The sequence below is a fragment of the Solanum dulcamara genome, chromosome 8 (assembly GCF_947179165.1).
Source record: "Solanum dulcamara chromosome 8, daSolDulc1.2, whole genome shotgun sequence".
In the NCBI taxonomy this organism is placed as follows: domain Eukaryota; kingdom Viridiplantae; phylum Streptophyta; class Magnoliopsida; order Solanales; family Solanaceae; genus Solanum; species Solanum dulcamara.
In genome coordinates, this window is record NC_077244.1 from 67,036,367 (window position 1) to 67,149,500 (window position 113,134).

General features: G+C 32.7%; 11 protein-coding genes across 15 annotated transcripts; 4 read left to right on the forward strand and 7 right to left on the reverse strand.

Moving 5' to 3' along the window:
* Positions 1 to 3,879: 3,879 nt before the first annotated feature.
* On the reverse strand, positions 3,880 to 5,433 carry LOC129900090 (uncharacterized). Its single transcript, XM_055975053.1, has 3 exons — positions 5,302 to 5,433; positions 4,504 to 4,884; positions 3,880 to 3,897 (listed from the first exon to the last, which is right to left on the reverse strand). The coding sequence occupies exons 1-3, from the start codon at positions 5,431 to 5,433 to the stop codon at positions 3,880 to 3,882; spliced, it is 531 nt and encodes a 176-aa protein (XP_055831028.1).
* Positions 5,434 to 19,630: 14,197 nt separating this feature from the next.
* On the forward strand, positions 19,631 to 23,162 carry LOC129900955 (uncharacterized). 3 transcript variants are annotated; one of them, XM_055976046.1, is made up of 3 exons: positions 19,631 to 19,831; positions 20,192 to 22,203; positions 22,913 to 23,162. In XM_055976046.1, the coding sequence occupies exon 2, from the start codon at positions 20,305 to 20,307 to the stop codon at positions 22,195 to 22,197; it is 1,893 nt and encodes a 630-aa protein (XP_055832021.1). In that variant the 5' UTR covers positions 19,631 to 19,831; positions 20,192 to 20,304; the 3' UTR covers positions 22,198 to 22,203; positions 22,913 to 23,162. The 3 variants fall into 3 exon arrangements, with proteins under 3 accessions (XP_055832021.1, XP_055832020.1, XP_055832019.1); XM_055976045.1 differs by having other exon boundaries at positions 22,918 to 23,162; XM_055976044.1 differs by lacking the exon at positions 22,913 to 23,162 and having other exon boundaries at positions 20,192 to 22,433.
* A 2,586-nt stretch (positions 23,163 to 25,748) lies between these two features.
* LOC129901234 (alpha-(1,4)-fucosyltransferase) lies at positions 25,749 to 30,340 on the reverse strand. The gene is made up of 3 exons (XM_055976363.1): positions 29,607 to 30,340; positions 26,609 to 26,782; positions 25,749 to 26,482 (listed from the first exon to the last, which is right to left on the reverse strand). The coding sequence occupies exons 1-3, from the start codon at positions 30,099 to 30,101 to the stop codon at positions 25,913 to 25,915; spliced, it is 1,239 nt and encodes a 412-aa protein (XP_055832338.1). The 5' UTR covers positions 30,102 to 30,340; the 3' UTR covers positions 25,749 to 25,912.
* Positions 30,341 to 31,016: 676 nt separating this feature from the next.
* On the reverse strand, positions 31,017 to 34,983 carry LOC129901149 (N-terminal acetyltransferase B complex catalytic subunit NAA20). The gene is made up of 6 exons (XM_055976274.1): positions 34,830 to 34,983; positions 34,443 to 34,533; positions 33,289 to 33,421; positions 31,680 to 31,749; positions 31,524 to 31,584; positions 31,017 to 31,437 (listed from the first exon to the last, which is right to left on the reverse strand). Exons 1-6 carry the CDS (start codon positions 34,905 to 34,907, stop codon positions 31,346 to 31,348), a joined length of 525 nt encoding a protein of 174 aa, XP_055832249.1. The 5' UTR covers positions 34,908 to 34,983; the 3' UTR covers positions 31,017 to 31,345.
* Positions 34,984 to 48,659: 13,676 nt separating this feature from the next.
* Positions 48,660 to 54,651, forward strand: LOC129901038 (probable alkaline/neutral invertase D). Its single transcript, XM_055976147.1, has 5 exons — positions 48,660 to 48,776; positions 50,262 to 50,663; positions 50,960 to 51,391; positions 53,267 to 53,825; positions 54,065 to 54,651. The coding sequence occupies exons 2-5, from the start codon at positions 50,295 to 50,297 to the stop codon at positions 54,358 to 54,360; spliced, it is 1,656 nt and encodes a 551-aa protein (XP_055832122.1). The 5' UTR covers positions 48,660 to 48,776; positions 50,262 to 50,294; the 3' UTR covers positions 54,361 to 54,651.
* Positions 54,652 to 59,353: 4,702 nt separating this feature from the next.
* LOC129901185 (uncharacterized) lies at positions 59,354 to 64,110 on the forward strand. The gene is made up of 2 exons (XM_055976307.1): positions 59,354 to 59,778; positions 63,772 to 64,110. The coding sequence occupies exons 1-2, from the start codon at positions 59,599 to 59,601 to the stop codon at positions 63,943 to 63,945; spliced, it is 354 nt and encodes a 117-aa protein (XP_055832282.1). The 5' UTR covers positions 59,354 to 59,598; the 3' UTR covers positions 63,946 to 64,110.
* A 7,401-nt stretch (positions 64,111 to 71,511) lies between these two features.
* LOC129901390 (transcription factor TCP8-like) lies at positions 71,512 to 72,928 on the forward strand. Its single transcript, XM_055976540.1, has one exon. The coding sequence runs from the start codon at positions 71,645 to 71,647 to the stop codon at positions 72,599 to 72,601; it is 957 nt and encodes a 318-aa protein (XP_055832515.1). The 5' UTR covers positions 71,512 to 71,644; the 3' UTR covers positions 72,602 to 72,928.
* Positions 72,929 to 76,653: 3,725 nt separating this feature from the next.
* LOC129900922 (uncharacterized) lies at positions 76,654 to 80,127 on the reverse strand. Its single transcript, XM_055976004.1, has 2 exons — positions 80,011 to 80,127; positions 76,654 to 77,069 (listed from the first exon to the last, which is right to left on the reverse strand). The coding sequence occupies exons 1-2, from the start codon at positions 80,072 to 80,074 to the stop codon at positions 76,855 to 76,857; spliced, it is 279 nt and encodes a 92-aa protein (XP_055831979.1). The 5' UTR covers positions 80,075 to 80,127; the 3' UTR covers positions 76,654 to 76,854.
* Positions 80,128 to 81,734: 1,607 nt separating this feature from the next.
* Positions 81,735 to 87,522, reverse strand: LOC129899063 (vacuolar protein-sorting-associated protein 11 homolog). The gene is made up of 5 exons (XM_055973843.1): positions 86,829 to 87,522; positions 85,744 to 85,917; positions 85,311 to 85,634; positions 83,462 to 85,222; positions 81,735 to 82,361 (listed from the first exon to the last, which is right to left on the reverse strand). The coding sequence occupies exons 1-5, from the start codon at positions 87,042 to 87,044 to the stop codon at positions 81,972 to 81,974; spliced, it is 2,865 nt and encodes a 954-aa protein (XP_055829818.1). The 5' UTR covers positions 87,045 to 87,522; the 3' UTR covers positions 81,735 to 81,971.
* Positions 87,523 to 95,778: 8,256 nt separating this feature from the next.
* Positions 95,779 to 100,211, reverse strand: LOC129901193 (TMV resistance protein N-like). 3 transcript variants are annotated; one of them, XM_055976315.1, is made up of 3 exons: positions 98,579 to 100,211; positions 97,652 to 97,945; positions 95,779 to 97,558 (listed from the first exon to the last, which is right to left on the reverse strand). In XM_055976315.1, exons 2-3 carry the CDS (start codon positions 97,919 to 97,921, stop codon positions 96,080 to 96,082), a joined length of 1,749 nt encoding a protein of 582 aa, XP_055832290.1. In that variant the 5' UTR covers positions 97,922 to 97,945; positions 98,579 to 100,211; the 3' UTR covers positions 95,779 to 96,079. The 3 variants fall into 3 exon arrangements, with proteins under 3 accessions (XP_055832290.1, XP_055832291.1, XP_055832289.1); XM_055976316.1 differs by having other exon boundaries at positions 98,439 to 100,211; XM_055976314.1 differs by having other exon boundaries at positions 98,427 to 100,211.
* A 2,452-nt stretch (positions 100,212 to 102,663) lies between these two features.
* LOC129900091 (protein PHLOEM PROTEIN 2-LIKE A8-like) lies at positions 102,664 to 103,080 on the reverse strand. Its single transcript, XM_055975054.1, has one exon. It carries the CDS (start codon positions 103,078 to 103,080, stop codon positions 102,664 to 102,666), a length of 417 nt encoding a protein of 138 aa, XP_055831029.1.
* Positions 103,081 to 113,134: the final 10,054 nt, after the last annotated feature.

The window sequence follows — 113,134 nt, forward strand, 5'->3', positions numbered from 1 at the left end:
ATAGTAGCTCTTCCGGAGCCTTCTATCATTTTTGAATTACCAGAAATTGTAGTAACATTAGCTTTTCTTCTAAGTAAATTGGAAAAATATTTCTCGTATTTAAATATAGCATGGGTTGTTCCACTATCAATTACACAAATATCCTCGTGATTTATCATTGATCCAAACAAGATTTGAGGCATTTCCATATTTTCTTCACAAAGAAAGAAAGTAAATATTATAATTAATACATAATTTATTATACAAAATTTTATTTTATTACATGGATCTAGAAAAATACAAACATAATATTTAATACATACAACAACAAAGAGAATTGTTTAAATATTATCGGGCTTATCAACATTTATATTTACTTCTGAAAAATTAAAGAAATCAGCTACATCCAAATGCATGGGCTCAATATTGTCCTCAGAGATAAAATTTGTCTCTGGATTATTGTCTGCCCTCTTTAACGATGCCTGATATAGCTGAACCAAGCGTTTTGATGACCGGCAAATCCGCGACCAGTGCCCCACACCTCCACATCTATGACATATTGTTTCTGAATTATTCTTCGGTAAAGCTTCTGGATTTTTACCCTGCCTTTTATATTGCTGGTTATTTCTCGGTGCCAACCGAGCATCATGATTAAAATTTCTTCTTTGACTACGACCACGACCACGACCACGACTGGGGCCATGGCCTCTTTCTCGTTGGTTAGAATTTGCCTGATTCACTTCAGGGAGTGGCAAAGAACCAACTGGCCGACTATCATGATTTTTCATTAATAGTTCATTATGTCTTTCAGCAATAAGAAGGTGAGAGAGTAATTCAGAATATTTTTTAAAGCCTTTTTCGCGATATTGCTGCTGCAGGAGCATATTCGCCGGTGGAAATGTGGAGTATGTTTTTTCAAGTTTATCTTGTTCCGTGATTTCATCTCCGCATAAAGTTAACTGAGCTATAATTCTAAATAAAGCAGAATTATATTCAGTTATATTTTTAAAGTCCATCAGTCTCAAATTTAACCAGTCATAACGTGCTTGTGGAAGCATGACCAACTTCAGGTGGTCATACCTTTCTTTTAAATTTTTCCACAATTTCAACGGATCTTTTAATGTAAGATATTGTAATTTAAGACCCTCGTCAAGATGGTGGCGGAGGAAAATCATAGCTTTTGCACGGTCTTGACTAGATGCCGTGTTATCATCTTTGATGGTGTCTGCCAGACCCATCGATTCAAGATGAATTTCGGCATCTAGTGCCCATGAGGAGTAATCTTTTCCAGAGATATCCAAAGCAACAAATTCAATTTTTGAAATATTTGTCATTTTATGAAAAGAAAATTAAATAAAACTCTTACCACTTTTGTTACCTTGAAAATTAGCCGGAGCCTCGTGCTGATAACGTGTTATAAATATACTAACTTGACAATTAATAAAGAAAGAGAGTAAGAGTAATTGAGAAAGAAGAAGAAACTGATGAAGAGAAAGAATTTGTTTTCGTATGTCTGTAAGTATCTCAATTCTTACATTGAGAAGGCTATTATATAGCCATAAAATGAATGGAATAATAAGTGGGCAACTAGCCCACTTTAAGTGGGCCCCACTAACAATTTGACATCCATTTACATAACACATAGTTTATACTAAATTCATATCAATTTTATTTCAACTACAAACACAAAGTATGTCAAAATAATATCAACTTCATGCCAACACAGAATTCACAGTCAATACAATGACAACTATACTACCTACAAACACACTCTATATATACATTAAGAAGTTCAAGTGACATCTTAGTATACACCAAATTCATGCCAATAATAAACCCAAGTATATTCAATGTCAACTGTAAAAAGTTCATACATACACAAAATATATCAATTTAATGCTATTTTCATATCATTAACATTCAAAATAATTAATGCTGAAAAAACTATAATTACAATGAGTATAATTTGTATTAAACATTGGTTATTTCATTTTTCAGAATCCACGTGCACATCAACTAGGGATTCAAAAATTGTAATATACATACAAAAAAAAATATTCATTCACATAGTATGCATAAAAAATTAAAAGAAATATGTTTTAAAACATTAATTTATTAAAAATACCTTCACAACATATTTGACCTTTTTTTATTTGAGAATTTTTTAATCATCTTTCAATGTTGCATCAGATCTTTTTTTATGGCTTTTGAATACTCTCGCTTAAGAACACTTTATCATATTTGTGTGGTTTTTGATGAACAAAATCGGAATCAGATTTCGAATACTCAGACGAAGGAGATGCCGCCATCTTGCCCTTCTTTTTTTGCCTCTTCTAGTTTTAAAAAATTGAGCTTTTCTTTATCATTATTTCTTTTTTCTTCTTTCCTTGGGGTGTGATTCTTGTTCACTGGAGTGACATTCATCTTTGACAAATCTATGACTCTTTCAAGGTGTAAGAAGAATTTTTTAATTTTATGCATACTATAAAGATTTTTTTATGCACCAAGATAGATGGGCTACTAATTGTGAATATGAATATGTGCGATGTGTGTTTTCTTTGAAAGATGGTGAAAAATAATGGAGAAAGAGAAAGAAAAAAATTTCAGTAAGAGAAAAGTGGGAGTTGAAAAATGTGTGTAAGTTAATAATATCTCTTAATTCTAGTAATTGATAATTATAAAAGCAAGACACACCCATTTTCTCTCTCTTATTAATTATGATGAGATTTAATAATCAATTAATATAGATTAAAATTAAATATTTTATAATTTAATACAAATCTATTAAAATCTGTAATTAAAATGTTATAAGTAGTAAGTATTTAAAACTACATTTAAAAATTATAATATCAACTCTTATTATATATGTGGTGTGATTTTTCTAATTATATTTTTAAAATATGAATTTATTAAGGTCCAAAAATTACTGTCGATGTAAAATTCACTAAAAGTTTTTTTGACAAAGAACACAATGTCCTCATAGAGAAAGGTGCAAGGAACGACGCTTTGTATTATACGAAGAGTGACTCTGATACTATTTATAATTACACTGTCCACAAGTAATTAATATTGTCGGAATACACGGTAAGACTTAATTCATTTATATATTTGGCATATCTCCATCCTATTTTGATAATACAAGATTTGCCAAGAATGTTCCATAAATCGTACATCAGCTAATAATGTTTTAACTTAGTTTTCTTAATTTGTCATTAATAATATCAAAACTCTACCCGAATTAATTTCCATTAATTGCTTCTAATACTTTCCCAAATCAATGACGTCAGTCTAATTAATTAAACTAATCTTTTCTTTCTTTTTCATAAATATACACATATTTCACTCAATATAGAAGAATATTAATTTAGAAATAGCATTAGCTAGAGAAGGTTGATTCCCCTACTTAATAAATTCAGTTTGTGCTGTGTCGTTTTCATCGAAAAACAAACTCAACTGATTGGTTTTGAAGGAAATTAAGTTGTTTAGCAAATAATTGTAAAAATTATATAGGAATTGATAGTTAAAGTAGTGTTAATTAGTATTAATTAAAAGAGAATTTGGTTGCTTACTTCAAATCTTCCTTTATATAAATAGAATAAAGTACGTAGGCGCAAGCTAAAATATTATTAGTAGGTAATATACTAATATTAATCGAACATTAGAATAATTTCTAATTAAATTGCAAACCACAAAAGAATTATTACTTTTATTAGTAAGTTATAATATAGTTGAGCTGCTCGATTTTGATTGGCTGTTTGACCATCTTAGTGAAAATGCTCTTTGGTCCAGTGTCTTGTAGTCTATTAGTTTTAATAATTATTTCTACTTACTAAAATCTATATTAACAATTATAATTAATCAGCTAGTTAGGTAACAGCCAAATTCAGTAACAAACATACTCTATAAATTTCTCTTCACCTGAAAAGGGAAAAAAGAAAACGTAAGTTTACTAACTTGAAGTTCTTTTTTTTCTTTTATATCTAATTAAAAGTTCAGTCAAAGATATTAGCTTAACTAACATGATAACACATATCATATCATCAAATAAATATAAGCACGGTAATGATAGGGCATGGTAGGAAGAAAAATAATGCATGGTTGTTCAGCAAAACCTTATAACGTACAGTAAAACCTCGATAAAGTAATAATTTCGCTAAATGAATATTTTTCACCGATTTTGATTTGGGTCAGTTATATTAAAGTAATAATTTCGTTAAATGAATATTTTTCTCCGATTTTGATTTGGGCCAGTTATATTAAAGTAATATTCTCGTTAAATGTATTAGATAATAATTAAAAATAAAGTATTAAAGGCCCGAAAAAAATATAAAGTAATAATTACTAGAATACATCAAGAATTTTTATATATTTAATCAGTCAATAATACTAGACTAATAACTATTTCTTTTTAAAATATGATTCTATAGTTGATTGTTTTTTCTTCCCACCAAAATCAAAATTAATCTCATCCTTAACTTTTTGAAGAGCGAACACAATTTTTGGAATATTTTGTTCGTGTTGTACCAAATAGTTTGACAATGTAGTCATTGCTTGAAATGCCTCCTTTGGCGATACATGTGGGATAATTCTACTATCATCTTGTTCAAGATCATTCTCATCATCATTATTCATTATAGATTGAATAATCTCTTCCTCTGTAGGTGATTCCATAACTGTATCATTCTTGTTAGGATAGTTCAAAAGATGTTCAACATCCATCATATTTCTGTAGGCTAAATTAGAGATGACATCATTTAATTCTTGGATACCTTTATCTAATTCACCAACTTCTTGGATAGCTTCATCTAATTCACCAACTTGTGGTTCGGAAACATTATTTTCTTCCGACCGGATCTTGTAATGCCGAATACAATTTGCAATTGTTATTTCTTTCACATCAAAATTCTAAGCCAAGTTAGCAAAATTAATAACATTCAAAATATTGATTTTTTCAGTATTTGGTGCTTCAACCTCAAGGCCTTGTAGGATGCTGAAATAAAGACGACGACGATAATGAGCTATGAATGCTCGAATAATCCCAACATCACATAGTTGAATCTTAGACATTGTGTTAGGAGGTAAGAAAAACAACTCTACATTTCTTAGACCTTCAACTATCTTTGGATGAGCTGGGCAATTGTCTACTATTAACAAAACCTTCTTGCCATTCATTCTCTTATTAAACCAGCCAACATATTTTTGGAAAAGCAAGCCAGTCATCCAAGCTTTGTTGTTTGATCTATACATGCAATTAAGATTGTTCATGTTCACATTTTAAAAGCATCTAAGATTTGCAATCTTATCAATAATTAACAATGGTACTTTGTCAGATCGATCACCATTGCAACAGAGAACAAGAGTAATTCTCTCTTTGTCTTTTTTGCGACCTTCAAGCTGCTTGGTAGCAAATGAATGATCAGCTTCCGATCGGTAAAATAGTTCAGTTTCATCCATATTATAAATATCCTTCAATTCAAACTAATTTAGTTTTGATCGTATGCTAGGCAATTCGTTTTCAATGTTCTCCATGATAACTGAACCACTTTCACCAAAACGTCTGTAAGACTTGATTCCGTATCTTGACTTGAAACATTCTAACCAACCAGAAGAGAAGCTGAATTCTGGATTATTTTCACCATACATTTTCAGGAAAAGATCTTTTGCTTTTTCTTGGATAATTTTCCCTGACATGTTCACCTTCTCTTGCATTTGAAGAAACCATACAAAACTTTCTCTAAATCAGGGTATTTTGCCGGTTTATGCCTCTTGGCATCGCTATTTTTCATCTCATTTGACAAATACTCTGCCGATCTTTTGAGAGTGTGCGATATTGTTGATTGACTAATAGTCAAATCAAACTTTTGTTTCACCCATTCTTGCAAATCTTTTATGCTAATAGTTGGATTCTCTTTCTTATGCTCACATATTGCGTTTCTTATTTTATTGGTTAAAGATGATTTTTGTACGCCTTTCAAATGATGAAAAGACATTATACTTGAATTATGATTTTTAAACATCTAGCTTTTTCCTTTTATAGTTAACATAAAATCTCTTCATATTCTATATACATGAATACAATTAGAAATATTAAATTTCACTAAATTCGTTTAGCTTTCCTCGATTTAAATAATAAATATGCAAATACTACACTTTTTAGTTTCCTAGATTTAAACTTTTAAAATTCTTAATTCAAATATTTTCTTTCTTTCTTATGACACATACTGTAAAATACTCTCTAAAATAATAAATATTTATTTATTGATAAATAAACATTTTATATTATATAAAACCATGAAATTCACATCAAAAGTTGTCAATATCAGTTGGATGCTAATTCGATCAAAGAAATTATTCAAAAAAAATAATACTCGACTGGACAGTTTGTCATGATATTGATGTGTTGTTATCGTTGAATAGTTGGTCAAATAAGAGTCCGTGGCTTTCCTTTTTATTTGTGGTGTTATACAATTTATCCTTACAAAAATAATAATTCATGTCGACAGTATTTAATTTTCAATTTTATTTTCATACTTATTAATGGTCGTAGAAATAATAACTTGTCGATATCGATGGCGTTCATCATCTTTTGCAGTTAATTAAACAACCATTTAAAGGTTTAGTAAGGAACTTAATGTTGATTATGTACTTAATGATTAAAAAACTCATTGGTATAAAATAATTTATTACAACTTATGAGATTTAACTTAGATAAAGTATACTTACAATTAATTTTTGTATGTTACGAGTAATTATAGACTAATGTGTGTCTAATGCGAAATAAGCAACAGTAACAATGATAGTTTTCACACATTAACATCAGTAAAAATAATGATAAATACAACAACTTGAGGAGAAACTTCCTCTAACTAATTAAAAGTTAGCATAAGATAAAATAAACTTAGAATTTGATATATCTTACTGATCATAGGAGATCATATAAACACAAAATTAATTGCTCCCATAACACTTGTGTTGTTTTGTTGAGTTCCACATCAGCACTTTAGGGTGGGATGGTCAATTAATACGATCTTGGATATATAATTTTCATCTGATTAAGTTAACTGTTTGGTTGAATTAGGTACAATATTCATTTCTTGTCGTGGTATATGAGAATCGAACTCATCTCGATAAATTATTTACTTAATATTGAGCATCCATTTTATATTGTCAATCCACACGCTTCAAATGTCTAATTATGTGCGGGAGAGTTTTGTTGAGTACATCAATTCTTTAGAGATGGGATAATCTCTTTATATGATTTAGATAATTCTCACTCAATAAATTAATTTTGGGGTTAATTTAGAACCTATTCTAATTTCTAAACATGCAGAGCACGTTGAATTCCATATAATAAACTTTTTCAGGTAAAATGATCTCCTTATATAATTTAGGACAATTAATGTCACTCATGAGCTAGCTAGTTTTGAAATTTGAGCTATATATCTTATTATATTTCTAAGTGGGGAAAATTAAATATCTCATTCATTTACTATAAGCAACTTTTATAATCTTCTAATTTTGAGTCTAAAGAGGAGAGCATACAGAGCCTACGACCCGTAAATCCAGATTAATGAAAGGCAGATGTGAAAGGGCTGGAAAATGAATATTATTGATTAGGACAGCCACAAATTTCACAAGATAAGACTGTATTAATTAAGAATGGAAATGATTCCACAGTTTATTACCAAAAAATAATTAGATGAAAATGCATGCTATATAATATTAGAAACTTACTTTAAAATATTTAGTATTTATGCAAAAGATTAAAGAAAGTACGACAAAAACCACTAAGATCGACATGGATTTAATTGCTTTTTCTTTAATGTTAAAATGGACCAGTATGTATTTATAGAAGAAAAGCACAATGTTTAATGCATTTTGGCTAGTGTCACACACTATTCATAATTAAATCAAGACCTATCAGGAGACCCATATAGCTATTTATAACGAATACTTTTTTAATCTAAAATGTCAAATCCTTCTAATACAGCTTAGATGTGTTATATGATCAAAATAATCAAGTGTCATATATAGAAGAAGCTAGTAAAGCAAGCTTTAGAAGATTATGAATAGGAAGACAAATGAGAAATACATTAAAAGAGACACTAATTTAACGTGGTTCGATCAATAATCGACCTGATCCACAAGCGGAAATGAACAATTCACTATATAAAAGAAAGTACATAATATCGAAAGAAATAACCTCACATGATTCACTCGAAATAACAAGAGTGTCAGACAAGTGATAACGTATCACTTGTACATGTCTCACAAATTCTCTTCCTAAACAAAACTCTTAAAGTTCCTAGAACTACATTGAAAATGCTACTACTTCCGTCTCATATTAGATGAACATCTTACTAAAAATATTTGTCTCGTATTACTTGATCACTTATTAAATCAAGATAGAATTAATTAAATTTTTTTCTATTTTACCCCTACAATTAATATGGCTTTTTGAATGTAAACAATTCTCAATACTAACTATTTCTATACTCTATGTATATTGCATTGATACAAACAAAGGGCAAAATGGTAAAGTCTTCCAACGTTTTAATAATTTCTTAATCACCATGTAAAGTTGAAAGTGTCCGTCTAATATGAAATGGAGGTAGTACCAAATTAGAGAAATGACTAGTCATATATGAAAATTTTGTGGTTTTATTTATTAAAAAGAAAATTCAATTATGATTAAAAAAAATCCGGCAAACACCTAACAATATGAGTATATCATATTGAGTGGTTATGAATTCAGATCTCAATGAAATATAAATTAATGGAAAAAATACTTAATTACACTTTTTATTTACCATATTTTCCATTACTCCCATCCATTTCAAAAAGTTTTAAAAATCTTTTTTTTTCGTCCGGATATATTAATTCTGATTCATAAATTATCTCTATGTTCAATGTATCATACTTTAAATATTACCCACTGATACATAAAACCCTAATTAATGTATCTGGATTACTGAATTAATCTATCCGAATTATCATATTTTTAAGAGATTTCTGTAAATTGAAAAAGGGTAGGAAAAAATGGTAATTAAGCCTCTACACTATGTGATTCCTAAAAAATCTACTAAATTAATACTCCTTTCATTTTATATTACTTAACCCCTATACTAAAAATAAATATTTACTTTTATTTGTTCAATTTAGAAAATTTATTATATTTTTTCTTTTTAGCCTTAATATATTTAATAACTACATAAAGTAATATAATAATAATGAAATTTAGAGTTCCAATATATCGTGAATAACATTAGTTTAATAAAATACACTTCTAATAAATTTTTTATTAAAAATTGTATATATCAAATTAGTATGGGTCAAATAATATAAAACGTCATAGGGTCAAAGTTGAAGCTTCCATTCCCATACACATTAAAGTGAATTTTTAGAGGCTTTTCATTGTTCAAAATAATTGAATTGTTCATAGTTCAAGATAAATGTTTGGAGCTTTTTTCGTATTTGCTCTTTCATTTATTGAAAATTTATATTTTCTAGGAGATAAATCACACTACTTGCAAAGTTATATTTATGATTTTACAAAAGACAATAGTGGAAAGTATGGTTCAAATTATATCTTTGAATGTTTTTCTTAATATGTGCATTGCCTCACAAATTCACTTAATATGGAATGAAGGGAGTAATATATACTCTCTTCGTCCCATTTTAGTTGTCATGATAAGGTTTTGCACAATTCTTAATAAAACATTAATTAGAAGCGTTATTTGTCTAATATATTTAATTCTTTGATCTTTATCTATTTATGTGCCTCTTAATACTAGAATAATTAATGTTAACGGTAAAGTTAAAATAATATAATTAATTTTCTCTTGATTATTTAAATTAACAACTATTTTAGAATAATTATTTTGAAACAGAGAAAATATTAAACTTTAAATCATATGTCACGTGTGGCTTCTTTCTTAATTTAATGCCTTGCATTATGTAATCATCATATGAACTCCTGTTGTAAAATTTCTCCTATAAATATACTGACATTAGTAATGTTGAAATAAATGTCGATATTTATTGTATTGAAATAAGAATTTTGTTTAAGAACATTTATATATAATCAGAATATTACTGTATTGAAATTAAAAAAAGGACCTCCTTTTTAAATAAATATGAAACACCTAATGCCTCAATAATAGAATAGAATGGAGCCTGTATAAAGCATTGTACTACTTGTTTCTTTTGACTTTTGTGGTGGCATTTGGTAGGATTATCATTTTCAAAAATATTAATATTTGACATTGCAATAACAATATATGGGCCCTTCAAAGATACTCATAAATGCACTAAGAAATTTCACTTTCTTTTGTCTCTATGGGAAACCTACTCACACTAGTCTATACTAGTATTATTTTAAAACTTCTACAAAAATAACAAAAGCAACCATAATAATATATTTAGTATAATTTTATAAGTGAAATTTAAGGGAAAAAAAGCATACGTAAATTTTATTCTATCTTAGAAGATAAAAAGGTTATTTCTGATATATTTTTCGGCTTCTGGCAAAAATAATTTAAGTTAAGAAAATAGCATGTCTTTACAAAAGCCGTTATGATAATTTTTTTTAAATTTAATTAAAATATAGTTATATCCTTTGTTTTGCTTCGTAAACTGAAACTCTGTCGTAATATTAATTAACTTATTTTTTCAGAACATCACCGGTTTTTTGTGTTTTATTTTTAAGTTTTGTTTTGAAATGAGTTATTAATTAGGTAGAGTATTTATTTATATTAAGAGCTTAGAATTGATTTCATTTAATATCACCGTATCATTTAATTTATACTCATATTTTTAATGCATCGTGCCATTGGTGTTTGTATTAATTAAATACTATATAAGTACTCCGTATTCTTTCTCAAAACTTAAATGCAGCATACAATAGACCAATTTCAATACTGTTTATATTTGTACATATATAATATATTGTTTTTGTCATTATTAGTTTCAAAAAAACTTTATATATATAATATACCAAACATATATAGGATAGATCATTATCAATAGAATGATTAATTTAGCTTAATAGTCTGCCCTTCAATGACCTTATGATTAATTTAGCTTAATAGTCTACCCTTCAATGACCTTTTTTTCTGCTTTTAATAACCTTCATTGACTTCACATAAGAAAAACAATTTAGCTGGAAAATAACTTCGCCAAGGATGATGACTGAATAAGACATTAATCCATAAGGTAAATTATGCCATATGAATTTTTACTCAATTATATTGATTGGTGGGTTTAGGGTTTTAATGAAAGAAAAGACTACGGATATCCCAAAGAACTGACATTTCTTTTCATTCTTGAATCTCTTTCTCTTTGATTAATAATCAATCTATGATATTTCGAATCCTCATTACTAATAGAATCCAAATAATCTCTAAATTGTTCAAAAATCCTTTCAGTTGACTAGAATACGTTATTTGAAACGAATCTAGATCTAATAAAGTTATATTAAATATTAACAATATATACGTTATGTATCTTACTGAAAAATCAATCTTTATTAATTATCAACCCACATTATCTAACAAAATCCAATTCTTTCTCGAGGCGTTACTCAAAATTAAAGGGTAGGAGGAGAAGCAAGACTTTATCTCACGCTTTAATTGGATTATAATTTGAATTAAAGGAAGACCAATTTACACTAGTATAAACAATCTTTTTCTAAAAAAAAACAAACACTACTCCTATTACTTTTCATAGGGATGTAATGGCTTTTCAATGATACCTTAATTGGCCCCTCTTTAAATTTTGTAGTTTTGTTAAATGGTGGTAGGAGACCACATTTGGTTAAACAACACCAATTTATTTTTTAATCTAGTGAAGTGACTGGACCTATGATAACCCAAAAGAGAAAAAGAAGAAGAAACAAAGAAAAAAAGAAATAATATTTGTGGCCTTTTTTTTTTATTGGTCTATAGTGTAGTTTGATAATTATTACTTTTACAAAATTCACAAACTATAACTTGAAAAGATTTAGAAACGACCCTTTTTGTTGTTTTCCTATAATGCTTTCCTTTTTGTTGACTGTGGCGCACGAGGCTACTTTGCGCGCATTCTAATTATTTCACATTCTCACATTAATATAAGTATTCAATAATTTATTCGTTAAAATTTCAATAAATTAAAAAAAAAAATCACTTACTAATATATTTTTTTTCTGGAGCGAGTGGGACTTAGACGACCCCTCCCCCCTTCCTAACTTTTCATAATTTTCAGATCTATCTTAAGTGCGATCGAGGCTGTTTTCTATAATTTTATGGGGATAAAAAAATCTTGTATTTAAAAATTTGTTTTTTACACATAAATAGGAGATAAAAGATCGTAACAAATTAATTGAATTATTGAATTAAAAATGGCAAGAACGACAAAAGTTCAAAAGAGAAAAGTTTAGAAAAGATCATAAAAGAAACCTAACAAAAACATTTGATTAATTTATCCTTAATGGGAGGCTTTGTCTTTTCTAATGACCTTAGCTGGCCAAGGGTTTATTATGGAATGATATACTAAGATCTTGTCTATGATTGTTTAATGATTTGTATGGTTGGAGGCAACTTGGGTCACTCTTAAAAGTGAAAGGGCAAATATGCACCTCAGATATTTAAATTTGTATTAATTTCCCAGCAAGTTAAAATTTCATGTTTGTTTTTACTTCTATAATATAGTACTAGTACTTAATAGTATCATAATATTTACAGCAACAACATCTGTATTCAATGCAATTTCATTAAATAATGGGGTTTGAGAGGATATAATGTACGCAGATTTTACCTCTAACTCGTAAAGATAGAGAGACTATTTTCGAAAGACCATTGACTCAAGTATAGCAAATCAAAATAATAATAAAAAAGAAAAACAAATGTCATTGAAAAAAACATGACAATATCATAATATTTGTTATTTCTCTCATCTTTTTGTGATTCAGAATTTTGGTGTTTTCTTTTCTCATTAATGAAAAAGGATCGAATATTCCTTTTTGGGCTTTAGCCCAACAAATGACAGACCCATTTGATATATACCCATTTACCCTTAAATATTTTAAAAAATTATCAAATTACATACCTTATATTCCTATATTTTCAATTATTCTCTACCATTTGTAAAAATTTAAAAAATCCCTCTTCTGATATATAGGAATGATGCTGATACATCGCAATTTGATACATAAGTCATTTTCATGATACATCGCTAGTTGATACAAACCAAACACAAAATGTATCAGTAAAACATAAGTTTTACTATTATTTTTGTTTTGTTCATGATATATTAGGTGTTATAAGTTGATTCATAAGTTTTATTGCTTTTACAATGTTTGGTTTATATCAACTAGCGATGTATCATGAAAAGAACTTATGTATCAAATCGCGATGTATCAGCGTCATTCGTATGTATCAGAAATCTGGAAAAAAATAGGAAATTCGGGTAATTACCAAAAAAGTCGAAATAAATTGTAATTGAACTTTTTCACTATGAGATTTAAGTAAAATACCCTAAATATTTTGAGAGAATTTGACATTTATATACAACTCTAAACTCTAAACTGATAAAATGTAATTCCAATAATTTTACCTCTTTCTTCACATTTTTCTCACTCTACCCAGATTTCTTCTCCAACAACCCCTCAATAACCCATAAAATATTAAAGGGAGCCCTTTATAATGGGAAAAAATGATAAGTCGCTGGAAAGCTCTGTCTAACACAATTTTTCGATAATGTATATCACATAATATATCGTGTATTGGTTACATATCAATATCATACACGGATGTGTAGAGATATACATAGATATCTCTTTCATAGATTGTTATGGTTACATATCAATATCATACACGGATGTGTAGAGATATACATAGATATATTTCTGGATATACAATGTTATACACTTGCCAGAATATGGAAGTAGCCCACAAGATATATGTTTACAACTTTCACACACTTTTGACAATTCTTTGAGTTTAAACAACTCTTTGAATCTCAAATATTCTCCAAATAAGTTAGCGGTTGTACTACATTCTCTTATGAGCACTACCACTTGCCTTGTTTAGCTATTTTTGGTGTTTAATTATGGCAATATTAATCATAATTTTCTCATTAACTTTTTAAAGTATTGCGTTCAAATAGTTGTGTACTTATACTATGTGACTTGTAGTATTTTTATATGAATCAAAAATCATGAATCTGCCATTGTACATGTGTCATGGTTGGCTGAAGAAGTTAGGAGTGCATAAAGTTGTTGAATTAGGATTTTAGGACTCGTTTGGTATGAGATATGATGATAGCTAATTCCAGAATTAATTTTAGGATGACTTTTTCTCAATATGTTTGGTTGAGATAAAATTTCAAGATAACTTATCCCTGTGGTGTTATTTTTATCCCACATTGAAGGTGAAATAACAATTTTGGAATAACTAATGTCGAAATAACTAATTCTCCAACCAAACGAGCCCTTAGGGTTCATTTGATATGGGCTATAAGTCACCAATATTAAGACATATTGGTAAGGAAAATTAAGTCTATTTTGTGCCAATCTTTTACCCCGAAAGACAGAGACATATGTATGTCAATTTTCCTTTCTTTCTATGAATAGTTGTTTTTTGACAATTAGATGTATTTCACTAATCGATCTTCTTATTTGAATTATTATAAGTTACAAAAGTAAACACTAAAAAAATCAATAATTACATAAAGTGGTATTAGCAACGTGAGTATAAGATAAATTGTAACCAGAGACAATAAAATAGAGACTGAAAATCATAAAGATTTTATAGATGATTATAAATAAACTTCCAAACGAGCTAAGATTGAAGACATTGATAGAAATAGTAAGTAGAACTGAGGTAAGAGCGAAAATGTGTAGATAAAATAGAGCTTAATGAATCATAATAGGGTGAAAATAAGATGAATTTAATACTGCAAATAAGGTGGCCTCCTTTATGCATAAACGTGGAAATAGTCCTTAAACTATAGGTAATGTTTTTGATACACATACTAGCTAATATGGAGCCTACTATGCATGACACTATGTTATTCCATTGATTATGATCAGATATGACGAGTTTTACTTTTTATTTAAACCGGCAGAAAAGTTGATTATTTCGATTACATTTGAATTTCAACATTTCTATTATGCGTCGTACTACAACATTCTTCTAACTAGGATCAAATCATGCGAGTTTTGCTTGTTTCTTTGGCGGGAAATTTGATTATTTTGGTTACGTTTGAATTTCAACATTCTTACTATGTATCATACCACATCATTTTGCTAACTAGTATCAGATCATACGAGTTTTGCTTATGTCCAAATAGGCTGGAAAGTTGATTATTTGATTACATTTGAATTTCAACATTCCTATTATGCATCACACCACATATATTTTGCTAACTAGGATCTGATCATGCGAATTACTCTTATTTCTGGATTGACGCGAAAGTTGGTTATTTCGGTTACATTTGAATTTCAACATTCCTACTATGCATCGCATCACATCATTCGGTTAACTAGGATAAGATCACACGAGTTTTGCTTATTTATAAATTGGCGCAAAAGTTGATTATTTTGGTTACATTTGAATTTTAACATTCCTACTATGCATCACACCAAATCATTCTGCTAACTAGGATTAGATCACATGAGTTTTGCTTATTTATAAATTGGCGCGAAAGTTGGTTATATCGGTTACATTTGAATTTTACCATTTCTACTATACATCGCACCGCGTCATTCTGCTGATTAGGATTACATCACACGAGTTTTGCTTATTTCTAAATTGGTGCAAAAGTTGGTCATTTTGGTTACATTTGAATTTTAACATTTCTACTACTCATCGCACCACATTATTCTGCTGACTAGGATCAGATCACGCGAGTTTTGCTTATTTTTAAATTGGCGCGAAAGTTAGTTATTTTGGTTACATTTGAATTTTAGCATGACTATTATGCATTACACTATGTCATTCTGCTGACTAGGATCAGATCACGCGAATTTTTCTTATTTCTAAATTGGTGCGAAAGTTGGTTATTCGGTTACATTTAAATTTTAACTTTTCTACTATGCATTGCACCACATATATTTTGCTAACTAGGATCTGATCACGCGAGTTTTGCTTATTTTTAAATTGGCGCAAAAGATGATTACAACAACAACAACAACAACCCAGTGAAATCCCACAACATGGGGTCTGGAGAGGGTAGAATGTACGCAGACCTTACTCCTACCAAGGTAGGACGGTTGTTTCCCGGAGACCCTCGGCTCAGTAAAAGCATAAATGCATAAAAAAAATGTTAGATAAGAATAGAAAATTAAAAGCTTTATGAGAAAAACAACAAACAAATAACGAATAGATAACAAATAAATACAAATAAATAAATACAAATAATAAATAATGATTAAATAAATAATGATAGCGTCACAGGTTCAATAGAGTAATCAAAGCATAGAAAGTAATAAATAATAACATAAATAACAGAAATCAGAATTCACAGCGCAAGAGATCGTAATGCACTACTACGCCTATGAATAGAGAAGAATAACGAGACTATGAACTAGCATTCTACCATAATGTGGGTCCTCCACACCCTCCTATGTAAGGTCATGTCCTCCGTAAGCTGTAACTGTGCCATGTCCTGTCTAATTACCTCTCCCCAATACTTTTTTGGCCTACCCCTACCTCTTCTGTAACCATCCATGGCCAGCCTCTCACACCTCCGCACTGGGGCATCTGTGTCTCTCCTCTTCACATGTCCATACCATCTCAGTCGCATTTCCCGCATCTTGTCTTCCACCGAGGCCACTCCTACCTTGTCCCAAATAGCCTCATTTCTAATCCTGTCGCTCCTGGTGTGCCCACACATCCATCTCAGCATTCTCATCTCAGCAACTTTCATCTTTTGAATGTGAGAAGTCTTAACTGGCCAACACTCCGCCCCATACAGCATAGCCGGACTAACCACCACTTTGTAGAACTTGCCCTTAAGTTTTAGTGGCACATTCTTGTCACACAGCACTCCGGAAGCGAGCCTCCATTTCATCCACCCTACCCCAATACGATGTGTGACATCATCGTCAATCTCCCCGCTGCCTTGCATGATAGACCCAAGATACTTGCAACTACTTCTCTTTTGGATGGCTTGAGCACCAAGCCTAACTTCAACGCCAACCTCCTGAGGTGTCTCACTGAACTTGCACTCTAAGTACTCTGTCTTTGTCCTACTCAACTTAAACCCTTTAGACTCCAAGGTATGTCTCCAATCCTCCAGCTTACCGTTAACTCCGCGGCGAGTCTCATCGATCAGGACTATGTCATCCGCGAAAAGCATACACCATCGCACCGCATCTTGAATTTGTCGCGTCAATCCATCTATCATTAAGGCAAATAAAAAAGGACTAAGAGCTGATCCTTGATGCAACCCTATCACCACTGGAAAGTGCTCTGAGTCCCCTCCTACTGTCCTTACCCTGGTTTTGGCTCCCTCGTACATGTCCTTGATCACCCTAATGTATGTCACAGGTACACCTTTAGTCTCCAAACATGTCCATAGTATTTCTCTTGGGACTTTATCATAAGCCTTTTCTAGGTCGATGAATACCATATGCAAGTCCCTCTTCCTCTCCCTATGCTGCTCCACCAGTCTCCTCATAAGATGGATGGCTTCTGTAGTTGAGCGTTCCGGCATAAATCCAAACTGGTTCTCTGAAATAGACACGTCTCTCCTCACCCTCATCTCTACCACTCTTTCCCACAGTTTCATAGTATGGCTTAGTAGCTTAATACCTCTATAGTTGTTGCAACTCTGGATATCCCCTTTGTTTTTGTATAGAGGGATCATTACGCTCGACCTCCATTCTTCGGGCATCGTTGCCGTTTTAAAGATGACATTAAATAACCTAGTCAACCACTCCAAACCTACCGAGCTCGTGCTCTTCCAAAATTCTCCAGGAATCTCGTCAGGTACGGTTGCTCTTCCCCAGCGCATCCTACGAACGACACTCTTAACCTCCTCGACCTTAATACTCCTACAATACCCAAAATTGCGACGCCTCCCTGTATGTTCTAAATTTCCCAACACAAAGTCTCTGTCCCCTTCCTCATTCAAGAGTTTATGGAACTAGGACTGCCATCTCTGTTTAATGAGGGTCTCGTCTACCAATACTTTTCCATGCTTGTCCTTAATGCACTTCACTTGGTCCACATCGCGTGCCCTTCTCTCCCGCGCCCTGGCTAACCTGAAAAATTTTCTATCCCCACCTTTCTCTTCTAGTTCAGCATAAAGGCGTTCAAAAGCTGTTGTTTTTGCCATCGAAACCGCCGACTTCGCCTCCTTTTTCGCTATTTTATAAAGTTCCATATTCGTCCACTTCTCCACCTCATCTGTGCTTTCTATCAACTTTGCGTACGCCATCTTCTTTGCTTCCACCTTTTCTTGCACTTCTTCGTTCCACCACCAGTCTCCTCGATGCCGACTACGACTATCAGTCGAGACTTCCAACACTTCCCTTGCCACAGTCCTAATACAACTTTATTTCGGTTATATTTGAATTTTAGCATGACTATTATGCATCACACTACGTCATTCTGCTAACTAGGATTAGATCACGCGGATTTTTCTTATTTCTAAATTGGCGCAAAAGTTGGTTATTTCGATTACATTTGAATTTTAACATTTTTACTATGCATCGCACCATGTCTTTCTGCTGACTAGGATCATATCACGCGAGTTTTGCTTATTTCTAAATTGGCGCAAAAGTTGGTTATTTCGGTTACATTTGAATTTTAACTTTTCTACTATGCATCGCACCACATATATTTTGCTAACTAGGATCTGATCACGCGAGTTTTGCTTATTTCTAAATTGGCGCAAAAGTTGGTTATTTCGATTACATTTGAATTTTAACATTTTTGCTATGCATCGCACCACGTCATTCTGCTGACTAGGATCAGATCACGCGAGTTTTCATTATTTCTAAATTGGCACAAAAGTTAGTTATTTCGATTACATTAAAACTTTCAGCATTTTTACTATGCATTGCACCACGGTCATTCTGCTAATTAGGATTAGATCACGCGAATTTTGCTTGTTTCCAAAATGGTTGGTTATTTTGGTTACGTTAAAAATTTCAACATTAATTAGCTATTTTCGATTAAGTACATGCCCTTCCTTCTTCTTTTGAGAAGTCTCAAAATTTATTGAAGGACATGGTACAAAATATGTTAAATGTGCAGATAAATTATAGACAAAGCATGCATGATTAATTGTAAGAAGACAAGTCTGTTGATCAAGCTTCTTCGTAATTTTTATCATACTTTTCAATTATCTTGCTGAATACACCCGTCCTACCTCAATACTAGGATCAAAATTTTCTACTATAGAAGGTTTAGATTTTGACATTAATTAGAATTTAACAAAACTAATACTTTAACTCTTAATATTAATATTAAGAAATTGTAATAAAAGAAAAATTTATCCTCAAAACTCGGTTTTAGCCGATTTCAAATTTGTAGACCATTTTCACAACCCTTTTACATCTATTTACACCTAAAATATCCCATATATTCCAACAGATTCAAGGCTATAAATGTCATTTCCTCTATAGTTGTTTGTACGTCACATACACCTGTCCATAATTCCCCAATTGACCCCCTCTCTCTCCGACTCTCGGCGTTGTGAGAAAGATTTTGCATTTTCCAACTTTAGGGTTTTCCAATTGCCCTCAAAATTTATCAAATTTACCTTCTTATACTGTTCTTAGCTCAGCTTTAACTGTATCCATCTTTTTTGGGTCCTAATTAGACCTCTTCAAGAATTGCATAGCTGCAGCAGTATATCTCAGGTATAGATACAACCCCTTTTATTTTTCTTGAGTTTTTAATTTTTTAATTTTTTTTTGTGGATTACTGTGTTTGGAATTGAGTCATAGTTGTTTGTTTTGTATTTTTTGTGTTATGTGATATTGTTTTTGAGTTTGACCTATGTGTGGACCAATCTGGAATGTGCAATTTTAGCTTTTTAGCAGCATTTTTGATTTATCAATGGGATATATAGTTTGGAAATGTGTGGTTTTTAAAAAGATGACTAGTGTCTATGCAAGCATTAGAATTTGAATTGATGTTTTGATTGTTTTTTTTATCCTAGTTATAATGGTGAGTTTTGCATGATACCCATTTGATCTTTTTCCTCTTTCATTTGGTAGATACTGCATTAGGAGTGCTATCAGTTACCCATTTGAAAAATATGGTTGAAGTGAAAGGAGTGATGGTTTGGGTTTAGCAACAAGGTGAAAGCTATTTAAATGTGTCTAGAGTTATGGGGGATCAAGTATTAGAATCAGTAGATGAGATATTAGGATCAGGACCTGATTCAAATGGTCAAGTATTGGAATCAGTATGCGAGATATTAGGATCAGGACTTGATTCAAATGGTCAGCAGGTTACAGATGTACCCAATTCTAATGGTGTGTTGATTGACCAGCCTTTAGCAATTGGGCAAGAGTTCCCGGATGTTGATACTTGTAGAAGGACTTTGAAAGAGATAGCAATATCATTGCATTTTGAAATTCGAATAGTAAAATCAGATAGGAGTAGATTCATAGCTAAGTGCTCCAAAGAGGGTTGTCCGTGGCGTGTTCATGTGGCAAAATGTCCAGGAGTTCCTACATTTACGATAAGGACTCTTCATGGTGAACATACATGTGAGGGGGTTCAGAGCCTTCACCATCAGCAAGCGTCAGTGGGTTGGGTTGCAAGATCAGTTGAATCACGGGTGAGGGATAATCCTCAGTATAAACCAAAGGAGATTTTGCAGGATATTCGAAGTCAGCATGGGGTTGCAGTGTCTTATATGCAAGCATGGCGAGGAAAGGAGCGCAGCATGGCTGCTCTTCATGGAACTTTTGAAGAAGGTTATCAGCTTCTTCCTGCATATTGTGAACAGATAAGGAAGACTAATCCAGGGAGCATTGCATCAATTGCCACTGGACAGGAGAATTGTTTCCAGCGACTGTTTATCTCATATCGTGCAGCAATTTATGGATTTTTAAACGCTTGCCGGCCACTTTTGGAACTTGATAGAGTGCATTTAAAAGGGAAGTACCTCGGTATGTTATTTTGTGCTGCAGCTGTTGATGCTAATGATACGTTGTTTCCTTTGGCAATAGCTGTTGTCGATGTGGAAAGTGATGAGAACTGGATGTGGTTTATGTCGGAGCTCCGCAAACTACTGGGTGTAAATACGGACAGTATGCCAAGACTTACTATACTTTCTGAGAGATCAGCTGGTATGGTTGAGGCAGTTGAGACTCATTTTCCAAATGCATTTCATGGTTATTGCCTGCGTTATATCAGTGAGAATTTTCGAGATACATTTAAGAACTCGAAATTAGTGAACATTTTTTGGAATGCAGTGTATGCACTAACCACAGCTGAATTTGAGAGCAAAGTCTCCGAGATGGTAGATATCTCACAAGATGTGCTACAATGGTTTCACCATTTCAATCCGCCACATTGGGCTGTTGCATACTTTGAAGGATTACGATATGGTCATTTTTCCTTGGGAATCACAGAAGTGTTGTATAATTGGGCACTGGAATGTCATGAACTTCCTGTTGTGCAGATGATGGAGCACATCCGCCAACAAGTAACATCATGGTCTAATGATCGCCGAAACATGGGCATGAGGTGGACGTCAATACTTGTGCCATCTGCTGAAAAGAGGATTTCAGAAGCAATTGCTGATGCTCGCTGCTATAAAGTTCTACGAGCAAATGAAATTGAATTTGAGATTGTATCAACTGAGAGGACAAATATTGTGGACATACGAAGTCGTGTGTGCTCATGTCGCCGTTGGCAGCTCTTCGGTATGCCGTGTGCACATGCTGCTGCTGCACTTATCTCTTGTGGGCAGAATGTCCAGTTATTTGCTGAGCCTTGTTTCACGGTCCACAGTTATCGTGAAACCTATTCACAGATGATATATCCAATTCCTGATAGGAGCCTGTGGAATGGGGCTGGTGAGGGTACGGAAGGTGGGGGAACAAATGTTGATATTATAATTCGACCACCAAAAACCCGACGTCCTCCAGGCAGGCCCAAAAAGAAGGTTCTTCGCATAGAGAGTTTCAAGCGTCCAAAGAGAGTCGTTCAATGTGGTCGCTGCCATATGTTGGGACATTCTCAGAAAAAATGCTCTTTGCCTAGTTAATCCTTGGTTAGTTGTCAGCTTTCTTTGCTCATGCAGAAAATTTTCATTGAAGAGTCTTAAGCTGTATGTATTTAGTAACGGCTTAGTCATGAGATTGTTACTTGGCCTCTGCCTTATCAGTTTCACAGTTGTCCTTGAATATATATCAGGAACATGTGGTGTACCTTGTACTTTATAAACTATATGGCTAATTGAGTTTCCGTAGAATTGTATCAAAGAAAGCTCTTTCCATGTGATTCCTCTTCCATATTTGTCATTGTTTTATCTAAGCTTAGGTTTCAGAAACCAGATGCTTGAAGGAAAAAAGGAAAAAGAAAGAGTTCAGTGGTCTTATAGTGCTGCCTTTCTTAAAGGCTTCATTGTTCATATTGTGTGCTTCAATATTTCTGTATCGTAAAATACTGCCCATCTTATATGACTAGAAGATTTCTAGAGGTATTGTCCTTCAGTTTCTTACGGTGAATTCGACAGAGTTTGGTATTGAATTGTGCTATCTGCTTACAATTTGGTTGGCCTTATACCAGATTACTTCTTGGTTAAAGAGGGAAGACATTAACATCCATATTGACAGGTCCCATGAGTCAAAAAATAAAATAAAATATCATACTCGACTATCTTCATTTGGATTGAAAGAACTAAGTGATAGATGAACTCATAATTTTGTGATTAAGGAAGTTATCATTTCTCTAAATTATTTCCCTTTGTTCTATGTAAGGTCAGATGACTCCACACGTGATTCACTTTTGTGCTAGTAGAAGGTGACGGGTATCTGGTCGAATAGTCAAGTTGTCTGCATAACTGACTCAGACACCACTTTCATAATAAACAACCAAGTAATCATGTTCTGTATTGGTTTGTTTTGGAGGGAAATCTTGTCTAAGAAATTTTGCCCGTGTAAGAGAACTAGTGCATGTTTCTACTATGGTATATTTGTCTAGTTATTCTGTAAAATAGCTGCTTTGTTACATCATCTTCCTTAAAATCGTATTCATTAGAGTCTTGATATGCATTTCCATTTAGAAAGAAAAATGATAAAATTGAACGGCAAGTCTGCAACAATAAAAAGTGTCACATTTACAGCAACAACAAATTCATTATAATTCCATGAGTGCGGTCTGTGAAGGGTAGCATGTATGCAAACCTTATCCTTGCCTTGTGAAAGTAAAGAGATTGTTCTGATAGACCCTCAGCTCAAATAAAGAAAAGATTGGAAAGAGAACATTCCAAAGCAGTTTTGGACACATAAAATATAAGTGAAGAAGCCATGGAAAATAGTGAGGAAAGCATTACGTAACATTCTAAATCGAAGAACAAGAAACTACGAGCATAATACACAAATACCCTGTAACGATCCATTATGTCGTTTTGAGAAATAGAGCTTTTTATTTTATAAAAGACTCATCCCGTATTTTTTTTATGAGTATTTATTTTTCGATAACCATAGTTATTTAGTTGAGGGATAAATTTAAATAACTAATTTAATTAGTAGGCTAAGTTGATAATTTATTTAACACTCTATACCAATTATTAAAGAAAAAGGGTAGGGTTTATTAATTTTGATACATAATTGAGTAGGAAAGAAAAAGAAGAAAATAAATAATAATAAAAGAAAAAGAAAAAATAAAATTATATATATATAAATCTGATGGCATTAAGCATCAGATGTAACGAGAAAACGCGAAAGAACGCAGAAACTAGAAGAAAAAAAATACGGAGGAAGAAAGAAAAGAAAGGGGAAAAGAATTTTTATGTGATTATGAACATATTTTTAGGGTATATTGGTGGAGAAATAATGCTGAAATAGGAAAATATGACCTTAGTGTTCTTCACATAAAATCTTGATTTGGAGGTCGAATAACGATCCGTTTTAGCTGAAATTTGACATGTGAGTTTATTTTATCATGAGTGAATATAATCGGAAAGAAAATTTTAGATTTGACTTCAATGACTCAGGATGACTTTTTGATCCAATTTTTTATCCGAAAATAAATATAGCTATATGGGTGTCATTGGATTTGTATTCTTATGAAGATTATATATTTGAACAGATTTTGATCGTTCGAAAGCGTTACGAAAGGCTCAAGTTTTAAAGTGATTATTTAATTTAATTAAGGTTTAACCCTAGTTTTGAAATTCAGAAAATATGAGAGTTGACATGTTAAGTGGCATCAAGATTAGGAACGTCTTTATAGAATTGGATTGAAATTGGTCTGAGGCATTGAAGAAAGGAAAGACATTGGTGGATTAGCTTGCTTTACTTAGGTTCTTCAGTTGAGGTAGGTTATGATTTTTATTCTATATCATAGATAGACTCTTAATATTGATTGATATTCATTGAGTAATGTGTGAAGATTACTACGCATTTAATTGTTCTAGTTTGGATGGTTGATATGTTGTTGTGATTGGTCTGAAATCCCGAGGCCATGAAATCCATAATCTTGAACTTGCCCTATCAAAAATGGTGTCTTGAATATAGAAGGTTTGATGAAATATTATTAATGAAGTGGAATGTAATAATAAAGAATGATAAAGTAATTATATCTCAATCGGATGTCACGCTCCGACACGGTATATTTGGATCGGGTGTCACGTTCCGACAAGATATATTTGGATCGGGTGTCACGTTCCGACACGGTAATATTAAAGGAAAATAAATTAAAATGACTTAATACTACCCAATCTCCAATAACTCATTTTCCAAAAGAGTGTGTGGAGGCTTGAGTCCTCATGTGTGATCTTGATATTGTTGACTGGTTATGTAATTGTTCATTGGTTGCCATCTGTTAAGTGTTATTGTTGATTTTCCGCTATTACTTTATGTATATTGATTTCTATTTTGAGTCGACTGATAATACCTACTCAGTACATATTGTCATGTATTGACCCCTACTTGTATCTTTTCTTGTTTTATTTTGTGGAGTGCAGCGAGTATTCCGACTTCGATTCGACCTCAGCTCTAGTCAGTCTCCAGTTCATCGGATTGCGGGGTGAGCTATCCTTCTAGCTGGCGATGGAATCTCTTGTCATGGCATGGTATCCTTAGTTTTTGGACATGTTATGTTATTTATTTGGTGTTTGATAATTCGAGACTTAGTTTTAGAATTTAGATGTCCTTCATGTGATGACTTTCAGATTTTGGGAAAAACGTATTATTTGAGCTTCCGCATTATTATCATATTTATTAGTTGGGGTTTGTATCGTTGGTTCTCCCACCTAGGAGGTTAAGTGTGAATGTCACTCATGCCCATTTTGGGTCGTGACATACCCAAGCCTATTCCACCAGAAAGCGAGAAACACTCAACCACCAACTTACTGTTTACCCTAATCCGGGACAATGCTCACTCGGACAATGCTCTGACCTCCATATAGTGTCACAATTGCATTCTCTAATTTGAGAGTCACCGATTAGGTTAATTTACCAGCGCAAAAAAGTTGATGCTACTATTCACATCTGGAGACCAGACGAATTCTAGGGTCAAGAATGCACCAGTATTAACAGATCAAGGAGAATATTGGTGGAAATGGACATATAGAATACACAATTTTGTTGAACCAAAATTTATGTATCATTAATTTGTAAGGGAGATCTTTACAACCCACTCTACCTAGTCTATAGCCTAACACATGCACTGTTTAGAAACAACACTAGAAGACCTAAGTACACAATAATAATGAAATTTAAAACCTTGTACCCTGTATTTTTGCAGTTGAATAGTCAAGAGGCTTTTGCATTTCTCCCATTTCTTTTACTGATGGCTTCACATAACCTGCAAGGCAAAGTATCCAGACTAGCTGCCCGTGTTTTTCTATAGTTTCCCAGTACGCCACATCTCCTCCATGCATGGTACTCTGCATAAGCTACCGGATTATTAGCAATGGCCTTAACGTACGAGGCCAACTCCTCCAAAGAGCTAAACTTGCTTCCATCAATTATTGAATGTGGAGGTACAAAGTCCCAGACATTCGGGGCACCAAAATAAATGGGGACTGCACCTGAGTCCAGAGCGTAAAACAACTTCTCTGTTACATAACTCTCTGTCCTGGTGTTCTCAATCGCAAGGACAAACTTGTAATGTGACATCGCGCAATGCAAATGATCCCACCATTTAGGTGCTTCATTAAAATCCTTGATACACTCAGGATAAAATGAGAGTGCCTTGTCTAGACCTCCAACATTGTTCAGGCACTTGCCAAATGAATGGGAGGGTAGCAAGCTGAGAATACGTTTGGCAAGCTGGTTCCTTTGAGGAAGACAACGTGATGAAGACCAATAAACAAGAGTATCCTACAAATTTACAAATCGCGGGAGACTGTAACAAGTACTTAAAAGAAATGAGTAATAAATATCATTATGCTCGATGATTGAATATTGTACAGGAAAATTGAAGGAACAAAGCGGCATTTCACTTACGTTGTTCTTAAAAGGAGAAAGGTGATAATTCCGATTGTTATGAAAAAGTGTGCCCGCATAGGTTGACTGGACATCATCTTTTGCATGATAGCTAATAAATATATCCTCATACCCTGAATTCTTTCTACCAGCTTCAAGATCCATGTATACACGTAATGGATCACCTTGACGTCTCTGATAAGTTAAACAACAATTGTAAGGAGGCTGGAGTGAAGAAAAAGAATGCATAGTGTGTACAACAAGTAAAGGTTCTATGTAATTCAGATTTACTGTGGGGATCTCAGCAAAGAAGAAAGATAATTCTCCCCTCCCTACGATGGAGAGATTTAAAACAAAAGGATGAGGGAATAGGCCAGAGATTGATGCTGAAATAACAACTCCTAAGATATATTTTGTGCAACTTCATAGAATCAGCAATATGTCTTTCAACAGAGACTATTTCTCTAGTAAACTCGGCATTTTAAGAAAGAAACTTAGCTAGATAATATTATAATAATGGACAGAAGAAAGCAAGATTGATCAGGCAATTCTCAAATGATGAACCTCATCACAGAAAGGGAATACGTTATACGTAAACATGACCAGAAAATAAAGAATGGAAGATTTACTGATTCACTAAGGTGCTTGAAAACCAGAAGAATTTACTTTTAGGACGAATAATTCATCCCACATATCCTCTAATAATAGCATAGAGAGAAGTAATGTGGCTATCATACGGAATACAATTATTAAATGAAAAAAAGAAGCTGTATTGTAGAAACAGAATCAACTAGGGGAAGTGAAACCTTAGGCGCTAAGTCTTAGGTCCAACGGAGAGTATCTCTGTAGATTACAAAGTCAAAAAGTCACCAGACCACCAAAAAAAGTCCCTAACCACCTATAAACAAAATTGTTCCACACGGAACACCAATTTACAGATCTTGTTACATGGTTGCTATTCTATTCACCTGTACTTCAACATCTATGAGAACAAATGGCTCTTTGATTTCCTAACAAGCTGCCAACAACTATTGTCGCACTTAACTTCCTAGCACTCTATTACAGTATATAGCTATATCACTGAACATTAAGAAAAGTGATGCCAAAAAATATAGTAAGACAGCAAACTTGAATTTTGCATAGGTCTAAAAGGTGCACCATATATGTTCAGTTCACAGTAATGCATGAATAGACTTGCTAATTGGTAAGTTGAAACAAGTCATAGCAAAAATATTTCACAGAACATAGCAAGTACAGCAGACAACTATTTAGGTTTTCCATCACAATTGAATGAAAGGACTTGACCACCTTATACAAAAATAAGATTTAAACTAAGAACGAATCATAACTATTAGTAAACAATCATTGGGCCAGGTGTATTATTTACCAAAATAATAGAGCCGAATAATGCCCCTACCATTATATAAGTAAAGGATAAATTATTATTGTTTCAATTCTTTCCATACATTAATAACTACTCTGGGGAAGAGTAATGAAAGACAACCATTTGGTTGGTCAAGATCACTGCTTTGGGGCTCTATTTGAAAATAATAGTCTGTGACACATGTACGAAAGTAATCAGTGGCTGTGGGTTAGTCTATCCGAAAATAAAGGTCAAAAGGTTTTATTTTCCATTCCATGCAGAAAAAACTCCTAGCTGCAAGCTCCACTGATTAGCTTTGGAAAAACATCAGAAGTTTAACATAAAGGATGTGAAACGAGCTGCAGGGGAGAAGAGGAGAGGAAGCTGAGGCTTCAAGATTGTATTTCTGGAGTATGACAGGTCAAAACCCAATTTAGGATGGAGACGGCCCATAATGTAAAGACTAACAAGAAGCTAAACATGTGCAAAACGCTTAGTGCATTCATACATGTTGATTTCACATAATTAAACAAGGTTAGATGATTCAAAATGCTTAGTGCATCCATACATGTCGATTTCGCATAATTAAATGTTAGATAATGTCTTCAGAGCATTTAATGGCACTTAAGTTGTTAATTGATAATTATATTTCCTCACCTTGGAGTAACTGGTAAAGTTGCTGCCATGTGACCAGGAGGTCACGGGTTCAAGCCTTGGAAACAGCCTCTGGCAGAAATGCAAGGTAAGGCTGCGTACAACAGACCCTTGTGGTCGGGCCCTTCCCCGGACCCTGCGCATAGCGGGAGCTTAAGTGCACCGGGCTGACCTTTTTTTTTTTATATTTCCTCACATTCTGAATGCTTGAGTTCATCATATCCTAATTTAATAAGAAAGGGAAATGAGGTAGAAGGAATAGACAAGCTGCATCCTCTAGGTAACTTAATATTTGCAATTCATATCACCCTTCCAACTTGTGACATCTCAGATGACATTAAAAAGGTAATTCCTGAGTCTCTTTAGTGAGGCAGTAGAAATCATAAACTGATACCATCAAGATTCAATATTGATCTTACAATATTAGACATTTGGTCGATTTAATTTGAAGAAATCCTTTCATTCGCGCTAAAGCAGCAGCATACCTTCAAGGCTGAAGAAAGATCCTCCAACCCTGTTTCCATTTTTCTGTATCTTTTTTTTTTTACAAGAAATGAGGTTCTCTGACACTAGAGTTTCTCTATGTGTCACATTTATTTTACACGGACTTACAAGTCACTAAGCAGAATAAGAATCTCTTCACAAGCACCAGACCTACTGTATGTGTAAGAACGACTACTTAGCCTTATAGGGATAATTGATCATTTGCCTCCATTCTTTCATGTTTCGGAGCTAAGCTGGCATTGATCCTAGAGATTATAGACGTTTAGAGCCTCAGAAAGTAATGAACCAAAATATAAACAATCAGGAAATACCACAAAGTAGAAATGTAGGTTTATCTAGATGCATTATCATTACTGATTACCAAGCAAAGAACTCATTCATGCTAAAGATTGACTCAACTAATAGTTATTATTTACTTTGTGAGATAATAACTATTAATTGAGTGATCATATGAGAAATCAACTCGATAAAAGAGCTAACACTGGTTAAGGAGAATACCTCAATAGGAGGAGTAGTTGTCTCAAACATCAAAGCATCAGGTTTATCAGCAACAACCGAAGATTTAGTCCACAAGCAGCTAAGCCCACACCGACAAGAGTACAAATTATCCAAATTATCAGGAATCCAAGTCCACCCTTTAACTAATACACTCACATGATCCATCTTTAGTTCATTACACTTCAATTCACCATCATCAACATTTTGCAAAGAACCAGTAGAAGAATTCAACAACAACCCATTTCCTAATAACCCTTTGTGTTTCCCGCTAAATTGAGCACAACCCACTTGAGAATCCCATTTCTTGAAAGCACCCAACAAGTTGCTAAACGGGTCGGGCTCGGAAGCTGAGATGGTGGTCAAAATTTGATTTTTTGTTGATGGGATTGAAGAAGTGTGAAGTGGGAAATCAAGAAATCCAGAGAAGAATAGAATGATAAGTGTAAAACCCAACATGATTGTGATTACAAATGTGTTAACAGATTTCAATTGCATTTTTCAGTTCAAGAATAAATCAGCTTTTTTTCTCTCCCCCTTCGTCAGACAAGGAGAGAGGGTGGGGGTGGGGGGTGGGGGAGGTTACGGGGAGGGATTATGAAATCAATTGATCTGAGAAATGATGTTGGTATTCTTGAAAGAGCAGTTACCATCTACCGGTGGTTAGATTAGTAAAAGGAAGACTAGTATAAGCATTTTGGGTTTGGAAGAACTAGGAAAGGAGAAAATTTGACAACATGATTCAACTATACTTTAATAAGGACATAAAGATACTAAGAAGGTTGTGGTGCATTAGTGAGACAACTTCAGCCTTAATTAAAGATTTTGAATTTAAGTACAGAGTATAGAAAAAATTATGCTGGGAGTAGCACCCATTTATTCAGATTTAGTCAGGTAAGATAGGGTCTAATTAGTTTTGTCATTATTACTCACATGCCGAAGTAAGACGGGGTACACGCCACCCTCTTCAAACTCCACTCATAAAATTGCACTAAGTTTGTTGTTATTGGAATTGTTGTTCAGATTTCGCTAGTCAATTCTTTTTGTTTTGATTGTGTATTCGAACATACAATTTTTTTAAAATAATTTACATATTTTGAAACTTAATAAATAAAAAATACTATCTCACAAAACTTAACAATTTAAAATATTTGAATTATGTCATATAAAATGGGACAAAAGGATCCCATAAGGAGGTAGTACTTAACGGGTGGCTAGAACCTCATTAGGCTTCGAATTTGTGATAATCAAATGCTAGTGGAAGATTTCAAATCTCATAAAATCGCAATGCATACTTAGTATAACGCAAGGAATAAGATCATAGTATAAATGTACATAGTATGCATATATATATATATAGTTTGAATGGAGTACTTGCATATGTAGTCACAAAACTTCTTTCTCTTCAGGTCATATTTGTAATTTGAATTGTAATATCTTATTGAGCAATTCCATAATGAATAGTCACAGAACATATTTGCATTATTAAAGTTCAATAGAGCTAGTATGGCCAAATTTGGTAAACTTAAGTAGCCTTTGGGAAAAAATGACTCAGTTAGCACTTGGTTCTTAAACATAATATGCAAGTACTTACTGGCATAACACTAAAATAGAAAGTATCCATTTTCAGATAGAGATAAGAACTCAGACACCTCATCTAATACATTTCCAGCTAAGACTTCTTGATGTCTAAACTTAGCTTCTTGAAAGATATACTACATGGTAACAACTCTTTTAGCGACTCAGTCATACTCCAATTCATCTGGAGTCACCGGTCGTTTAAGAGGGATGATAGACTTCTTTTCTACATCTCGTGATAACGCCTTCCTCATATCTGGAACAGCAAAGAGGAAACAAGGGTCATAACAGTACATCATAAAGTACGTAGAAACTATGTCACAGTGAAATGCAGCAACTCACCCAAACCATCTTCCTCCCCAGAGTAATAGCGTAAAACTCGCCTATATATTACATAATCAAGCTGGAAAAGACCAAACAGTTGACAGGATTAATACCAAGAATAAATATTCGTCCAGATACAACTCCAACAAGGTTAATCTCAGGATAGGTTATTACCTTCTCGTACATCTTTATGGCTGGTGTATTTGATGCTCTCACAAACAAGTCCACAAAGTAAGCCTTATCACTACAAGAACAAAGTTCACCTTAGAGCCAAGCTTGGACAGCAAATCACACAATTAAAAAGATTGATTCAGCTAGTAGCCACAAACATCAGCAAAGATTACAAAAAAAAATTATTATTCTAGCCTGACACTAACTTTATACCATCATACAAAGTGAGTGCTCAATCTAATAAGCCCATTATAGTTTAAATAGAATAGAGATCAAAACTATACACTTTTAGGAGGTCCAAAAACGAGGAGCAGGTTACTGATCTCAGTCTACTCTCGTCACATTAAGCTTCATGTCATCATGCAAAGACTGGTGAGCCAAGTAGCAAGAATATTAGAAAAAGAAAACAAAGCTGAGCTACACAATGCTAAGATGAAATCAATCTAATCGTATCATTTCACACTCAACTTTTATGCCATAACACAAACTTACATAGCATAACTATGCCTGGAACAACAAGACTAAGGGAAATAAGATACCTCTTTCACTATCCGAAAGGAGGTTCCAGTATCCACAGCACCAAGCTCAGAATAAAGGCACCTAACAGCTAAAAGTATAATTTTATTCTCCCAAAAAGGCAAAGGTCATGCAGAGATTTACAAGGGATTTATGACCCAAAACTTTGCACTACTTGTACAAGTGTACTCTGTTACTATGCATTGATTAGATCAGTTGGTCGTTTGGTAGAGTTTATTAGAAGAAATAATGCATACATTAGCTCTATGTATTAGTAGTATCTTGTTTGGTACACTTTTTTAACTTATGTATAACTAATGCAAGCATTAGTACAAATACATGGAAATTCAAGGTATTAGTAATGCAAGGGAATTTAATGCATGTATTAGCATGGTTAAAGACCCACTTGCCCCTCAAAATCTTTTTTATCCACCATATTTGTGGAAGGTATCTTTGTAAATAAATATTTTTTAAACAAAATTATGCAATGCATGCTATTTTATTTTATTTTTGATAAGTTGCAATGCATGCTATTTCTAATACACCAAATCAAATAGTGCATAAGAAATAATGCAAGCATTACTAATACACTCTTTGTAGCATTATTCTTATACACCCTACCAAACGACCCCTTAAACATCTATGAGCAGGATTCACAGTGTAGACTTTTTCTGAAGCTATAAGGAGATACAAGGAAGTAAACCCAGAAGGTAGCAAAGTCTGTAACATGTTTTTAAGACATCTAGTGAAACAAACCACAAGCTAGATTAAAGCAAAGAAGAGGAAAAACTGTAAACAAACTACGCATGACAAGTTAAAATTAAATGCATCTCTGCGGTAATCTGGAAGCCTCTACATAAAAGAGAATTGTGAAACGACAAAATGATAAATTTGGAAAGATGAACTCGAAAAATGCAACCAGGATTCATGAAATACTGTGAACTAACATTTTACAATATACTGACACTCCTTATAATCTAAAGCGTGAGTGCTTTTCTCAATTTGCTTTTGTTTCCAGGATTCTAATTATATAGGCATTAATCTCTCAGTAATGGAATTTAGCAAAGAACAGTTTTTCCACTGTATAGATGCTTACATCTTATCACTGACATCTTCCAGCAGGTTCATCAATTTCTTGGCTAATTGCTGCCTCCTATATTCAGGAGCCACAGTTACTGCAGTGACGTGACCATGCCAAGATTCTCCTTGCCCTTCAACTTTTCCCATAACTGTACACGTGACATAAGCCAACACTAGTTTTAAAAAAGACAGGTTTCTCAGGAGTAATTTTCGAAACATTGATAACAAACACTCCTGCTTGGTTATCAGAAAAAAAAAATATTCTTGCTAATTTATGAGAGCCGGAATGCAACATGTAGTAGCTGCCAAAATAAGACAACTACATAATTGACATTCTAACCACTTTTATCACCCATGAAGAGGCCAGAATGCACCAGCCAGTGCCAAACTAAGTACATAATTAACATTCTAACCACTTTGTCACCAATAAAGTCTGACCTTTTTCTAGAAAAAACAACAACGAGTAAATGAAACCTTTTCACTGAAGGAAGTATAACAGAATGATTACTTGCATCTGTCTTAAACCTAGGTTCTGTTGTGGGAAATTTAGAAAAACATAATGTTAGCATCTAGGGGACAGAATAACTAAAATCCGCCTAAAGCAGCACAAGAAATCTACTGTATGTTCCCAATCTCTTTTTGAAGGAGAAATGAAATTCAGAACGTTTAAGGCCAACAAAGATCCATGGCATTCCTCGCTATAACAAAGCATCTATGCACTATTGTTTGACCTAAATTCAATAAAGCAGAGTAATTCTCTGCCAACTAAACTGACAAAGAAAAGCTAGAAAGCAAAGTTAATGTACATCCTCATCAAACAGTGCTGCTAAAGAATCGTCCTTGAGAAATCCCCCTCACTTCATCCCCCTTTAGAAAACAATTTGCTCTTGAAAAAGAAGGTAAGATTAAAGGAGAGCTTTAGGCATATTATTATCAATTCTTGCAATTTTTTTCTTGATTTTCAAAGATTTTCTGTATTCCTAAAAGGATCTAAACTCTTACTACTTAACTGGCTCCTATCTAACACTAAGGCATTTAGTCAATGCTTCAAAAGCTTATATTTGATATTTCTAATTTACTCAATCTGAATAAATCAAATAATCATCAGTCGTCTGCTTAAATCGTCCCAAAAATACTATGAATTTTAAAATCTACAGTGGAATAACTCACTGTATCCCATGATGTGGCCGCCAGGAGCTTCTGCAACATGGAAATAGTCCGGCCATCTTGCCATGTAAGTCATATAAAATGACATGTTGAACTGCAGCAGATGTTAAAACTCATTTTTTAATAAGTATAGCAAAAGGCACTACAAATCATGCTAAAATTCATCCAAATTTCACAAAAAAAACACTATAAATCATGTTAAAACTCGTTTCAAAATTCTAAAATGCACCACAAATCCTGTTAACACTCCTTTCAAATTTCTTAAAGTCATGAAAAATCATCTTAAAACTCGTTCTAATTCAGAAAACACTAAAAAATATGCAGTTTTCGTTAAGAAATTAACCAAAAAATAAACGAAATTTAGGGGAAACAGAGAGGGTCAAGTTTTACTGTTTCAGTAAGATGATCTAGATTCACTGATGCGAAGCGGAGAAGATCATTGCAGCTGAATCTACGAATCGTCGTCATGCTTTCTCTCTCTTCTTCGCTTTCTCTCTCTACGGAACTCTCTGGTAATCTGTAAGATCGATAATAAGATAATGGACCCCCGATGCCCTTTGTGAACATGACGGCCCAAAATAGCATACACCCGGCCCACAAGGAATCTCCTCCTTAATTTACTTCAAATAAACTCAAATTTATAACATAAGTTTTATATATTATAAAGACCATAACTCAATTATCAATTTTACAAATCTAACAATTCATTTTGTAATGATGGTGATTTTTATCGTTGCTTTCAAGACTCATTTGATTTTAACTCAATTTATATATATGAAATTTAAGACTCACTTGTTCAATGCATTATAGTCCCGAATTACTTTACTTGTCACATTTTTTATTTACATGCTCTTTAAGAAATTATGTGTTTTGACTATTATACGCTTATTTATCTTTATTAATCATTTATAATGCTCATCTCTTTTCAGTAAATATTTTTTGTTTAACTCTCTTCAATAAATAAAAGAGAGTCAATCTAAACGATCACAATAATAGAGTATGTGTATACATTCTTCACTTATATTTTTTATGTTAAAATTACTTCCAGTAATTATTAGTACTTGAGATAAAATGAGAAGAATGCATTTAATTATATCTCGATTTTTTAAAATGACAATTATTATGAATCATCTATTTTTAACAAGTAAAATGATGCGAAGGAATAGTAAATACTATTAGTTAAATATTTTTTGAACAAAGCAGGTACAAATTAAACAAGGGCAACAAAATAAAATATATACTATCTAATGAAATTTGTACTTGAATTGTATGTTATCTTATCCTGGAGGAGATGGGCTAGTTGCATACTCTTCTTCAGAAAATGGAAGCCCCTAGCTCCACCAATTTGGCATTTATGATATGAATATAAATATCATCAACATTTGGTTATGGCAGTCAACATCCCATAACTAACTAAACGAATTTGGTCTGCTCTGGTCTGGTTCAGTTAATCTGCCCTTGTTTCTTTTCTATTAGACAATTGTCTATCTATTTTTTATTAATAATATAATTTTAAAAATCCTCAATATAAATAAGTACACGTAAAGAGGATCAGTTTTACCTTACTAATTTTAATGAGTGAATATTCAACAGAACAAGTTGCATTAATTAATTGAAAAACTTTAATATATAGTTTGTGTGAAATTGTTTTTCTCTTCAGGTAACCTTTACACCCTTCTTTTAGAATGGTACCTTCGGGTATCAAGTTCCTAGTTTTGGGTTAGCATGTCTATGAGATGTTGAATATGTTATTTCATGCTCTATTATACGTGTGTTTACCTAATCATAAGCAGCATCAGTTAGCGTAGTAATCAATGACGGAGCCAGAATTTTTAATAATGGATTCAAAAATTAAAGAAATAGACATACGAACTAGCCGAAAGGGGTTCGATATTTACTATTTATACATAAAAAATTATTTTAACTATGTATAAATAGTATAATTTTTCGCCGAAAGGGGTTCATCCGAACCCCTAGCCACAGTGTGGCTCCGGCCCTGGTAGTAACTCTATAGGGAATCGATCTTTGCATGCCCTGCATACTTCTGCACCCAGATGTCATCGAGCTACTTCTCACTTCAGTATCAAATTGTGTGTGGAATTGAACCAGCTAGGCGCCGTGTAAGTTTCGTGCATACCTTTGCCACTGTGCTACGGGTCTCTATTGGTTTTGAGGATGTTCAAAATACTATATATATATCAATATAAAGTAAAATTTGACTTATATATATATATTGTAATTTTCTGATCAAGGATGTCCATATGGACACCTGAACCTGTTATTAAGCATGTAATTGCACTTATGATGCATAAGATGTTGGATTGATCAAGTTCCACTGCTCTACTTGTTAGACGTTACAGTTACGAGATTGCATTTGGCGTATGCACTAAAGTATTTATGAAAACATACTAGTCTTTTTCTTTGATATATTCAATAATTCGGTATTCAAAATTCACAAACTACCTATTAATAATCGAAGGTAATACCACTCAGACACACACAAGGAGGAAGAGGAATGGATGCATTTGAATTTACTAGATTAGGGTATGGAAGGAAGATATCAATTTTCCTGACACCATGTGCTTCTGCTGAAGCTCTTCCCTGCATGCAGATCAGAACCATTGCATCCATCACAAGTCATAACCACTAAAACCCTAGCAAACTTAGACTCTCCCCAGCCCTATTAAGCCATTTTGCATGGACATGATCACTCCATCAGTCACACTTTTTGGCCTCATTCCTTATTTACTCCTTTTGTACTTATTACCCTTATCTACTATATACCCATAATAAGAAAGAGAAAAAAAAATATCATGAGCACATGCACTTGTTCACTATATAAATGGACCCTTCTATATATTGTCCTTTTAACTCTTCTTATATTGTCTTTCAAATTTCAAACTTTGAAATGCCTAAGAAAAATAGTACTACTAAAGAAGATCATGAAGGTAGAATTAGATCAAGAACACCAAAAGGGCATTTTGTTGTTTATGTTGGGAGTGAAATGAAAAGGTTTGTTGTGCCTACATCTTACTTGAAGAATCCATTGTTCCAAAACCTTCTTGACAAAGCTGCTGAAGAATATGGCTTTGATAATGGGAACATAATCCTTCTTCCTTGTGATGAATCCACATTTCGCCGGCTTATCGCCATGTTAGCAAGGTCTAGCTCATTCAATAGTATAAGAATAAACCCTAGTTAATCATCGACTAACATGATCTATATAAATATATGTGCGCGCAATATGCTTCTACGAGACTACGATTAGTAAATACATTTTCAAGTTATATATACTGAAAGTGTAAAGACTATTTACACTATGATCAGTGTATATGTATTTTAACTTGTTTGTAATAACATGCTAAGTAAGTATTTTAGCTTATTTATGGATAATTATCCTTTAAGTGATCGATCTATATGCATAGTTGTAAGTTGTGAATCTTAATTCTAATTACTAAGCTAATTAATGTGAAATGACGATAATTTTTAATATAAGTCAAATGAAATGTTAAAACAATAATGCACCTGACATAGCAGCAAGCATAGGATCCTTCTTGCCATCAATATATACTTGCAAACAAACATCATAAATACTAGTCAATATAATCACCGTACCGGTTTTCATTATTTTGCCGTCTATTATATAGTATATTCAACCATCAATTTACAGTTTGCAGGCTACAAAGGATTGGCATTTTCCTACGACAACCTCTATGCTTGTTATGACAAACATTTTTTTAAAAAAAATAAACGACTAACGATTTCTTAAACAAATTGATCTTCAAATACATTGTTTTAAAAAGATATTTAGAATTTACAAATTCTAAATTCACCTTTACATAGGTACTTTTAATGCCTTCATCACAAGATATTGGATCTCTAAATACGAATATTGTTATAAAATGGGAAATTAATGATGGAATAATAACTTATATATATTTGTTTCTTCCTCGACATTTTTATAAACTCTAAATATTGGAACCACTTGCATGGGTAAAGGCAATATGAATGCCAAATTCCCAAGTCCTAATTAACTACGCTTTCATTCTATTTTTTGGTTCAAGACTTTTGAAACCAATTGGAAAATTTTGCTGACATGCAAAGCAAAGATCACGCCTCTCTTTTATTATTCACTGACCGACAAAAGAATTGGCTATTTTTCAAGTCAAACATTCCCAAAATTAAAAGCTTCCTTTGCTTTTATATAGTTCATTAATCTCTATTATACAATTGTGGGCCCTTTTATGATATTGTTTTGGTTTAACACATCAATAACATATTAAAAGTGTCCGTAAGTTTCATTTAGCTGGACATCCTAACTATCACTTTTTATTAAAAAAAAATGATGTAAATTTTTTAAAATACCTTAACATGCATTCTCAAGCGTTCATTATATAAATAAATTAATTTCTTAAAATATGTTGCCTCTTTGAATCATAGGCATTAGCCTTAGATCCCTCAAATCCGATTCCGTTAAAGAAATTTTCACAAGATCTAAATGGAACTTTTGTGTGCAATGAAACGAATAGATATTGATTTAAAGGAACCAAATGGAACTATTTTCGGAATCAAAGGTGAGATTTATCATTTACTCACTTTTACTTGACCTCTTTATCAAAATAAATGTTTCATTTAGGAGAGTTTTATTTTTATGTTTTTATTTTGTTTATCCCTTCTTATGAGCTTCCACCTTTTGCTCTTTTGATTACTCGAACTGACAATCTAAAGATTGGAAGTAAGGGATGCTTACCATCCGAGCAATTGCCTCCTATATCTCAAAGCATCATTAATTATTAATAAGATTAGTGTAATAAAATATACCTCTAATTAAAGCTTTCTTGAGAATATATCACGTTAATAAGGACCAAGCAATATGAAAAGGAGAGAATTTAAGGTAAACAAAAGGCCAAACGGAATACGGTTATGCATGACTTCTCAAGAACTAAAAAGAATCAAAGCTCAATTTTATGAGGAGTAATTATCGGAGACAGATGAAGGAGAACCACGGCTGTAGAATGACTTGGATGACTAAGGATGTGTTTGGTACCAGGAAAAAAATATTCTTGATAGATGTTTTTTAGAAAAATAAGTGAGTTTTTTTTTTTTGTGTGTGTGTGTCAATATGTATGCAAAAATTATTAAAAGGGCAGCCCGGTGCACTAAAGCTCCCGCTATGCGCGGGGTCCGGGGAAGGGACTGACCGCAAGGGTCTATTGTACGCAGCCATGCCCTAAAATATTTGCATTTGATTGTTCCTTCGGGGACATCCAATAATAAAAAAAAGATTTGCATTTGATTTAGACATATACTATGGAGGTGGGGGCTAAGGGGTAGGGGTAAAGATGAGGTGTGATGAAGGATGCATTACACTTTGTTTGGATGGTTGTTACGTACTGTTTCATAATGTATCATATTGTATTGTGTTGTATTGTATCGTACGGTATTGTTTTAATGAATATAAAAATTGGATAGATTGTATCGTTCTCCGTTATTACATAATGTGACATATCCATAATTTGAATGATAAACGTACAAGAAATTATAGGATATGGGGTAGAACTACAATGAAAAGATAGGGTAAATGAAAAAAATAGAATTATTTAATAATAAATAAAGATAAAATGAGAAGAAAATATTAAGGTAACGTGATCATACCAAATCAGTTGTTACATAAAATGAGCCTTTTTGTCTTTACCTAAAGATGAATTGTAAGTGAATTTAATTTGGACAATATGATTTTTAAAATTATACATGGAATGTTAACTAATATATAGCACTCTTTTCTCTTTGGTGTCTGTTTGACTTAACTTATTTTAACCAGCTTATAATCTGTTTTAGATAAGCTCAAACAAATAGACACAATTATTTGGAGGGTTTATTTTATGCACAAAATGATTTTAAGTTGATCAGTCAAATACTCAAAAAAATTGAAAGCAACTTATAAGTCAATCCAAACGGATTCTTGGCCTAAAATCACGAACGAGGCAAATGTCATCCAAATGTGTATTAATTGTAATTTTGTTATGTATTTTTTTTTTGGATAAATTAGAGGAAAAATGAACGTCTGGCTTGTTTAGTAATGTAGTATCTTATTTAGTTATGTGGTGTGAATTTATTTTTGTAATATAATTAGTTCATGTCCCAAAATGGTCCACAAGCGCAGCCATGAATGCGTTATTGACTGTTGAAGCATGCCTGTGACAATTCCCCATGTGGAAAATATGTAGTAATACTAACACTTACTTGATTGGTTGGGTAGTTGGGCTTCGCCAAAACCCTCACACATCACCGAACTCTGTTAGGTACCGACAAGAATTGTGATAGAGTGATAATTATTTTTTTATCTTTAATTAGAAGTTTTAGGTTTGAGTTCCTAATTTGGATATGAACTGTCTTTGTCCTTTGTTGGAAAGAGTTTTAATTATCTTCAATGTAGGACTTTTCAATATAAATCTAAATTTAATCGAGCTTCAACACAGATACTGGAGATCGGATGGAAACCCAAGAAAAAGCCTATTGTTAGGAGTTACGAGAGATGTAATCAAAGGAAAATTTACATGGATGTACATTCGGCTATCTAATTTATAAAATATGTACATAGTATATTTATATTAAATATACATATTATATATAATATACCTATCTATATACACCGCATATACCATCAAAGAACCATATTTCATATTGAGCTGTAATTTTAACTATAACAATGTGCTTGTGCCCTGGACTTTGCACTAGTGTTGGTTTATTATTTTTTCTTTTAAAAAAACTAATATTTCAATAATGAAAAAATAAAACTATAAAGTTGAGTGTATATTCAAAATATTACAAGTGAAATATATACTGAAAGTCATGTCGATTATTTTAATATCAAAATAGTGTTGATAAATAATTTCAAACAACTATCTCCCACATTTTTTTAAAATTAGCCACAAACTTCGTTGCTAAATTGCTCATAGCTAAGAATTCCTTTTGATATTCTATTAATAGAATTGAAGATAAATTTTATTATCTTCCTATAAAATTTATCTGTTGTTAATTCCTGAATTTTAGTACAATTTTTATAATAAAATAATTAAGAACTTAGAGAATCCTATATCCTAGTTATATAAAAAAAAAAAAAAAAAATGAATCGCAAACTCGACATTTAGTCTTATGTAAGGGATAAAGCCTATTGTGTCATTTATTAATGCACGCCAAATCTGAATTTTCTACCAGAATTGCCTACCAAATATTATTGACATTTATCATACTCGCTGTAAGGTATGAACGGTAGAGCAGCTAGGTAGGAGCTCAATATTGGAAGAGCGCCCTCTCTTTTTTTTTGGAAATCGAGTTTGCTGGGTCCAGTTCCTTCTTTCCCGATTTCTTCTTTAGAGATGAGTTACACCGGCCAATAAGGAGATATTTTGGGCTTATCGGATGCAAAAACCTTCCCGATTGACAGAACGTTCCGCTACTGACACTTGAAAAAGCAGCTTTCAAGGTCTCGTGCGTGCTACGCTCTCGCTCTCCTTCCATCCGCGAAGCTGAGGCGGGAGAAAAAGGCAAAAAATTCAAGCCGCTTAATGAAACGGTGAGCGGTGGGCCTTCAAAAAAGAAAAATCGCCTGGAAGTCCAAGGAACTTTAGTATTGTACTCTACCCCCGAACCAGCTTTCCGTCAAGAAGAAAAAGTTTTCCATATGGGGCTTTAACTTGGGTTAGATCACAAATTTGTCACTTGCATAACATAATCATGACCTTTTAGTCATTATGGTTGTGTTTGATCGGAAGAAAATGTTTTTTTCATAAACGAAACATTTTTTAAAAAAATTAAGTGATTTTTTATTTATTTTTTTATGTTTGGTAAGCAAACAAATAAAAATATTATTTCAAAATTGTTTATAAATAATATAGAAAAATACTATGAAAACGGGGTGGAAAGTTAGGGGTCAGGGTGCCAATGTGAGATGATCAAGAGGTGGAAATGGAGGTGGAAATGTTGTCTATAAAATTTGTTTTCTCTAATATTTCCACTTAAAAAGTACCATTTGTTTTTTCAATTGTAAAGAATTTACTAATTTGTTATAAGAAATTATTTTTTTTATCAACTGAGTATAAAAAAAATTAGAAAAACTTTCATACCAAACACACCCTCTCATGAAAAATCACAACCTTATCTGACCTATTTTTATGTTTTTTTTGAGCCGAGGGTCTCTCGAAAACAATTGTTCTACCTTGGTAGAAATAAGGTCTGCGTACACTTTACCCTCCCCAGACCCACATTGTGGAATTTCACTGGGTTGTTGTTGTTGTACTATATTATTATTACAACCGTCTAGTAATAAATATGCAATTTGGCAATTTGGAAGATATATTATTGTTATTAGAGAAAATGGTCTGATATACCCCTCCGTAATTTAGAATTGATACATTACTCGTTATAAAAGTAATTTATATACACTTTTATTGTTATACAGACAACTCACATATACCCCTTTCCTCTCTAACGGAAGTGAAAGAATTATTTTTATAATTTTTTAATTTTAAAATTTTTTATGTAAGGGCATATTTGATATTCTCACACGTATTTTTTTGGTCTCTTTGATTCAACGGTAAATTTGAAATTATTTGATGGTCAAATATATTTTTTACTAACTTTCTTGTAAAATTTATCATATATGCCCCAGTTTTTTTTTAAGGATACAAAAAATATATTACAATATATCTAGAAAAATATTTAGTTTGAAATTTTTTCTCACTTTTTTCATTCACACTTTTTCCTCATATTTTTACAATAAAGAATGGAAGAAAAAAAACAATAAGAAACTCAAATAATGATAATCAAATAAATAAATAAACAATTATGTGTGAAAAGAATCATACATATCCCTATATGAATTTTTAAAAATTAAATAATAATAATAATAAATTTTTCACTTCCGTTAGATAAAATGGTATATGTAAGCCAAATTTGTAATAGTAAGGATATATGCGAGCTTTTTTATAACGGTAAAGATATATGCAAGTCACATTTATAACGAGGGGTATATCATCTCTAAATACCAAAATTTAGGATATCAATCATTTGCCCTAGTTATTATTACAACTATTTGTGAGTTTGTGTCAACTAGTAAAGTATAGTCATATTTATTAATGAGTATAATATAATATAATTACAAAGAGATGTCCATTCAAGTTACTCAAGTGCCAATTTCTTGAGGGTACATTCAAGTAAATCACTTAGGAAGTGCCAACTTCTTGAGGGTACATTCAAGTAAATCACTTAGGAAGTGCCAACTTCTTGAGGGTACATTTATATCTTCAATACGCACATAAGATAGGGGAAGAATTTACTTGAGACAGGTCCTATTATAAACTGTTAATGTCACAATCAAAAATTCAAAATTAACAAGAAGTATAATTTAATAAATAAAATCTAAAAATGATAGTATATATATGTAGACTTTATTTTACCTTATAAAGATAGAGTGTTGTTTTTGATAAATTATTAGTTCTAACTTTTAATAAAACATATCCGAACATATTTGATAAGGACATATAGTAATAAAATATGTCAAAAGCACAAAAATCTTAGTTGGGACTTTGATTATTTAGCATGGAATATAAAACAACGATGGTGGTCCATTCTAGTGAATGTATTTTAAAATTGATTATTTAATGTCTATTATTTCATTTTATTTAAGTTGAAGAATTGCTTGCCTTTTCAAATACAAATGGGACAGATTCTTACCCAAAAGATTTTGTAAAGGAAACAAATCTTTTTTGAGATTTGCTTCTTTTTACACACTGAATCTTTTTTTAAAATAAAATAAAATAGTATATTTTTGTCTTTCTTTTTTACTTATGCAGAATCAAAGAACTTATTATATTTTCTTTTATCGGGCTACAAAGAGAATATTCTTAATTATCGTGGTTTGTACTTAGTTGTACTTCCCAATCAAGAAAATAAAAAGGGAAAATAGAGCAGAGAAAAGAAAAACTCAAATAACAAATTGTTTCTATAAAAAAACTTTATGTTTAAACAATTTATGCATAACTTGTTTATAAATTAAACAACCCTATAACAATTAAATTAATTCATAGTCTTGGTACCTTTTTAGAGACATAAAACCAAAATCTTAGATGTTTTTGCATTAATTTTCTGTCACTTCGACAATAGAAACTATTTAATCATATTCAATATTTACACTAAACAACATCAATTTAATATGGTCAAGTATACGATTAATTAGTACTTTTTCCTTTTTAAAATAAGTGGTGTTTTTATCTTTTTATTTTATTTTAAAATAAGTGATGTTTTATATATCAAGAAGACATTAATAATGTTCAAACATATTTTCACTTTGCATTTTATATATATACTAGTTATGATAGCCTGTGTTGTGCACAAGTCCAATGACAATAATTAATTATGCTTGCTACAATATATGAAATAATATACATATTTGCTTTGTTATTTTTAAAAACGAGCTAGAAAATAAGCTATAAATTGTAAAAATTAAAATTATAACTTTAAATTAATTTTTAAATTTTCATGATCAAACAATAATTTCAAATAAAGTAAAATTTATTCTGAAAAAATGTGAATAGTAATTTTTATAGCTAAACAGTTAACTTAAAAGTGAAAAGGAGTGGGTGACTGCTCAAACAACTTTTTTTCTTTTTCATCTCAACAAAAAAAAAACACGTAATTGCTACAACAAACTTTTTTTGTTACAATTTTTTTTTTACTTTTACTTTTAAAAGTAGATCAAGAGATAATCTTTAATATTAATTACTTATTTCTTTAAATAATTTTTCAAAACGTAATATTATATATTAATTAATATAAAAATTAGGAAAATATTTAAATTTATTATTAATTTAAGAGATGTATAAAATTTAAAATGAATAAATAAAAATAAACAAAATAAATATAAATATAAATGAAGTCCACAATTTTTTTTATAAAACCCATATAATAAAGGAGAATAAACAGACAAACACAAACAGATATATTAACGTTGTGTTGTTGTTCCCCTTTCTTAGATAGTAATATATATCCAAAATTCAAATAAGGGAAAAATCAAATTGAAAGCAAAAGGTGGATTTTATGATGGATAAAGGTAAACACAAATCTACTAGACAAGGAAAGGTAGCCCCACTTTATATTTTTTTTTAGGTCAAATGAAAGTTAAGTAAAATCAACCGATAAATATTGTGATAGAGTGAATACTAAGAATTTTGGGTTTGAGTCGCCCTAGATATAAAGTTGTTTTTGTTAAAAAATGTTTTATCCGCTTGTAAAACTTTTCAATACGAATTCAAATTTAATCAGATTTTAATATAAAAATCGGACATCAAATAAATAAAAAAAAGGAAGTTAGGCAAAAGAAGAGCCAAAATATGTGTGTGTGTGGTGGGGTGTGTGGTGGGGTGGGGGGGGGAAATTGAGATGTTTCTTAAAAATGTATTTAATAAATTATTTACATAACGAAGACGTAATAATTAAGGGGTTCTATTCTTAAAAAAAAAAAAGAAAAAAAATCTAGTTTAGTTTTTGTTTTAACAAAAAATCAAGTTCAAGTACTGCAATTTTTGATGAATTAGAAGTCATCCCTTAAAAGAATAAATAATTATTACCGATAAAAGTATACACTAATAGTGTGATAATTATTTTACACAGTAAGTTTAATTTGACTTATCATAATGGATTATAATATATATTTTTTAATTATCATATCATTTTCTCTATTATAATAGATAATTTATCCTATTTCATAATTATAAATCTCACCTTTATGAAGACTAATTTATATTTCGTAAAAAAACTCATTACATCCATGATATATATGACTGTGTTTGGTACTGATGAAAAAAAATTAAAAAAAAATATTTTAATTTTTTTTATTCTTAATTGATCAAATTATTAAATTTTAAAATTATTTTTTTAAAAAAATAAGTTCATTAAAAATACCGAAAATGGCTTCAATTAAAAATAAAAAAATAAAATTCATAAGTTTATTTCAAATTCATTGTTTCCTTTCCATCCCTCCAACTTCCACCCTTTACCTCAACCCCACCACTCCAAAACTCTCACTCCTCTCCTCATTCCAACTACATATATAGTATTTTAACGATATAATATTTTATCAGATTATATATAAATATTTTTTAAATAATATATTTTTGTTTACTTGCTACTTGAAAATAAGTAAAAAAAATTACTTATTTTTCAAAAAAATTATTTACTCGTACTAAACTTGGCCCCATTTGTATATGGTATATGACATTATGATTAATTAAACTTAGATTATTTTGAAATTGAAGTTTTATTTGGACATATATCTTGATTTTTCTTTAAAATTTTTTAGACAAGAGAGAGTTGCTCGGATGGCCGCACTCTCAATTCTAAAGTTGTGAGTTTGAGCCACCAAGAGAGCCAAAAAGTGAGAGTTACTAGGGAGAGGTAAAAAAATAATTTAATATTTTTTTCATAAAAATGAAAAAACTTACAAGTTGTGTATATTATATAAATTTTCTAAAATTTATACAATTGTACCAAATGAACAAATTAGATCCGGTAAACCAAATACTTATAGAAATAACCTAAGACACCATATTGATGAATCACATATCTCCATTTACCTTTTATATAAACTTTTAAATACACATAATTTTATAAAAATTTATTAATTAACAATAATAGTACCTTATTATATTATTTGATACAATTTTTTTACATGTTACAAACTTTCTCTTCACGTCAAACATGAATCTTCTTTCACAAAATATAAATTCATGGGTCATATTTTATATTTAAAATCTCAAATCTTATTTTTGAAAAAACTTAAAGTATGATATCATAATTTTAAATCACGCGTCCAACCGACCCTCTCTCTCCAAACTTCAACCTTTTAATAGTGAGTAGAGTAAAAGTCCAAAATGGACAGCCAAGTGGGGACACAATAATAATAATAATAATAATAATAATAATAATAATAATAATAATAATAATAATAATAATAAATTAAAGGGAATAAAAAAACATGGAATAAATTAAATTAAAATCAAGTTGGCTGAGCTATTTGAAAGAAGAACCAATAGAGGACATAATTTGGTCAGATGTCATGAAATCGTCGAAACTGTGTCGTTTTTCTCCACGTCGACTCCCGGCAATTTCCTCGTGCTTTGCTAGTCTCTCTCACCTGCTATTCCCCGTAATATCCTCACGGAATTCCATTGTTTTATTGTATTTTTTCTATTTTTCTTTTTGTAATTAATTACTAATATTATTTTCTTTCAAGTTCAAAAACTTTAAATGAGGATTGGAAAAGAATGTATTATGGACTTCCAACAACTTATCACAAAATATTTTATTTTATTTTTTCCAACCATATTCTTAGAATCTAACGTGCCAAATTCATTGGCATATTCTATCTTCGCATCACTTAAAATAAAAAATTTAATTATGATAAGAATAATAATTGTGTGATGTGTATAATAGGAGAAACTCATAACTTTCGTATTGAAAATTTAATAAACATAGACAAAAAGTAATGTTTGAGAGAAAATTACCTAATAAGTTTTAATCATGAGATCCATCATGCTAAAAAAAAATATTTATTCTCCTAATTATAGCAAAAAGTTAACAATATTCTTTTTTTTTTCTTTTATTTATTCTTAAACTCTTGCTTGCTAAATGCTCTTTATAAATGATTTGTTGATAGATAAAGGAAGTTTTTTTAAAAAAAATTACATATTACAAATTAAAAGAAATAACTTTTGTTTTATAGTTTTTTATAACATTATATTTTTTAATATAAATTTTTAAAGTTATTATTTAGATTAATTTTATTACTGTATTTATTTGTGTACTTATTTTTACATATTTTTACTTAAGCAGAGAGTTTATAGACAATAACCTTTTTATCTTAGGAGTAAAACTGCGTCCCCATTATATTTTCCATGGTTGGTGTGTGGTGTCACCAAGTTTCCTTCCCCACCTTAATTCTCCATTTACTTTTAATATTTCATACGTATTTTTTTATACACTTCTTGAAAGGCCAAAAGGGTGATAAATTATTATTTTTGATTTCCTTTTATTTATCAATTGCCAATTTATCCTAAACAAATATATATTCCAGCTGTAGGTGGGACCCACTATAGCCAAAACTTTTTAATTGTCTGAGTCTATAAATAACAGCTCTTAACAATATGCTTCTTTTTTTTCTTCTCTTCCTCCATTTCTACGCACACTTTTTCTCTCTCTTTCTCTGGCGATCTCGCCGGCTCTCCAGCCATCATTACCGTCGGAAAATCTCCATTCTTCTCCTTTCACTCTCTATCTAAGGTCCTCTTTCTCTCTCTCTCTCTCATGTATATTTCTCTGCATATTTATCTTCTTTCTCTAAAAGCTTGTATTTTCTGTGTGTGTGTGTGTGTGTGTCTGTTTTGTTGGTTTTGTGCAAAATCAGCTCTAGATCTACTATGTATTTTATTTATTTACATTATGTTCTCTTCTTCATTGTATTTGGATCTTGAGTTTGTATTATGCAGCTTGTTCTCTGAATTGGGATATGGCGATTTGATCTTTTGTATGAGCTTCCTTTATAGAATCCAATGTTTTTTGTTCTTTCTAAAATTAACATCAACCTATTGGAAAAGAAATCTGAACAGCTTGATTATGGTAATTAGTAGCAGTTATTAATATGTGTACTTTTTTTCTGGATAAGGTTATTTTTATTATGGTAATGTAATTAATAATGACCAGCATTGTTACTTATTGGCTACTGTATTCCTTTTGTATAAGATTGAAAAGTGAAATCTTTTTTGTTCTTACTTTGTTTCTCCCTTTGTATAATGGTTGGGACTTGGGATGATGGCTATTGTACATTGACTCACTTTTTGCATTCAGTTGAGCCATCATGTTACACAAATTCGTGTTCTGTACAATTTTTGTTCCGGATTTTTATATGCTATATGATTTTCTGGACTTCCTGACCATCTATTTATGTGTTTCTACATATATGCACCTAAATATTCCAACTTTATGTACAGACAAGCGCCTCTTCCTTTTTATGCGAGGCATAATGTTTGTGGGTTGAGAATTACCAAGTTATACAGATAACAAGTTTGTGTTTTTATGTTGGTGTGCCACTTGTATTGTAGTCTAAAAAGGCTATTGGTTATGATTTCTAGTGATACGTGATTTTCTGAAGTTCTGTATATGTCTTTTGACATACTTGAGCGCACGTGCACACTCGTGTATGTATTTCTGTTTCTATGTATCTATTCGTACCCGTAAATTAGTTACTAGTATTGAAATAAAATGGGTTGGGATGAAGTGGAATGCATTCATATAGCCAATCTAAGTAATTTGTTATTGGCATAGTTGATTGATTAATACAAATGCATGCTCACAAACACCAGTATTTGTGTGCCTAAAGTTCCTTCTTTTTGTGCGAAATAGAGTGCTAGTGGGTTGTCATGTAGCTACTCCCGCCATTCCAATTTGCTTGTCTTACTTTCCTTTTAGGTCCATTCAAAAAGAATCCATCTTTCCTTTTTTGGTCACTATTTAATTCAACTTTCCTCGCGACATGCTTAAAACCACAAGATTAAAAGACATTTTGTTACATTCTACGTATCTTTAATTTAAGACCACAAGATTCAAAAGTCTTCTTTACTTTCTTAAACTCTGTGCCAAGTCAATACCACACAAACAAATTGAAACGAAGAGAGTACCATTTTTCTAAGAAGAAATAACAAGTTTATGTTTCTATGTGGGGCTGCAACTTGTATTTTGTTCTAAAAGGTGTTATTGTTTATGATACAGCGTACTTCCAAGAATTGAAGGTTTAAGGTGAGCATGGAAGAAATTGGACTGAGAAATGTGAGCTCCAACTGCTCCATTTCTGAAATAGATGATTATGATCTCTCGAAGCTTCTAGACAAGCCAAGGCTAAACATAGAGAGGAAGAGATCTTTTGATGAGAGGTCACTCAGTGAGTTATCCATAGGCCTATCTAGAGGTTTAGATCATTATGAAAGTGCCTCACCAGGACGGTCAGTCTTGGACACCCCAGTTTCATCAACCCGGAACTCTTTTGAGCCCCATCCAATGGTTGCTGAAGCATGGGACGCTCTCCGCCGCACTTTGGTTCATTTTCGTGGTCAACCAGTTGGCACAATTGCTGCAATTGACCATGCCTCTGAAGAAGTCCTCAACTATGATCAGGTTAGTATTTATATGAAATCCAAGTATTACAGAATCTTGGTGCTCTTATGTGATTTTGATTTAGTAATTTGCATAATATTGGTATCATATACTATGATCAGGTATGACCTTTTGAACAAAAATACTGGAAACTCATTTGTATGTGTTGGTTATTGATGCCATACATATAAATGTTGGGATATTGTCATATTGATGCCGAAACTGGGTTTAATATGGAGTGAGGTACAGTGATGTGATAAGGAGTATAATATTATCTATTTTATCAGAATCCAGTGAAGATTTTGTTTGATGTGTAGGTTTTTGTTCGAGATTTTGTGCCTAGTGCTTTGGCTTTCCTGATGAATGGAGAGCCAGATATAGTCAAGAACTTCTTGTTGAAAACACTTCAGCTTCAGGGATGGGAAAAAACGGTAGATAGATTCAAGCTGGGAGAAGGGGTTATGCCTGCTAGTTTCAAGGTTCTTCACGATCCTGTTCGTAAGACAGATACCATAGTAGCAGATTTTGGTGAGAGTGCAATTGGAAGAGTTGCTCCAGTTGATTCTGGGTTTTGGTGGATAATTCTTCTCCGTGCGTACACAAAATCTACTGGAGACCTCAGTCTCTCTGAAACAACAGAGTGCCAAAAGGGGATGAGACTTATATTGAGCTTGTGTTTGTCTGAAGGATTTGACACATTTCCAACGCTGCTATGTGCTGATGGATGCTCAATGATTGATCGGAGGATGGTAATATATTTTCTCATACTACCTTTTAAATATATTTGGATCTTCTTATCGTTGTGATATAAAGCCTGTTTAGCTTAGCTGATTTGAGCAGTTGATAAGCAACAAGAGCTGAAGCTGGTTTTATAAATAAGGAATTAGTTGCTTATTGTTTTCGTGATCGGTATTCATTTAGATGTGTACCATCATGTTCTTCTATGCATTTTCATCTTATGTTTCGTGGTTATTGCTCCAAGATTCACAAATCTTTCAGTCGAAAATGAACTTGTGCAACAAATTGTCTACTAGTGACCTTTAGCTTTGTTTTTATTTGTCCTTGCGACAATGTGACATGGGCTCTAAGGCATTGGAATTGGATTTTAGACTGTAGTAGAATTCAGTGAATGTTCTTTGTGTTCTTATGCATGTAGCTCTCTGTTCCAAGTTGAATATACACTAGCAATAGACAGTGGCCTGCTTATTTTAGTTCAGTTACTTTGGGAAATGCACTTTGTACATCCCTCAGTTCAGCAAAATGCATCCTAAGCTAAATTTCGTGGCAGATTTGTCAACAAAACATACAACACAGTAAAATTATGGAGATCAAGAGTCGTAGCTTACATTAATTATTACTTAGCCCCTAAAAGTTTGTTTGCATCAGTAGCCTCTTCAAATGATGTTCTTCCTTGGTAACACTAAAAAAAGTGAGTCTTCCTTGGGGAAGGGGTTGCAAGGCAGAGAATCGAACCCTCATCAACAAGGTGGGAGTTCATGTAGTCAACCAACTTAGCCGCTAAGATTCCGCAGCAATTGTTGTTCAATTGTTCAGAATATTGATATTTTGGTCCATAACTTATGTTCAAGCGTTGGACATACACTTTTGATATTTGATTTAAGAGTTTTTAACTAATCTCTTTGTTTCTGACACAAGTAACTTTTGTGAAAAAATACGACCCATTCGTCTTTAGTAGTTACTGCTTCTACATTGACATTGGAATAGCAATCAGAGAGGAATAAATGATGAAGCTAAAAGAAAAAAGAGAATCAGAAAAGGGACGAAAGAGAGAATTTTATTCCTTTTCAGTCCTAAAGCTGCCATGCATCTCATATTCTTCTTTGTTGAAGGGCAAAATAAATCCTTGTCTTCCTCTCCCTTTTCTTTAATTTCTTTAATTTTCCTACTTCTTTAATGGATTTCCCGGAATTGTTATGAAGGACAGTCTAGTAGTGTGTTTTTCTTTCTGAAGCTTTATGTTGTTTTTGTAACCTTTTAGTACCTTCTTGGAACCCTATTAATAGAACTTTTACCTTATCAAAAAAATAAACATAACACGGCTTATCTAGGGAAATTTTAGTCTTACATTTTTTTTTTAAAGAAAAAGAGAAACCATAACATGGATTAATTGAATCGTTTCTGGTTATGCCTCATGCTTTGAATTGCTATATTCATCATTTCTGAAGCTTCTATTCCAGTTTAGTTATATATGACATACAAATTTCTTTATAAATTAAGTTTTTAAGTCAATGAATGTCTAGGAGGTGAGCCTTTTATGTACATTACTATATTGTTTTGTCTGCATATCTGACAATGACCGGGAAACTCTAATCGTAAATGGATCTAAACTAAGAGGCCGAAATTCTCGCCTTTGTGAGTTTTCTTTCCACTCTTAGAGGACCAGATTTTTATGCTTCAAAGAATAGTAACACAATTATTTCTTGCCTCCAAAATTTTGTTTTGTAGTGATAAATATTAGAATGTCATTACCTGGTAGTTACTTGAATATATATATATTTGTTGGCAAAGCCTGGTAGTTAACTTCAATATTAGGTCCCATGATTGGTGTTTTGCCCTCGAAGATACATTAACTGGATCTTTTATTTATTGTGGTTGATTTTTAGGGAGTTTATGGATATCCTATTGAGATCCAAGCACTCTTCTTCATGGCACTGAGATCTGCATTGGCCATGTTGAAGCACGATACAGAAGGGAAAGAATTCATTGAGAGAATAGTGAAGCGCCTGCATGCCTTGAGTTATCATATGCGAAGTTATTTTTGGCTCGACTTTCAACAGTTAAATGACATATATCGTTATAAAACTGAAGAGTATTCTCACACTGCAGTAAATAAGTTTAATGTTATTCCTGATTCAATCCCAGAGTGGGTATTTGATTTTGTGCCTACACGTGGAGGTTACTTTATTGGAAATGTTAGTCCTGCAAGGATGGACTTCAGGTGGTTTGCTTTGGGTAACTGTATTGCCATCTTGTCTTCCCTTGCCACTCCAGAACAAGCTTCTGCTATTATGGATCTCATAGAAGCCCGCTGGGAGGAGCTAGTAGCAGAGATGCCTTTGAAGATATGCTATCCAGCAATTGAAAATCACGAATGGCGTATAGTAACTGGTTGTGATCCCAAGAATATTAGATGGAGTTACCATAACGGAGGATCTTGGCCAGGTTCGATCATCATCCTTCTGCACTGCATTTTATTTGATACTTCACTTCTTTAAAGACTTTGATTATCGTGGGAAGTTATTTTATACAACTCCGAACTATGTTACAAGGATTCTATGCTTTAGAAATTTTTTGCTAGTCTTAGTTTTATTAGAGAAAAAAATGAAATGCATAGTCTAATTCTTGTAGTCAATTGATCTTACACTTGCTTGTGCAACACATGATTCATCTCTTATATGCAGTGCTTTTGTGGTTGCTAACGGCTGCCTGCATTAAGACTGGACGGCCACAAATTGCAAGACGAGCAATTGATCTTGCTGAAAGCCGCTTACTCAAGGACGGCTGGCCAGAATATTATGATGGAAAGCTCGGAAGATACATTGGTAAACAAGCAAGGAAGCACCAGACGTGGTCAATTGCTGGATATCTTGTAGCAAAGATGCTGCTGGAGGATCCTTCACACTTGGGAATGATCTCTTTGGAAGAGGACAAGCAAATGAAGCCTGTAATCAAGCGATCATCTTCATGGACGTGCTGAGGTGTTGAGTTGAAGCAAGAGACAAACAGTAGAAACGGATAGAGAAACACAGAAGGTGAGAGATCTTTTTTTGTTAACATTACAAGAAACACATTCTTTGGCTATTTCTGTCCTTGTAGGTTTGCTCAAAAGTTTCCTTTGTGTAAATTAGCATCATCCAGCTAGATCAATGTCTTGTTTTTCTTAAAATAAGAGACTTTTGTTTTGATAGTTTCCACTGTGTTGGACCAATTTAGATATTGATGATCTAATTGTTTTGACAAAGACAGTGAATATGATGTTTCCTAACTATATTACTTGTTGCCTGAATTGAACAAACTAATCAAAGCTATACTCAATGATAGCTTCCTGCTCTGACTAATAATTTGACAAACTAATCGAATGGAACACGTTGTTTTTTTTTAAAAAAAAAAGTTTCTTGTTTTGCTGCCCTATTGATAAAGTCATAAAACAATAAGAGAAGCTAGTAAAATTTTCAACAAAAAAGGGTGTAAACAAAGCACCAACTATTAAAGGAAACAGTGAATCGAGGGTAGTGCAAAGAAGGGTGACAAAATTAGCTCATGAAAAGATGATTTACCCAACCAGATTATTTACTAACGTAGTCCGTTTTGATTCGTTCCTTCATTTTGACTGTCCATTCTGATTCGTTTAACAGTTGGGTTTATAGGAAATTTGATTCATGAGAAATTTTGTAAAAATATAACAATAATAATAACATACTCAGTGGAATTTCATAAATAAAATCTAAATAGATAAATTGTATGTAGACTTTACCCTTATCTCGTGGAGGTGGAGGAACCTTGTCAAAATATTTCTTGAAAAATACTATTTTTTTAATATAAGGTTATACAAAAGTCATAATAAAGAGAAAAAAAAATATTAGATAGTTAAATAATTTATAAATAGACAACAACAACAACATACCCAGTGTTTGACCAAAAAAATAATCAAAATTGATAAGAGTCGGGTAACTTAGACCTATCCATTGTTTGACCTATTTTAATCCAACACATTTCAACTCAAATAATCTTTAAAATAATTATGACTCGTTTAATTTTCTTCGCCTAAATTTAATTCAACCCGCTCATTTAGGTCAGTGTTATTAGGTTTCAAAATGTAACATGTTTGAGAAAGATGGGTTCAAGAATAAGAACTCTAAGATAATATCTTAGACCCCAAAATTCAATATAATAGAGTTAATATTTGTGACCATTGTTAATTTAGATCCCGCGTAATCTTAGCATGTCACAAGAAAATAGACCCTTGTGGTCGGGCCCTTTCCCGGACCTTGCGCATAGCGGGAGCCTTAGTGCACCGAATCATCCAAGAGAATATTTCTCTGAAAAATTAAGAAAAACACTTTATTTTTTTCAATAAATTAGCAAACCTCCCAAAAAATTTGGAACATTTGCCTCACAACATATGGAGAGGGATGAACTATTAATACAGATGCTAGCTATTATTTAGTTTATCTAACACCTTCTTTGACTCTGGGATGGGTTTGTCTTAGTAAATATTTATTTACATTATGCCATATCAATTTATCATAGTTAAATGACGTAATAGGGTGATAATAATTTATTAACAAACGCATATTGTTAAGTGTTCTAGTTTGGATGTTTTAAAAAACTTAGCACCTTTGAATTTTCATCTATTTTTTTTCCACTTTCCAGAACTTAAATTTAACAAGTTTTTGAATTTACTTTGACATTATATTTTTCTGCTAACTGAATTGTCTATTATTTTTTTTAATATTTCATCTTGTAAGTCAAACTAATTTCATAATTTTTTGTGTTTAGTCAAACAAAAGTAGTTTAAAAGGGGTAATATACAATTTCCTTCGATAATGACCGCTGAGAAGAAAATAAGAAAAAGAGGGGAAAATTAAATAAATAATAATAATAATAATAAAATAAATAAAAAATAATAATAATATATATATATGGGAAACTTACATAAATATACTATATTAAAAAAATATTTACCATTTATAACAATTATATTTTTTTCACTAGACACTTATAATATATTTATAATACAATTTTAATATATATTAGCGAGAATAATTTATCAAAACTCATATAATATAAGTTTTATTTATGGATAATATATTTATCACACACTTTAATATATTTATAATATATTGTGTCAATTTCTTACTAAACAAGTATAATATATTTTAAAACACTTATAATACATTTATATTGCATGCATAATTAACTTTTAATATATATCATAATATTACTATATATTACTATAAATGATAATAAATAAAATTATTGTTAAAATCAGTAATTATTTATTAAAAAATATTGTTCCGATAATTTTTCCTAAAGGTATTTTGGGGCCATACCTCCACGTCCTCGGCCATACAGTGCACATATTCCACGTGTTTCTTTTTAATGTTTTTTAAAAGAAAATATTACTTAAAATGATAATATTGTTCTCGTTTTCATCATATTAATAATCTCTCACCACATTTATTAAGTAAGGTTAAAGGAGAAAATTAATAATAAAGTATATCTCAATTTTTTAAAATAATAATTATTTTAAATCAGATATTTTTAGTAAGCACGAGTGCATGACCATAAAAATAAAAGATTAAAAAAAAAAATCTCACATATATCATTTCGAACAACTATAAAAAAAAAATGGTATTTCCAATTTTTTTATATATATAATTGAGAAAACAGCATAATACAAAGAAAAATTATGTATTAATTTATCCCTAATTTGAAGAAAATGGAACAAAAGTAATAGTGATATAATTGTTTTTTGTTTCTCATTAGATGTCAATATTCACATTAGAATCCGACTAATTCGAATTCGCACATTTAAGTAAAAATGCTTCTTATTAAGATTTTTTTCATATTCAAAACTCAAATCTTTATTAAGGGCTTGTTTGGAAAATCACAATGGAATTGAGATTTGGTGTAATTACACTCTTTTGATTAAGGCTGGGCATAATCTGGTTCAAATCGGAAAAAATTGACTGAATTGAATTTTTTAATTTCGATTTTGGTTTTCCGATTTGTTCGGTTTTAAATTCTAAAAATTCAATTATTCGGTTCGGTTTTTGATTTTTAGCTATTTTCATTCAGTTAATCAAAAAAATAAAATTTGTTTATATACTCTTCACGATAGAGGCCTGAATCCTATTGTCTAAAGCCAAAGACTGTAGTCTGTATGAGGGTTGTGTGTGCTCTGAATCTCTTTATATATATTCTCATTGCAATCTAGTAGATTATCTTTATATGTATTTTGAACAAAATTTGTTTATGCTTGTGTTTATTTTACTCTTTTCCCTGTATGAATATTAGTTCATTAGTTGTGCGGGTGTGTGTTACATTTTTATTTTTGTAAAATGGAAACATACTAGCAGTGATATATTTTTCAAAAAGTTCATATGAAGAACTGAAGGAGATGAATTTGTTCAACTAATCTCACAAATCGAAAATCGAACCGAAATAAACCACACCGATCGAATTTATTTTAATTTGGTTTGACTTAACGTTTTCACAAATCGAAAATCGAAAATTCGAACCGAACCGATCAAACGCCCAACCCTACTTTTTGTTGTGGGTAGGAAAGCACTACAACTAAAGTTTGATATGATAATAAATAATGAAAATATTTTTGACATGTTTGGTAGGCCAAATAATTACATGCCATGAGAGGAATTGGGTGTAATTGAGGGAGAGTATATACACTCCTCAATTCCTGAGAAGAGTAAGGAATTTGTGTAATTACACCATGTAATTATATGATATTTTTTAATACTACCTTTTTAAAGATATTTTTATTTGGAATACACAAAAAATATTTTTTTTGTTTGGACATTTTCACTTCTAACGACAAAGCAACACACCATATATTTCTTCTTTCAAGTAAGATTTCTTTCTTAATTTATTTTTTTATTTTCATACTTTGATGTCTTGGTAAATTATTTATGTATTTGATCTTTGTATTTTCTTGGCACAATAAGTTTCATTTATTTTATTTGTCATTGTGGCTAGGAGAAAACTTTCTATTCATTAATTAATTTAATTAGTAATATTATTTATTTAAAATTTGATTTTTAAAATTTAACTATGCAATTACATTTGTCCAATCAAACAGGACAACGAAAATTATACCGTAATTACATTCTGACAAGCAAACTGATCATTATAATTAGATCGTGTAATTATCAATTAGTAATTACACTAATTTTAATTATTAGGTGACTTTTTAAACAGATCCTAAAAAAAAGTTTATACCCAAAATTTAAACGTGAGATGTGGTGATATAATTCATTCTTTGAGTAAGGAGGAGAAAAAGGCTTATTGGGCCTTAAAGAGTGTTTACCATTTACAGTGCCAGTAGTAGGATTGTACAGGGTAAATCGATAAACCGCATCAAATTGATAAATCAAACCAAATTGGAAAAAAAAACCGACTAGTGATTTGGTTTGACTTGATTTGGTGTTTGGAAAAAAAATCCGACCATTATAGGATTGGTTTGGTTTTAACTAAAAAAAGTTAAACCGAACCCAAACCGATCCGATTATAGATATACTACTTTTACATTATGTTATACATAAAAATATTTATTAAAATATAATTTATAAATATTTTTTAAAAATTTTTCATAATTTTTGTTTTCTTTCTTACATTTAGATTTGTACTTGAGAAACCTATCTAAATAATATACAAAGAAAAATCCATCTTATAAAGTTATATTATAAAGCTAAAACTTCAAACAATGTTCTACCTCCATCTTATATGTTGATAATTTATACTAGAACTCTTTTTAAGAAGTACTACTCTGTGCTTTTTATTAGATATTATGAAAAACCCGAAAAAACCCAAAAAATCCAAAAAAAATTAATATAAAAAACTCGACTTTTATTAATTTGATTTATAGATTTAATAACCCAATATAAATAGTTTAATTTAATTTATAAAATATTCAAACCAACCCCATCCATGTACATATTGTCTTCAACAAGTAAAAACAAAAAAAAAGAGAAAGAAACCTAAAGGCCTAAAATTGATCTCTTCAACATTCACATATTCTTTCCTTCTTCAATTGGTCCGAAAAGCCAAAGCAAACTTGTGTACCCTCTTTGAATTCTCCTTTCATGGCAGCAATAACCAGAAATTAGCAGTGTTTTCCGAAAAGGGTCTCAGAGAAATAGAGAAAAAAAAAAGAAACAATCAGACTTTTTTTTTTGTGAAGAAGAGTGGCTATTTGATGTCGCTGAGAATTAAAGCAGTTGTTGATAAATTCGTACAAGAATTGAAAGAAGCATTAGATGCTGATATACAAGATAGAATAATGAAAGAGAGGGAGATGCAGAGTTACATTGAGGAGCGTGAACGTGAGGTTGCTGAGCGTGAAGCTGCTTGGAAAGCTGAGCTCTCTCGTCGTGAGGTACTCATCCACCTGGGAAAAAATCTATTATTTCTTCGAATTTTTTTCGTTATTTGAACTTCTTTTACTGATTATTGAATTGGGTTTGACTGAATTTCTACAAGTATGGTGAAGCTCGGAAATGGGGTGTTTTTGTGAGTTTTTTCCTCATTTTTTTGGGGAGAAATGGAATAGATTGATTAGAAAAGAAATCCCTTCTTTCTTTGAATAATTTAGTTTTCTTTTGGGTGTGATTTCTGTCTTTCTAATCAATCGATCAATCAATTTGTTGCTTTATTTGAATTCATTTCATTCACAATGGAAAATGGATCAACTGAAATACTCGAAAGTATACTGTATACTGCTGATGGCAAGTGTTTTATTTTTATTTTTTTGATAACCCGTGGTGTCCGGTGAGCTTGCGTGCACCTGACTAATTTCATCGAACACCCAATACTTCCCACAAGCAACAGTACCACATAACTGTCTGTCAAGGCTTAGGATAAATGGGAAGAAATCACATAGTGTTTTTGTCTCTGCTGGAAACAAGTGCAGTGTTTTTGTGAATGCATCTTCTTTTATGAGAAGTGGAATAGATTTATCAGCTTATCATAAATTTCAAAGTATGCCAGGAAAGAAAAGGAAGAACTTCTTTTCTTCTTGTTTCTTATAACTAAAAGCTGAAGGGACATAGTGATGAGTAGGTTTTTCCCTCTCCTACTTAGATCAATATGTATTAAAGGGGCAACGAAGTAGACGTAAAATCAAGAAGTTATTGACCTATAATCTTTCTGAATTTATGCAGACATTGTAAAAAATATAACATGATGGAACAAAGGACTAACCTTGGTTATACCAACTAGTTCGGACTAATGCTTAGTTGTTGTAGTACTTACATTGGGTCCAATGTTTGTCAAAAGTCCTTATAGTTAGTCTAGAGACGTGTATGTCAGTATATGTATAAGTATGAGATGAGTGAACCTCTAGTTTTCAAGAAATCCTAATTTTCCCATAAACACATATTACTAGCCAGCACCAAATAGAGTTGAATGGAACATAGGTTCTTAATATAATCCAGCTAGTTGGGGATTGAGGCCTTGTTCATTTATTGATGATTGGTTGATTTGAATGGAAGATATTGATCAGCTCACAATTCCATTGATATCACGCTTGAGAAAATTTAAGAACTATTGATTTCTTGTGATAAGTAATATTGGAGGGACTTAGTGGAGGACATGTAACATTATTGTTTTCCTTTAATTTATTAGCAGGTCTTTCCATTGAATTGCATGAAATGAGATGACAGGTTTCCTATTGTGTTACCAAGATACTTGTTGACCACTTAATGTCCATATGTATGCCATCTTCACGTTGCCTTGGAATTTATGTGGTTTGAAAGGTTAACTAAACTACCTACCTCAGGGCTTGCCAGCCAGGTTTACATTCACCTTATACAATAACTGCATACTTGATACAGGCATTGGATAGGCATAATGATATAGATTGGACTTTGATGATTTACAAACTTAATGATGCCATTGGAATATCAAATATCAATATGAAAAGTGGACTACATGCCCTTGCTTAATTTTACCTCTGGTCAATTTGGTATCATAGGTTAACTAGTTGACATAGGTTGTAAAATATATGTACCATGGTCTTTAACAAGAGGCTTTTAAAATGAATTAGCAGAACCTGTGTAGTCTAAGGTTGATCTTGTTTGTTAAAGACCAGGCAGTAGGAATTTTTGCAATAATTAGACTGTGTTTAGTGAGGTTGTAGAGTTTATGTTCGCCCTGTTGCATTCAAATCTTCCTCTATAAAGGCCAGCTGAGTGGTAAGTCAATTGTGATAGACAACACATTAACCCCCTGGAGTTGAATCAGAAATTATTCTTCAGTGATATTGTTTTGTGGAAATTAAGTAAATCTACAGAAATTCCATTAAGTTACTTGCATAAGAAACTTTAGTAGATCGAAATATTTTGGGTAGCCTCCTGTAGTTGTATCGTATCCTCTCACGAAAAAGGCATATTCCGCACTTTCACATAGGGGCCTTTGGAGCTATTAGAAGCTCAAACTCTAGGACTTTCAGCATGATGTAATTCCTGAGCATCTCCTTCTCTCACTAATGTTTATGCAACGTATAGTGGCTTTGAGTCGATCTCATAATTTTCAAGATCATTGTAATGGAGCAATCAGACAAATTTTCCTGCTCATGTCTTAAGTTCTAGCTTGCGCAAGTCATCCCTGTGTATGCTATTATGCAAGAGATTAAACAGTGTCTGCCACTTTCTGGATTTAAAAATTGCGACCCGTATCTGTCGAGGCAGTTAAGGGATCCGATGTACCCCTTCATATTTGCATAATCTTACTTTTCACCATATTAAAGGCCTTCTGAGTATAGCTGTCGTATGGAAACTTGAATTAATGCATGATTTTCGTAATATTTGACCATGGAGCCTCCTTCAACATGTTTCAAAGAGGACTCAGCCATTGGAGCTGGGTGTATTAGAACTCAAAATTATCTTCTAAGAAGTCAATGCACTTGTTGCTGCTTTACTACCATTGAGTGAAAATTGGATCGGCTATCCAGGTTTCCCCTTTAAATGACTACATGCTACTTTTTGAAAACCACACCTTCCAGCTGCGTATCTTCTTGACATGAAGACAGTTTTAAAAGTTCTAATTGCATGTTGCTTATAAAAAAAATTCTAATTGCATATATATATATATATATATTCAAAAGTAACCTGCCCAACAAGGCCTTCTCTTCATCAAGTTCTATAGTGAATGGATCTTTACTACTTATATTGATTTTGTGCACCATTTGCCAGCGAACATTTCTAGAGCTTAGAAAACCATCTGTAATCCCACGTTCTGTTTGGATGTGACTATTGGAATGTTATGCACTAAAGGTCTTTCCATGTCTGACTTACAAATGTAGCCATATGAATCAATTTTGGAATAGTGAGAGCTGAGAGACGCGGAAATGCTGAATTCTTCACAATTAAGATAGTTGGCTGAACTCGATGTACTCACAGTTTCTGGCACAATTTTACATTAACTTAAATACTCTAATTATTTTGCATTTTGCTCGGTACTTCTACTGTTATACTGAACAACAATAATTATTTTACTTTCTCATTGTCACCTATACATCTGAATTATGGAATAAGCTTCATGTTTCTCTAGAGAAGCAAACAGTGAATGAGGACCTGCTCCATACCTTCTGATATGTCTTGGCAATTCCAACTGACACAGATTCTCTCTCTTGATTCAATGCAAGTCTTTGACAGCTTAATTCTGAGAAGTTTCACGCTCCTAATCTTGATAGAGGTCCTTTTAAGCTAAATTCCTTGCCAACAACTGACCTGAAAATTGAGAATGGTGAGATGGCTTGTGAGTTTTTACATTTTCGGACTTTTTTCTGCACACAAGCATTTCTTTTGTTGAACTTTATTCTCTTAAATCTTTCATGGTTTCTGTTGAAGAGTCCACATTGGTCTCTTTATATGGTTTGGGAAATTCTCAGCTCTTGAGCTAGCTTTTGGGGTTGAGTTAGGCCCAGGATCCATTTCTTTACATGGTATTAGAGCAGGATACATCTAATTCTCGTTTCCCGATGTTGGGGCCCTATATTAAAAGTTGTCCACACTCTAGATGTCCAGCCCTGGGTTTGAGGGAGGCGTGTTAAAGAGTCTCACATTGAGCTCTTCTGAGATGGTTGGCCTCTTTATATGGCGTGAGCAATCCTCGTCTCTTGAGGTAGCGTTTCAACACATTCAGCTTAAAATCACACTTCTTATTTGTAGCTGCAAGAAATGTGCAACAGAGTCTATTTACATGTGTTTAAAGGTCATTACAAAAGTTACATTAGTCGAAGAAGGAAATATGTAGCCGTTTTATTACTTTTAGCTTTTGTAACAGCTGCAGATATGTATCTAATGTATGTGTTTCTATGATATACAATGTTCCCTCGTGTATATTTGTAACATGTGAGTTTTGATCTCAGGCAGAAATTGCTCGCCAAGAAGCTAGGTTAAAGATGGAGAGGGAAAACCTTGAGAAAGAGAAAAGTGTCCTAATGGGGACTGCATCAAATCAAGATAATCAAGATGGCGCTCTTGAAATAACAGTTAGTGGGGAGAAGTATCGTTGTCTGAGATTTGCAAAAGCAAAGAAGTGAACTAATAGTAGGTGAAGAAAAAAGTTATCACTCCTATGTTTGTTTATACAGCTAGTTAGCTGGATGCTTATATAAAATTTTATTCAAGATTGAACTTATGCAGCCTCTGTTACTTAGGAAAGAAAAGAAATTTAGATATGCGCCTCTTCGCAGTTTCTTCAAAAATATTACTGCAATCTTTCTGTTGTTCCTCTTTGAGGCCTTGAGCTTGGAAAATCAGTTCTATCTTAATTGCTCTTCCTTGGAACCCTGAAAACCCCGAGTTTATCCCAGCCTTCTCTTCCTTTGGATGTTCTCCAGACAATCCTACTGATCACGTCCAACTACATCCTATAAAAGATAAGTGATGGTTTGCTGCAGATATTGTTTAGGTTGTGAGTCCAACTTAATGTTGTACATGTCATTTGCACATAAAGGTATTGTTTTATAATTTTTAGGAAACAAACTTGTCCATTTCTAGCATAAAATAGCAACCTTTTATGCACTTATTAAGCTGAGAAGTCCTTTCCAGGTGAAAAGAGAAAAGAAGGTTACTTTTCTTCTCCTCTTTTTATAGAAAAGTTGTTCTAAGGAAGTAAAGTTTGAAAATAGAAAAAGAAGAAGCCTCATATGGGAAAGACCATCTTTGGTTTAGTCAGAATTGGAAATTGTCTCTTTACAGAATGTAATTCCAGGTCCCCAGCCATTGAAAAATCCAATTTAGTTATCACATGCTGCCTAATATCACTAAGCGGCGATTAACTCATCGCAAACTTAGTATAAAATTGTGTAATTATATATAGAAGTCCGCCCCATTGTGGGCTTGTAGCAACTCATGTAACTTAGCGGAGAGTGTCACCTTTATATCTTTGACTTATTGGCTGCAAAAGAAACTCACTTTACCATGAGAAGGATAGTGATGTCTACATTGTTGCTTTATCTTAAATTCCATTTCAAGAAATGATTATAGGGGGTGAATTATTGTGATTTGTGTGGAAAAACAAATAAAAGCTTGATGACTTCTTTTTGTTTTGTTTTCAAATGTCAGCAACATTTTACTGCTATAACTGGCATTAACACTTTTGAAAATGTCTTTCAATTCTTTCATGTTCAGTTCATTAAGAATTTGGAAAATACCAGGAAAATGACTTTCCTAATACAAGTTCCACAAATGATTCTTTCTATCTGTCCTAGTCTTGGTGGAAAGAGTTGCTTGATATTTATTGTTGGTGGGAGGTGATGATAGGTATCCCATAGAATTAATCTAGGTGCGCCAAAATTGACCGGAACACCACGATCATAAAAAGGAAAATAAGTGATATTCCACATTAAATATGTCCTCCTTACCCGTAATGTTCTTTTAAAGAGTTTGTATAGTTAGAAAATCTTGTTTACAACGTTAATCACTCCTTTCTTAAAAAGAATAACTTACTTCCCTTTTTCACAATATCGTTTCTAGAATCAACTCATCAAAAGCAAAAAAAAACAATTCTTTTTTTTATAGATCTAGAATTTTTCTCAAATATTGAAAGAGAAATTTCGCAAAAAACAATTTTTTTTTCTTGAAAAAAAAGACAAGAATCTTTCTAAAATAAAAGTTGAACCAAACGTCACGGACAAAGTATTTCACTTCATGTTACTTGCAAAAATTATCGAATTGAACAAAAGATAATATATTTGAGATGAAATTAATATATAGTCACATGTTCTTTGAAATATCTTTTAAGTTCTTGTGAAGTCACTGCCAAAATATACATATCCTAGTTTATTTTTTTTAAAATGTTGCATGAAACATCTTCATTTAAAAGAAAAGTTGAGATCCTGAACCAGCCACTATGGTGTCTTGATCATACTTCAAAAGTTATCAAGAAATTGAAATTAAATTAATACAAGCTAATTAATTACATAAAAATCAGATAATAAATTAATAACCATATTCTAACAAGAAGTGGGATGAGTTGGAGTGAGTCATGGCCAGCTGCTGTATTAATTAGTGGTTTTAAATTCTTAAATGTAACAATAAAATTAGTAGTTAATGAAAAAAAGGGCAAAAATATTACTCGCTCCGTTTTAATTTATTTATATTATTTTAACTTGATATAAAATTTAAGAAAGTAAAAAAATATTTTTAAAGTTTGTGATATATATTATATTAAATATTTGTAGAGTGCACAAAAATACCTTTAATATTATGGTGTTAAACATGTCACGTGTAAATTCCAATTAAAGAGTTGGTCTAAAAGAAAAAAAAAACATTCTTTTTAAAATGACTTGAAAAGAAAAATATTTAATGTTAAGAGATTATAGTAATAAAAAGTTTGGTAAGGGAAGTGGGGTTGAGTTGTGATGAGCTGTGTTCCCTTGTTAGGATTAGATGCTTTCATTTGAGCTGTCTTCCTTTCAAACCTTCTTCAATGAATCCAATTCTTATTTATGAGTTTTAAGTTTTGTGTATGGATAATGCTTTTTATTTTTATTTTCTTTATTATGATATAAAATTGACTAATAAATATATATATTTGAAAATAAAGTAAGATTTTATCATAAAAAATTAATTATATTAAGAGATTTATATATTATTTACACCCCCATTAAACAATTTGGAGTCTATTCACTCATTTGTTACCTCCTCTTTGAGATATTATTTGAAGTTGAAGTTAGTATTTGAAATTTATGAATTTTAAACTTTAAGACAGAGATATCATATGTTAGTATTTGATTTTGAATTTAATTTTAAAATAATTTTTAAAGTACAACTAAAGAATTTAAATTAAATCTACTAAGTTCGACCACTTAAACATAATCTTGTAAGCTATGCGCCTATCATTATTTCTTTTGGTCACTTTCTCTGACTTTTCTTATGTTGAATGTCAGGTGAGCTCATGAGAGTGAAGATTTGGTGGGTGGTTGATCTGTATATATACTGAGTACAAATTTTCTTGTATTGAAGATTACCCGTTTTCGCTTCGCACTTAATCAGAAGTATCGAGTTTGAGCTTTGAGTATGTAGAAAATCCTATTGAGAGCGTCACGCCTGAATGGGTCCTGTAGTGCGCAATCCATATTAAATCGAAGCACCAATTCAGACTCTGGACATGGGGTGAAAAATCAAAAAAAATATAAATTTACCCTATTTGTTATGTAATTTTTTTACTATAATAACGTATCTAATATAGTCTCATAAGTAGGGTTGGAAAATAATGAGATGCACACAAACTTTATCCGTACCTTTATAAAATTGATAGACATGTTTTCAATAGACTCTACCGTTTGTTTATCATCTGTATTGGGTTACAAAATCTGTGTACATACAAAATTACCTATGAAAATTTTAATATTAACATGACTTATTAAAACGAATTGTTACCATGCACTAATTCTTTTATAACAGATTTCTTTTTTTTTTTGAACTATGGTAAATTTTTGCTTTGTGACAGCTACAATGATAGTGTCACATCAGCATCATCAAAGAAGAGTTGTTCGTTTTTCAGATTTTGTGGTCGCAAACACATGCAGAAAATCCAGTCTTCTATTATCTAATTTTACTTTTATTTTTATATATAGCTATTTTGCTGCATTTAAGTTTGTATAAATGCTGTGTATATACAAACACAAGTAGAAAAAATGTGATACAGTGGTGAGACTGTTTCACCTTTAATCAAAGATTCCGAATTTTAGACAATGACATGTAATAATTTTTTTGTCGTACTTTTGGCAACAATATGTAACTTATAGCGACAAAAAAAATTGTTGGTAAATGTCTTCTTTCTTGTGGTGATATCGTGCTTGATCATCATATATTTGCTATTTTAACTTTGAATTATATAAATACAAGAAAAAATAATTTGACAAATAATATTTGTATACTGAATTCGAATCTATTATCACAAGAAAGATAGTAATTGTAGTTATATTTTACATCCGTCTATTTAAATTTTGAATCACCTTTATACATAGCACAACATGTTGTTTTAATATAATTATTTATGTAATATATCATATTTTAAATTACTATTGTTTGAAACCTCTTAAACCCTCTTCTACACACACCCAAGTGTGTTTATTCAATTTGAATTTAAGTTATGTATATTACTTATATATACAAAATAATTTATACGTATTAGTTATTAGGTCAGTTTTATATGTTATGCCAATTAACTTATCTTATTTTTTAAAATTATTAATTTCACGTTTTAAGAAGGCTAACACACAAATAACTAGTTATTCTTTGAGTGCATAAATTAACAAATTATTACAAATCAACTTGGCAAAAATAAAAATAATAAAAGCAACCTTAAATACGCTACAGTAATAAAAAAATTATATTAATAATATATACTCTAATCCGTTTAGCATTAGATCACATCATTTAAGGGATAATTATACAGTAGAATCAATAACCTAAAGATAAGTTCATACAAATAACATTTAAGGACTGATGCATAGAATTTATGAAAAATTATTTAACTAGACACTCATTTTTATTATATTTTTTTTATTTTTTCTACCGTTTCAAAAAATATCAAAAATCCCTTCTTTTGCTCCTATCATCCCCTTTTTCGGATACATCAATTCAAAATATTATACCCATAATTTCCTTCCTTTTTTTACTCCACAAATCTCTCCACAGTTACATACGTTAATCTATTTTTGAATTTCAAATATTTTTTCTTTCCAATTAATGATTTCAAGTTATTCAAGAGGTAGATTTTTTTCTATCACTTAAGTTTTTTTTTTTAGTTTTTTATCTTAAAAAATTACTGATACATATGGATGAAGGTCGATTTTCGTTGTTCATCTTTTTGTGATACATATAGGTTCACATTTTTAATATATCTAATTATTTTTGTTTCTTAAATTAATATATAATGCCATCTCTTCAACATTATGATACATTACATTTCAATTGTATTTTCGAGATGGATAAATTTATCATGATACATTACTATTTGTGTAACTTGTTTGAATTGTTAAGTACAATATTTCTTCTAGATACATTAAATAGGTAATTGTTGCCCATAAGATGTTATATTTGAGATAGATACATTACTGGTAGTCGTTATATATCAGATATATTTATTTTAAATTCAAATTTATGTATCATGTCCAGAACTCATATGTATCAGAAAAAGATTAACAATAAAAAATCAACCAGTTGTTCTATCAATGTTGTGTCATATACATAACTATGATTATGATACAAATTGATATTGTTATAAAAACATTAATGTTTATATATCACCAATTATATTTGATAATGTCTATAGATACATAACTTTCTAGTTGGATAAGTTAAGATGTATGCATATAGTAGTAAAAAATAACGAAATTTGTAACAGTTGTGTATCAAATAAATAACTATGAACATGATAGATACTAATTTGTGTTTTAATAAATTAAGGTTATATATCAAAATTAATATTTGAATACAATATATTGTGCATGATAAAAATGTAATGTATCATAATATTGAAACGAAGGCGTGATACATTAATTTAAGAAAAAAAAATAACTAGATACATTAAAAATCTGAACCATATGTATCACAAAAAGATGAACAACAAAAAATCTAACAATAAATAAATCAACAATCTGATTTGTTGAAAACAAAAAAAATGTGATGACGAAATCCTTCTACACATTCTTCTTTTCTCTGTACCAACTCCCGTAACTTTTTTTTCACTTTCGACAATGGCACCATCCATGGATCTTGATTCAAAGCTCTTATCGGAGCCACCACCAACCCCCGTATTTTGACCAACAATAATTTTATCACTTTTGTCTCGCTCATACATGACCTCACCTTTTTAGATTTTGAAATGTCTCAACAAGATCGACAGGTTCATGTTGTATTAGTACAATTTATCGATAATTTTGATTCAAATATTGAGAGTTTTTTTTGAAAGAATAGGAAGAAGAATTTTGAATTTTGAATTTTGAATTGTACTAGCATGTTTCAATTTGCCAAGTATTGAATCCCATTGCCAATAAAGTTTTTCCATAATTTATGCTTTTTTTATTTACTTTTTTCCTTTTTAAACGTAATAAAATATTCAATTAACAGATCTTTCATTAATTTTCTTTTTTACCACAACAGCATTAAAGGCATCACTATGTACCAAGGATGATGACTTATGTATCCGGTTTTTTTAAAAAATAAGGAATTTTTATAATTTTAAAAAGAATAGGGATATGATGTAATTAACTCTTAACACTATGTGATTTATGTAAGTTATACTAGAAGTTAAGACGTGGGTGCATTAGAACCCACTAATTTTGACTCGCACTTTATTAGTACATGTTAAAAATTACAAAATATTATAAGTAATTAATTTTGAATTCAATAAATTAAATAAGTTATGACATGATAAATCTGAATCTAAATCCAAGGATCAGTTATATTAACAAGGATTGTAATGAGATGAATATGATTATTTTATTTATAATTAGAGGTCGTCCATGTTCAGGACGGAGTGCTAGCCAGTCAAGATCTCTCATGTTCAAAAGATACATGAAGTGAAAATGAGGATGCTAAGATGGATGTGTGAGCATACTATGAACTATAAGATTAGGAATGAGGTTATACGAAATAAGGTAAGAGTGGCCTCAATGATGGACAAGATGAGAAAAACGATATTGAGATGCTTTGGATATGTGAAAAGGAGATGCACTAGGGGCATGCGACATGTTGGATATAGTAGGCACGAGAAGATGTAGAGGTAGGTCGAAAAAATATTGGAAAATGATTAGACAAAATATGGTAAATAGGAAAGTATGGAGGTCATATATTATGATAAGAGGTTAGTAGATAGTGGAGTGTTGTTTTGATCTTCGAGGGTTTAAGCTTGTTAATATCTATTTTCGTTGTACTAATCGTATTCTTATAGTTCATCTGTTTGCTACATTTTGGTTAATACACTATTTTGTTATTGTTTTTATTCCTTTCTTGTAAGTTTTGCACTTCTTCTTTTATTACTTGTTATATTTTATTCTGTTTTATATCTGAATTTGTTGTACTAGAGTTGATAGTCTTTTGAAAATCATTTTTCTACCTCTACAAAATATGAATAAGACATGCGTGTACTCTATCCTCTTCAAATTCTACTTGTAAAATTTATGAGTATATTATTATTATTTTCTATATTAGAAATGTCAAGTTCAAGCCTTCAATAAATCATATGCTATACAAATTTGAATTGTGGATATCTCAATATAAATATCGAAATAATTGTGGATGAGTTATGATTACATTGCTAACAAATAGACCCCACGAGTGGGCTTTCCCTTATTAGTTTCTGCAAAATTTATGACTGCTTTCTTCTTAACTTTACAGGTCCCCTACCTGCCCCTGCCACCACTCAGTTTGAATTGGACCCCTCCCAACCCCACCTCCCTTTAAGCCCCACACCTCTCTCCTTCACCAGCTACACTGCTACACTTGTATTGATTCTCTTTGGTAGGCATCCACACCTACTCTTCCTTCTTTCTTCTTCTCTTCCCATTAGCCAAATTCCACTAAGTAGAATTAAAGTGAAACCCCACTACTTCCACTTGTTCTGTTTTGGCTCAAAACACTTTTCACTACTACTTGTTTTCATTCCCCTCTTTCCTTGTTTCCAATTTCTCAATAGCTAGCCAATTGGGTGAAATCTTCAAATATCAAGAAATCTTTGTTGTTAGGCCCTTAACTCTCAACCCCACCTCCCCCATTCTGTCAAATATGGAATTTAGAGAGTCACATAGCAAAAACCAAGATGGTGGCAGCAATAGCAATAACAATAATGACAACAATAACAATGCTATTTCTACAAAAGTTGTTAAGAAGCCATCGAAAGACCGTCACACGAAGGTGGATGGTCGTGGGCGGCGCATCCGAATGCCGGCTTTATGCGCCGCCAGAGTTTTTCAGCTCACGAAAGAATTGGGTCATAAGTCTGATGGCGAAACCATAGAGTGGCTTTTGCAACAAGCTGAACCGTCAATTATAGCTGCAACGGGAACAGGCACAATTCCGGCTAATTTCTCAACTCTTAACGTGTCTTTACGCAGCAGCGGGACGACAATTTCAGCACCGCCGTCAAAATCCACCCCGCTTTTCATCCACGGCGGCGCCACCACTATGCTGGGTTTCCACCACCAGCTTCCGGGAAACAGTTTTGGGCAAGACCCAGATGAGAATTTCATGAAAAAGAGGTACAGAGAAGATTCAACTGCAGCAACAACCTCACCATCGTCATCATCAGCTAAACCGGAAAGAACCGGAGTCCAAGGTCACGAACCGGATCAAGAATCAAAACCCGGTTCATCAAATACCTCTACCTACATACCGGCTCCAGCCATGTGGGCGGTTGCGCCAGCAGCCGGTAACGTCGGAAACACGTTCTGGATGCTACCAGGTACCTCATCAACCATGCAGAGAATTGGTGGTTTCGAGTTACCGGGAGGTGGCCGGTTCAGTCCGGTTCAGCTAGGATCAATGTTTTTGCAGCAGCCACAGCCGGTTCAGCAGCTGGCGTTGGGTGTGACAGAGACTAATATGGGAATGTTGGCATCCATGAATGCATATAATAGTAGTGGTAGGGGTAGTGGGATTGATTTGGAGCAACATCATCATCATCAAAATCACCCACAAGGTAGTGACAGTGGTGATGAAAATCACAAAGATTCCCAATCATAACTCCAACATTGGTACCACTAAAGGATGTGGTGGGCTGTGCTTCTTTAATTAGAAGTTTCGAATTTAAATTCTATATATGATTTTTTTTTGATAGGAGAGTGCTTTCCTGATAGATGGAATCTAGCATAGTCGGGCTTTTTCCAAGGTAGGTATTAGACCACCAAATGGAAAAGAAAAAAAACTCCAAGATGGATGCCTTTTGGATTAATTCTTGATGTTTTTTTTCTTTTTAAATGTAGCTAGGATAGAATTGTTTGTGGTCATTGTAAATGTTTCATTACTTTCAGTGTTTTCTTCACTCATTTTTAACAGTTTTATGGAGAGGAATTGGAGTTGCAGTCTAATGCATAGTTGCATTTTGCACATTATTGCACTAATATTTTCACCCAATTAAATAATTTAATCTTAGCATAAAACGAAAATAAATGTTAAATGTATTATGAAATTAAAGACACATATTTTGTCCGTATAAACATCTAATGCGACTAAATTTTTATCCATATGAATCTCTAACTTATAATTATCAAATGCTACGCTTCTTTTACCTCAGATTTTTCACCATTCACAGGCAAGGGCTGAGCTACCCATCAAGCCACATTTCTTCGTCGAAAAATTACATTGTATATATAGAAAAAAAATTGATTTAGTAAATATATATACGAGTGCTGAAAATTCTGACTTCGACATTGAGTACAGTAATTAAGGTATTGCAAAAGTTTCTTGAGGTCATGTGTTCTAGCCCTGCTAGCTCCATAATTTTATTTTTTTGACTGCAACCGTTGACACACCTTACTTTAAATCCTGGACAGTGAACTGGTGTTCACGTGCTTACCTTGTCGAGAGAAAAAAGAATTGCTCAAAAAATCTTTTGTATGATGAGATTTTATTAGTTCAATTGGCAATATATCTAATTTTTACTGGTGAGGGTACGAATATGATTCACAGAAGGATGATACATACTGGCTTTGGATTGGACTGAAATAATTAACGGGTGATTGAATTCATTTTGGACAATAACAAAACAAAACACCTAATATAATAATGTAACTCTAAAATGTTCATGATAATTGGTGGAGTCAAATCTTCTCCAAAAGGTCCTTCTTTCCTTGCCTTCCAAAGCTGTACATAATTGAGAGAGAGAAAAATTGATTTATTTTTATTACTCCTTTTTATCCGAAATAAATGAATTTCTCACACATTTTATTTATGGTTCAAAAATATATTGATTAATTTTTATTTTGGACAGTAGGGACTATCAACTAGTTGACTGTCTTCTAAAGATGTCTGCATTCAAATAGTATGTCGTAGCTCTTCTTTTAATTTGATTGGTTCACAATTCTTTCCTAAGTTACTATTTATAATATTGGATTGAAAAGAATTGTCATGTTAGCACTTGAATTGTCATTATCATGTTAATTAAATTAAGAGGAGCCAAACAATACCACTAGGACACAATATATTTGTTTTAGGATGTGAAATGCAAGACAAATGATATGTTGAGTGCAATCAAAGGCCAATGTTTAGTGACACTATTAAGTTGAATGTGTCAATATCATTAATAGAATTTTTTTTGGATTTAAGTGCAAGACAAATGACTTGTGACATTGGTCATTGGTGACACTAGGAATTGGAAAGATTCTATTTTGTTGGAGGAATATGCTAAGAGCTGAATGCACCTAAGCTTTTAAAACTAAGTTAACTTCAAGGAATTAAATTTCACGTTTTGTTTAATTAAAGTTAAATGTGCTTAGGCCAATAACAGGGAGTAAAATTGAAATAGAGCACTAATCCAGGGTCTAAAAGTGCTATCTCCCCCCCTCCCCCTCTCTGCCCTCCCTTTTTTTTTTTTTGGTCCGGTGGAGTTTTTTTGGTTGCGGTTTCTGAAATTTTACAAAAGTTTATGATGTTCTTGGTTAATTTGTTTTTCACAAATTCGATTAAAATTAATATTGGAGTTTGATAATTAAATATTTGTCGGATATCAAAATTAAAATGCTTACTATTGACAAATCTAAAAGATCAAAACTAGACAAAAGGGGTTACTCGGATGGTAAGCACACCTTACTTCCAATCCTAAGGTTGTACATTCGAGTCTCATGAAATCAAAAAGATAGAAACTCCTAGAGAGGGGTAACAAAAATATCAGAACTATTCAATTAATACTTAAAAGATTATTTTGAACCTACGACCAAAAATAAATACCCATTTTTGTCATTTTCTCTCAAACAACTTATAATAGAGTAGATGTTTCTAATATATAATGTTTTCCTTTTCTTCTTCTTTTTAGTTTTGCAAAAGAGGATAGACGTAGAATATTCCTTAAACTATATAAAACATCATTGATCTTATAATATATTTTTCATGAACTAATTATCCAAGTTACAAAAATAAAAATGATCCAATTTAAATTTTAGGATAAGCTATTCTTGAACTACCTTTTCCTCTTGTTCTCAATGGATTTCTGCCTCCCACCATCATTGCCCTTTTGTGTTATGTGGCAAATCACTAGGGAGTGGAGTATTATAAACCAAAATTTCAATGAAAGTCTTTACAATTATTTCACATAATTTGAAATATTCAAAGGAATATAAAAGAACAAGAGCAAAAGATTTCTCTTGATTTCCTTTTTTATTTATTTTGGTGCTTAGTTATCAAACAAGCATTGGATACATGCTGTCCTGGTTTTAATAATTGTCTAATATGCTTTTTTTAAAAAAATAAAAATAAATAGGTTGAGGTTGTCATCTTTTAAATATTTATAGCAAGAATAAGAGGTCTTTAGCTAAATTGATTCCCTCAAAATCAGAAAAAAATAATTAAAATTCAATTATTGAATCTATCTTCCACTTGCACCACAAGTAGCATCAAGGCCAAAAAGAAGGTGGGAATCTCTTTATTTTTGTTGTTGTCTGCCTTATCTTACTCAACAACAACAATAATAACCTATCTTGAGTATTTTTATAAGTAAAATTTGGAGAAGATAGATATACTAATCTTATTTCTATCTTGTAAAAATAAAAAAGTTGTTTTCGAAAAGTCAACTCAAGTTCCGCATAACAAAACGATTGAAGATAGGACTTACTCAATTCTTTTGGTTCTTCAATCTTCACTCTCACCATGATTTTGAAGATAATTCTTACGAAAGGATTGTTTGGTTTATAGGATAAGGTGGGATATTCTATGATTAAAAGTCATAATCAAAAATATATTCTTTATTCAATTAAATGCATAATTAACCTCAGAATAACTTTATACCTTAAACTTGGTGTTAGTTTGCCAATTTTCTGTGGTAACTTTGTCCAGAAACCAAACAAGCACTTCGAATTTTTTTCCTCAAAATATATTTTGGAATGGAATTTCTACCGGAGCATCTTTCCTTATAATGTCCCACAAATTAATTATATTCCGTTCAATTAAATATATTTTATAGAAAATCCAATTCTTGAGAAGACAGGGTAGTCCTTCTTTTTTACGTTTTTTTTTTTAACTTCAGTAATTTTCCATTTTTGTTAGTCTGCAAATACGATCTTATTGCATCATTTCAAATAGATAGGAAGAATATTTCCATTGCATGCCTTAATAATTAATACAGTAGATCAGAAAGTTCATGATGTCCTTATATATAATTTATAATTTAGAAAACTGAATAGATCCAAGTTAAATTTGAAAATTCCACATAAATGCATCTTTAATTTTTATTTATCGAAATACTAAAGACATGAACTCATGCAATTCTTATGATAGTGATCAGAGTTAAAGATATGGAAACTTCCAATTGATTTTATACTCTTTTTTTAAAAAAAGAAAAAAAAAACTGTGGATTATGAATTTAGAAAGAATTATTTATGCAATATTTGTAAAACTTTCCTTTTATTTTAGTTGGCCGAAATACTAATACTCCGCCAATTTTTGTGGGCTGGGATATATCAGGCATATCCTAGAGATTTTACCCCAAAAGACAGAACACACTCTTTGATTTGGTTGGAGTAACAGATAAAGAAAATCACAAAGTGGATATTAAACCAGACACAACAGATTCAACCAATATGGTATTTCAGCAAATTCAGAAAATATTATTAATGAACCAAGCATACAAATGTTGTCCCAAAACAGAAACAAGAAAAGCAACCACTAGGGTAAAGCTAAGTCAAAACTGAAAGCTATTTAATGCGCTCTAATTCAACAGGTTCATCTTCAGACATTGAAGCTCCAAGGGCAGCATTATTGTGGTGGAGACGCACTATCATGATGATCTAGCCCGAAGCAGTTTTCTTTTGCTGGAAGACAACAGCATAAACTGGGACTATAACACCAATGGCGACTGCAGACCAGACACCAAGTGTCATCTTCAACTTCTGGTTTGACATCCTGTCCAAGTTGTACATGTGTTTTGCATGAAGGTAAAAAGGTTCGTCATGTCCATGACCTCCCATTCTCTTGATGCCTGTTGAGTGGAACTCTCTCTTCACTGACCAAACAATAAATTTCAATTATCAGCAAGGTCAGACTTATAAAAAGTATGAACAACGGCATCCAAGTTTTGATTGAAATGAACTCGTCATAAAGAAACCGTGAAATGAAAAGACAATTAGAAATGAAATATGAGAGAAATAGAAGTTTCTAAACATGAATAATTAACTAAAACAAGCATTAAAGAATGTTCCAAGTGTGCATAAAGAAAGAGTTGACATAATAAATAATTCGAAGTCATTCAGGCAGGCCATAGAAAAGCAACCTTTCAATTGACATACTGTTCCAATGACAAGATTGTCAAACTGATGGAAGTATGCTCGTCTGATGAAGGAGGGGGGAGAGTTCTTCAAATTATTAGAAGGTTAACTAATTAGTTTTAGAGTTTATAATTGAGTTGTTAAAAGCTGATATCCATTGTTCTCCCTGTTTAACATCAGTATTCATAGACTTTAGGCATATATAAATTTTTAGCATAGACCTAAAGATATTCCCTTAATGCATCTCCAACAGATAGCAGTATCATTCTTATTCTTTTTTAATAATCACATGTTTCACAAAAAGAACAATGCTTAGAAGATCAACCAAACCATTTTGACTATTTCATTAATCAAGGTTCACAATGCAGGGCCTAGGTTAGTATTGTGGTTAATGGTTAATAATAGTCATCAGGATGAGTAAACCTATTAAGTAAAAATATCTTCTTGAAAGTTCTTAAGAGATGAAACAACTTGATAATGCCAAGCATATCTCAGGAGGTGCAGGTCCAAACACCAAAAGAGTACTTGAGATTTTGCTGCACTGGATGTGGAGAATTTTGCTTTTTTTTTTTTTTAAGTTTGCATCAGATTAATGCATTTTTTTTCTTTTCTTTTCTGATAATTGGCAAACGGTCTGTGGGTTTGCTGGACCAACTCCAACTGGCTCACATGTTTGAACTTGGAGGAGTATAGGCTCAGTCATCTACACTGCTCTCGCTCAAATACCTCTTGCTAGCAGAAGGGTCGAACTGGTGACGTGCGTCCAACTCAAACATCACGTGTTATATTTTCAAAGCGCTAAACAAAACCCCAAGGGTCAGATAAATGCAAAAATATTGATGAACCTCCTTTAAAAATTTTAGAAGCAAATAAATGAAAAGGTATTCGCATGGGCCAAACAAGACACCATAAAGTCCATATGGTCTAACAAGATATATACCAAGTTCTAATATCCATAGCCAGCTTGAGGGACTACTATTGAACAAAATTACGTCAAACCCCTTATCTTGAAGGTAGTTGCATTCTAGCTGAAAACAACAATAGGTAGATGTACCAGGGCTCAACTTGGAATGTCAATGATAATACTCATATTTCTGTCCTTGCCAAGAAAGAACATAAAATCACCTCAAAGAGACCAGAGTTAGAGACTTCAGAGCTATCAGAAGTAGATATTTTGGATAAGTTGGAAGTCGCGGTTGTTACAGGGAAAAAAGAGAATAAAATTCACTTGCATTAGGCATGAAATTTAAAACAGGAGATTAAAAGAGAGCTTCTTCTACTAAGGTGCCTATGTGCTGTATAGCAGCCAATGAGCCGAAAAATAGAACTATTAAGAGTAAGAAAGCACATGGAGCACCTTGTTTAATACCCTTGAAGTTACTTGTCACCAAATTCTACGGAAGTTTACAGAGGACAATCACATAAATAGCTGAGTTATCAACACATCAACAGTTAGCCACCGTGCATATGACATGGATAGATATGACCTCATGCTCAGATATATAGTGTAAAGATAGCCCACTTGAATTTTTATTTGGTTCTATTATAGAAGTCATGACCTTGAGATGCTTCTACTCATATTTTAGTCCAACATATCACTTTGAAGAGAACAGGGCTCATTGCAGCACTGTGTAACCAGCAATCTTGCATCATACAGGAGGAACAGACAGCATTATAGGTAAAGTATCATCTCTCTATGCGCAACAAGCCCAGAAGCACAGAATTACTATCAAATCATAAATAGAGTCTCATTTTGTTAAAGGACGGGTTGAGGGATGAAAATCCCAGCCTACCCTGCCTCCCAATATCAATCAATCAATCAACTATCTGACCCGCCGTATACAGGACCATTTCATCACTATATGCAATCTTTTGTCCTTAATTACAAAATTGAGATTCTATTTCAGACTAGAAGCACTCCAAAATCTAACACTTCTAACCAAACTAAAAAAGACTCATGAAAGACACGACTTTATGTAAGTGCAACAACAATAACTAACCGATAGACATGAACAAAGAAGGGACAAGGAGGGGAAGGCGTTCCTAAGAACATTGCTCTAAATCATATTATTTTTGTTAAAAAATAAAACAAAATCCTATTATCAGATTGATATGCATACCAAATGAATATTCTATTCATCATGCTGAACAAATGTATACATACACAACATACAACATACCCTACCCAGTGAAATCCCACTAGTGATCTGGAGAGGATAGAGTGTACAAAGACCTTACCACTACCTCTTGTGGAGATAGAGAGGCTGCTTCCGAAAGACCCTCAACTCAAGTGCAAATGTATACATATTATGTTCTTAATACCATATGCTGTCTGTATTGAGAGGCGGGACTTCAAATCAATCAAACAGATCCACAAAAAAATGTCAATTGCGCAGACCCAGAAAAAGGGTAGATCTGAATAATCGATCCCTAAATCAGCAGCGGAATTTTAAATCTAAATTGACTTTCTTGGTGATATTTTCAGCTTTCACATACAGCAATCACAATCAATCAACAAAATAAAAAAACAATATCGATCAGCTATGCATCAATCCTAAACTACCTGGGCTCATTTCATTCCAATAATGATAAATCAGTTTTAAAAAAACAAATAAAACTATGATAATAGGATTAAAAAAAAAAGTTTTAGATCTAAATTTGAAAAGATAAAACTCTGACCAGTTTTGGAGAAAATGGAAGCACACGAACGCAAGCCGTTGTTCAACGCCATCGCCGTTCTCATTCCCTTGTTCGTTTTCTAGTTTTGTATAGCAAGGGTTAAGTTAATGTAATGATTTTTTGTATTCCCACTTTTATACTAGTAGCAACTACTAATAAGGGTTCTTTATTTTATTTTTATTTATGACGAATTATTAATAAAATATAATAGTATCACAATTCTGGTACAAGTAATTTCAAAATTAATATCTCATATTGAAATATATATATATATATATATAATAAATTAATTAATTTACAATAAATATAGACATATTTTATTTACATAAAAAATAGCCAAAATAATAGAAAATATACAATGACTATACAATATAGTTTGTCAAAAGTCATAGAAAGTATACACTAACTATACAATATAGATTATTTATACATGAACTATACACTTAATATACTTTGTGATACACTCAAAAACTGAATATACATTAACTATACATGAAATATACACTGACCGTACATGTATATACAACGAATGACCATTTTTTTGGTAATTACTTTGGCCGAATGGCCCCTAGGTGTAATTTTACGCCACATGGTCATTCGACAAAAGTAATTACCAAAAAATGGTCATTTGTTGTATAGTCAAGTTATATTCAGTTTTTGAGTTTATCTTAATGTATATTCAGTGTATAACTCATGTATAAGTAATCTATATTGTATAGTTAATGTATACTTTCTATGACTTTTGGCAAGCTATATTGTATAATCACAGTCTATTTTATATGATTTTGGCTATTTTTTATGTAAATAAAACATGATTATATTTATTGTAGACTAATTAGTTTATTATATATATTTGAAATTGTTCCATACAATTGCAATATCGTTTATACAAAAATTAAAAAAAATCAATTAAATATAAAATAATTTTATTTTTTTCCTTAAATTATTATCTCTTATCCTTGTGACTCGCTTTGTTAGTGGAATAAGAACTGACACAACATTAGCAGCTACTCCAAATATAAGTTTCTGGTGTTTCACCATTTGTCTATTTAATTTCACTTTTCATTGTGACAATTTGATGATATTATAATAGAAATCTACTTTTAGCAAAATATTGACACCAGAAATTAAAATAAGTGAATAACAAACTATAGTTTTCATCCTTAGACCCCATTCACAATAACATATATAAATCATTAGCTGCTAATGTACTATTATCATCACAAGGATTCTTCACATATATATCCATGTTATAAGTGCAAAACTAGTGTGCACTTGGAGTTGTATTCAGATGATCATCCAATTAATAGTTATTATGATGAAAAAAAAAATTGAAATCAAAAAAAAAAGTGACAATTTAAGATAAGTAATTACTATTAGTTAAGTATATGAGAAATCAACATGATATTCGAGTTACACTAATACATGAGTGAACCAACAAGTCAATCATTTAATTATGAAGGATGATACAATTTTAATTTTCAAAGTTTTGAAGTTATAAGTTCAAAACTTAAATCATTAATATACATTTAAAGTACTAATAACATGTTGTCAAAATATCAACGACCTAAGGTAATAATTGTGTAACAATCAAAAAATTAATCCCATTTGCTATCAATGTCAGTCTTAAAAGTGGAGCAAAAAATAAAAGTGCACCTTAATTCCACTTTTTTATAGTGCAAATTTTATCCAAATCAATCAGATGTTTTTCTGCACACAGAAAATATATTTATTTTCTTCACACAGTTTTAAAAATACTTCAACTCCAAGGTACAACATTTTAATTAAAAAAACACTGCAGCTCAACAATAACCTTAAAAGAAAAACAAGTGGCCTAAGAAACACCAATTTTATAAAACATAATGGATGACATTCTTCTGAACATGTAGCTCAGTAAACTTTCTCTATGGCCGGAAAGATCTCAAAAAACTTTAGTACTCAACAAATGTGCTGACACAATCCTAGAAATCGTTGTCGGAAGAAGCACTGGTTGATCTAATAGCTTCAGAAGGTCCATTGCTCGTTTTGCTGATAATCCCCTTGCCAAAATAATCAGCAATTACAGAAAATCCATCCTTTGAGCTCTTGACCTGTTGGAAGAACTGGTCTGGGTTTTTGGAACTTTGTTCCAAGCTCCTCTTTGTTTCCAGAACAGCTCTGTACTCGGGAGCACACTCAGGGCACTCTTTCTCATTGTCGCCAAGACAGTGCTGATGAAATGAGTGCATACACATGAAGTGGACAGCAGGAAGGTCAAGTGTGAATGTGCAAGCAGTACACTTGCTAAGCTGAAAAATTCTAGCATTTGTTCTTAGATCTTGGATCTCTTTTCTCATTGTTGATGATTCTTCCTGCAAAATAAGGGAAAATAACCGGAATATTATATTTCTCAATTTTGTTTAAGGATCCATAAGAAGTCAGATGAAGATGAAATTAAAATTCGAGATAACTTAATATAAAGATATGATAATTTCTTTCTCAAAAAGGACACAGAAAAGGTAAGGGGGTAATATTTCAAGTTTCAAGTAGACTACCCGGTAAGGGAGTTATATTTCAAGTTTCAAGTAGACTACCTGTCGTGCAGGTGCATAGCTAATGAGATCAGAAATAGCAAGTTTAGGCAGTGGTTCTAGGTGCCAAGAGAAGGCAATAGAAGTCAAGCATCTAATTAAATGGTGAAAAAGAGGAGAACAACCAATAGAAGGCAACATTTATTCGGTAGACATGATATTAATAGTATAGGATAAAAGACAGTTATTCCAGCAACTCCTGGCCTCCCTCCCCCAAAAGAAAAGGCAGGAAAAAGAGAGTGACTTTCTAACCTAGAATGTTATATGTGATAGTTCCATTATCTATTAAAAAATCAATTGGGTAAAGAAAAATCATTAGCAGAACAGAAACAACACTACTATAATAACTACTACACCTCAGTCCCAAACAAGTTTGGATCGGCCATATGAATCCTCAGTCCTCACTTACCATATTCCCCATTGAAATTCTATGTGGGGCCAAAAGAGAAGAGGAACGAAAACAGTATCCGTTTTGTTTAGGCCACAAACCAGTATGTCAAATGTGATGAGATGGGAGCTCAGAGAATTGGGAGCTTTGATTTTTACTATGTTGGGATGATATGAAACTGTCATTGCCTTCACCAGCATATGGAAGATACCAACAGCAGACTATGTTGCAACGTGTACTACATGGAAACGCTCAGATAAGTTAAATAGATGGTATGGCTCTATAGTTTACCACACATTAAAGAAATGGCTGAAATGAGGCAGTTCAAAAAAAAAAAAAGCCTCACTCCCCATAGTTATGTCACTGTACTGTAGTTACCTTTTAACTCTACTAAGGAAATGACTGAAAGGAGGAAAGTTAGCCTACACATTGCAGGTATCCCAAAATGTACACACAGAAATATAAAATGGAATTCGAACAGACAAGAACCAACCTGATACTTTTCCATAGCTCTGCGGTCTTCTTCAATCAGTTGTGACTCATGTTCTAACTTTCGAGCTATGTAATCTTTGATAACAGAGAGGGTGAGGCACGGGTTTTTGGCAAGTGTCTGAAGAACCACAATGGGAGGCAAGATATCATCCCTCTCAATGTAAGTCAAGATTTCTTTGACTTCTTTTGAGCAGTCTTCGCCAAGTTCACCAAAATACTTCAACAAATCTGCCCAAAGAGAAGGGTCACCCCCCTTACCCAAATCACCCAATCTCTTGCAGCATGCAATCAAACCTTCATGATCATGTACCTGCATGTAACACGCAATAACTTCTTTGAAAAGTTTCATCTTCTCATAAAGAAACAACAATCCTTCTTTAAAGTCGTTCATCTCGCATAAAATTATGGCAAGATCAACATCATATAGTGGTTGTTCTAGTTCAGAAGGCCATGCGCTCTTAAGCAAGGTCAGCCCTTTCCGACGCCGCTCTTGACGACCTTTCTCATCATTTGCGTCTTTCTTTTCCAATATCACCTTCCCATTAGATACTTTTTTTGAAGATTTATGTGCTAGATCATTTCCACCTTCATCCATGTTAGATTGTGAAACTGATGGGAAATCCAGGTCATGGGACAAGTACAATTCGAGGAGTGTGTTATGAATTTCCACTTGAGCAGATGAATCCTTCACTTTGCTGGTATATTTTTCAAGGAACTCCAGAAGAGCATGAGGATAATGGACAAAAATGTTGAGAAAATCAATAGGAGAAGGCAACATGGAGATAAATGCACCACTTGATGCTAGCTTCTTGGGCAGTTCGGATTCCTCTGTGCAAAGCCTCATGAGTATATCAACTGTTTCAGCTGGCTTATGCTCAATTAGAATTTTGCCGTACTCTTTCACTGTCACCCCAGCTTGACTCAACTCAAGGCTGCTGATATATTGTAAAGCTTCTTCATATCTGCCTAGATCTTCAAGTAAAATTTTAAGGTACCATTCATGCCTCCCAGCTTTCTTAGCAACAAACATGGCATGCTCATGATAATTGGCAGCTCTGCATACCCTTATTGCAGTTTCAACATCAAACTTTTGTTCCCCAACTCCTTCCTCACTTTTGATGAACTCATTCAGCTTCTCAACATCTTTTAATTTGGTGTAACAATTTAATAAAAGAGTGGTATGATCTTTTGAGGCAAGCCCCTTCTCGTGCAACTTTTCCAAGTAATTGGTGAGATTGTGGATTCTCTGTGCATCCAAAAATTTTTGTATGACATAAGAAGGTTCTAGATGCTCAATGGTGTGTATATACTGAGTCATAGCCTCATCAAAGTCTTGTTTACTGTACAAGTGATCCCCATATTTCCTCAGCACTTCAGCAGTTGCAGCGGCATCAGCTTGCTGGCTTTGGACGAGATTTATAGCAACTGTATAAAGGTTCTTCTTGAAAAGCATATCCAATTTGCTCTCCATATCTTTCTCCCCAATGCATAAAAATGATTTGTCCTCCAAAATAAGTATTATGTTACCCCATTCACAAAGCATCTGAGAAACTTCATTAACCACTATACTGTGGGCAATTAACCGGTTCTTCAGATCATAAACATTGAAAGTGTTCTTTCCAGTTCTTTGATCTGCAAAAACACATAACAGATATCCACGAAACCACCCTAGGAATTTCTTCTCTCCTTCAAAGGCCAAACAAGGACCACGACCATCAACTTCATAGAAAAATATCGCCTCAGGCCGACCAATAATGAATTCCTACAAGTGGATAATATCAATGATACTAAAAAATGAAATTCCCAGCAAAAAGGAAAGAAGATTAAAGAAAACTTCAATTAGCACACACCGATCGATCAGTCATGGCAACACTAGTTACACTAGATCCAATCTGATCAAGAGTCTGCCGAGTAGGTGCTTGAGTATGCATGTTGAACAAGTTCACTGTATTTGGAGTAACAGCAAACAGCTGAAGCACCTGACCATCCACTCTGAACCCCAGACCCGTAATGGAGGATTGGCTTTTCTCTGAATGATTATCCACCTGAAGCTTAAAGCGCTTGATGCGTTCACGGGCTATATCTCCTTGAATGCAATAGATGGAACCATTGTCCAGCCCTATAACTATGAGTAACAATGGCGGAGCCTCTTCCAGAACCAAAAACGATGTGATCTGCAGTTATATGTTTTGCACTTCCATTACATAATCGAATGATATGCAATAAAAGAAAAGGTACACAAGTAGATAAGAAAGAAGAAACTTCACAAATACTAATATACACCTTTGCTTCAGGGAACTGGTTGGTAAATATTCGCAGTATTTGAATACAATCTGGACTTGATGTACTAGTTCCCTCGGGCTCCATCTTGTCAAGATCAAAAATTTTAAGACAAACAGCTGGGGGTTGGGAAGCTATTTGCTCATCTTCTCCAACAGTCACTAAGAAGTTCCTTTGCTAGTTAACAGATAAAGAGAAAAAACTAAAGTCAGTGGATTCTGCATTATCAACTTTGAATAAGCATACTCTCAGGAGTTAGTACTTTCTGGTTTTTAATCCAAATTCTGTTTATCATAATCTAACCACGAGATATCAAAACACAGATAAAGCAACAGCAAAAAAAAAAAGTATGGTTCTGTGAAGGCACGTGCATCAGGTGTTCTTCCATAAAAACTATATTGTTGTCATTAAAAAGATAACAGAGAAACAATGCTATCAATGCAATCACCCATCCAATTCATTAAACAACTTAATTAAAAGAAAATTGATGTAATAGACTTTCTAGTGAGTTAGAAGTTGACATTTCAACTTCACATCTTTTCATACTTCATATGTTACATGATACCTTTAGCTCCCAAACACAAGGAAACCTCCACGATGACAAAAACTACATTTCATTAAAACAAAATACTCAACAAAGACAAATTTCTATCACCATTTCTTCCAAGCCAAGTTCAGAGTTGATAAGGAAACCAATACGGGAGAGGTGGTTGGGTGGATGTCTGGTGACAGTTCTTATACAAGACACAATAGGCGAGAAGGTACTCATGCGGAAAAGCAACTCTACTAAGCCCTTATTTGTGAAACCACTACATAATAATTCACTTTCTACATAAAAGATTCGTCTTTGGTTGGCCCCAATGATACCAGGCACCGGGTGAGAACCCACAAATAATGAATTTCTTTTTATTTGAGAATCTTTTTAGAAACAACTAAATTCATTGTCTTAATGACAATTCTCTTTGTTTCACACCTCTAACCTTATTGAAAGAGTGAGTACTAATATATATACATATATGCCAAACAAATTGAAACAGAGTGAGTACTAATAATTAAGGAGAAAGTTGAAGAAGAAAAAAAAACTATACCTTGAGCTGTTGGAGGAAGAGGACAGATGAAGAATGAGCTTGGAAACCATAATTGAACTTCAATCCTCGATCCAATAACGAAGCAGTGCCGTCATCACAACCCAAAACAATCCTTCCTTTACCGCTGGAACAACATTGGATCTTGCCGGCAATATCATCTGGAACTTTCCCAGAAAATTTCTCCTCAAAGAATTCAAACTTCCTCCATTGATACATCGCTGACACACACTTAGACGCAGATTGGTTAAACCCTTAACTACTTTCAACTCGAACTAACGATATAGATGAAATTGCAAATCCACTGAATATGATTCTGGAATTTGTACATGTATAAAGCTAAAGATTGAAGCTTTAGTTCTTGCAATAACGTTGTAGGAAGAATTGAATCGACCCTTTTGGTTCTTTGATGAAATTTTGAGCAGAGATTGATCTAATTTTATGAAAAGGTCCATGACAGGATGGAAAGTTGAAGAATCATACCAAATTGGATTTGTCGGGTCACTTCTGTGCCCGTTTCTGCTTGTTTTATCTGCAATTATTTTTAATTGAAAGAAGTGAGGTTTTTTTGGGGGAAATATTGTCACTACTTATTCTGGAGAGAAATTGAATGAAGTAGCTAATTCAATTGCTTTCTGTTTCTGATAAAGAAACTGAAGGTAAATTCTTAGGTCTGTTATATACGGTGGATGATAAAGACAGCCTAGGATTGTTGTTTTCTTTCTTCTTAATTTATCTGCTACAGATTAATAAAAATTATATATTAAATATGTTCGTGAATAATGAAATTGAGTTAATTAAGGAATCCTTTCAACTCATTATGATCATCTTTAATAATTTACACTTTTTTTTATTAACTTTTATTTTATAACCTAAACATACTATTCATGTATTATGTTATTTAGGTTTATTAGAAGTTTTAATGTTAAATTTTCTACATTAGAAATTTGAAATAAAATAATTTTTATATATTAAACTCATGTATTTGGCTTTATCATTTTTAGTTTCTTATCCTTTTTATTTTTATAGGAGTCCACCTTTTTTTTCTTTTGGTCAATGTCCCTTCAGAAAACTTTCAATGTAAATTAATAATTTTTTCTTTCAATACTAATTCAAAATCCGACTCTTGATTCTCAATTCAAAACTGACTCTCGACCTCGATTCAAGACCCAACTCTCGAGTGTCAAATCGACTCGGGATCGAATCTTGATTTCGGTGTCGAGTCCTACGTAAACTTTGAGGTCGAATCTTGAGTTGGATGTTGGGGTCGAGACTTGAGTAAGATATCAGAATGGTGTTTCGAGTCAGGTATCAAGGTCGAATTTCGGGTCATAAGTTAATTATCGGGTTCGGATCTCGAATCGATTGTCAAAATCGGATATTGAGGTTGGATATTGATTCAGAAACCGAGTCATAGGTCTACTTTTCAGGTCGGGTCTCAGTCAAGTGTCGGAGGTTGGATCTTGCTTTGAAAGTCGGGTCCCAATGTGGGACTCAACTTTTGAAGTGAGACCCTACCCAGACTCTCGACTTCTAACTTGAGGCCTGACTCTTAATCCAGGACCAACATTCCAAATCAAACATGACCCCGACTCCCAACCAAGGACTCGACTTCTGAATTGGGATTCAACCTCGACACCTGACACTAATGACTGCTTTAGAACCCGGCCTAAAGATTCAACTTTTGAATTAAAATTCAACCCTGATATTTAATTCGGGATCCGACTTTCAAAGCAAGATCTGACCCCCGACACCTGACTCAGACCCGACCTTAAAAGTCAACCTATGACTTGGTTTCTAAATCGAGATTCGACCTCGATATCCGATTCCGACGATCAATTTGGGATTCGAACCCGACAGTTGACCTATGACTCGACCTTAACTCTCAATTCAAAATCCTACTTTGACACTCGACTCGAAACACCGTTCTAACACTTGATTCAAGTCCCGACCTTGACATCCAACTCAAAATTTGACCCCGAAGCTTATATAGGATCCGACATCAAAATCAAGATTCGATCCAGAGCCGATTTGGGATCCAAGAGATGGGTCTCGAATCAAGGTCGGGAGTCGGTCCTGAATTGAGAAGTAGGAGTGAAAAAATTATTAGCTTACTGATCTTGGGCACGTAATAGCAACTAAAACCCATATATTATTGCTAGAATCGAAAACAAAACTCCTAAAGCTGAGTCCATCTTGCTCATATTTCATATTATTGCAACAAAATATCATGTTTAGAAACTTTCAGGTCTAAATGAGTACAAATGAAAATAAGAAGCATGATTTGATGGATATTGGAATTAAAGAGAGAAATAAAATCACAAGGCAAATAAAATACACTGCAACAACGCAAATCGACATCACGGAGTAAGGACCTACACTTTCTACTCCAAAAACATGACATGTATTTTACGAGACAGTGTGGTCCGCGACAGGTCCGCGCTGCGGACCTTGGAATTATGTTTATCAAAATCAAAGCGTGAAAATATTTGGCAAAACAGTGTGGTCCGCGACAAGTCCGCATCGCGGACCTTGGTAATATGTTGATCAGAAATTGAAATGTGAAATTATTTGGCTAGGCAGTGTGGTTCGCGACAAGTCCGCTTCACGGACCTTGGACATGGGCAAGCTGAATTCGTCCCAAAAGAGAAAAAATGAAATGTTATATTGAAACAAGACAAGTCTGCATTGCGGACTTCAGTGCGATTGCTTTAACAACGAGTTTTCTGGTGCTATAAAGAGCATTTTTACATTTTATATCAAAAGCACTTGTTCTTAACGGGAGAAGGCTGAAGGAAGACGACCCAAGACCTAGTTTGATGATATTTTCTTCCTTTTTTTCATCTTAGATTCAAATTAATGTTAGAAGTTTTTCATGTAATTGTCTCACAAACTATGACAGGCTAAATCCCCTTGTTCTTGGGGTAGCCATAAGATGAAAGTTTAATTCTTGTTTGTTTTGGTTGAAGATGGGTTTCATATGAAGTTACTCTTATATTCTTGTTTTAATTGTTTTAATGCTTGATCACCATTGGAACATATTTGTTGTCTATCCTTAACTCGGAAGATGAAAGGAAGATAGAACACTAGAATATAAGGAGCATGTTTGTTTTAGAGTTGTCTAGAACAATTAGTGTATAGGATGATTATGACACATATATATACACCATGTTTAGTTGCTAAACAGGATGAAAAGATTAAGGCATTTTTGTTGGTTCATGTTTATCCCCGGTCATCGATGTAGTTAAGCCGTCAACAAAAATAGGCAATTAGAGATTGGAAAATCATAATTGTAAAATCAACCCTGTAAATCAGTAATTGGGAACCTATTGGATACCAAGGTAATGAAGATTAAACTGAAAATCTTAACTTGCTACAACCCAAGGACTTTTCTTTAAATTGATAAATTCTATTTGACATCTTCTAAGTAGGTTGCACCTAGTTTTGATAAAATCATTAGTAGATATAAACAAACTTAACCCTTTGAGACACACACTAATAATTCAATTCATTACAAAGTTAACTAAGTCTAGTTGCATATTCCCTGTGGGTTCGACATCCGGCTCTCAAAAAGAGCCACTATATCACTTTTGAGACCACGTATACTTGCGTGTGCGTTTGGAGAGCAACACTTACATTTGACAGTTTTTTAGAAAAGGTCATCGACTGAAAGTAAAAAAGGTGGACTCCTATAAAAATAAAAAGGGTAAGAAACTAAAAATGGTAGCCAAACACATGTGTCTAATATATAAAAAATATTTTATTTCAAATTCCTAATGTAGAAAATTTAACATTAAAACTCCTAATAAACCTAGAGAACATAATAAGTAAACAATATGTTTAGGCTATAAAATAAAAATTAATGAAAATATTTTGATTAACTCAATTTCATTATTCACGGACATATATAGTTCTAAATATTTTCATATATAATTAGGATTCATGGAATTTTTCATTATTTTAGAATACCTTAATAAATAAAACCTTCTACCAAATATTTAGGAGTTGGCCAATTATTTTAGGAAAAAATATTTTAGGATTTATATTATACTCCATATTTCATATCATTAAAATAATGATACAATAATTAAAGAAAATTGGTGAAAAAATGATTTTGTCTAATTTTTTTTAATGAAGGGTAAAAAATTCAAATAACATTATTAGGACCTTCGTGCTTTTAATAAAGTATAATATAGATAGATTAGAGCTGTATATTTAATTATTACTTATAATCGTAATACTATCTATTATATATTTAACTAGTGAATATACCCGCGCTTCACACTGACATAGAAAGAGTTTACAAAAATATCAGTTTCTCGATAATTAATTTAGATAGGATCACTTTTTTCAATTAAAAAATAAAATTAAGTTAATTCATATACTTAACTAACCAGTGAAACTTATTTAAGTTTTATCTAATTAAGAAATATGTAATTAGTTTAGGTAAAATTACAATTACATAGATTTCATCTTATAACTTCTACTTAGTATACAAATAAAACTACTTAAACTCATTTTACTTAATATGAAATAGAATTATTTTGATTAGTTATACAAGGTGTTTTTAGGCAATTTTGAGCTTTTTTAAAAAAAAAACATCTAGATAAATGAATTTAAAAAAGGCAAAATTGAAAAAGATCAATACAATAGTATCACAATGTAGTGGTTAAAAGTCTTATATAGGGGGGAATTATCCTCCCAATAAAGTTTATGTCTTTTTGAATTTAGTTTTAAATATGTAGGTTGCTTGATCAAACAATATTAATATTGTATAATTATTTTAGTTAAAAGAAAATTTAAAAAATAGGATTTTTTTAAAAATAATAATAATAAAGGTGAAAAAATCGCAGTATTATTGTACCATTCCTAACTCTCTTTATATATGTATATAAATCTTAGTATTATTATTTCAATAAATAATAAACTATTGACTTCCGATAAAACACAAACTACAAAATTAAAGAACAAAACTTTTCAAACAACGAAAAAATAAAACACTAATCATATTTCATACCATCAAAGTCTCACAATTAGTCTCAATATTATTATATTAATAAATTATAAACTATTGTCTCCCATAATCACAAATGACAAAATATAAGAACCACAAATTTTAAATGAAGAATTTTTTTTATATATATTAAAGTCTCACAGTAACTCTCAGTATTACTGTATCAATAAACAGTATATTATGGACTCACAAAAAAACTGTAAATAATAATAGAATATAAGAACGAAAAATTCCAAACAACGATACAATAACACGCACATGGTACTCATAATTCATTTCAAAGTCTAACAAGTCTAAAATCAAGTATCTAATTTACCAGATGATGAAGATTTCCTTTATTTGTTGGTTTCTTCATATTTTTTCAAAAAAAATAATAATTAGAAATTTGATGTATATCAGACTAGAGTAACGTGGTAAAAAAGCGGGTGATGTTGGTTATCTTTTACATGATGATAGACGATGTATTGAGAAGAAAAAAAACAGTGAGTAAATAGAATTTAGTAATGGAGTTAGTAAAAATGGATAGAAGAAATGCATACGTTTTGTTTCTGTCAACCCAGAATAAGGTATCGTTTATTGTTTGGATGAATTAAATGTTAAAACTTTAAGTAGAAATGATCGGTGATGAAAGAATGCCAAAAGGGTGCTTTGGGTGTTGAAACATGTTTTGGCTCTACATTTAATGATTAAGTAATGTATTTAAATGTGGAAAAATAAAAATTTAAGAAATTAGATAAATACATTTATGTGTTGTAAATATGCCACATCATTGATTCTAGGATTTTTTTTATAAATATATAAGATTGTGAAGTATATTAGTATAATCATAAAAAATTATTTCTTTTATTTTGGTCAAAGAAAATAATTTCTTGATGTATCAAGAAAATTGTTGAACTTAGGTTAGCATCTTCATTCTAAAGAGTTAAGAGAATGATTTTAAAAAGAAATGAATATCCTAAATATTTATATTTGTAGTAAAATACGGCATAAAGTAGTAGCTTAATGTCACGGACTTAGACTTCACGCTAAGACTTCCGTGCGGCACTTGACAACTTACTCACGAATCTTTCACGATCTTGCAAGCTCAAGTAAGACTTTATGACTAGATCGCTAAGGGAATGCTAGATTATAAGAAGACAAGAGGGCTTTTATGAAGAAGGCTTTTGTATTGCTTTGGAAGAATGCTTGATTGCTTGATGATCTTCTACAAATGAATGCACCTCTATTTATACTACTCCTAAGGGGCCTAAGTGTAAATAAAATTTATTATACAAGTCCTTCCGTATTTACAAAGAAGTCCCTCTCTAGAATTCTCTACACACTCTAAGAATTCTAAGTCTTTCAAGACTTCTCTACAAGCTTCTATAAGGGTCTAGAGTTTTCCACTAACCTCTCCAAGACTCTAGATTCTTCTACCTTCTTCAAGATCAAGTGGCGGGCCATAACATTAAGCTCCCAAAATATTAAGGCCTCAAAAATTGCCCATATTGTGTATAATTTTTAAAAAAATTATGCGTTATGGACTGTCAAATGTGTGTGGACACTTATAAACTATTGAAATTCCCTCCAAAAGGCATCAATTTATTTAGAATAATAAACAAGAAGAGAACAAAATCTTCTCCAAGATTGACTAGGTTTATGGATAATAAATAATGGTTGAACCAAATACCTTATTATGCATATTTCCTCACTAGGGAATTAGTGATCACTGCCCCCATCAAAATTGAAACTTGAGTACTAGAAGAGCACTTAAAAGAGACTTTTTCCACCCAGTGTTCGGTACTGCATTTGAACCCAACTAAATTCGAATTCGTGTCGGAAAGTTACACATTGAAGGATAAAGCGCTTTATAACAACGACGATTTTGTATTCAAACTTAAACCCGAGACCTCTGATTAAAAATGAAGGAGTAAAAACGAAACTTCTTCAAGTATTGAAATGTCTGGTCTTGCCACCCTTGCCTTTTGGATAGAGTTAAGACAATATAGGAAAATCCATGTTTGGACATATGATGCTACAAGTAATAAAGATGCTAAAAATTCTAAAATATAGTCTGAAGGAGATGAATAAAGAAGGAGCGCTTAAATTTTTTGATAGAAAGTGAAGCGAATAAGATAGAGAAGGAGCCAGCGAAAGTGATGGTGGTGACGATCAAGGAGGAGGAGGTGGTGGTGGTAACGGTGGAGGAGGAGATGATGATTGTAGCGGCGGCTATTGTTCGATACTTAATAAGTAAGACTTATGTCACTTTTTTCTTAATTTTGATAACCAATAAATTCATTGTTAGTTCTGCTCTGCTTTTGGAAAAGTACTTTAGCTCTTAGTAACGTTTCCGACACGAATCCAAATTAGTCAGATCAATCACTAACAGAGAAGTGCTTCCTCTGCTCTCAAATCTATCTAGATACAGCACTACTTGTTCACTCATCCGACCATCCTACAAATCACAGATTAAGATAAGATATAAAGTACACTCTTGATGAGGAGCCTGTGATTATTTCCTAATGCTTTGTAATACAATCCACTGAAAAATGTATCTTAATATTCATGAGCAAAGATGTAATAATACTTAGCTATATTAGTAATTTCATCCGTTTCAATTTGTTTGTATTACTTTCTTTTTAGTCAATTTCAAAAAGAATGTCTCTTTCCTTTATTAGCTATTCTTTAATTTCAATTTTACAAATGACATGTTTAAAATCACAACACTAAGGAGCATTTTGGTGCATTCTACATATCTTTAGTTTAAGACCATAAAATTCAAAAGTCTTGTTTAATTTCTTAAAATCCATACAAGTCAAAATCAAACAAACAAATTAAAATGGAGGGAATAGTTTCTTCTGTTGCTTGACATTTAAATTACTAAAGAATCGGCAGAGCTTGATTGAGCAATAAAATTCAATATTAAAGGATTGGAAAGAACATACAACTATAATATTTATAAGGAGAAACATTAATGAAAAAGAAAAAGGATGCACCTTATACAGATCATATATGATGGGTTGTTCAATGTCCGTCTGCTCTTTGAGCTCAAACAAATGACACTGCATCTGTTTGGCAGAGTATATTAACAAAAATAATAAATGAATTAATTTTATGTATTAGTATTATCTTATTTTATACAGTTTTTTTGTCATATATAATTAGTGTCATTAGTTATACATCATATTGCGTATTAAAGTATGTATTACTAAAAATTGCCTATACTTTATTGGAGATGTAGTGGATTATCAAAGCATCACCCCAACCTATAAGAGTTTTGTTACTAAGTTTTCTCAAGAGAAGGATTATCAAAGCATCACCCTAATTATGACTAATATTGAATCTTGAGTTCTTGGTAAACATCAATACACTCAAAAATATTATTACAACAAGAATTCTTGACAATATGAAAACTTACCGGTTCAATTTGTAGCAGAGAGGGAAGCCATGGAAAGAGAGAGAAGCGACAAGTGATTATTTTAAAGTGTATTAAATAAGTCTGAATGTTATTAAAATTCTCCTATAGATCTGATTCATTCAGATCTTTTCAAATTCAATAAGAGGCTATTTTTAAAAGGAAAACTTACCTAAATGTACCATACTAGAAAATATTTATCATTTATAGCTATATAATTTTAACACATATAATTCACTTTTAATGCATAATGTAGATGTTTTATCAAATAAGTCTAATACATTTTAAGATACTTATAAAACATCTATATTGCATGTGAAGTTACTTTTATACATAGTGACATCTATATTATTTGCATAATTCGTTTTTAATACATAATGCAGTTTTTTTTACCAAAAATATAATATATATATATATTATATATAATTCACTTTTAATACATAGTACAGTTGTTATAGATGTTAAATATTTTCTAAATATGGTATATTTAGGTAATAAATAAGAAATATGTTTAAAAGCCGTAAATATTTTATATAAGGAACTCAAAAAGGTAATTATCTATTTTAAAAAAGAAACAAATAGGCTTAATGTATTGAATTTGAATGACTGAGATTCAGATCTAAAAATTAAGCACACTTAATGGGTTGAATCTAAATGATTAAGATTCACACCTCCATTAAGTACAAACAAACGAGGCCTTAGCCTCCCTTCAACTTAAGTGATGTGAAACCACCACTAACGTAATTTTTTGCAAAAACTGTTCTTTCATCCTCATAGATTATACGAACTCCCCACCGTCTTACAATGTGCCCAGGGATAGATGCCTCAAATAGGCTGTACTGGTTAATACTTAATATTTCCAACATCTGTGTCGGACACCTGCAGTGAAGCAGACAATGGTATGTAGACAAAGCAAACATACCAGGCATACGTTCTAGATGCTGTGCCCACTTTACATTCTTTCTCTAGAACTTTAAGGTCTTCTAAATGATCATCGCATATCAATTTGGCTTTGATGAAAGCATAGTCATACTTCTCAGATAGTCCTGGTTCAGGACTGAAGACACCTGCTCCCATGAGAGTCACACAGTATAATGCAAAGCCCTTGAACTTGTCATTATACCAATTAATGGAAAATTTGAACAAGATCTTTTCATCAACACTCTGATGCTTAAACCACCTGGGAATCACACGTTCAGGGAAGACAATAGAACAAGTCACCCTGTGATCGGAGTTGAGAGAGGGGTGGACCACATAATCCATATTGCTTGAGAGAAACAAACCGAGAATCTCATCCAAAACTGAGCTACCATTGCTCTCCTCTGTATAAGATTGTTGATCAAAACTATAATTGGTGAATGACACCAAACTCAACCTCTGGTACATTTGTAGCTTTGCAATACTTTGCTTGGCCAAAAAATCTTCTGCATATAATTCCTCTATACTTGGAGAAAGTTTGGGAAGTTTCTTAAGTTCCTGACACTGTGTTATGTTGAGATATCGAAGCTGAGAAAGTCGACTGATGATATCAGGTATTGAAATAAACTTGTTTCTGCTCAGATTCAGTTCCAGTAAAGAAGGCAAATTCATAAGAGCAGCAGTATGGTTATCAGATAAATTGCATCCACTGAGATCTAAGCTTTTCAATTCCTTCAAACAATGAAACTCCCAAGAAGAGGGTAACATCAAACTGTCACCAGTTTGATGCTTTACCTTCCGGCCACTTCTTAACGATAGGACTTTAAGTTTGCTCAAGTTTCCAATAGAATCTGGTAGTTGCCAAATGGCAGTGTTACCAGCATAGAGCTCCTCCATCTGGTTTAGATCACCTAAATTTTCAGGAAAGTTTGCAAGTCTTGAGCAGCCTTTCACACTCAAAATTTTCAGTTTTCTCATCTCAGAGACACTGGCTGGGAGTCTTACAAGGTTTTTACATGAACGCAAATCGAGCAAGCTGATGCCACTGAGCTGTCCAACTGATGAGGGAAGTTCCCATATTGCAGTATGTGCCAAAAGGAGCTCTGATAGCAATTCCATATTTCCCTGAATTTCTGGAAAATTTTCTAACTTCTCACAACCTGAGAGATTGAAGCTTTCAAGAGATTCCATTTGAATACTGCTTGGTAAAGATTTGAGACTTTCGCAGTTTTCCATATTCAAAAAGATAACCTTTCTGAGATGGCCAATGGATGGATGAACTTCTACCAAGCATACGCAGCTTTTCAGAATAATCCTCTGCAGGTTTGGAATATCCGAAAAATTGGGCGTTCGGATTAAATTTCTAGAAAAACTTAAATTGAGGACTGTCAACTTAACAAATGCCTGTTCATAAAGAGAGAATGAATAGAAACTTCAGCTTTAGCTATGCTTTTTTTTTTTCAAAAATGATTTGTTTCTAAAGGAGATAAATAATACCTTTGGCTCCTTGAAAATTTCAACAAGAGAACTAAAAGTCATGTGGAGCCCAACAAGGTTTCCTGGTTCATAATATGCTGGTAAAGATTCAAAACTGTAGTATGACCACTCAAGCCATTTCAAGTTACCGGGGAGACACTCAATAGGGTCACAAATAACGTCATGATGCCGGACCTCCTGCCCTTTGACAATGAGTAACCTAAGACAAGGCATGTTTCTGAAAGCTTTGCTCCACTTGCATACATGTTGGTCTGAGCCAATTGGTACCATTATGCCTTTAATAGATTCTGTCCTCTGGAAAAAAAATAAAGTAACTCTATTAAACAGAAATTCACTCTCCAGTCAATTTAAGGTTCTGTGACATGTGTTTACATTAGAAGTTCTTTCCCTTGAGACACTAAATTCAACTATCTTGATAACCAGAAGCCAAAAATGATAAATTGATACCTGGAAGTTTCAAAAGAGTAATAATCTAATTTCTTAAAAATAGTGTATCATCTAAGAATTGTTCCTATATTTTCTTAAATTAAACCAAAAGAAATTTAAAAAAAAACCTGAACTTGTCAAACAATAATTATCCATTAGTTTCCAAAAGGAAGTTCTTTATATTTCTAGAAATTCATATATATCATGTTCCAAGTAATAATTTGGCATGAAATTCTTCTGTAGGAGAAAGAAAGTTTTCCATTAAGGCCAAATAGATCGACAACCCCTAGAACTTGCCACGAACTATCATTTTAGCACCATTTAACAGGTATAAATAGCGAGTGCATACTTTGATAAATACCAAATAATCATGCCGACACAAAAGGTATGGTCTCCACTTTTGTACAGCTGACACCAAGGCTAACAACTCTCTTTCATATATTGACAAAGCTTTATTCTTCTCAGACAATCCTTGACTAAAGAATGCTATAGGTCTGGTACCTTGAGCTAATACAGCACCAACGCCTCCTTCTGAGGCATCTGTTTCCACAATAAACCCCTGGGAAAAGTCTGGTAAAGCCAAGACAGGTGCTGAAGTGATAGCTCTTTTCAACTTGTCAAAAGCATCAGAAGCTGTTGCATTCCAGCTGAATTTACCCTTCTTCAATAGATCATTCAAGGGTCTTGCTATAAGTCCAAATCCTTGGATAAATCTCTTGTAATAGCCTGCAAGGCCTAAAAACCCACGGTCGCTGCCTTACCACTATCCATAGCTAGACCTTCTTCAGAGATGATATGGCCTAAATAGTCGATTTGTCTGACCCCAAAAGCACATTTGCTTTGCTTCACATATAAGACATTGGCCCTGAGAATACTGAATGTTATCCTCAAATGAGAAATGTGATCAGACCTGCTAGAGCTGTAGACTAAAATATCATAAAAGAAAACCAAAATAAACTTTCTGAGATGAGCAAGAAAAATCTGATGCATCAGACTTAGAAATGTAGTAAGGGCATTAGTCGGTCCAAAAGGCATGACCATGAATTCATAGTGGCCTTGGTGTGTCTTGAATGCTGTTTTAGGAATGTTCAGGTTTAAACATCCTAATTTGGTGGTAACCTGATCTCAAATCCAATTTAGAAAAGTATTTAGCAGCATGAACTTCATCCAACAACTCCTCAATCATGGGAATGGGAAATTTGTCCTTCACAGTATGAGCATTCAGTTCTCTATAATCTACACACATCCCTCCATGAACCATCCTTTTTCTTCACCATGACTATGGGTGATGAATATGGACTTGTACTAGGTCTGATAACTCCTGAATCTAGCATCTCATTGACCAATTTCTCAATCTCATCTTTTTGTATTGCATGGTACCTATAAGGCCTGGTATTAATAGGTGAAGTACCTTCTTTCAACACAATTCTATGGTCATGGCTTCTAGATGGGGGTAGATCTTTTGGTACTTCAAACAGGTCAAGGAATTCTTGCAGCACCTCCTTTACCTCTTTATTGTCTTCATCAGGTGTACCACAACTGCTCATAGTGAAAAGACTAGCACCATCAATGATGTACCCCTCCTCCAAATACATACCTACAGAGATCATGCATAATTCAGCTGGCTTAGCCAACCACTCTGCTGAATCATCTTAGCTGCAGGAGGCTTGATCCCCCTCAAGGACACCTTGTGTCCCATAATACTGAACTCCATCTTCAACTGTCTAAGATTCCACATAATATCACCCAGTGTAATCAACCATTGGACCCCAAGAACCATATTACAACCCCCAATAAGTGGAACTAACATATCAGAATCAAATGATACCCCATGCATCTTCCATATAAACTTCGAACACAAGAAATTACAATACATTTTCTTACCATCAGCCACAGACACAGCAAAAGGAGAAATAGCAGTCAGAGCACAACCTAATCTTTTAGCAATGTTTAGATCAAGGAAGTTGTGAGTGCTCCCTGTATCAATGAGTACATGTACAGCTTTGCCTTTGACAGACACTGTGACCCTTCTGAAGTCATGTAAGCCACTCATGACATGAACTGATACAAGTGGGAGAATAGCACCTTTATCATCAAACTCCAACCCTTGTCCAATCATAGACAGGAATTCAGCAGGATCTATTAGGACATTGTCCTCTTATTCCACAATTTCCTCACTGTCTTCCTCCACCTCCATGGAAAATAATTGCCTCTTCTTCTTGCAAACATGTCCATACACATACTTCTCATCACAATTGAAACATAGACCCTTGCTTCTTCTTTCATCCATTTCAGCAGGAATCAGGAACTTCACATTTTTCAGAGTTGGTTTTGGATTAGTAGATAGATTAGGTGGTGGTTTTGAGAAATTCTGAGTGTTCTTACTGGACTGCTGGCCAGAACCATAAGAAAAAGTAGGTGTGGTGGGGTTGAACCTGATAGTAGGTTTAGTATTTGAGGAGAAATTTTGTTTTTGAACTAAAAGGGTTTGTTCCTGTATCCTAGCCAGGCTAACTGATTTAGCCAAAGACCTAGGCCCCATCTTGACAGGTAAACCAATTTCTGTTTAAGCCCCCTCACAAAACAATTAACAACATAATCTTCCGAAAGCTCAACTCTAGTGAGTAATTCATCAAAAATATCGACATAATCCTGAGCAGAATTAACTTGCCTTAGATCTTTGAAATCTCCCATAGATTAGAGTTGTCAAAATGGCTTGGCCCATTAGGCCGGGCCAACCCAACCCTTGAATTAAGTGGGTTGAACTAAAAATTTTCAGCCCATTTAGAAATGAGGCTTTTTAGCCCAACCTCATGAGCTCAACCCACGTGGCTCAGAAGCAATTGAAGTTATTATAACTATGAGTCTTTGACCTCTTTTACTTTTATATTTATGCCTAATTTCTCGTTTCTCCTTTTGTCTAGTTTATGAAAAAATGATCATGTAATGTATGTTGTTATGATGAATCTTATGATTGTTGACTGTTGTATCTTACATGTTATATTGTTTTGTAAGTATTCCACTAAAGTGTGTGAAACTCATGGACATGTGAATTTTTGACGTATTGGTGTTGTGTTGATCAATGTTCGATATTCTTTCTAAGAGGTCAATATTGTTTATCTTTTGATTGAAAGGACAACCCGTCCCAACCCGCAACCCGCTTAGGGTTGGGTTGGGCTGTTATTTTATAAGTTTTTTAGTTAAAGGGTCAACCCATCCTAACCCATTTAACTCGCTAGCCCTTTAGGGTTGAGTTGGGTTGGGTTGGGCCAGCCCATTTTGACAGCTTTACATAGGATCATCATACAATTCCGTCCCAAATCTAGCATACAAACACCTTACATAATCACCCCAACTAGGCCATTCCCTACTGAATTGATGCTTCATATATGATTGATGCCATTGTAAGGCCTTGCCATCCAATTTGCAGGAAGCTAGCTTCACTTTTGCATCTGCTGGAGTCTCATCTACATCAAAAAACTGCTCACACCTGTATAACCCGTCCTTCAATCCTTTACCATCAAAATGGGGCAAATCAATTTGATAATTGCGATTGTCAGCTGGGTAATTGCTATTGGGAGGGGGAGCTCCACAAACATCTCCATCTCTATTAGCTTCATGCACCCCGTGACCCTGATCATCTACCTTGTGAATTCCTTCCCTATTTCCCTGAGGAATTGGAACCCTAGGGTTTACATGCCCCCCTAAAAGTAACCTCTTAATATCCTTCATAGCTTGCGCTATCTTTGCATCCATAGCTTGCGGTAATTCCATGACATAATTGACCACACCTTACATGGAACCCTTCAAGGTATCGACTTCCCATCGTAATTCTTGCATACACGTGTTGTGATCTCCCATTGATGCAGGTCAAAGGATCAAAAGCTCTGATACCAATGATATACTACTACAGGAATAATTTCCAAATTGAGCAAAACCTAAAGAACAAGGAATCAAAATTGTTCAGAACTCAACTCTTCCAAAGAAGAAGATAGAATTGAGAGAGAGAGAAAGAGAAAGAATTTCTTATTAATCTCAATTGATACCTGTTACATTGAACTCACGGACTATATGTAGATGACTAGTGGGAGCTGGTGTCCCAGAGTTAGTTATAACTAACTCAGATAACAACTTTCCTAATAGCTTTTAAAAACCCACTCGTGCTAGTCATGTGACTTACTTAAGTGCATGAATTAAACTAATTAAGCTAAAATGCAGGAAATACAACTTGGGAATAAAAGGGAAATCTCTAGATCAATTGTCAATTGGCATGAAATAGGAAAGTATGTGCCAATGATTGTAAAGATTAAATATCAGTGAGGAGCCTCTTAAGGAAGAACAAATTGCATAATATAAAGCAATGGACGGGTTTCAGTCAGCTCGGATGAACTAGTAGATAATAACTTTATGTTTTTTTCAAAAAATATATAAATAAACTGACCATATTTTATTTTCAATTGTATCAGAACTTTGTTAATTTCAAACAATATGCAAATGAACATGTCTCGCAATAATTGAATCAAACTCAACTGTTTTATTGAGCTATACTCACCAAGGGAAAAGTTTAGCTCCAGAAAGATAATCTTTTAATCCTGCCACCTCTGCACCTTCTCCAAATCAAAACCCTTTAGATCTTCCTCAATAGTGACTGTTGACCACAAGTAATCTGATGGATCAACTTTATAGAAGACAAAGCAGAATTCCTGTCCCTTGTTGTCAACGCACTCCATGATCTTAGTGAGTTCTTCCAAGCACCGTCGGGATGAAGTATAGTCCTTGGAAAAGATGGTAATGGCAATCCTTGACTCCTCGATGGCTTCTAAGGTTTTTGTTGAAATTTGTTCTACTCTTTCATACTTGATATCGGGTCTGAATACGTTGATTCCCATGTCTTTCAGATGTTCGTGAAGTTCAGCAACAAAGCTTGTGCCCAAGTCTTGCAATCTAAAATTAAAGAATACATCAAATTTCCATTTTTGGACAGATTGAATTTGGGATGCCATGGGGGAATTTTAGAGTTCTACTAATCTGCGAATATATGAGAATTGTTGTAAAATAAGACTAAATGAATAATTTAAAAAAGAGAAAATAAGAGCAAAAGAGATTAAGAGAAATAAAGAGGAGAAAGTGTTGCTATATCTGTGTATTTATCATTAGAGAGAAATGGCTATATTTATAGCCAGAGATAAGGGTTAAAAATCAAGTGGGCAATTTGCCCCCTTTGAGTGAGCCCCACTTGAGAAAAAGACACCCATTAAAGAGATATCCACCATAATTTAACACTCTCCCTTGGATATCTATAAAAAAAAATCTAATGAAAGAACAAATATAGAGAGAGTTATTCTGAACACAATGGATGTTGTGCCTCGTTAAAACCTTACTAGGAAAAATCCAATGGAAAAAAAGCCTAGTGAAGAAAAAAAGTACACACATCTGGTAATACGTCTTAAATGTTGCCTCATTAAAAACCTTACCAAAAAAACTCAATGGGACAAAACCTTGGTTAAGGAAAAAAGAGTGCATCGCGTATTATACTCCCCCTGATGAAAACTTCATTTGATATTTTGGAGACGACGCATTCCAACCTTATATCTTAGCTTCTCAAAAGTTGATGTTGGTGATGCCTTTGTGAATAAATCTGCAAGATTATCACTTGAACGAACTTGTTGTACATCAATATCACCATTCTTCTGGAGATCATGTGTGAAAAATAATTTTGGTGAAATATATTTCGTTCTGTCTCCTTTTATGAAGCCACCAGCATTGTCTTTGAATATAACTGTGGGTACTTTGACATTATTTTCCCGGCCGCATCTTTCTTTGATGAACTGTATCATCGATCTCAACCACACACATTCTCTACTTGCTTTATGAATTGCGATTATTTCACCATGATTTGAAGAAGTAGCAACAATAGACTACTTTGTAAATTGCTATGATATAGTAATTCCTCCGTGTGTAAATAGATAACCTGTCTGAGATCGAGCTTTATGTGGGTCTGATAAATAACTTGTATCTGCATAACCAATAAGGTCTGCACAACCTTTGTTATTATAAAATAAACCCATATCAATAGTACCCTTTAGGTATAGCAAAATATGTTTGATGTCGTTCCAATGCCTTCGCGTTGGGAATGAACTATACATTGCTAGCAAATTAATAGAAAATATTATATCAGGCCTAGTTGCGTTAGCAAGATACATAAGTGCACCAATAACATTGAGATATGGTACTTCAGGACCAAAAAGTTCTTCATCCTCTTCTGGAGGCCAAAATGGATCTTTTTCCACTTCAAGTGATCGAACAACCATTGGAGTACTTAATGAATGTGCTTTGTCCATGTAAAATCTTTTTAAATTTTTTTCAGTGTAGGCAAATTGATGGACAAAGACCTCGTCTGCTAAATATTCAATTTGCAGACCTAGACAAAGTTTTGTCTTTCCAAGATCTTTCATCTCAAATTCTTTCTTTAGATATTCAATCGCCTTTTAGACCTCTTCAAGGGTTCTAATGAGATTTATGTCATCAACATAAACGGTGAATATAACAAACTCAGATTCCGTTTTCTTAATAAAAATACATGGACAAATAACATCATTTATATAGCCTTCATTTATTAAGTATTCACTAAGGCGATTATACCACATACTCTCTGATTGTTTCAGACCATATAATGATCTTTGCAGTTTTATTGAGTACATCTCCCGAGACTTATTACATGCTTCAGGCAATTTTAATCCTTCTGGAATTTTCATGTGAATTTCATTATCAAGTCAACCATAAAGGTAAGCTGTAACTATATCCATTAGATGTATTTCAAGATTTTTATGTACAGCTAAACTGATGAGATATCGAAATGTTATTTCATCCATAATAGGTGAATATGTTTCTTCATAGTTGACCCCGAGTCTTTGAGAGAATCTTTGTGCAACAAGGCGTGCCTTGTATCTTATAATTTTATTTCTCTCATTTTGTTTTCGCACAAAAACTCATTTATAGACAACTGATTTTACACCTTCAGGGGTTTGGACTACAGGTCCAAAAATCTCACGTTTAGCAAGTGATTCTAATTCTGATTGAATTGCCTTTTGCCATTCGGGTCAATCACATCTACATCGACATTCTTCGACGGATTTAGGCTCAAGACTTTAACTATTTTGCATGAGGTTAAGTGCAACATTATATGCAAAAACATTATCAATTGTGATTTTTGATCGATCTAAATTTATCTCATCACCGGTAGAACTTATTGAAAGTTCCTCATTCACCTGAGTCTTGGGTTCACTGATTTCTTCAGGAATATCAGGATTACTCAAATCTTGACCTTCTTCAGGAGGTTCTTATGTAGTATCATCTTTATTATTCCTTACGCTTCTCTTTCTGGGATTTTTATCCCTTGAACCCAATGGTCTACCACGCTTCAGGCGTGTTTGGGATTCAGAAGTTATTATACTAGTAAATTATCCTTTTGGGATATCAATCCGGATAGGCACATTCACTGCAGGGATATGTGACTTAGTTATTCATTTTAAATCAGTAAATGCATCTGGCATTTGATTTGCTATTTTCTGTAAGTGGATGATCTTCTGGACCTCTTGCTCACATGTGCGGGTACGTAGATCAAAATGAGATAAAGATAAAAATTTTCTACGCAATTTCTTTTTCGGGTTCCTTTTTCTCTCCCCTTAATGGCGGGAAAGTTATTTCATCAAACCGATAATCTGCAAATCGAGCAGCGAATAAGTCTCTAGTCAACGGTTCAAGGTATCAAATTATGAAGGGTGAGTCAAACCCAACATATATGCCCCATCTTCGTTGAGGGCCCATCTTTGTACGTTGTGGTGGTGCTACAAGCACGTATACCACACAACCAAAAATTCTTAGATTGGCATTATTTGGCTCATGTCCAAATACTAATTGTGACGGAGAGTATTTATTATAATGTGTCAGTCTGAGATGTACAAGTGCTGCTGCATATAAGATAGCATGACCACAAACAGTAATTGACAATTTTGTTTTCAATAGTAGAGGTCTTGCTATCAATTGTAGGCACTTTATAAATGACTCTGCAAGGCCATTTTGAATATGAACATGAGCAACAGGATGTTCAATTCTTATCCCAATTGATAAACAATAATCATTAAAAGTTTGGGATGTAAATTCTCCAGCATTATCAAGGCGAATGACCTTAATTAGATAATTTGAGAATTGCGCTCTCAATTTTATTATTTGTGCTAACAACTTCGCAAACGCCAGGTTGCGGGATGATAAGAGGCACACATGAGACCATCTAGATGATGCATCTATTAGAACCATAAAATATCTAAACAATCCACTAAGTGGATGAATAGGTCCACATATATCTCCATGTATACGCTCTAAAAAGCTAGGAGATTCGATGCCAATCTTCAGGGTTGATGGTCTGGTAATTAATTTACCTTGATAACAAGCAGCACATGAAAATTCATCATTCTTAAGAATCTTCTGATTCTTTAACGGATGTTCAGTTGAATTTTCAAGGATTCGTCTCATCATTATTGATCTAGGATGACCTATTCGATCATGCCATAGCACAAATGTATTTAGATCAGTAAACTTCTGGTTTACGATCATATGTGCTTCAATTGCACTAATTTTTTCATAATATAAGCCAGACGACAAAGTTGATAATTTTTCCAAAACATATTTCTGATCTGAGACACTCTTGGTTATACCAAGATATTCAGTATTCATTTCATTTAATGTCTCAACATGATATTCATTTCTGCGGATATCTTTAAAACTTAACAAGTTTTTTGGGGATTTAGAAGAGAATAGTGCATCTTTTATAACAGTTTTGTCCCCTTAGGCAGAATTATAATAGCTCTTTCGGAGCCTTCAATCATTTTGAATTACCAGAAATTGTAATAACGTTTGCTTTCCTTCTAAGCAAGTTAAAAAAATATTTCTCGTCTTTAAAAATAACATGAGTTGTTCCACTATCAATTACACAAATATCTCCGTGATTGATCATTGATCCAAATAAAATATGAGGCATATCCATATTTTTCTTCAAAAAAGGAAATAAAGTAAATATTATAATTAATACATCATTTATTACATAAATTTTATTTATTTACATGGACTAGGAAAATACAAACATAATATTTAGTACAGATAAAATAAAAAAATAAAATAATTTAAATATTATTAGTCTTATCAATATTTATATTTTGTTCTGGAAAATTAAAGAAATCAGTTATATCCAGATGCATAGGCTCAATATTATCTTCAGAGATAAAATTTGTCTCTGAATTATTTTCTGTCCTCTTTAAGGATGCTTGATATAGCTGAACCAAGCGTTTTGATGACCGGCAAGTCCGCGATCAGTGTTTCATACCTCCACACTATGACATACACTTTCTAAATTTTTCTTCGGTAAAGCTTCTGGCCTTTTACTCTGCCTTTTATATTGCTGATCATTTTTCGGTGCCAGCCGAGCATCATGATAATAATTTTTTCTTCGATCATGACCACGACCACGATTGTGGCCATGGCCTTTTTCACATTGGTTATAATTTGCCTGATTCACTTCAGGGAGTGGCAAAGAACCAACGAGCCGACTATCATGATTTTTCATTAATAGTTCATTGTGACGTTCAGTAATAAGAAGGTGAGATAGTAATTTAGAATATTTTTTAAAATCTTTTTCGCGATATTGCTGCTGTAGGAGCATATTTGCGGGTGAAAATGTGGAGTATATTTTTTTGAGTTTATCTTGCTCAGTTATTTTGTCTCTGTATAAATTTAACTGATTTATAATTCTAAACAAGACAAAATTATATTCAGTTATATTTTTGAAATTCATTAATCGCAAGTTTAGTCAATCATGACGTGCTTGTGGAAGCATGACCAACTTCAGGTGGTCATATCTTTCTTTTAAATTTTTTCCACAATTTAAGGGGGTCTTTTAATGTGAGATATTGTAATTTTAGCCCCTCGTCAAGATGGTGACGGAGAAATATCATGACTTTTGCACGGTCTTGACTAGATGCCGTATTTTCATCTTTGATGGTGTTTGTCAGACCCATCGATTTTAAATGAATTTCGACATCAAGTGCCTATGATGAGTATCTTTTTCCAGAAATATCAAGGGCAACAAATTCAAGTTTAAAAATATTAGACATTTTAAGAAAAATAAAATTCTTACCCTTTTTATTACCTTCTAAAAATAGCTGGAGCGTCGTGCTGATAACGTGTTGTAAAATAAGACTAAATCAATAATTTAAGAAAGAGAAAATAAGAGCACGAGAGATTAAGAGAAATAGAGAGGAGAAAGTGTTGTTATATCTGTGCATGTATCATTACATAGAAATGACTATATTTATAGCCAGAGATAAGTGTTAAAAACCAAGTGGGCAATTTGCCCACTTTAAGTGGGCCCCACTTGGAAAAAAGACACTCATTAAAGAGACATCCACCATAATTTAACGAATATGTGGGACAACAATCTCCAAGAACTTGGACCATCTAACAACAATCATTTATCCATTGACTCAAAGTAAACGCAGAGGAGCTGTTAAGGGTGTCCATGGAACGGTTTGATTCGTAATTTTTAAAAAAATATATCTTTCTATTTTTTTATTGGGTATTTTATAATGTATAATCAAAATTAGATTTTTTAAAAATCATTCCAATTATATCGATTTCTCATTGATATCGGTACGATTCGATTAATTTTTGATTTTTTTTTTCTTTTAAAGTATCACCTCAAAATATATTATTATTAAAATATTTGTTCGCAAGTATGTTCGAATCACTTCAATTCTTCAAAAGAAGTCAAGAATGTAAAACCTTGTTGCTATATTGTTTGATCTTAAATATTTAATAGAAGTGCTTGCATAGATTTTATCGTATTGTTTGATGGAGTATTTTTTATAATATCTTTTAGTTTTAAATCTATTAAATTGAAGGATAATTAAAGAGAGATGATCCAAAGTCGTCCAGTCATTAGATGCTTAGGACCTAGATTATATTTATATTTGAAAAATGTTATTAAATATATTTACATATTAAATTTAACATATTGTTAATATATAAATATATTTATATACATGTAAGGTTATTTGGTTCGGTTCGAGAATTTTTCGGGTTTTTTTATAAATTAAAAAGATCGTCCTAATTGTTCGGGACGGTTATACACTTAAATAAAAGTCCACGATTTTATTGAAAAATGATATAAATTGGTTCTGTATGATTAGGTTCGGTCGGTTCGATTTATTTTTTATATTCTTTTTACACCCCTATTTGAATCTAATTGAACGTAATACAAGATCTTATGGCAATTAAGGATGGAACAAACATTTTTTTCTTCGTTGATGGACTTTTTAACAATGACCATAAATCAAATGCTTTAAATTTTATAGTTGATCAATTAATCTTATCTTATTCTCCTATACGATAAAAGGGTCATAAACCTGGAGGATTATTTTTAGGGATGTGTAAAAATTGAACCGATCGATAAATTGAATCGAAAATATGTTATTGGTTTATTGTTATTGGGTTATTGGATTAACGGTTATTTAATGGTTTTATAAAAAAATTATTGGGTTATTGGTTCTGTATTAATTTTTAATATTGGGTTATTGGGTAAACCGATAACTCATTAAGACTTATAATTTACTATTTTAATATTTACTCATACATAAATATCAAACAAAGAATATTAATATAAATATATAATCATTATATCATACTATAATTGCCGTACACAATTCACACTTCACACTATTTCATAGTTCACAGTGTATTTATCCTTTAGGCTTTGCCGCTTTAGGTTCACAAAGTCAAAACTCAAAACCTAAAGAACTTAGAACGATGGCTACAGTTTGCAAGTTGCAAATACGACGGCAAAGGTTAAACGACGCTTAGGGTTGTGAGTTTGATTTCTCTTGTTTTTTACTTCTCTTCTTTTTTTTCTTCTCCATACTCACCTTCTCAAAAAAATCGATTTTGTTGGTAAATTATTAAGAGATTATTTCATCCCAATTAGGGTTAAATTTGATGAGCATTTAAATTTTTTCCTTAAAAAATTCTTTTTCCTTTTTCAATAATGTTCAAGATTTTCGAAAATTATTGTAGAAGTCGTATATTTATTTTGAAAGCATTTTCTTATTGGTTAAACAAAAAACCGAACCAGACCGAAAACCATTTAAAAACCGAAAACCGATAAACCGAACCGATAATACTTAAACCGAACCGAACCGACCGATACACACCCTTAATTATTTTTAATATTGTTATCTCTTTAATTGAAATCATAGTTCAGTTCCGATGGTTCATTTTTTATTTGAACTTTGTTTATTTTGTTGCAGATATGGAGCAGAAGTTGGTGCAAATGGTCCTCTAAAATAGAGGACCGATTTACCAAGAAATGTTACCCATGTTTTTGCCGTGGATGCAAATTCGCTTCTTCAGAAACTTTTAAAAGAATATTTGATTCGCTCCAAAGCTATGAGTTTTATCGACTCTTTTGCGGTTGACCAAAAAAGTTATCCAGGTATTAACGAATCACTCTTTACTTGGATAAGAAATATAATATTGTGTCTATAAATATGGCTTAATAAAATAGTTTCACAATTCAATACTATTTTTCTCCTATATCTCTCACATGTGTTATATGATTAAATGAGTCATAATAATGTTGGCACAATTACATTAGCAATGGTGTCCATTGGGAGTTTATTTGGGTTGATTTGAATCAATACAAAAGAGAAGTGTGCCCAAATGGAATTGAATTGATATTTGTGGATTCATATAGCTGTTCAAGTATCCGGATTGATTAACAATAGTAATTGTTGTAATTTAACCAACCAGCCTGAACCAGCAATATTTAGAATGGAGCAATTTCTTTTCCTCTTGTTTTTGCCCATAAATTCTTGGTTTTCGATCAAAGTTTCTCTAATTACATTCCAAAATTTCTTTGGTTAATGTTTATTTTCTCTGTTTTTGTGAGTTGTGCACGATTATCTATTTCTTCGTTGCAGTGTGTTTTGATAATGGAAGTGTAAAAATTAAGGAGAGAAGAACTGAGATCAATTTTTCTGTGTGTATTTATGTCATGTACATTTAGTTTATATAGAACTATACAATGGAGACAAGAAGATATGGGCTGAAATCTGTACAAAATTCTATTCTATATGCCCATAACTATATGGGCTTAAATATATTAAATGTACATTTTAAATTTGCTTGTGGTATATTATATATATATATATATATATATAATGTTATGTGGAGGAGAAGTCTCCACGTGTATGCTGAAGAGCCTTAAACTCTTCAGCTTCTTCTATGCTCGTCCTCATCTCTTTTTCTTCCTTTCTCTTTGCTCTGCAGTGTTTATTTTCTTCTTCTTCTCTTCTTCTGCTTTCATTTTCTTCTTCTTCTCTTCTTTTGCTTTGGTGCAATATTCCTCTTCTCCAACATCCCCCCTCAAGTTGGAGGGGAGTGTGAGCACCTTCAACTTGCGCAGGATCGCCCGATGAGAAACCCCAGAGAGGGGTTTAGTGAAGAGATCGGCGAGTTGGTCTTTGGAAGGAACAAAGGATAGTGAAATCAAACCAGAATGAAACTGTTGGCGCACAAAATGACAATTGAGCTCAACATGTTTGGTGCGCTCATGGAAGACCGGGTTTCGAGCTATATGGAGGGCTGCTTGACTGTCTGAGTGTAGCGGAATCGGAAGGGAAATCGGAGCAGAAAGATCTTCAAGAAGGCGAACTAACCAAGTAAGTTCAGTAGTAACACGACGCATGGACCTGTATTCTGCTTCTGCGGAGGACAAAGAGATCGAGATTTGTTTCTTTGATTTCCAAGAGATTGGAGCTCCTCCGAGGGTAATAAAAAAACCACTGACCGATTTGCGTGAATCTTTATAGGAGGCCCAGTCCGCATCGCAAAAAGCCAGTAAGGAAAATGATGGATCGGAAGAAAGTAGGATGCCTTGAGCTGGATCTGTGTTCAGGTAGCGTAAAACGCCTAAGGCAGCCGAGAAATGGGATAAACAGGGTCGTTGCATGTATTGACTCAGAGCAAGAACAGCAAAGCATAGATCTGGGCGAGTGTTGGTCAAATAGTTCAACTTTCCAACCAAGCGGCGATAAGGAGTGGGATTATCCAAGCGAGGACTGTCGTCTGCTCGAAGCTTGAAGGAGGGATCCAGCGGAGAAGTGACTGAAGGCAGATGAGAGACATCGAATTCATGAAGAAGGTCCATGGTAAACTGGCGTTGATTTACAATAAAACCTTGATCTTCTCTCAAAATTTCCATGCCAAGAAAATGATGAATTTGCCCTAGGTTTTTGACTTTGAACGCTGTGTTGAGAAAGCATTTGATATTGTCGAGTTCATACAAATCATTTCCAGTAAGGAGAATATCGTCGACATATACTGCTAAGATAGAAGTAAGTGTCCCATTGTGTTTGAAAAATAGGGAGTAATCGTTTAAGGAGGAGGAATATCCTTTGAAGGCTAAAGCTCCTACAAGTCGAGCATACCACTGCCGAGAAGCCTGCTTTAAACCATATAGGGATTTCTTCAGAAGACAGACATGGTTAGGACTAGGAGGTGTCAGTCCTGCTGGGAACTTCATAAAAACCTCTTCTTGGAGGTCACCATGCAAGAATGCATTGTTGACATCCAATTGTGAAACAGACCACTTCTTTTTAGCTGCAATGGTAAGCAGGCACCGGATAGTGGTCATCTTCACAACAGGTGAAAAGGTCTCGCCATAGTCTATACCTTCCCTTTGTATATCCCCCCTCACTACTAGTCTGGCCTTTAGTCGTTCAATCCTTCCATCTGAGAGATGCTTTATCTTGTATACCCATTTGCAAGGTAAAGCTTTCTTTCCTTTAGGCAGCAAGACAACATCCCAGGTGTGATTTGTTGCCAAGGCCTGAAGTTCGGAGTTCATAGCCTCTCTCCATGCTGAATGTTGGGAAGCCTGGTTATAGCAGGTAGGCTCAGTGATGGTAGAGAGGGAGTGGATTAGTTTCTGATTGTGGAGGGATAAGGAGG

Coding starts and splice junctions, on each gene's coding strand:
- LOC129900090 (XM_055975053.1), bottom strand. CDS start 5,433: ATGGATGAAACTGAACTATTTTACCGATCGGAAGCTGATCATTCATTT. Junction 4,885..5,301: donor ATGGTGATCGATCTGACAAA/GTACCATTGTTA, acceptor AACTTGGCTTAG/AATTTTGATGTGAAAGAAAT.
- LOC129900955 (XM_055976046.1), top strand. CDS start 20,305: ATGGGGGATCAAGTATTAGAATCAGTAGATGAGATATTAGGATCAGGA.
- LOC129901234 (XM_055976363.1), bottom strand. CDS start 30,101: ATGCAATTGAAATCTGTTAACACATTTGTAATCACAATCATGTTGGGT. Junction 26,783..29,606: donor CAACTACTCCTCCTATTGAG/GTATTCTCCTTA, acceptor TTAACTTATCAG/AGACGTCAAGGTGATCCATT. Junction 26,483..26,608: donor TTTCTCCTTTTAAGAACAAC/GTAAGTGAAATG, acceptor GTAAATTTGTAG/GATACTCTTGTTTATTGGTC.
- LOC129901149 (XM_055976274.1), bottom strand. CDS start 34,907: ATGACGACGATTCGTAGATTCAGCTGCAATGATCTTCTCCGCTTCGCA. Junction 33,422..34,442: donor CGGCCACATCATGGGATACA/GTGAGTTATTCC, acceptor TCACGTGTACAG/TTATGGGAAAAGTTGAAGGG. Junction 31,750..33,288: donor GAAGATGTCAGTGATAAGAT/GTAAGCATCTAT, acceptor TTGTTCTTGTAG/TGATAAGGCTTACTTTGTGG.
- LOC129901038 (XM_055976147.1), top strand. CDS start 50,295: ATGGAAGAAATTGGACTGAGAAATGTGAGCTCCAACTGCTCCATTTCT. Junction 51,392..53,266: donor CAATGATTGATCGGAGGATG/GTAATATATTTT, acceptor GTTGATTTTTAG/GGAGTTTATGGATATCCTAT. Junction 53,826..54,064: donor TAACGGAGGATCTTGGCCAG/GTTCGATCATCA, acceptor TCTTATATGCAG/TGCTTTTGTGGTTGCTAACG.
- LOC129901185 (XM_055976307.1), top strand. CDS start 59,599: ATGTCGCTGAGAATTAAAGCAGTTGTTGATAAATTCGTACAAGAATTG. Junction 59,779..63,771: donor CTGAGCTCTCTCGTCGTGAG/GTACTCATCCAC, acceptor TTTTGATCTCAG/GCAGAAATTGCTCGCCAAGA.
- LOC129901390 (XM_055976540.1), top strand. CDS start 71,645: ATGGAATTTAGAGAGTCACATAGCAAAAACCAAGATGGTGGCAGCAAT.
- LOC129900922 (XM_055976004.1), bottom strand. CDS start 80,074: ATGAGAACGGCGATGGCGTTGAACAACGGCTTGCGTTCGTGTGCTTCC. Junction 77,070..80,010: donor TTCCATTTTCTCCAAAACTG/GTCAGAGTTTTA, acceptor TTGTTTGGTCAG/TGAAGAGAGAGTTCCACTCA.
- LOC129899063 (XM_055973843.1), bottom strand. CDS start 87,044: ATGTATCAATGGAGGAAGTTTGAATTCTTTGAGGAGAAATTTTCTGGG. Junction 85,918..86,828: donor TCTTCCTCCAACAGCTCAAG/GTATAGTTTTTT, acceptor TCTGTTAACTAG/CAAAGGAACTTCTTAGTGAC. Junction 82,362..83,461: donor GAGCTATGGAAAAGTATCAG/GTTGGTTCTTGT, acceptor CTTATTTTGCAG/GAAGAATCATCAACAATGAG.
- LOC129901193 (XM_055976315.1), bottom strand. CDS start 97,921: ATGGTACCAATTGGCTCAGACCAACATGTATGCAAGTGGAGCAAAGCT. Junction 97,559..97,651: donor AAATTTTCAAGGAGCCAAAG/GTATTATTTATC, acceptor CTTTATGAACAG/GCATTTGTTAAGTTGACAGT.
- LOC129900091 (XM_055975054.1), bottom strand. CDS start 103,080: ATGGCATCCCAAATTCAATCTGTCCAAAAATGGAAATTTGATGTATTC.